The following is a 144179-nucleotide window of genomic DNA, read 5'->3' as shown; positions in this document are numbered from 1 at the left end:
AAAACTTCTTTCCAAGTATACAGAGTTGTTTGTAATGGATCATTTTACAGAACTTCTGATATTGTAGTAAAAAGAAAATGTGCTGTCGGATCTTCTCTGATGACATTCTCTAAGCACTAGTTATTACTTATAGAGCTTGCCTTCACTGGACATTAGCAGGGCTAGTTCCCATCCAGCTTCTGAACTCCTACAATCTCCATTTCTACCAACATTACTATCCCTGAAATTCAGTCAGTGCAGTACAGGATGGTGGTTAAGAGCGTGAACTCTGATCCCAGCTTTACCATTTGTTGACTATGTGAGCTTAATGCCTCAGTTTCTTCATCTATAAAACATCAGTGTTAATACCAGCTACCTCATAGGTGGTTCTCATGGTGGATTAAGCTAACATATAGACAGTGATTAGAACAGAGCCTGGAATTATTATTGAGCAGCTGTTACACACCTACACCATGCTAGGGACTATGGAGAAAGCATCAGAAGCTTAAAATCTAGGCCCTGTCCTCAAGAGTTTATGGAAAAATTTTGCTAGAGGAGTAGGTCTTTATTCCACTTGTTGGTTTGCAGCAGGGGGACCTTTTTTTTTTCTTTTTTTTTTTTAAACATACCCCTGGCTTCTTATGCCCCTATTCTTGTTCTCCTGCAAGATGTGGGGCAACTTTCTTGGAGTGAAGTGGCATTGGATGCAATCCCACACGGAAAAGGACACATATTTTTTAATGCAGTTAGGAAGTATGTTTGGCCCTTACTCTATAGTATAGTATATCCTTCAATCTGCCTCCATCAATATTAAAGGTAATAACCTGGGTTCTGGGTGTCAACTACCTGTTATGGTTCATTTTTTTCAGAACTCAGAAGTGGTGAACTATTTACTGAGGAGACACTTAGAGACCCCACAGAACACAAGAGCCATTCAGTGCCAACTTCTATGGTGTGAACCTACTATAAAAACATTTCCAGAAATGAGAATTTGGTGTAGACTGAAGCAACAGGAATCAATTTCATGGAAGTGGGACTTAAGCTGGTTCTTGAAGAATGAGATAGAATTTGGATGGGGAGAAGGAGGAAAAACAAGAGCCCTTCTGCAAGCAAGCAATTTTTTTGAAGTTTGTACTTCTATATAATTGAAATATATAAAATATTGATTAAAATTAGTTATATTCCTGTTTGACACATGGTGACCTAGCCAGGCTACGGCGGAGAAATAGGTGACATAGGTACTCGCTGCCTGATTTTTTAGTATTATGTGACCCAATTGCCAGGAATGTTCTAAGCACTTTGCACATATTGAGTCACTTACTCCTTACAACTGTTTGGCATAGACATCATCTCCCACTTTGCAGCTGACGTCACTGAAGCATAGAGAGTAGTTATCAGCCTAATGTCACACTGCCAGTAAGAGACAGAACTGGGGTTCGAACCCAGGTAGTTTGACCCTGAATCCCATTCTCTTGCATCATTCAGCTTTATGATTTCTCAGTCCAAGGGAAGAGGTTGGGTGGTCTCTCTTGTGAAAGAAACCAGTGAAGAAACCAGAGTGATGGCTTGGACTTTGGAGGCTGCCACATGAAGCTGGGAGGTAGCAGGGGCTCATCAATGGAGGAGTTGGAAAGCCAAGCACAGGAACTTGACTGTGGAGAAAGAAAAAGAAGATTCGTCTTTCCGTGTTCCTGATGGAGAACAATTCCATACTGTTCCTTGCATGAATTCCAAAGATTTCAAGGGTTCCAGTTTGGTAGACTGGACATTATGTACATATGACAAGAGGGTACAACAAAAACAGAATTGGACCCTCTATGCATCCTCTGAGTTGCTGCTGGGAAAGCACGTAGCTGAAAGTGGAAACGTGTTCTCTTGTCCTTTTTTTCCAAGCACCTGCCTAGAAGACAAGCAAGGCCGGAGGTATGAATTTGAGGTTTCACCTATATTTGAGAGCTGAAACCACAAAATGTAAAACTCCCTGGGAAAAAAAGTCACTAAAGAAGCAGAAGAGAAACACCGACAGAGGAGGGCATATGGGCAGCACGGTGCTGTGGAGGTTACTCTCTGCATAATTTAAGAAATTCCCAGTCAGCTACTTCAAAGAGGTGGTAGAAGATGAGAACTGGGATGAAGCCAGGAAATTTAACAATGAGCCTAAGAATATTGAAGAGAGGAAATGAAACTTGGCTCTGCCCTTATGATGCTATTGCACAGGGTCAAAAAAGGCATGTCTGGTTTACGTGAGCCTCCTCACTGTTTCCCACCCTCCCGGGACATAGGGCCTCTTTCAAGTTGGCTGGGATGGGCATGGGGGTGAGGACCTGAGTCCTCAAGTTACAAAATTGAATTCCTTTTTATGCATTAGGCTTTGCTCCTTGGCACCACACCTTATCCCTCTCCCATGGGCTCTTCGCACCCCTCCTACTCTCCTGATCTTTGATATTCCCTCTGCTGTCAGCTGGATTTGCCCATGTCACAGGCAGTTCAGTTCCTGGTGACCACCCCTGTCCAGCTGTGACCTTCAAGAGAGGCCCTGACCCGTGTCTCTGTCAGCTCCCGCCTGACCCCAGTTTGGATTGTCCCACTCCTTCCAGGAAGCATTAGCCTCTCCTCCTTGCCTCTTCTGGCTCCTTAGAGCTACTCTGCCACCCCCAAATTACCTTGGAAAAGGTTAGCTCTGCCCACAGTCTTGTTACTTTGTTCATCTGCTGGCCTTCTGCTCACCCCACAGGCAGGGTGGTAGACGCACAGCAAGGTGACCCCCAGGGAGTCCTGCCCTCATGTAGTCCCTTCCCCTGAGTGCTGGTAGAATCTGTGATTTGCTTCTAACCACAAGAATATGGCAAAGTTGATGAGATGTGTGATATGATTTTATATATGTATATATATGTGTGTGTGTGTATGTGTGTATATATATATGTGTGTGTGTATATATATATGTAAAGCATGAAAGTCATAGTTCCTGGCTCATAACTCCCATAGCCCTCTTGTTATAGCCCTTTTGTTATAAGGTTGGAGCATTTTAGGCCTCAGGAACAGGCCTCAGGAAACACTCTCTCTCTCTCTGAACTTCTTTCCTCCTTTTACCTGTCCAAGGCAAGTCAAAAGACCCTCATTCCAGAAAGAATCCTGCCCCATACTCTGAAGTAAGGAATGTTGCACAGAGAGGCCAACAAGAATCTGAGCAGGTGGGTCTTACTGGGTTTCCCCACTCAGCCTATTTGTATGAAATCATACCCTTTTTGTCCAATCACATTTCTGCACCATTGTCAATCATGCCTATGTAATGAAGTCTCCTTTAAAACATAAGAGGACCGGGCAGGGTGGCTCATGCCTGTAATGCCAGCATTTTGGGAGGCCAAGGCAGATGAATCCCTTAAGCCCAGGAGTTCAAGACTAGCCTGGGCAACAGGTGGAACCTGATCCTACAAAAATTACCAAAAATAGCCAGGTGTGATGGTGGGTTCCTGTAAGTCCTAACTACCTGGGAGGCTGAGGTGGGAGGATTGCTTAAGCCCAGGAGGTTGAGGTTGCAGTGAGCTACAATTGCACCACTGCACTCTAGCCTGGGTGACAGGGTGAGACCCTGTCTCAAAAAACAACCCCACAACTGCTCCCGCACAACAACTCCACCACACACAAGAGGACAGGGTTCAGAGAGCTTCTGAATAGATGACCACGAGGAGGTTCCTGGAGGGTGGTATACCTGGAGAGGGCCTGCAAGCTTTGTACCCCTTTCCCTTTCCCTTGCCCTACACACTTCTTCATCTATATTCTTTGTAATACCCTTTATAATAAATGAGTAAATGCAAGTAGGTGTTTCCCTGAGTTCCGTGAGCCACTCTAGAAAAATCAGTTGAATCCTGCTGGACGCAGTGGCTCACGCCTGTAATCCCAACACTTTGGGAGGCCAAGGTGGGTAGATCACCTGAAGTTAGGCATTAGGGACCAACCTGGCCAACATTGTGCAACCCCTCTCTAATAAAAATATAAAAACTTGCTGGGTGTGGTGGTACACCCTTGCAATCCCAGTTACTTGGGAGGCTGAGGCAGGAGAATCGCTTGAACCTGGGAGGCGGAGGTTGCAGTGAGCTGAGATCTGGCCACCGCACTCCAGCCTGGGAGACAGTGCGAGACTTCATCTCAAACAAATGAAATGAAATGAAATAAAATAAAATGAAAATTAATTGAAACCAAAGAGGGGGTTGTGGGAACCCCAACTTAAATCTGGTCAGCCAGAAGTTCCAGATGCTTGGACTGGTGATTGGTGGGATTGAGCCCTCAACCTGTGGGATCTGACAAAATCTCCAGGTAGACAATGTCAGAACTGAACTGGAGGACACTCAGCTGGTGTCCACTGCAGGATCTATTGTTTACTTGCTGGTGGAGAGAAATCCCCACATATTTTGGGGTCATAGAAGTCTTCTGTGTTTATTGTGTTGATATGAGTAGAGGAGTTTGACTTGAGAGTTTTTTCCAAACAGGATATCATTCCCTTGATCACATTTCATTATACAAGACTGTCTAAGCTAACTAGAGAGACTTTCTTGCTGGCTCTGAAGATACGAACTGCCATGTTGTAAGAGGGTCATGTGACAAGGAACTGTGGGTGGCTTCCAGGAGCTGATGGCAGCCCCAAACAACAGCCAGCAAGCATGGGGCACAGTGGCTCATGCCTAGAAGCCCAGCACTTTGGGAGGCTGAGGCGGGAGGATCACTCAAGACCAGGAGCCAGCCTGGGCAACATAGTGAGACCTGTCTCTACAAAAAGTACAAAAATTAGCAAGATGGAGTAGCCTGTGGGTGTGGTCCAAGCTACCTGGGAGGCTGAGGCAGAAGGAACTCTTGAGCCCAGGAGGTTGAGGCTGCAGTGAGTGAAGGTCACACCAATGTACTCCAGCTTGGGCAACAGAGTGCGATTTTGTCTCTCAAAACAACAAAACAACCAGCGAGGAAATGGAGACCTTTGTTTTACGATGCAAGAAATCCATGCCTGGACTCCTGACCCACTATGAGAAAGTGTGAGATAATAGATGTGTGTATATTTTAAGCTGCTAAGTTTAAAGTAAAACATTGCACAGCAATAGACAACAATAAAGGCAGGCAGAATAGATGCACTTGTGAGAGGCTTGGCAATGCAAAGAAATCCAGAAAAGAGTAGCATTTTTCAAAGATCTTTTAAGATAGGACTTTATAGACTGTCCCAGCCCATGTTACCATATGTATATAATCTTCCTATATAAATATCATGATTATGTTTCAGAGAAGATATTTGTGTCAGGCTCCCACCAAGAATCAGAAACCATAATGATTACTAGAAATAGGAGGATGTAATATACATAACTCATTATATAGGTGACAGAAACAGATGAAAAGCCAAACAGAGGACAGTGAGGCAACCCAGAGATTAGCAGCAACAGGAAGCCACTTTTACTCAATTCTAGTGTGCTAGAGGGAAGAGACAGTGTTAGCAAAACTCAGAGGCAAGTTTTGCCCAGCAGAAGCTGGTAATGGTGGGCTCAATGTCCAGGGAAGACTGGACAATGAAGAGACGCTGCTGCTAGAGTCTGAATAGGGCTGGGGAGATACTCTCACTTTTCCCTTCCTCCCAGTCTACAATGTCCCTGCAGAACCTACCAGTGGCCAAGCCCAGCTGAACATTAGCTGGCAGGGGAGCCTGGGAAATACAGCCAACAGGGGTCAGGCCCTGCATGAGCTGAGTTTTGTCCCCAAAAATTCACATGTTGAAGCCCTAATCTCCAGTAGCTCAGAATGTGACTGTACTTGGAGATAAGGTTCCAGGGTCTGAATGTTTGTGTCCCCCTCCTAGAATTCATATAGTGAACCTAATCCCCAGTAGGATGGCATTGGGAGGTGGAGTGAAGCCTTTAGGGGGTGATTAGACTGCAAAGGCGCCATACTTGAACAGGATTAGTGCCTTTATGAAAGGAGCCCCAGAAAGCTGCCTTGCCCCTTCCACCATGTGAGGACACAGCAAGAGGGCACCATCTATGAACCAGGAATTGGGCTCTCACCAGACCAAATCTGCCAGTGACTTGATCATGGACTTCTCAGCCTCCAGAATTGTGAGAAATAAATTTCTATTGCTGATGGTTAACCAGTCTATGGTATGTTTTTATAGCAGTGTGAACAGACTAAGAAATTTGGCCTTTAAAGAGGTGATTAAGTTAAATTGAGGCTGTTAGGATGGGTCCTAATTTGATATAATTGGTGTCCTTATCAGAAGAAGAAATCTGGGCTGGACTTGGTGGCTGATGCCTGTAATCCTAGCACTTTGGGAGGCTGAGGCGGGTGGATTACCTGAGGTTAGGAGTTCGAGACCAGCCTGTGCAACATGGTGAAACCCCGTCTCTACTAAAAATACAAAAATTAGGTGGGCCTGGTGGGGCATGCATCAGTCCCACCTACCTGGGAGGCTGAGACAGGAGAATTGCTTGAACCCGGGAGGTGGAGGTTGCAGTGAGCCAAGATCATCCCATTATACTCTAGCCTGGGTGACAGAGCAAGACTCTATCTTTCTTAAAAAAAGAAAGAAAGAAATCTGTACACATAGACAACAGGGACACACATGCACAGAAGAAAGACCAAATGAGGACACAGTGAAAAGGCAGCCATCTGCAAGCTAAGGAGAGAGGCCTCAGGAAATCAGCCCTGCCAACATCTTGACATGGGATTTATAGCCTCCAGAATTGTAAGAAGATAGATTTCTGTTGTTAGCCACCCAGTCTATGGTATTTTGTTATGGCAGCCCAGGCAGACTCCCATAGGCTCCATGATACAGAGGAGAGCAGGGGACTGGCCAGGGGGCACCCAAGGGCAAACATGTCCTGGATCTGAACAGTGCTGTAACAACATTTGACTTATTTGTTGGGAGTGATCTCTTCTTGGCACAGAGGAGCAAAGACTCACCTAAAGGGTGGGATTATTCCTCTGGACAGTCACCACAGTCCTGTTAACTGATTTTTCCTACTGGAAACCAATTAGATTAATTGGAATGACTCCTGAAGAAGCAAGGTGTCTAATGGTAGTCTCAGGTAGTATGCCATCTAGTATCTTGTACATGGAAGGGAGGACAACTGAGAGTTAGAGGTGAAGAGGCAAGGAGAGGAGCCCATGTGTCCCAGCTCCAGCCTTTGGAAACTGTGAGAGAGGTTCTTTGTACTGAGACAGGGAGCAGAATGGGACACAGACTGTGAGAGGCTAAGGCTGGGTGTGGTGACTCACACCTGTAATCCCAGCACTTTGGGAGGCTGAGGCAGGAGGATTACTTGGGTTTAGGAGTTTAAGAACAGCCTGGGCAACATGGTAAAACCATGTCTCTAGCAAAAATGCAAAAAATTAACCAGGTATGGTTGTGCACACCTGTGATCCCAGCTACTTGGGAGGCTGAGGTGGGAGGATCTCTTGAGCCTGAGAGGCAGAGGTTGCAGTGAGCCTAGGCTGCACCACTGCACTCCAACCTGGGTGACAGAGTGAGACCTCATTTCAAAAAATTAAAATTAAAATTAAAAAAGAGTGGGAGGCTAAGGAGTTGTAGTAGGAATAGAGACCTGTGCCTCGTGAGCCAGTGGGTTTATGTTTTATATGCTATGGTTTGGATGTGTCCCCCTGAAATTTATATGTCAAAAATTTAATCCCTATGCTCACTTAAATGGATTCATAGATTACTGAGGGCTCTGCTCTCATGATTGGCCATGCTCTTGGACTTTGCAGCCTCCAGAACCATGAGCTAAATAAACTTCTATTCTCTAGAAATTTTCCAATCTGTGGCATTTAGTTATAGCAACAGAAAATGGAGTAAGACAGCATACTTTCTCTCTTGTTTTTTCTCAGTATTTTTGTAAATTTAAAAACATTTTTGAAAATCCCTACATATTGCTCTGGTGTTAAGAAGATTGGTGAGGTGGGTGGATTTTTGTCCAAGCTCATGCCATAGCCTTAGAGGGTCAATAGATCTCTAGACAAGTGGTAAGGGGAGAGATTGACATGAAAGGAGCCCAAGAGGAAAATAAAACCTAGAACAGAAGTTCCAGGCAGAGAGATGCAGCTGGTTATGTGCCCTGACTACATAATGTTATTACTAAAGCTTGGTGGTTTGAAGTTTTAATAGCTAATAGTTATTGAGCACTATCTAATGCCAATCACTGTTATAAGCACTTTGCCTATCTTAATTTAACCCTGATAACAACTCTATGAGGAAGGTAGATATTATAGATGTAGAAATTGAGGCTTAAAGGTTAATTTGCCTTGGGTAAATTATGGAGCCTGGATTCAAGTCCTGGCAGGCTGTCTCCAGAGTTGATGTGTTTAACCACTATTAGGAAATCTGGGCAACTTGCAAACCAGAAGAGAAAATGTCTGTGGAAAAAGAGAAAAGATTCTTGAAAGTGTAAAATGGGGGAGACCTCAGAAAGTGGGAAAACCAGGAAAGGAGAGGACAAGTGGTTAGTTATGTAAGAGTTTATGCTGTATTCAAGATTACATCAACCAAGCTTAAAAGTTTCTACAGGGGAATGGAGAACACTGTTGCTTTACAGCCTTCTCTAACAATTCCAATATGTGGATTCCCTGTGGATCTATTTTTGTTGTCTGTTGTTTCTGTTCTTATTTGTGGTCTAAACTCCTCATATATCTGACCATCACTGCGTGCTGGTGTTGTGTTGTGTTAGAAATATTTTGAAGCCTAGAGTTATATAACCATCCTCTAAATAAGACTTGTTTGATCTAGGCTTGTGCTAGATATCTGGGAACAACTTAATTCAAGTTCCAGGCTTGAGGCTTTCAGAACCACCAGATGGTAGTAAGCCAAGCCTTGCATGAGCTGGTTTATTTCAGATTTACTCTTTCTCCTGAGGAAGGACTTCTGGGTCTCAGGCCAGAGCAAAATACTATTTACCATGAGGAAGGTGTTATAAAAACAATGAGAAAGCAATGAACAGATTGCTACACATTAAAAAAAAAAGTTGGTTTTGCATTTCCTATCTTAGACCTCTGCTTTCTTTGTCCCTATCAAGTAATGGTGATTTTGGACTATTGATTGCCACAGGTGGCATAGTGAAAGATCAGGGTGGGGAGCACCATCAGTAACCCAGAAGGAGAGAAAGAGGTACAAAAATGGTTGAGTCTAAGTTAGATGCTGAGCTTTTAGGAAAACCCTCAATGACCTGACCTCACTCACTCTGCTTAAGAGAACCAAAATTACTAATGAGACTGCTACAAGCTGCTTGCTGGAGTCATCCTCTCATATCATGAAGACAATGAGAATGGAGGGAGGAGGCTAAGAGGGGCCTGCTCAAGCACAAAGGGGCCTAGACCAATGGGCTCCTTGACATTGTTATTCTGTCCCTACTTATCTCTTGGCTGCTATGGGGGCTCCAAGGAGCTGCTAAGGGGAAAACTGAACACCGTGACTCAAAATTGACAGAGCAGGGAAGGTCATGATCTGGGACTTGATTTTATCATATTTTTAGGCAAATACATCAATCTGTTATTGTTTCATGAGTGTTGGCAGAAGACATCTGACTCATGGATCAGAGAGAAAGGACTTTAATACTCGTGGCACGGAAAGCATGACCACCAGCATGTTTGTGTTGGTTCTTCTTGCCTCCCTCTGCCAAGTCCCATGGGGGTAACACAGAGTGGCTCAGATGGATGCCTGTACATGCAATGAGTTGCATTACAGGAAAAGACATTGAACTTGAGGAACCCACTGCTTTATAGCAAGCAATAAACAACTTCCCCTTGTCCTAGAGAAAGATATGGCCTCATTTCTTAAGGGTTCTCTTTGTAAGCATAACCCTTAGAAATAGCCTAGAAAAAGACTGGCCAGGGCTTTGTTTCTCAGTGTTGAGGCTCAGAACACAATATCCCAAAATGTAGCACATTAGCAATTAAAGCTACAGAAGCAAGAAGGTGACTCTGACCTCCCACTACCTGCCTGTGTGTGAGTTGGCCATAAAGGAATTCTTTGACTGATCTTGCCTAGAAGTAGGTTACTAGGCCCTCATTCAAGAGGGGCCCTGCCATATATCAGAGGAAAGAAGTGCTACACAGTCCAATGAGAATCTGAACAAACAGGCATTGCTGAGTTCCCTGTAGTTTATTACCATTAGGTCATATGCCTTTTTGTCCAATCACATTTCTACACAACTGTCCCCTCTTCATATAACCTAGGCATAAACATAAAATTTTTCATGGGTCTTTGGGTCTTCATTTCTGAAGTCTCCTGTGCTACATAAAACATAGTTAAATAAATTTGTTATTCTTTTCTCTTGTGAATCTGTCTTTTGTTATAGGGGTATCAGTCATGATCCTTGCAACAGGTGAGGAAAAGGTGTTACTTTTACTTTCCACATTGGCATACCCAGCTAGAATGTATAGGGCTGTTCAGGGTTCACAGTAGATTGCATTTCTCAACAGACGGAGTAGGGCGTGACTTAAAATGTGCATAATCTTTAAAAATTATCATTTTCCATTTGTATTCTCTAAATTTGGGTTAACTGGATCCAAGCCCCATGATTCTGCTACATATGGGATCCCAGTCCACCTATCTCTAGCATACTTCCTCCATTATTCTCTCTTGACCCTTGCCACCTCATTTTAGCCAGCTGTGCTTGTTTTCACTTATGTTATTTTATGAGCACTGCTTATTTTGACAGGAGCACACATAGTGGAATGATGGCTGGTTCTGGCATTTAAAAAGTTGGATTCACATTCAAGCTCTACCATTTGCCAAATAAGAAACCAATACTCCCATGAGTCAACTCAAGTAGTAAAGTTGGAATAACATAGTGCCTTTTATTTTTTCCCTTATAGGAGTGTAGTAGTGAAGGGTATGTACCTCAAAATAATCTTGTTGAAAGTCAAGCTTCTCCTCCTTTCCCCAGAACTTGTTCCTGCACCTGAATTCTCTACCTTGTTACAGTCACCATCCATCCATCCCGACCTCCTCCTCTTCATACCTTTGCATCAAGGCTTACCAGTTTCACCTTCTCAGCATTGTTCTTCTACCCTTCTCTTGACCTCCTGACTGCCATTGTCTATCTTTATCATGTATCAATTCAGTAGTTCCCTGAGGGAGCTTCTGGCACCATGCTGGCCACCATTCTATGATGTCTTTCTACTGCCTGAGTTTGTCATTTCTCTCATTGCAAACACCTTTCATCCTCATACAGTCCCGTTTCCTTACACATGTTTTTGCCTTAATTCCTTCTACATCTCACCTGCTGTTGTTTTACAATGTAGTATTAATATATTAATTATTTCTTGTATTTCCTAATACCCACCATGGTGTTTAACATTTTTTGTGTCTTTGATGTTCTTCCTACCTGAAATACCAATCCCGTCTTTGACTAATTACAACTCCTTTAAAAATTTAGATCAGCATGGGACGTGGTGGCTCATGCCTGTAATTCCAGCACTGTGGAATGCTGAGGCAGGAAGATCAACTGGAGACCAGCCTGGCAACATGGCATGACCCCCATCTCTACACACAATTCTTTTTCTTTTTCTTTTTTCTTTTTTTTTTTTTTGAGACAGAGTCTTTCTGTGTTGCCCAGGCTGGAGTACAGTGGTGAGATCTCAACTTACTGCAACCTCCACCTCCTGGGTTCAAGCGATTCCTCTGCTTCAGCCTCCCAAATAGCTGGGATTACAGGTGTGTGTCACCATGCCCAGCTAATTTTTGTATTTTTAGTAGTAGGGATGATGTTTCACCATGTTGACCAGGCTGGTCTCGAACTCCTGACCTCAAGTGATCCACCTGCCTCGGCCTTCCAAAGTGCTGGGATTACAGGCGTGAACCACCATACCCAGCCACAATTTTTTTTTTAATTAGCCAGGCATGGTGGTGCATGCGTGTAGTCCAAGCCAGTTGGGAGGCTGAGGTGGGAGTGTGACCAAGATATGTGGAGTCCTCTGTTCTTAGTCTTCTTAGGAGAAGAAATTTGGCCAAGAGACTAATTTGTAAAGTAAGTAAAGACATATTAAGGAAGTAAGAATATGCTCCAAGAGAGGAGTGGGCTGACCCTGCTGGGAGTGGTAGTAGCAGCAGTCTGTTTAAAGAGATAGTATGCTCTGAAAGACAGGTCAGAGTGGGTTGCTGGAAAGAGAATGAGCCAGCAGCCCCTAGGGTTCTGCATTGAGATTTTTATTATGTTGGGACTGTTTCTTTAAGTTCCTGCCTCTGTCTCAAGTCTCTACCTTTATCTTTATCTAGCTTCCCCCTTCTGCATTAAGTCCCTGCTTTTTTCCTGCTTGGTTCCTGCTCTAGGTTTGTGGGATTCTCCTTTACTGGTAGTTAAGGCACATGCAAGGACTGGTGTTGGGTACAATCCTACCTAATGGCAGCGTTGCTTATTACTGCCACTCCAGGAAGGTCATATAGCAGTTATATGTGTACGTATTGCCCCTGTGTATCTCTCAGAGTCTTAGAAATTTCCCCTTTGCCCTCTTTTTTTTTTTTTTTTTTTTTGAGACAGAGTCTTACTCAATTGTCCAGGCTGGAGTGCAGTGGTGCAATCTTGGCTCACTGCAACCTCTGCCCCCCAGGCTCAAGCCATTGTCCCACCTCAACCTCCCAAGTAGCTGGGATTACAGATACCCACCACCACACCTAACTAATTTTTGTATTTTTAGTAGAGACGGGGTTTCACCATGTTGGCCAGGCTGGTCTTGAACTCCTGAACTCAGGTGATCCATCCACCTCAGCCTCCCAAAGTTCTAGGATTACAGGCGTGAGCCACTGCACCCGGCCACCTGCTTTGCCCTCTTTCCCTCCTTATCAGCATGTGGCTAGTTCCATTCTGACAGATTAACTGCAGAGTTAGTGATCACTGGGCATCTTAAGAGTTGTTCTGAGGTATTTCTTCGTACATAGGTATTTTCCCTCCTTTCTGCTCATATCTAGCATGCAGGTTTCCAGTGGTCTCTGAGGTGTGAGATTTTCCAGACCTCCCTTTCTCCAGGCTCCCCCTCCTGCTCATGTCTAGGTATCTGCCTGCTCTAACAGGAGAACTGCTTGGGCCCTGGAGTTCGGGCTGCAGTGAGCCATATTTTGGGGTGAAATTCCCTGTGTTCCCTCAATATGTCCACATAATTGGATATTATGTTGCTATAAAAAATGAGAACACTCTATTAATGGGGTCCAGGACAAGTCAACCCCAAATATGACTTTAGGAGACCAGAATATGCCAGACTAAAATATGACTCTAGCATAAGGATTATTTTGAGCTGTTATTTTGAGAAATTGTAGACACAGGAGAGGCTCTGAAAAGTTATCCTGTGTGAGATAAATTTACATCAATCAAAGAAATCTCCATTTGTGACAGTGTCTCCCTGGCTATACCAGGAAGAGAAGGACACTAGATCGCTAGACTCTTAATCAATGGAGAAGGCATTGACTTAAATCTGCATAGCAAAACTTATCTTTGTTTATGGTGCTTTTCCTGGTCATCTTGTCGTACTGAAACTACCATCGCAAAATCATAACTGAGACAGTAAAAGAGATCTGACCTAACTAACTCCATCTTGCTTCTAACTTCCAAGCTGTCCTTGTTTATTCCTGGGTGTAGGCCGAACTAACTTTGGGAGGAACTTAGTTTATAGTTTAAAACAAAGACAATAACAGCCCTTTCCCAAAACAGACCGCCTTCTTGACTGGGAACTAGACTGCCTTTGTAGGACTAACAAATTAGCCAAAAGATATGAAATTATGGTTTAGGAGTCATGCAGCTGGAGGTTGCAAGATTCTGATCCTCTTCAAGTTGTTCCTGGAGATAACATCACTATTGTAAGGCCTAAGATCAGTACTTGAGATATTTTGCAGAGTCATATTTTGAGGTATCACCTCTGTAGGGGTGAAAGTGTAACTGCCCAACAAGTTCATTTTGCCCACTGCCCAGATAGAGTCAATTTATCAAGACAGGGGAATTACAATAGAGAGTTTAATTCATGCAGAGCCAGCTGATACTGGAGTTTTGTTATTCAAATCTGTCTCTGAAAATTCAGAGGCTAGGGTTTTTTTAAGGATAATTTGTTGGGTAGGGGCTAGGGAATGGGTGCTGCTGATTGGTTTGGTGAGTGCAATCATAGGGGTTTGGAAAATGTGCCCTGAGTCTGTTTGTGGGTGGAGCCACAGGACAGGTTGGTGGGTCTGAACAGTCATCAGAAACGCAAAAACCTGAAAATACATCTCAAAAGGCCAATCTTCAGCCCAACAATAGTGATGTTCTCTGCAAGAGTAATTGGGGAAGTTGCAACTCTTGTGGCTAGTTTGTTAGTACTACAAAGGCAGTCTGGTCCCCAGGCAAGAAGGGAGTTTGTTTTTGGAAAAAGCTCCAACTTCTGCCTCCTGGGTTCAAGTGATTCTCCTGCTTCAGCCTCCCTAATAGCTGGAACTACAGGCACGCACCACCATGCCCAGCTAATTTTTGTATTTTTAGTAGAGATGGGTTTTCACCACGTTGGCCAGGCTGATCTCAAACTCCTGACCTCAGGTGACCCACCTGCCTCGGCCTCCCAAAGTGCTAGGATTACAGGCATGAGCCACCGTACCCAGCCAATAAAATTTCTTTAAAAAGATTTCTGTAAAAAGGAAACTGCCCATGTTCACTTAAAATGTTTTATTTCCTGAATTTTAATTAAATTTTTTTAATGTCCCTCATATTCTATATGATAGTACTGAATTTTAATCTTTTTTATTTATTTGATATGAAAGCAGCATCTCTGGGGGTGAGAGTGATACCCTGCATAATTGTTCTCTAGGTATGTGTGTGTGTTTGTGTGTGTGTGTGTGTGTACTTTATTATTATTATTTTTGAGACAGATTCTTGCTCTATGGCCCAGGTGTAATCTTTGCTCACTGCAACTTCTGCCTCCCAGGTTCAAGTGATTCTCCTGCCTCAGCCTCCCTAGTAGCTGAGATTATAGGTGCCTACCACCATACCCAGCTAATTTTTGTATTTTTTATAGAGACGGGGTTTCACCATGGTGCCCAGGCTGGTCTCGAACCCCTAACCTCAGGTGATCCACCTGCCTCAGCCTTCCAAAGTGCTGGGATTACAAGCATGAGCTACTGTACCTGGCCTTCTCTAGGTATATTTTTGAGTTGGTTTGGAAAATTGTGACAATGATGCCTGGTGCATATGTAGATCTTGTTTGTTTGTTTTGAGAGGGAGTCTCGCTCTGTCGCCCAGGCTGGAGTGCAGTGGCCGGATCTCAGCTCACTGCAAGCTCCGCCTCCCGAGTTCACGCCATTCTCCTGCCTCAGCCTCCCGAGTAGCTGGGACTACAGGCGCCCGCCACCTCGCCCGGCTAGTTTTTTTGTATTTTTTTTTAGTAGAGACGGGTTTTCACCGTGTTAGCCAGGATGGACCCAATCTCCTGACCTCATGATCCGCCCATCTTGGCCTCCCAAAGTGCTGGGATTACAGGCTTGAGCCACCGCAATATGTAGATCTTTATGTGAAATTTGTTGACATCAGTGCTATCTATGCCATTGAAAGATCATCTGATCCATTTCTCCACCGCTCCTCTAATTTTTATAAAAATGTTCTCTTAGTTTGGCTAATTTACATATAATGAGATGGGGAAAATGTTCAAGCACAAGGAACCCATCTTTTCCTGTTATGAAAAGGAACATTTGAATTCATGTTAGAGAGCAGAGATTTTCTCTAAAGGAGGGGTTTGTCCAAAGCTGCTCTGGGGAAAATCTATCCAAGTGTTTGCCACGCCTATGGCCTGAACTCCTAAAATATATTTTGAAACATCCAAAAGAGGCGGGGCGCGGTGGCTCACTCCTATAATCCCAGCACTTTGGGAGGCTGAGGTGGGCAGGTCACTTTAGGTTAGGAGCTCAAGACCAGCCTGGCCAACATGGTGAAACCTCATCTCTACTAAAAATACAAAAATTAGCTGAGCATGGTGGCATGTACCTGTAGTCCCAGCTGCTTGGGAGGCTGAGGCATGAGAATTGTTTGAACCCGGGAGGCAGAGGTTGCAGTAAGCTGAGATGGCACCAGTGTACTCCAGCTTGGGTGACAGAGTGAGACTCTGTCTCAATAATAAAGAAAAGGTAATCTCCAAGAGAGTTATAGTGCATGCTATACAGCATCACCTCCGAGATATCAGGTACTTTTTTCTACAATCATGATTAAGACAGGTAAGAAATAACTTGGTCTTTCAAAAACAGCTGTGGCATGCTGGAGGTCAGGAGGGCAAATCTCGCCATTAGATACATGTTGGCTGGTGCACAAAATATTTTTAAAATTACTACTTTTTAATACACAAATCAGAATTTCTGGCTTCTTAGGAAAATCAAGCTATATGACAACACAAGGTCCATATTCCTGCATAAAACCATGGGGGCAGGGGTTCAGTCCAAGTGTCCCCTTTAGATGGGCAAGTACTCCTTAGTTAACCAAAGGCCCCTACCTCTCTACCACTCCCTACTCCTCCACCAGGCCCACATGTTAGTTACCTGTTGATGAAAAGAGTCGAATTCTGTAACACATTTGAAGAGATTTATTTTGCGCCAAATATGAGTGACCATGGCCCATGACAAAGCCCTCAGGAGGGCCTGAAAACATGTGTCCAAAGTGGTTGGGGCGCAGCTTGGTTTTTGTACATTTTAGAGAGGCACGAGACATCAATCACACACGTTTAAGAAATACATTGGTTTGTTCCAGAAAGGCGGGACAACTCAAAGCTGAGGCTTCCAGGCTATAGGTGAATTTAAACATTTTCTGATTGACAATTGATTGAGTTTGGCTAAAGACCTGGGATTGATAGAAAGGGAATGTTCAGGTTAAGATAAAGACTGTGGAGACCAAAGTTCTTTCGAAATGTTATAGCGGCTGCCCTAAGAGATGACAGATAACAAATGTTTCCTATTCAGATCTTAGTCTCTTCAGGATTGGGAGGGTCTGGAATGAAAAAGATCTAGCTATGTTAAGAGAGTCTTTACAGATTCAAACTTTCCCCCACAAAGAACAGCTTTGTAGGACCATTTCAAAATATGGCAAAGAAATATGTTTTGGGGTAAAATATTTTGTTCTTCCTTGTCTCAAAATGTTATGATGCCAGAGTCTGTTTGAAAAGTATGTCATGATATATAGAGTTAAATAAAACCCATCTGATTAGAATTTATGATTTGTAGGGCATGACTCCCCAGACCTCTTAGGTAGGAATTTGGGCAAGATAAAAAATCAGAGTTTGGTCGTTATAGCCAATGAGGGCATTTGAATTAATGGCTTCTGTTTGTTTTGTTTTGTTTTGTTTTGTTTTGTTTTGAGTCAGGGTGTTGCTCTGTTGTCCAGGAAAGTGCAGCGGCACAAACATGGCTTACTGCAGCCTTGACCTCCCAGGTGTAACTGGGGTTACAGGTGTGTGCCACCACACTTGGCTAATTTTTGTATTTTTAGTGGAGACGGGGTTTCACTGTGTTGGCCAGGCTGGTCTTGAACTCCTGACCTCAAGTGATCTGCACCTCAGCCTCCCAAAGTGCTGGGATTACAGGCATGAGCCACTGTGCCTGGCCTGGATTCTTTTTTTTTTTTTTTTTTTTTTTTTTGAGACGGAGTCTGGCTCTGTCGCCCAGGCTGGAGTGCAGTGGTGCAATCTCGGCTCACTGCAAGCTCCGCCTCCTGGGTTCACACCATTCTCCTGCCTCGGCCTCCCAAGTAGCTGGGACTACAGGAGCCCGCCACCATGCCAGGCTAATTTTTGTATTTTTAGTACACACGGGGTTTCACCGTGTTAGCCAGGATGGTCTCAATCTCCTGACTTCATGATCCACCCTCATCAGCCTCCCAAAGTGCTGATATTACAGGCATGAGCCACCGCACCCGACCCTGGCCTGGATTCTTTTTTGACGGTTTTTTAAAAATTTTTCATCATTATTTTAATCAGTTAATTGTAATTTTTCCTGCAATTAACTCATTAAAAGATGTCAGAATCAATATTTTAGAATGAGAAATCTCCTACATTTTAAATATTGGTCACATTAAACATTAGGCTAGATTCTGGTCTTGGTTTGACAATTTGTGGTTTCTGGTACAAAACGTTGAGGAATGTTGATTTGTAAACTATAAAAATGTTAGCCCGATGCAGTGGCTCATGCCTGTAATCCTAACACTTTGGAAGGCCAAGACAGGTGGATTGCTTGAGACCAGGAGTTAGAGACCAGCCTGGGCAACAGGTCGAAACCCTGTCTCTACAAAAAATACAAAAATTAGCTGGGCATGGTGGCGTGTGCCTATAGTCCCAGCTACTGGGGAGGCTGAGGTAGGAGGACTGCTTAAGCCTGGGAGGTCGAGGCTGCAGTGAGCTGTGTTCATGCCACTGCACTGTAGCTCCCGACTTGGGCTACAAAGTAAGACCCTGTCTCAAAAAAACAAAACAAAACAAAATGGGACAGTTACAGAGCAAATGGGGAAACATACCTATAAGAACACACTCATCAATCAAAAGCTGAGTTAATTTAGTGAAATACACATGAGAGAAAAGAGGAAAATTTATTAAGGGAAGTGTCAGGTAATAAATACTGAATCAGCTCTTTGATTTGATTTTCAAGCAGAAATGAGCTATGTATGAAGGAGGTCCAGTAATTATAAACAACGGAAGATTTATTCAATAGAGGTGAATAATTTTCTAGGTACTTGTACATTCTCAGCTGTAAATACCACTGTAGAAGCAGCTAACATCATAAAATCCAAATACGAAAATTTATCCATGCTAAGTATTCACTGCAAGAATCGATTGCATAAGTTGGGAATCTGATTTTAATAATCGGACTATATTTTTAATTATATTAAAATTACTTTTCATCTTGAGCACTGTAAAATACCATACAAACTTATTACTTCATTAAGTCCTGATATGACCCAATGAAGTAGATTATTTGTATTCCCACATTTGCTAAGAAATAAAGGTTCGGAAATGTTTCATTCATTCATTTGACAATTATTTAATTTAGTATGCAGTAGTGAACAAAGCAAACCAAACCTCCTGCCTTCATGGAGTTTAAACTCCAGATGAAACCAAGTAAACAGATACAGTAAATAGCCTTCCTTTCAGACACAGCACTGTTTTTTAATTCAGGCTTTCTTTCTTTCTTTCTTTCTTTTTAAGGCTGGAGTGCAGTGGCATGATCTCAGCTCACTGCAACCTCTGACTCCCAGGTTCAAGCAATCCTCATGCCTCAACCTCTCAAGTAGCTGGGATTATAGGTGTTCACCACTATGCCTGGCTAATTTTTTTATTTTTAATTTTTTAAAATTTATTTGTTTGTTTATTTTTTGAGACAGAGTCTTGTTCTGTTGCCCAGGCTGGAGTGCAGTGGCATGATCTTGGCTCACTGTAACCTCCACCTCCTGGGTTCAAGTAATCCTCATGCCTTGGGACTACAGGTGTGCACACTTGTATTTTTAGTGGAGGCAGGATTTTGCCATGTTGGCCAGGCTGTTCTTGAACTTGTGACCTCAAGTGATTCACCCGCCTTGGCCTCCCAAAGTGCTGGGATTGCAGGCGTGAGCCAGGCTTTCTATTAAACCGCAGCTACAAACCTTCTAATAAGTGGCTGATGCTCTTCATTTTATTTTAATATATAAAATATATAACTGTATAAAACAATATTACATATATACATGTGTGCATATGTGTGTATATATACACATATGTATAAAATGTATACATAATTTTATTTATATATAAATTTATATATAAATTTTTATGTATAATATATAAACTTATATAATATAAATTTATATTACATATAATTATATAATATATATTTCTATAATATGTAATATATGTAATATATATAATTTATATATTATATATAATTTTTATATATTATATAATTTTATATATTATATATAAATATGTATATATGTTTATAAATAATATATAAATTTATATGTTATATGTAAAACATATATAGGTAGGTATGAGCCACTGCGCTGGGCCTGCATGCTGTTTAATAATAGTAGTAGTTTTGAGGCGCCAGCAGAGTGCAGACCTGTGACCCAGTGAACGGAAGTTCTCAGGACAGCTGAGCAGCTGCTGGTTCCCTCCCCAGCCACCTGACCTCAGCAGAGGATCCTCTCTGCAGTTGGCTGTCCTGATCTGTGATAGTGGGTATGGCAATATCTGCTCCATGCATGGATGAGTTGGTGTGAAAATACAGCAGGAAATAACACAAGAAAGTTGTAAGTGCATCTAAAATCATGTGTACATATTTGTGTAATGCTTGATGCATTACATGAGTGTTTTCAAGTAAAATATAAATCTAGTGTTAATAATAATGACCCACTCCGCAATGGTGAAATTTTTAGCAATCTGAAAATTTGCAGTGGTGTTCTGGGTGGTTGCGTTACCTTGAACATTGTTGATTTAAAGAGAAGTGTTATGTAGCTGCCTTAGAAACATTTAATTACAGCTGGGTGGCAGAGGGGACCAGGCAAGCTGACCCAGACACAGTAAGAGCTACTGGAGAGAGCTGACTTCATCTAGGGAGGACATAAGTGGACATTCTTTCATTCATGTAACAAATATTAACTGGTTGCCTACCACGTCTGTTTTGTTCATTGCTATATCCTCAGTGCTCAGAAAAACTCATTGCCCTGAAAAGGTTCGCATTGTAATAGGGGAGGCAGTAATGTATTGACGTGTTTATCTTAGGTCATAGGTGCTACAAAGAACAGTGAGACTGTGGGATGGACAGGGGATGGGAGGGAGGGAGGGAGATTAGGATAATTAACACCAGCTGCCTCAGCAAACCCTGCAATTTCAGTGGCTTAGTCGGACAAAGGATTTTTCTCTCACAAAGTGTGATTGGGGTCGGTGACTCAGGGACCTAGGCTCCCTCTGTCTTCCGGGATCTCCAAGGCAGGAGAAGAAAGGACGGATGGAAAGCCCCCATGGTTCTGACCAAGTGAAGCGATGATGTGGTATGGTGGATCTCCCGGGGAAGAGGGCTCTAGGGAGAGAGAACAGCAAAGGCAAAATCTTCAGTGAGAAACGTGCTTGGCCTGTCTCAGAAATAGCAAAGCAACCACTGTGGCTTCTTTCAGTGAAAAAAGCGCTGGAAAGATAGCCAAGGGCCAGGCCATCTAAGGCCTCTCAGGCCAAGGGAGGAAGTAAGAAAATGCAATTGTTTGGGGTCATTTAGTGTCCCCTAAAAACTTTACAGAAGCATTATGGGTGGTTATAATGATTTTGTAAACTAAACTGTGAATAATATGCTCCATTTTCTAGAGAAATCTTTACAAAATGTGTTACTGTATCTATTTCCCTGAGTGAACGGTTATAGGTTGTTAATACTTCAGCACAATTTTCTACATATCTAAGACCCTCTAGAGGTAGGGGTTTTCCTGCCACTAGTGGCCATAGGCCCAAACGTCATGACAGCCTGTCCTCATCCTTCTGGAAGCCCAATGTGTGGCAAGCACAGAGGCCTCCCACTGGACCCCTACAAACTAAGCACCTGCAGATGCCCATGCCTCAGTGCCACAAACAACCTCGGACACCCAATAATTCCTCAACCACCGTTTCTACACAGTAGCTCAACCAGTCTGTAAAAAACCATCACCTTAAACTCCTGGAATTTTCACACCTGAAATAAGCCCAAAGTTACTGTACTTTATTCTAAAAAGTAACTACTAAACCAATAGAAGGGGTGAAACTATTTATCTTACATATTCTAGGTTAGCTTTTCAGAAGTAAAATGAGTTGTATTCTAGAGGTTTAGTTAATGTGGACTTCATGTTTCTGACCACATGAAATGTTGGCATTGAAATTCAATGACCCCTGTTGCTTACTGTGAGAACAGTCAAAACCCAGAATTTTCAGCTAAAAATGTAATTTAGAATATGCTTACTGAATTGAATTAAGGTTTTGCATTAGGATAAACACTGTGGGAGTGATTCTGGTGTAGTGGGTTGGTGGTTTTGTGCAAGATGCTTACAATACCGCAGCCCTTAGAATAATTGTACACTCTTCTGGCCCGTTTCCCAGATTTCCTTGAAAAGGGTCAGAGGACAGGCTGAAATTAATGACACATGAATGCGGAACCCCAATTAGAAGTGTCTTCAAAGAAATAATTAGGCTAGAATTAATAAGAGGGGATTATGAGAAGAAAAAGCTTTGGACAAATTATACACTGAAGGAAAAGAAGATAGGAAACAAGGCAACGATAGATTGGAACTGATTATTTCAGGAAGTCATTTTTGTTCTATTTATCTTAAAAATAATATAAATATAGTGAGACATGGAGACAACGGATGGATGGTCACTGACCTCATCCTAGGAGTGGCAATGTGAGCATTGGGACGCTTCCTCGTGCATATACCCTGCAATTGTGAGTTTAGTACCCCTATTCCCTTTGTGAAAGAGGCCAGGGATTTTGCTTCCCCCAAATAACAATAACAACAGCAAAAGCAGCAGCAAACCCTTCAAATCTGCTTACCCTGCCAGATATTGTTTCACTTTCCTCATCTGTAAAACAGGGATTACTTTATGATGAAATCCCCACAACAACCCCTGGAGGTAGGAACGATATAAGTGACTTGCTCCAGGTCATACAGCTAGTTAGTGTCAGAACACAGATTGAAATTTAGAAGCCTGGCTCCGAAGTTTGAGCTCTCATTCACTGCACTACATATATCTTTGGGAGGAGAGACAACACATGCATGTAATAAATGTGTGCACATTTATTGTACTGGAAACTCTCCCTCTTTGCTTCTAATTTTGTCAATCACAGCACCTTCCCTGGCTCGCTCTTTGTTCTTGTCAATCTCCTCTCCTTGAGCAGAAGAGGGAAGGGAGCCCGCTCCATAGGCGAACAGCCCCTCCGCAGAGGCGTCCTGTTTTCTTAGTGCAATCACTTATTCGCATTGCAAAATATTACATGCGTGGGTTAAGCCATTCTAGGAGCATTCACTGAGCGCTCAGAGTGGAAACGTTTATCATGCATGCAAATACTAACTTACTTTCTAGAGAATGTTTAACTTAAAAGACTAAAAAAATCTCAGATAATTCATTTCGGAATAGAAACCTCCTTCAGCTGCACTCACTATGGCGCCCGGCTTCGCAGCACCGGCCACGAGGGGGCAGTGGCCGCCGCAAAGCCGAGGCGGGCGGTGGGCTCGGCGGCTCGGCCATCGCTTGCTCTCGCCTGGCAATGGGCTCTCGGCCGTGGATTAGCGCAGCTGGAGACGTGGGAGGCCGCCGGCCCCGCCCCCGACCGGTGGCGGCTGCGGCGGCGCAGCGAGGCAGTCGGCACTGCGAAGTGGAGGCACCGCGGGCGGAGGGCGCGACCGGCGGGTCCGGGCAGCGTGGGTTCGCCGCTTTGGGGGCTCCAGTCCGCGCGCCAGGGTCGAGCTGCACCGCGGGCTCCTTAGGTGGGCCTCGGTTCGGGACGCCGGGAGTCGGGACCGCTAGTCAGGGCGCCGGGACCATGGCGTTGCGCGCCCGGGCGCTGTACGACTTCAGGTCTGAGAACCCGGGCGAGATCTCGCTGCGGGAGCACGAGGTGCTGAGCCTGTGCAGCGAACAGGACATCGAGGGCTGGCTCGAAGGGGTCAACAGCCGCGGCGACCGCGGCCTCTTCCCAGCCTCCTACGTGCAGGTGATCCGCGCCCCAGAGCCCAGCCTGGCGGGAGACGGCGGCCCGAGCGCCCCGGCACGCTACGCCAATGTGCCCCCCGGGGGCTTCGAGCCCCTGCCCGCCGCGCCGCCCGCCTCCTTCAAGCCGCCGCCAGACACCTTCCAGCCGCTGCTTCAGCCACAGCAGGCGCCGCCTCCGAGCACCTTCCAGCCGCCAGGCGCGGGCTTCCCGTACGGTGGGGGCGCCCTGCAGCCGTCGCCTCAGCAGCTCTACGGCGGCTACCAGGCCAGCCAGGGCAGCGATGATGACTGGGACGACGAGTGGGACGACAGCTCCACGGTGGCTGACGAGCCGGGCGCTCTGGGCAGCGGAGCATACCCGGACCTCGACGGCTCGTCCTCGGCGGGTGTGGGCGCAGCCGGCCGCTACCGCCTATCCACGCGCTCCGACCTGTCCCTGGGCTCCCGCAGCGGCTCGGCGCCTCCGCAGCACCACCCGTCGGGGGCCAAGAGCTCGGCCACAGTGAGCCGCAACCTCAACCGCTTCTCCACCTTCGTCAAGTCCGGCGGGGAGGCCTTCGTGCTGGGGGAGGCGTCAGGCTTCGTGAAGGACGGGGACAAGCTGTGCGTGGTGCTGGGGCCCTACGGCCCCGAGTGGCAGGAGAACCCCTACCCGTTCCAGTGCACCATCGACGACCCCACCAAGCAGACCAAGTTCAAGGGCATGAAGAGCTACATCTCTTACAAGCTGGTGCCCACGCACACGCAGGTGCCGGTGCATCGGCGCTACAAGCACTTCGACTGGCTGTACGCTCGCCTGGCGGAGAAGTTCCCGGTCATCTCCGTGCCCCACCTGCCCGAGAAGCAGGCCACCGGCCGCTTCGAGGAGGACTTCATCTCTAAGCGAAGGAAGGGCCTGATTTGGTGGATGAACCACATGGCCAGCCACCCGGTGCTGGCTCAGTGCGACGTCTTCCAGCACTTCCTGACGTGCCCCAGCAGCACCGACGAGAAAGCCTGGAAGCAGGGCAAGAGGAAGGCCGAGAAGGACGAGATGGTGGGTGCCAACTTCTTCCTGACCCTCAGCACACCCCCCGCCGCTGCCCTTGACCTGCAGGAGGTGGAGAGCAAGATCGACGGCTTCAAGTGCTTCACCAAGAAGATGGACGACAGCGCGCTGCAGCTCAACCACACCGCCAACGAGTTCGCGCGCAAGCAGGTGACTGGCTTCAAAAAGGAGTATCAGAAGGTGGGCCAGTCCTTCCGCGGCCTCAGCCAGGCCTTTGAGCTGGACCAGCAGGCCTTCTCGGTGGGCCTGAACCAGGCCATCGCCTTCACCGGAGATGCCTATGACGCCATTGGCGAGCTCTTCGCGGAGCAGCCCAGGCAGGACCTGGATCCCGTCATGGACCTATTAGCACTGTATCAGGGGCATCTGGCCAACTTCCCGGACATCATCCACGTTCAGAAAGGTAAAGCCTGGCCCTTAGATCAGGTGATATGGAGTGTATTGTGCAGGCTGAAAGGGGTGACTTCGACAGCAGTACTACTGTGGGTGGTAGTACTGGTAGACTCATATTCTACCGGTGGGGAAGCGAGCAGAGACGTGGACGCCTGGCTCTTTTCCCGAGTGTAAGGTGGATTGCTCGACAGGCAGCTTCCTCCTCGAGTATCTCCCAGTAGGGAGTGAGTACTCTTTCTCGAAGGTTCAAAGAGTACCTTTGATAAGAGTGCTATAGTTTTAGAGTTTGAATAGTTGAGTAATGAGCTGCTCAGATCTGTAATCTTCAGACGAGGGTAGAATTAGAAGGGGACCCAAACCATGTTGGGCATCTCTTTGAACACTGCACTGTCACTTAGTGATCGGTTTCAAAAAGTGAGGAAATAGTGGAGAAGAACGGATGTCTGTAAATAAAGAGAAATCTGCTTTCACCCTTCCACACCTCTCAATCTCTGCTTCGGTAGAGGACTTAAGATCAATTCTCTGAGCTTAAGAACTTCCTGCAAAGAATTCTTGCCTGCAACCTTCGCGAAGTAAAGTAAAAACCCTAATTTACTTTGTGAAGTGAAGTAAAAACCCTAATTTTAGGAAAAGCGTACTCATTTTGAGTTTGGAATCATTAATGTACTGAAATTGAGAACGTTGTTTAGGAAAATTGTATAGGGAAACGACGTAGAGTGAATATAATCTGAGGATTGGATCTGAGAGCGGCGTTACTGGTATCCCTGTAAGTTAGCTGTCCAACTGTCAGAGTTCATGAGTTATTAATAGTTGTTAGTGTCTCTGACCTTTGCTAAAGCACTGGAATTTGCAAATTAAAAAATATATATATAGCAGTAGTCCTTGTCTTAACATTTCTCACTAATGTGCATTCTGATATAATGCCTTGATTGAGAGAATGGGGAGGTGTGGGAGTTAGTGAGGCAGTCTTGCCTGTGAAAGTCCAGTGTAGGGGCGGCTAGGCAGCAGGGAAGCCTACTGTCCCTGTTTCCTGAGCAGGTCTGGCCTTTACTGATGAAATGCTCACTGCCTTTCTTGTGGGCCAGTCCGTTTATGAGCAATCCTAATCTCTGGCATGTCTTTTCTTGCATTGAACTGAAGTTTGCCTCCCTTGATTGTCTTTCTGTTCCCTGGGACCGCCTTCAGACATTTGGAGACAGCAGTCTCGCTTCCTTCCTCTCTGCTTCTCTCCTTCCCCTTCCAAATGTGTGACTGGTCTTCTGACTCTTATGGGGAAAGGGGCTTGCTGGGAGAATGATCAAACGCTTTCAGTCTTGTTGCTGCTGCTGAAAGGGAGTGCCCTGGACATCAGTACTAATTTTAGTAGAGAGCGGTAACTTTCTTGGCAATTTGCAATTTGTAAATGCAGTCTAATATTGAATTCGCTTTTTGTGCAATCACATTGCTGTTGGCCTATATTAAACCTGTATTTACATTCCCTATGCCTTTTTTAAAAAATGTAAATTATTATGAATCTTTGACTTTTTTGACTGATGTTGGTGGAACTCCCTTTGTGAGCCTTAATGGAAGGACTTAGCGTTTAAATTCCATTGTGTTACATCATTCTGGACCTATGCTGGCTGCCCTTTTACACATTTCTGTGAGTTTGTGCAAATTACCAGTAAATAGTTGAAAGGATGGAACCAAGTACAGACACTTGGACATGTGTGCTGGGCCGCCGGTGTCTGTCTACTTTAGGTTGGCATCAGTTCATTCACTGTCAATCACACCATGCACTCAAGCCTTTGTCAAGTGGCCTGCTTTTGAAATTATGTATTAGAAAAAGTATGGTGTGTGTTCTAATATCTATTTTGAGTTTATAGCAATGGTCTACTTGATCTATTAAACCATCTGGTTATGGCCAGGATCACGCCTGTAATCCCAGCATTTTGGGAGGTCGAGGCAGGAGGATTGCTTTAACGCCAGGAGTTTGAGACCAGCCTGGGCAACATAGGGAGATTCCCATGTCTACAAAAAATAAGGAAGTTAGCGTGGCATGGTGGCTCATACCTATAGTCCTAGCTACTAGGGAGGCTGAGACTGGAGGATTGCTTGAGGATAGGAGTTTATTTGAGGTTGCAGTGAGCCATAATTGAACCATTGTCCTCCAGCTTGGGTAACAGAGCAAGACCCTGTGTCCAAAACAAAAAAAACAAAAAATATGTAGTTTATTTACTTACTTATTTATTTATTTTGTAGAGACAAGTGTCTTGCTATGTTGCCCAGGCTTGTCTCTAACTCTTGGGCTCAAGCAATCCTCCCAGCTCAGCCTCCCAAAGTGCTGGGATTACAAGCGTGAACCACCATGCCCAGCCTAGTTTATCTTTTTTTAATTATAGAACTGGATTTGTCGCCTGTCACTTGGGATTTGAAAAACTTCCTTCATTAAAACCAGTATCATTTTATGTGGCTTAAACAGATTCAAGAGCACTAAACATAATCTCTAGGAACTTTGAAAAGAACAGCAGTTGATATTCAGTATAGTTTGTTTCTGCTGTAATCTTGGTGTGTAATGTACAGTGAGCCTATGTCCCTAGATGACACATCTTTAGAAAGTACTACCATTTAAAGTGACAGTGTGCAGCACATAAGGCTAAAAGCATTTGCTTATAGCCAGTGTTTATCAAGGATGCTAGTGTAGGCCATTTTTAGGAGTATAGATGAGACAAATATCATAAGCCAGGATAAAAGCTTTTTGAGCGTATTCAGGACTTGTGATTGTAAAGAGCACCTCAATTCCATCACCTCCCCCACTCCAACTGTTACACACTTGAAATATGGCTAATGTGACTAAGGAACTGAATATTGGTCAACAGAGATGATAGAACTTTTCCATCAGTGCTGAAAGTTCTATTGGGCAATGCTGTGTTAAACTGCTGGCTGCAGTTTAACTATCAACCCCATCGTAAGCTTCTCCAGCAAATTATTATCTTTTAATGTACTTTCCTGATAGCTTGATTTTTGCCTGGTCATCTCATGGCACCTCCTCCTTCCCATGTAGGCTTAATTAATAAAAACTGGGAAGGGGAAGCAAGTCCTGCTAGACTCTTCTTTGCTGAACTTCCCAGGCACTCTGCCTGAGTGACATTTCAGTAGTGTGAGCATCTCTTGCAGTGTGCCTTTGTGTCCCATTCAGAAAACACACTGGTTTCGGGACGGATGTCTGAGGCCATCCTGGTGAGAACCCAGCTACAAAATGAGGGTGGAAAACTCGAATACTCTTAAATGTGGTGGGCTGACATTTTCCTGACTGTACTAAATACTGAACCCATTCTTTAATAATGGTTTTAGTGTACTCACTTTCTGCAAAAGTGAAGAAAGCGATACAGTTCCCTCAGCCAAAAGAGAATTCTGGAATTTTGATTTTTTTCCATCAATGAATGGAGTCTTAGATAAACAGAACTATTTAGGTTAATGGAGTTGAGCGAAGAAAGATGGTAGTTTGCTGTAGTCTGCAGTACATTAGATGGGAATTCAGAATCTACTAAAATTTTATTTGTGTTTTGCTTTGACCTAACATGAGTCCTTTAAGTTCTTTGTTCATAGGCAGCTCATCGATCCCGGACTAGGCAGTGTGCCCATGTTTGTCACCGAAATGTAACCCTTGTGGTCTTGATTTTTTTTTCTTAAGTGATAGCATTTTATTTTCTCCCTCTTTATCATGGCTGTCTGCAGTATATCTTTATGGTGTTGATGTTGGTGAGTTTGGGGTAGTACTGAGGAATATATTTTATTATTACTTTCTTGGCATATTCAGTTTTGTTTCCAAAGATGTGATTGATCTCTAATATTTAATAAAGCTAAATCTAGGGGCAGCAAGTTGAGGTTTAAAAGCTTTAGGTTTACCTCTTGGGGTTATTGCAAAAAGGAAAGACTGTAAAAGATGATGAGAAATACTGGTTTCATCCTTGTTTAGGAATTTGGACTAAATAAAGATGGCTAGAGGGAGTTCCTTTAAGTGAAATGTCTTTATTCTAGACATTTGTATAATAATGTGTATAATAATGTTAAATTGATTTGTCGGTTTGGGCTGTGTAAAGTAAATCTAGTATTTACTTTACTAGATAAGTAAATAGGAAGTCCTGTTTTCTGTACTCTTAAATATACAAAATCTACTTCATTGCTCTCTTAAGTGTCCCAGATGGAGCCTTTTTTCAATAAAAAATAGCCCCAGGACCTCAGGAATGGTATACCAGTAGTGGGCCTATCAGTCTTGCTGGGTAGAATTTCACCATTGTGCTTCCTTTTACTACTAGTAGAGTTGGCCTCATGTCCTTCAGACATTAATTAAAGATAGCTGGAGTCCCAGCAGGGCACACAAGGTAAGGCTGGGCCACACTGAGACCTTCCCTGTCTGCTCCCCATTCTCCTGTAGCTAAAAATAGCCCTGAAAAGGTGGTGCCAGGAATACAGAAAAAAGCTCTAAGAAGTCAGGGCAAATTGCAAATTCATCCTTATTTTTGAAACCTCTGGGCTAGAAATTGAGGCTGTTCATTCTTTTTGTTTTCACTCCATCTTTAGTTGAACCCATTTCTCCTCTCTGCTGCATTTACCCCCAGATGTTCTCTAAAAAGACTTCATGTCTCTAAAAAGAGAACAGGTCTGGGGCTTACCCTTTGCCCCAGTTTGTGTTTTCTTAGGGAAAATAAGGTAACCTTTAGTGCTTTTGAAATACATGACTCAGTTCCTTGGTTAAAATATAAATGTGACTGCCCAAGGATAGTCTTGGGCATGAAACTGGGTGTGGGCACTGCTCACACCATCCTGTCAGGGGTTTCTCAGACTTCTTTTTTGAGCCACATAGCCTTCAGAGTCACACCGATCACAGAGGGACTGAAGGGAGGCAGAGGACCTGCACTCCCACCCTCCTCCCAGTAACTCAGGGAGCCTAGGGGGTTTCCTTGTTCAGAAATGTTGTCCTGTCTGGCCATCTTAGGACTTCCAAGCATGACGCCAGAACCCAAACAAGTGAGAAGTTCTGTGATTCACTTACAAACCCTTCCTTTAAACTATTTAACATGTTCCTTCTCTTCGGGCTGAATAAAAAACTATTATTGTATTGCCTCATGTATTTTTAAATCAAAGTTTAAATATCAAGTTAGATTTAATTTGCCATATAATTTTGAAGCTCCATATCATTAACTAAAGGATTATAAAGTGGCAGAGTAATGCTGAGCTCTGTTTGACGAGATTATATCCGGAAGGCAGACGTGTATCATATCCCACATTTATACAACACCAACTAGAATCTGGCCGCTCTGCCGGTGTCTGCAGGAGGGCTGGGTAGGCCTCTGGTCTTTAGTGAGTTCTTTGACTAGCTATAAAGACAGGTCAGTCAGCCTCGGCAGTTCCTTGTGCCAGGTTTCTGAGAGCCTGGTGGATGGGCCAGTCTGCCCCAGAAGTTGCACCAAGGGGATGAGACTAGGCTGGGTCTGCTGAGAGAGCTGTGCCAGTGAAGGGCAGAGCCAAGCCAAAAAGCCGTGGGTACAGAGCCTCATCGCCATGGGAGCTGGCCTGTCGGGACCAGCATGGGCTCTGGAGAGCCAGTGTGTGAGCGTGGAGGAGTTTTGGACAAGTTATTTTAACCTGCGTAATGCTCAGTTATCTTTGGCCAAGTGGGGGAACTTCCTCACAAGGTCAGCATAATAATTAAATGTTATGGTTCATAGTAGCTAGTCACTAAATGTTTAGTTTTGAAAAATAGGTGAATTTAAAAGGCAATGGCAGCTAGGCATGGTGGCACATGCCTGTAATCCCAGCTACTTGAGAGGCTGAGGAAGGAGGGTCACTTGAGCCCAGGAGTTCAAATCCAGCCAGAGCAACACAGTGAGACCTTGTATCTTAAAAAGGAAAAAAAAAAAAGAAAAAAAATAGGAGCACTCTCCTTTGAAGGACAATTTCAGTAATCTTATCATCCCTCCTGGCAAACTATTGCCACCCGAATTGCAGGCAAAAGTACAAAAGCTCAAGGAGTCTTCAGTCTAGCAATTAAATATCTACTTTAATCAGTTTGCCCTGTATTGCACACCGGAAGTAATGGTAACTGGGATAAATGTCGATGTTATTTGGAGTAACTGGTTTGTTGTTGTTCACATTGAAGAGTGTATGTTAACTGTCTCCTGCTGGCTCCCCCCAACCCAAATCACTTGTATTCTGGTGCAAATCACTTAACTTTCTGAGCTTCAGTTTCCTCATCTGTAAAAGTGAGGTTCATCATTTCCTAGGTACCATTTTGTTAGTTGACTTTTTAAGAAAATAAGATTAGTCTTAAGTATCCAGGAAACTTTTAGACATTGTTTCAGGCTGGTTTTAATAGTGTTCTGTCTGTTCATGTGACTGTTATCTGGGAGCATGAAAAGCCCTTACCAATTGGTGTGAAAGAACATTTATGTACGTTTAGTTCAGATCAGCAAACATGCATTGCAGGCTTACCTCACTAGGAACTTGGAATGTAAAAGTGATTAATACCTGGCCTGCTGCCGCCTGGTGAGGGTTCCCAGGTATTCTGAAGCTGCAGTGTGGTAGACAGCTGGAGCGACTTCTCTCTGACCCAAATTAATAGGACCACCAAAGAGATAAATTATGATAGTTTTTTTAAGATGGAGGCTTGCTCTGTTGCCCAGGCTGGAGTGCAGTGATGCGATCTCGGCTCACTGCAACCTCCGCCTCCCGAGTTCAAAAGATTCTCCTGCCTCAGCCTCCTGAGTAGCTGAGATTACAGGCATGTGCCACCAAGCTTGGCTAACTTTTATATTTTTTTAGTAGAGATGGGGTTTCACCGTGTTGGCCAGGCTGGTCTTAAACTCCTGCCTCAAGCAATCTACCCACCCACCTTGGCCTTCCAAAGTGCTGGGATTACAGGCATGAGCCACTGAGCCCAGCCTCTGATATTGATCTTATAGCTTGATTAAACTTTAATTTGAACGAGTTTTAGTTCATATGTCATTTCTGTACCTTTTCTTATGACTTATCTCTCACTGTAATTTGACTTTCCTCTTCTGCTAAATAAATTGTTATTTAGCAGGTAAGGGGACAGTGAAGGAAGGGGAGCTAAAATCATTAGATTTATTCATAGAATGCTCTAAAAGATAAACTAGATTTTATTCAACAAATAGGTGTGTACCCTTCATTGTCTAGGCACTATTCAAGATGCTAGTGTTGCATCAGTGGCCAAAACAAAGATCCCCACCCTTGTGGAGCTTGCAGTCTAGCAGGGTGGAGACACTCAATGAAAAACAAACACAGGAAGTAAGTTTTAATGTATGTTGGAGTTTGGTATGTGCTAGGAGAAAAAAGTAGAGCAGGGAAAGAGGGCATGGGAGGCGGGATGAAGTACTAGAAAGAGTGCTCAAAGTAGGTCTCATTGAGAAGGTGAGATTTAAGCAGAGACCTGAATCACTCTGGAGTCGGGGGAGTCATCCAAGTAGGCATCTCAGGGGAGAGCTTGTCAGGCAGAGGGTTTAGCTAAAGTGAGGCCCTGGAGTGGGCATGTGCCAAGCAGGTTGAGGAACAGCAAGGCCAGGTGGTTGGAGTTAAGAGGATCCTAGGAGATGAGGTCATGGAAAGTGAGATTTGCAAGGCTTTACAGGTCACTGTTAGGACTTGGGATGAAAGCCCAAGTCAGATGGATGCAATTAGAGGGTTTTGAGCCAAGGTATGACATCCAACTGGACATATTAACAGACTTAGTCCAGAGCAATGAGAATAGAATGGCGTGGGGCAGTCAAAGGTGGATGGAAGCAGGGAGCTAGTAGGAAATTCTCAAGTAATCCGGGTAAGAAATGCTGGTGGCCTGAACCAAAGTGGAGACAACAGAGGTGGTAGGGGAGGGGATCCCCCTCCGGATATATTTTGGAGGTAGAATCAACAGGTTTTCCTGAGGGATGGGATTGTGAAGGATGTGACATGCGAGAGAAAGAGGAGTCATCAAGGGTGACTCCGCAATTTTGGCCTGGCCTACAATAAGAATTGTCAGAACAGCAGTGGGGAGCAGCAATCAGGACTTGAGTTTTCTCCTTTTAGGTAGATCAGGCTCATGCATTCTGTTGCATGTCTCCCCACCCCAACACAAGCACTTTCAATCTTCAGGTCTAGTCTCCTTCCTTGGAGTATCCCCCTTGGATTGTAGTCCTTTTGTGAATAATTGTCTTATGCGGTGCTCAGTTATTAGTGTGTGGGTTTTTTATGTTTCTGTGTTGTGTAGCTGTTAAATACTGTTTTATACATGCATAGCAAGTACTTAATGAATGCTTGTTGAATTAATGAAGTAAGCACTCAGTAGCTACTTGGTTGATCTTGAAATAGATTTATAAGATGTTTTTGTTTTTCCGTTTATATGATGATGGATAACAGTCTAAAAGTGTACAGGAAATAAAGATAGAATCTGGATGTATTTTATGGATGAAGTCATTAACAATGTGAGTGATTTAAAAGTCTTAGAGTTATGTGTTTATGAAATGACTTTCCGTAATTCACTGGGGAGGGGAGAGGAAGTTTGAAAATGCTTAAAGTGCCAGAGAATTAATATTGTATACCTCATGATTTCACTTTATATTGATTATTGGTGTTTAAACTTACGCATGCACACACACACATATACACACACACATTTTCCTCATTAGTAAGTTTTAGTTATAATATTTTTACCGGGGTCTCATTTGCTTAATTCAGAGCACAAGATCCAGAGAATACATTCACCTTGTTGCTTGACTTGGATGCACATGGAGCACTGAGCTCATGTGTAGAGGTACTTGCCCTCATGGAAGGCTCTCTCAGTTCCATGAGGGAAGTAGAATGTGTGCACAGAGGACTGAGATAGAAGGTAGATTTAACTTAGTGCTGCGAATAAGACGGTGCATGGGAGTCCAGGGGATAGAGAGGAATTGTCAGTTTATGTCAGAGGCTTGAGTGGGCAGCATTTGGATTCTCCCTTTGAAACATGGTCACAGTGTGACTTTTGGAGGAGCATAGGGGGAGAGCGCACTCCTGATCTTGAAATGCTTTAGCATGGGTTTGATAAGCATACAGTAATTGATAAGCGAAGTACCCAGTGCTCAGGTCAGTGAAGGGAACTGAAGTGAGGAGCTGTCACTGTACTGTGCGACACACAGTCGTGGACATGCACCATGATGTGAAATAGTACAGAAGGAGGAGTAATTATGGAGAGTGGATGGGAAGGTTCAGGGGTGGCTTCTGCCAGTCTCAGTCTAAGAAGAGTCTTGAAAACAAGTGGAAGTTTGCCAAGCCGGCAGAGTGGGGGAAGGGCATTCTGGGCCGAACCATGTGGGATCAATCTTGACTGCCTCTCAGAACCAGCTGCTGAGGGGATACAGCAGAAAATGGGGCCCCACCCTGGATCTGAATCAGAATGTCTGTGCTGCCTAGACATTGGTGTTCTTTGAAAAGCTCCTCACATGCTTTTGATGTACTGCTGGGTTTACAGCTGCTGTTGGAGGTGATAGAGGAAACATGGAAGATCATATGGGATACTGACATGGTCAGGCCTGCACTTAAGATGGACAGGTTGTGGCGGCAGGTGTAGAACGTGGTTGGGGGTTAAGTGAAATGGAGAGCTCTCACAGTAATTCAGACCAGAGGTGATAACATCCTAACGGGGGGAGTGTCCATGGGGGTGGGAGCAGGACACAGAAGGGGCTGCTTGCCTGCAGCGTGGGGTAAGGGACAGGGAGAAGTACAAAATGGCCTGCAGATTACAGGCTCTGGGTCACCAGTAGAGATGCCTGGAGATGGCCTGGAGCGGGGTCTGCAGACTACAGCCCACGGGCCAGATTCACCCAGGCACCTGTTTGTTACAGTGCTTGAGCTAAAAATGGTTTTTGTATTTTTAAATGATTCTGTGTTTAATGGTTCTATAAGTCCCCACATAATAACCTCAGTTTTCCCTCTTGACCTGCAAAACCTAAAATGCTTACTGTCTGGCCCTTAAAGAAAATGTTTGCTGACCCTTGACTTGGAGGACAAGCAGGTTAGGGCAGTGGGAGTGGCTACTCTTTATTGAGCACTTACTATGTGATAAGCAGTATTCCAAACATTTTATATATGTCCTTTTTTTTCCCCCCCACTAGAAAATTCAGAAGCGATACCTTGTCTTAATTCCATGCAGGAATGGGTATGACAGCAGTGTGGTTGTTAGCATGAAATAAAACCAGATGGGTTTGAATTCCTGCCAGCTTCACTGTGTAACCTTGGGCCACACACTTCTTAACCTCTGTTTCCTTGTGTGTAACATGGAGTAACTATGTTACTAATACAGTAGCTGATAATGCTGAAAAATATTTTTCAGCATTAATTATCAGCTATTGTATTAGTTTCCTGTGGCTGCTGTAACAAATTCCTACAAACTGGGTGATTTACAACAACAGAAATGGATTCTCTTAGAGTTCTAGAGACAAGAAGTCTGAAAGGACATTGTGGCAGTGCCATGCTCCCTTTAGAGGCTCTAAGGGAGACCCCTCCCTTGCCTCTCCAGCTTCTGGTGGTTGCCAGCACCCCTTGGTTTTCCTTGCTCTGCAGCTGGATCACCTCAGTCTGTGCCTCCATCCTCACGTGGCATTCTCCCTGTGTCTCTGTCCCTGTCTTCTCTTAAGGACACCCGTTGTCCTAGATTCAGGGCCCACCCTAATCCAGAATGACCTTACCTTAACTAATTACATATTCAGAGACCCTATTTCCAAAAAAGGTCACAGTCAAAGGTTCCATGTAGATTTTAGGGGTACACTATTTAACTCAGCGCAGTTTTTAACTCCCCCAAAGTGGTGTCATCTCATTTGGTGGCTGTGAAAACTGAGGCTCAGGGAAGTTAAGTATTTCTAGGCTCACGGAGCTAATGAGGAGAGCTAGGATTCGAGCACATTATTTGCCTTAAGTTGAGACTGGTACTTCTTATGCTACAATACGTAACATGCTTGTTAGAAAATTGACTTATTCTACAGGCAGTCAGCAGCCACTAAAGGTTTCAAACTGAAGAGTGACATTTAATCATAATCAAAATAGCTATCATGTTTTGAAGACTTCCTGTGTGCCAAGCATGGTGCTTTGTGTTTTATATTTATTATATCTATTTAAGCTTCATGGGAGCTTTTGAGGTAAATGCTCTTCTTATACCCATTTTGCAGACAGGAGCTGAACCACAGATTTTTTTTTTTTTTTTTTTGAGACAGACACTTTTGCTCTTATTACCCAGGCTGGAGTGCAGTGGCGCAATCTCGGCTCACCATAACCTCCACCTCCTGGGTTCAAGCGATTCACCTGCCTCAGCCTCCTGAGTGGCTGCGATTACAGGTGCCGGCCACCACGCCCGGCTAATTTTTTGTATTTTTAGTAGAGACAAGGTTTCACCATGTTGGCCATGCTGGTCTCGAACTCCTGACCTCAGGTGATCTACCTGCCTCAGCCTCCCAAAGTCCTGGAATTACAGGTGTGAGTCACCGCGCCCAGCCAAACCACAGAAATTTAAACTGAGAGTTTCCGGAGGCATCCTTTGCTGGTGCACCCTGGCTCCCTGAGGCAGGGCTTTTGGAAGTTACTCCTGTTTGGTCGGGCAGAGATGAGGAGGCTTTTAGAGTACTCCAGGGGAAGCGTTGGTTTTGGAAAGGAACAGGTGAACTCGAGACACCTGCTAGGTATCATGGCAGGACCTGGTGAGGCGCTGGCTCTCCTGAGGAATCTAGTGTTACCTTAGAGGTTTTAAGTTTGGGTGGTAGAAAGTAGTGAAGCCAGTGATAGAAGAGGTAGGCAGACTGAGAAGAGGAGCAGGACTAAAAGGAAAGACAAGGAATGGGGCTGAAGGGAGTCTTAGAAAATCCTATTTTCCAGGCCTTTTATTGTGTTTAGTTATGTTGACATTTGTGATTTTCACCAGAACCACCTATTGTCTGCAGCAAGACATTTTTAACTAAATACTGACAGATGTTAGTGTGGATAATCTGCAAATTTTCACGTTTTATGATTTGTATTTCACGTATATTTTAAAACTTGATACATTTTTAGATGCTTTGTTTTGTGTTTAGTTGGTTATTTATGATTTCATGCAAGGATGTCCAAATGTGGTCAGAGTAAAGACTCTCAGCCACCCGACACCTGGGCCCTGCCAGTGCAAGGCAGCAGGAAAACCACAGGAGTGAGGAGTGTCCTTACCTTTAAAACAGCTGAGTCAGGAATTATCTCCACAGCCTCGTGATCGTGAAGGGATGTGAAGTGGTACTCAGGATAACGAAGAGTGCTTGTGCTGTTCACCAGTCAGTACCACCATGGCATACGTGGCAGTTGGGACAATGGCGTTTACAATTTCAGATAAAAACTGGAAAATTACCTGAAAACAAGAAATGCATTCTTTGCAAATATTCTGCTAACTCCAGCATGAACCACAGTGCTCTCAGATAGGGTCCCATAAGTGCCCTGGCTCCGCGCGTGTGGCTCGCCTTGCCTTGGCTTCTCTTCTAAAGAGCAGGGCCACTTTACTCTCTTCCTGGCCCCATCTAGTGGGACTTCCGTTTAGATTTATTTTAGCAGCTTCTATTTAGATAAAAAGAGAATAAGGTTTTACCTTTCATTAAAGGTACTTTCCCGAGTTCACTCTTTTCTTTGGTACAGATATGCTTGTTGTCATGTGTCAAAAGTGTTGGCAGCTTGCAAACATATCTACTGTTGCTTTTTTTTTTTTGGTAGAGACCAGTACCAGTATCTGTGCACATGCCTCAGGTAATTAAAGAACTGGGCACTGCAGACTTCAGACCCCGATTTGTGTTCTCTGAATTTGAACCATTATATGAGTTTTACTTTACAAAGTCAGTTTTTTAAAAGTTTCATTGTATGGTCAGCATTATCAAGGATAGTATGTCTACCTTATTTTATTAAGATTCTATGGGTATCAGTTCTTTAAGAAAAGAAACAATACATGGTTTTCTTTCTCATTCTCAAGATTTTAAAGTCTTCATCTATATTTGCTTGGCTATAGGCAACATTTTAGCCATCATACCCAAAAATACTTCTCAAATAAAGACACTGTGTTTTCAGAATTCTCCTGAAACTATCACCCTAGTAATTTTATCACGTATTTAACATTCATTATAGACTGGAACACAAGAACCTTTATATATATAAAATTACCAGCAAGAAACAGTTTTGCCAAATAAACCACAAGAGGTACAATCATGTGATTTCTCTCTTCATTTTTGGAATGAGGTGAACTGTATGAATACATATGCATAGTAAGTAAAAGTAATCATGTTTTAAGGTATTTATACTCAAGTGAATATTGGTATTCAAACTGAATGTCATTCTGCCTTTAGACATTAGGTGATTGCTGAATGAAACTATAAGAACTACTTAATTAGAGTATAGCAACACTTTTACCTGAAACAGACTGATGATATCTTCAGGATGAAATCAAGCTTAGAGGCCTGAATTCTTTAAGTGATTTTTTTTTTTTTTCCATCAAGCAACCAGGTTTTTTTCTTTTTGCAATTGACTATGCTTGTCTTTTTCCTCTTCCCTCCTTTTCAAAATGGTTCAAAAGTTCTCTTTGTCATTTATTATATTTATGAATTTAAAAGTGCATTTTAAATTATCTTTGAATTTTGATAGTTACTAACTTTAGGGACCTTTATTAGTCCATTCAGAAAATTGCTTTCCCTGACGAGTTCAGTATTAATTTTGTACCCTCCAGGGTTTATTAATGTGGTCCAAATCCTGGAGCCCACTTAGTATGAATCCATGCAGGAATAGTATTTAGGGTCTGGAGGTTGTTTGTGGGTTGCTCATCCCTATGTTAGTGGCATAGGCTCCTAGGAGGCGCGGGGTACTAGTGTAGTGTGCTGTGTTTGAGGCCGGTCTGTGGGGCTTATGCGATTGCCATGGGTAGGGCATTCCCCCTTCGGCCACGTACAAGGGAATTGCCTGAGTTGGGCAGACCCAGGTTCACATGCAGCTGGACACTGAGTAAAATTATTTAGTTTCCCGGAGTTTCACTTTCTGCCTCTGAAAATGGTGGCAATGATTACTTTTATTTCAGGGTTAAAGAGAAGAAAATGAGACACGCAAAGTGCAGAGCACAGGTGTGCACAGCGCAGGCACTCCTCCGTGATGGTCGAGTGGCTGGATGGCCGTCCTGCTTCTCTATTTTAAGTGGATGCTGGCCTTTGCTTTTTGAGACGTTTTGCTCAAAACAATATGAAAAAGTAAAAATAAATATTAGAGCAGAGAGGGGGAAGGGTAATCAACAAGTAGGTGGAGACCAACAGGGAGGAAGGAAAGGGGAGGGGAAGAAGTTAATGGGGAGTTAGCAGGGAAGGCCAGGGTGTGGATCCCAGCAATGAAAGGATAAGAACCCAATAGGCCACGTTGACCAAATTAGCATTTTCTTTCAGCATGTTACATGTGCCAGGGAATGAAGAAAAACAGGCCGAGTCCAGTCTTGAGCCACTTCTAAGCAGCTGTCCCTGTTGCCCTTCAGCCTGTCTCCTGTTCTTTCCCGTACACCAGGGCTTCTGTGTTTTGGGGAAGGGCCCCTGGAAGACAGAAATCAAGTTAATGTTTTTGGCACATTCATGATTTCAAAATTAAATAAGGTGCTTTCTTTTTTCTTTTTTTTTTTTTTTAAGGGAGAAAATGTAGCTTTGGATTCCTGTTGCTTAGTGACTGGGCCTTTTGTATAATTAGTCTTAGAAGAGACAAAACATACTGAGAATAAGAGATTGGATTGAGGAAAAGAAGGCAAAGTTCAGGTACAAGAACTGGATGGGGTTGGGCGGGGACCTCTTGGAGCCATGGCAAGCCTCGTGGGGGCCTGAGTTTGGGGGCAGGCAGAAAGAGGGAAAACAGGAAGGAGGCCAGACAGCTTCTTTGAACGGAGGGCAAGGCCTTGCCTGATTAAAATGGCTGAGGCAGTACAGTGTATGAGGGCTTTTTTTTTTTTCTTTTTTTTTCTCCCCGTCTCACTTTGATGGGTCAGAAGTTTCTAGGAAAATTCTGGTTAAAATGCCTGCGGCAGTACAGTGTATGAGGGTTTGCTTTTTTTTTTTTTTTCTTTTTTTCCCCCGTCTCACTTTGATGGGTCAGAAATTTCCAGGCAAGTTGTTTCTCCCTGCGAATGAGAAGCAGAGGAACATGAAACAGAAAAGTTTAGTGCAGTGCAAGTGCATCTGCTAGTGTGCTCGTTGAGTTTCAGCTTGCAGTGCATTCGTAATATGTGCACATGGGCTACATGACTCAAGAGATTCACTACTCTCATACTGTCATTCTAGAAAAAAATTGGCATTGAAATCTTAAGTGTTTTTACCGATGGAAACAGTTTAATGATATGCTATGTAAATAGTGTGATGCTTTTGAAAATGGTGCTGATTTCTAATTCATAATTTATAAATGATTTTTAAAAATTTGAGCCTTTTAAGGTAATATTAATGAACCTTGTCACATGATTAAAAATTCTTTTGTTTTCATTGTTTTATATTCATTGCAAACATGAGTAATATAATTCCTCTGAAATGGAGAACATACGTATTATAAACAAAAACATAGTTATTTCTTGCTTTCCTCATTTCAGCCTGAGCATCCTTTAGAGCTGCGAGATGGCTTACAGTGGTTAGATACAAAGAAAAATGGTAGGAGGGGGGATGGAAGTGAATTTAGGACATTTGCTTTCTCTGGAGCTAGGACTGGTGATGGAAAAGTGGGGCAACGTACCTTTCTCTGAGCTTTGGCAATTGCACTGATATGAAAATGAGCCCTGTTGGGAATTTTACAGGTACAGAATCAGCTTGGGAATCTAGGAGATTTTGTTAATAACAAATCCTAAACCAAAGTAAAAATATTGGTTTAATTTTCCTTTTAATTCTCAAAATGTAGAAAGGAAAGGATCCTTTTCAACAATGTAGCAGGTTCAAGTCTCCATCTCAGGCCTTAATCCACTCAATCTATGCCCACAAAAAAGGTAGTAGGTCTCCTGAATGAGGATGCCCTGCTTGGAAGGGAGAATGGGACATGCCAGGGCTGGCAGGCAGGTGGAGGTGGGGTCTTTGCCATGAATTAGCTGTGGGACTTTGAACAAGTGGCTCACCCTCTTCTTTGTAGAATGGAGAGAATTGTATAGAAACTCTTCTAAGACCTTTTTAGCATTAAAAAAAAAAAAAAAAAATCTGAGAGCCAGCTCTGCCGTTCTCACCTGGGAAGCAGCTCTGCCTAGCCTTCCCCAGAGGGCGTCTCTAGGACTGGAATGTGAGAAGGTGCCTTCCGGCTCCTTCCTCTCCTTTAGGAATTAGAACTGAGGGTTTTTAGTTCCTGAGTTCACTTTCTATCCTGTGGAAGAATTCGAGCAATCCACCAAACTAATGCAATAATTAAGTTGAACTCTCTACCAAAACTTCACTTTCAACAGGTAAACCTTTTTAGGAGGGGCTTACTCTAGGATCCTTCCTGCCTCCTTCACAGAGATCCCCTGAGGAAGAAACAGCTGCAGTGTGTTGGAGGCTCAGCCTGGGGGAGGCACTCTGGGCTCCTATTGCCTATTCAGGATCACTATCTTGGGATGTCGTTGAAATCTATTGCCTCACTTTAAATAATTATTTTTCCTGTACTTCAGATTCATTTTAAGAATGTATTTTTCAGGCTGGGGGCGGCGGCTTATGCTTTTAATCCCAGCAGTTTGGGAGGCTGAGGCGGGTGGATCGCTTGAGCTCAGGTGTTGGAGACCGGCCTGGGCAACATGGTGAAACCTTGTCTCTACAATTTAAATTAAATAGAGAGACAGAAAGAAGAAAATTTCTTTTCAGTTTTGTAACTTGGGAAGGCTGCACTACTTCACGTGTAAATAGTGTTTTCTTCTGAATTGGAAAAGTTATTACTTCATTGGTAGGTTTTTTAAAGAGTATATTCACACTGGTCTGTATTGTCAGCCTCTTATTTAATCTCTATTTAACGTGCACCTGAACTTTCTTTTCATAATAAAATCGTAATATGTTCATGCTATTCCAGATGCAGCTAACTAATGTCTGTTACTTTAGCCCAAGAAGCAGTTTCAGTTTACAGTGACATTGTCGTTGGAAAATGTTTTTCCCTCTGATTACACCTGTTTATTATTTTCTTTCATCTTAAAACTGTTCTAACTATGAGTACTGTGGGATCTTTTGTTTGTTCTAACAGTGATGCTTTTGACCTTAGACTTCATTGTATAATTGCTCCCCCATTCTTTCATTTCCCTCTTCTGTTTTGAAAGCAGCGTGGTGGCAATATGATGTTTATGAGGGGAGGGGGCTGGCACGGGGGCATGTTCCTCCTAAATTAGCCTCTTAAAAAGCAGAGCTTTTGATGCTATTGCCTATTTTCATGTTGGTTCCGTGATAAAAATGTGTAGCCCTTGTGTTATTTAGATTCTGGGCAACATTTTTAGTTTTCATTTACACTCCTCTGGTTTGGTTAAAAAACAATGCAGTATAGCCCTGAGAATGCTTTAAAAATGCTCTCCTACTTTGTTACAGCTCTGCAGAGAATGCTGAAAAAACGCTGTCATACTTTGTTACAGCTCTGCAGCTGGTTGTATTGTACCTCTGCAGTTGTTTCTTAGGCAGCTACAAATTACTTAATTTCTAAAGTTATCCTAGAAGTAGCAAGTCTATGATCATCTAACTCTGCTCCAATAGTTTCTGCCTCCAACGTGCTAGAACTGAAAATTTTGCTCTCTGCCTTTCTTGTGATATTTAAAATTTTGAATATGAAGATAATTGTGAAACCTAAAAATATGTACACATAATTCCCAGTTTGAGCAGTTAGATCAACTGTAAGAACCCAACCATTTGTAACAAAACCAAATTCTACTTCTAATAATAATACTATTTCACTCACATCTAGCCAACGCTTGTAATACTGTTTCTATTGGAAAAATATGTTTCCACTTTCTTTTTGATTGAACTCAGAGTTAGGAGCTAGGCAGAGTTAGGCAGAGGTGGGTAGAGGGAAGCTTCCTGGGAACCCCAGAAAGTGGTTCTGTGTGTTAGTCCCCAAGTGTTAAACACTCATGCTGTCTGTGGATCACTTGAGCTGTTTAAAAGATGTCATTTTTTTTTTCCTGTTTACTTCTGGTCAGAACTAGTCAATTGACTTCCATAATTAGCTTACCGTTTTCATAGGGAGGAGAGCACTGATACCTTTACTGTTTGTTAAAAGGTGTACAGAAAAAAACTAATTGGAAGTTGGAAAGTTGTGAGATTAGTTTTTAAAAAAAGAAATTATTTTCTTGGGAAAAGATGTATATATTGTAAACCTTTGCAAAGTATTTTATAAGAGTTAACTTTTTTTATTTGGCTTCAGATGTTGGAAGGTCCTTGGCGTTGTCATTCTGAACATTAACAGCTCTTATCTTCAATTCAGGATATATTCAGGAACTCTCGATTTTTAATTTGTTCTAAGTATATTACCGTCAACTTGTTTTATTGCTAATCTTCTTTTAACTTTCTTTTGAAGGTGTATCTGGGAGAAAATCAATTTAGTTACATCTCAGTTAAAGGAAGTTATTTTTGTTTTTAAAAACTTGTTCTACATCTGTGGCTGCAATTTTATGGAGACATAATCTTCCTTGATTACACGTAGCTCTCCTTATTCTACAAATTTGTACATTTAAAGTATGCTATTTAATACCTTAGTTTACCATTTTATATAGTTTTTATTTTTTAATTTTTTAGACAGGGTCTTGCTTTATTACTCAGGCTGAAGTGCAGTGGCATGATCACAGGTCACTGCAGCCTGGAATTCCTGGACTCTCCTGCCTCAGCCTCCTGAGTAGCTGGGAGTACAGGTGTGCGTCACCACACCTGTCTAGCACGTTCTCTTCTAAATAGTTGTAGTGCTTGCTTTGAAGTCAGTTATGCAGTCAGATCCCATCTCAGCCTCCTGCTGGGTTATGTGGATGACGGTCAGGCTCAAAGACGTTGCATAACTTCCTCAATTTCCTTGTAGTAAAACTAGGAGTAATGTCTGTTGTAAAGTTGTAGTGAAAGTTAGATGGAAAATGTCTAGCATATGTTATTGCTATTTATAGCAGCTACCATTTACTGTTCAGATATTCTATTCTCTACCCTCCACCCTGCCACCATCCATAGCGCAGTGCGCATGTAGCAGGCCCTCTGAGTATTTTCTGTTGTCACATTGGTCACATGTTATCTTGGAGAAAGCCGTATTCAACTCCCATGCAGAATTGTGTGCTTCGTGGACCTATCTCACTTTGTGTCAGGGTAGTTTGCCTGCCCTGACGGTGCTTTGCGGTGTGGCTCCTGTTTGAATCTCCCTGTTCTATCAGTGTGCTCTATACATGACAGGCTTTCCATAAATGTTCACATTAAAATTATCACCCGGGAGCCCAACCTTTTGGGGACTTTTAAAAACAGCAACATTTTGTGTTATTCACTTAATAAATTCATACTTGGGGAAAAAATGAGTCTTTGGTTTTTTTTTGTTTCGTTTTGTTGTTTTCTTGGTTTTTTTAAGATGGAGTTTCACACTTGTTGCCCAGGCTGGAGTGCAATGGTGCCATCTTGGCTCATTGCAACCTCTGCCTCCTGGGTTCAAGCAATTCTCCTGCCTCAGCCTCCCGGGTACCTGGGATTACAGGCGCCTGCCACCATGCCTGACTAAAAATGAGTCCCAAATTCTTCTTGGCTTCTCTAGTATGTATGCTTAGGAAGCTTGAAGTTATTACATGCTGGCAAGATCCTGGGGCCTCAAAGAGGTATTAATACTCATTGTTGTATCCGAGACTTTGGAAAATGTATGCTGATATAAGTTGTAAAAACTTTAGACTTGTTCTTTTTTTTTTTTTTTTTTTTTTTTTGAGATTGGGTTTTACTCTGTCACCCAGCAGGCTGGAGGTGCAGTACTGTGATCACAGCTCATTGCAGCCTCAACCTCCCGGAATCAGATGATCCTCCCACCTCAGCCTCTGGAGTAGCTGAGACTATAGATGTGCACTGCCAGGACTGGCTAAATTTTTGTATTTTTCATAGGAATGGGGTTTCACCATGTTGCCCAGGCTGGTCTCAAACTCCTGGCTTTGCCCATCCCCCTGCCTCAGCCTCCCAAATTGCCGGGATTTTAGGCACAAGCCACCGTGGCAAGCCTTAGACTTGTTGATTTTTAAATTGGTTGTTACGGGTGCACATCTGTAATTCTATATAACGCAATGCAGTTTCTCAAAATATGGTGAACTAATTTGGAGTTTGACAAGCTGCAACTTAGTTGACATTCACCCAATTCAAGGCCAGGTTTCAGAGCTTCTCTATACTGGACTCTATTCTCTATGGTGAAAAGCCATAGAGTAGTTAGAGCAAGTAATACTTGCAGAATATTACCAATACAGGCAATAGCTGTTACGTAGGTCAGGCTCTGAGCAGGGCAGGATCCTGCATTCTGGTCCTTAGCATTTGAACATAGGACTGTGGCTTCCTCGGGTACCTTGGATTGAAATCAGATGGAAAATATAGTCAAATCATTTGAGATTTTTCTCTTTTAATTTCCTATTCCCTTTATCATTATAAAACATGTATTTTTTCACTACACATTCTCAGTCTTTTTGAATTTTTTTTCCTGTAGTTTTACCTGTTATACTTTCCTCTTGTCTTGTCTTTTCTTCTTTCTCTTTTTTTGAGACAGTTTTGCTCTTGTTGCCCAGGGTGGAGTGCAGCGTTGTGATCTCAGCTCACTGCACCCTCTGCCTTCCTGCTTCAAGTGATCCTCCTGCCTCAGCCTCCCGAGTAGCTGGGATTACAGGTGCCTGCCACCACGCCCAGCTAATTTTTGTATTTTCAGTAGAGATGGAGTTTTACCATGTTGGCCAGGCTGATCTCGATTTCCTGACCTCAGGTGATCCACCCACCTCAGCCTCCCAAAGTGTTAGGATTGCAGACATGAGCCACTGCTCCCGGCCCTCCTGTCTTTTCAACTTCAATTTCTGTATATGAAATGTGAAACCTGTACAAATATAACAAAGATAAATGTTTTACAATAAATTATTACTAATTTTTTATGTTGGGGAGATGTCTTTCTCTTCAAGCAGGCAAATTTTAGTGCTTTGCTGATACTGTCAGCCATAGTAGAAATGTTTAAAAGGCCTTACTTTCAGAGTGATGGCTTCTTAGTAGAACTGGGGTGGGGTCTTCCTCTGTCTAGCAGAGCGCACTTCTCTGCCATGGCTTAGGTGGAAGTGGTGTGGGCATGTGTGCTCCTTGCAGCTGCAGTACCCATGTGTTCTTGTTTCAGGGCTTTGCTGCTTTTCACTTAAAGGGCTCATTTAGAATAAATCAATGAAAATAAATGTGTACATATGTGCACACCTGCACATACATTTATATGGATGAAATTTGCTGTTGGTGCTTTTTCATTTCTCAGGTCTTTGAACTATGCCAAAAAAGCATACTGCTTTACCTTAAGGGTTTTGTTTAATATTGTATTTTATATTATTCTGTAGGAGATTTGAAGAAATTTAGAAATAGGGCATCTTCCCTCATATATTTCACCATTGGGTAAAACAACATTTCCGAAACAAAGTCTCTCAGTTTCTGTACCTCCTTCTACTCAAGGTTCCTGGTTCCCTCCTCAGTAGTACTGTGTTCTCAGACTGCCAAGCCAGGCACTCTAGCTGCTTCTCTCTGTGTTCTGTCTTGTCTTTCAGTATGGTTTGGTGGAATGAGTGCTAGGCACAGTAGGGAAATCTGAATTCTTAAGCTGGCTTTGTTCAAGTGATTTCAGCTTTATCATTACTCATTCCCAAGAACTTAGGAATAGCCTATTTCCTACCCCTAAACATCCTCAATCTTTTGTGTCTTTGTATGACTGTGCTTCCAGGGGAAGGCCTGCCTTCATATGGCACCTGCCGGAGTGGCCAATCTTTCACCCCCACCCCTGCAACACCCTCTGTTGATACTTCTAGGCATGAGATTATGGAACCGCTGGCATCATTCCTAGGTCATCATCGGGGCAGAGTTAACACTCAACAATCCTGATAGTCCCAAAAAAGGGGCAAATTCTTATTAAAGCCCTTGTACTCCAGGTGTGGGTCTCCCGATGCAACGTGAAGTCAAAATCAGACATGTGTTCGCAATTCACCCCTTCACCAGGCACTTTCTGTGTGTTGAGCACTTCAGCTAGGTGTTTACTCTGGATGACAAGATATGGGCTTGGCCAACCCTGATGAGGGTGACCTCCAATTGTAGACTGGCAACATTGCCAAGCACCCCCTACGACTGTGACATGATTCCAAAACACAACCTGTGTTGGTACTAACTTGTTTCAGAGACTGGTTCTAGAGTCTTAATTATTTAGTGAGACTTTCTGAGGAAGTGGGTTTGGATCCTTTATGGGATGTTTTTATAAACAGTGTAATTCTCTTAATATATGTGGAAATAATGATGTCACACCTTTTAAGCGTGTGAAAACTGCATTTTCTTGTTGCGTCTTTTAAAGGACATTTCCTTTCAGTTTATTATCAATTATGTATAGCATCTCTACCTGGAGGAGATGAGATACTACAGATTCTTGGTCAGTATGGCAAACACTAGTTTTTGAAGAGAAATTTTAACAAAGGGAGTGTTTTCAGAAACTTTACTGGATTCCTTCTTTTTTTAAAATGAGTAATTATGGTCCTTACTTTAAATTTCAAAGGTATTGAAAGTAGTTTGGGCAACTATTTGCAATGCCCAAGATTCTGTTTAATATGTAGTTATGTCATTGGGATTTGTGGATATATAGGATTTTAATTAATTGTTATTTTTAACTACAGGAGCTCTTACCAAAGTCAAGGAGAGTAGGCGACACGTGGAGGAAGGGAAGATGGAGGTGCAGAAGGCTGACGGCATTCAGGATCGCTGTAACACTATTTCTTTTGCCACTTTGGCTGAAATTCACCACTTCCATCAGATTCGAGTAAGAGACTTTAAATCACAGATGCAGCATTTCTTACAACAACAAATAATATTTTTCCAAAAAGTTACCCAGAAGTTGGAAGAAGCTCTTCACAAATATGATAGTGTTTAATGACTGGACATTGGATTGTGGACTTTTTCAGTTCAAGGATAATTTCTACAGCAGAATAAAAACTGCTGTCAAAGAGCTATTGCCAACTATCAGTGGTGGTACAAGGACGGTTTTGTGTTCAACTGAAACCCAGCTGAATTTATAATTATGTAGGAAATAAACAGTTAATATGGTTATATAATAGAAACAGTACCACACATTGTAACTAAATTATACTATGTATGCCTACACTACCATTGTAACTTTTGGAATAATGATTATACTATTTGCCTTATTGCTTTTTGAAGTATGGGTATTTTAGTGCATACTTTGTAGACCTCAAAACCCATGAAGGGTCTCAAAGAAGCTGGCTGGATAAAAGCCTGCTGTGGATGCCTTTTTACTCTCATAGATTGGGATTACCTAAATTCAACCTATTCTCTGTTTACAAACTCCAACTAGAGCAGCTATGCGACCTTGTGCCTTTAGACTCTTGGTTTTTCATTTCTCCCCGTCCCTTCCCCACCTTTTTAAAGTAAGCCACAGCTTTTCTGATTGAAAGAGTGAAAGGCCAGTGCATATAATGACAAACTGATGATAACCTCATATTGGCAGTAGGGGATGGGGTGGGGTGGGAGGATCAGCTGTCATCAATTTGCACAGCAAGTATTATCTCCTGATAACATGCTGGTAAAGGCAGGGGAGTGAGATTTATTGCTCATCTTTGGATATGAAGTCTATTAGGGAAGAAATGGTGCCACTATTCCCTTAGATGCAACAGTAGCATAGCCTCTTCACCCAGGTGTCCCAAAAGCTTGGCGTGAAGATTTCAGCAAATATGTCTTACAACATGAGGAGGAGGAGTCTAAATCAGTCAGGGGATAAAAGTATCGAATCATTGACAACACACACTTGGCTTTAGTTCTTAGGAGGGTTTTGTTTTTGTTTTTAGCTTGAAGATTTCTTTTAATATTCAGTTTTTAAAAAAAAAAAATGGATCTACACTGTTAACTGATTGAGACTCCACTGTGATTCACTCGTTTACTTAAAAACTTTTCAGGGATGTCTGTAAATTTCAGTGTTATATGTTATGAAAAGTGGTGTTGATTGATCTAAGGAGGGACCAGAAATAATTTTTGCTATTCCAAATACTGAAGGAAAAAGATAATTGATTTATACTATGTTTAAAAAAAAAAAAAAAAAAAAAAAAAAAAAAAAGGTCTTGATGAGCCCCCGCAGGACATTTAACCTTAAAATTTATTTTAAATATATTCTTTTATTATTATAAGGGAAATACAGATGGCTGATAAATACCAAAAAGATTCAAAAGCAGCTTAATTTAAAAAGCACAAAGAGATTCTGGCTTACAGTGCCCCAATCTCAATGTTTTTATAGTTGCTGAGCTAACTAATGTGATTATTGAGTTTACAGATTTAAAAACTGTCACTGTTACAGTATCTACTGTTTTTATGAAGTCAAACTTATGCTGCCTCAGAAATCCCTGGGTACTGAAATGGTAACACAGAAGTGAAGAGGTCACTTTGAAATATTGGTGAGTCACAAAGATTAAAGAAAAGGATCAGTTTGCAGATACTCAGTAAAGGTTATTGAAATAATTACTGAACAGCACATTTACTCTCTAAAAAGTAGTTTCATATGGGTTGAATTTTTAAGATCAGATTATCATTTTGATATTTGGTCAAAATTTTGTACCTTAGGTTACTTAGAGCCAGATTTAACATCATGAACATTATGTGGCTTTGTCTTTACTACAGATATGTGGAACTGTAACCAAATATATTGTTCTCTAAAGCTTGTTGATTGCAAAATACAGTTCTATAAACAAAACCCATATGTATATATAAATGTTAATTTTGCAGAAGTCTGGAAATTACAACTATAGCATTTAAGTTTGAGTCTGTATTGGACAGATAAGCACCATGCTTTTCAAATGATTTAAAAATTACTTTTATTTGCCTCTTTATTTTGATGGTGGTTTGATTTTTTTTTTTAATAGTAAAATCACTAAACTTGTGCAATGGTAGCATGGAAATTATCTGAGGTATATTGTATGATTGTACTTTAGCCAGGGTGGACATAGCTTAAATTATAAAAACTAAAGATGAAAGTATAAGGAAGTATAAGTATAAGTTATACTTATATAAGTATAAATTCATGCTGCCTACTTCTAAGAGAACTTTCATTCTTCATAACCACATAACATTATAATGCCACTGATTCATAAGGGGTTTACATTAATTCTATGGGGGAGGACACTAGAATTATTAGTGTTCATTTTCATCTAAGATTTTTATTCTCTAACGTTCTTGGTCCTATTGAAACATTGCAGTATGCAAAACTACTGCAGTGTTAAACCCAAGAGAAAAGCCATTATCATGTGTATGCTGGTCATCATGATCAGTGTGGTACAATTTTTTAAAATAAACTATCATGCCCTTCATGCCATTATTTGTCTTTATTTCTATGATTTGTAATCCTGATATGTGATGTGTTTGTAACACAGGGTGTGCACTTGAGCCTGGTTTTGCTGTTTTAATTAGGCAGAGTTGTTGATGTGCTGTAACTGTAATGCAGCGAGACTGGTTCTACAGCCATGCGGTGTGACCTCGTTCCCCATCCAAGCTGTTGTATATGAAGGTACCTACCCAGTTTGTGCCCAGAATGAGGGAACGCATTTGAAAGCGAAACGTAAAGCCAGTGCATGAATATTATAGTGATTGAGATTTTCCCAGGCTTCACTGATACAGTTGTTTTGCATTTATTCACAATAATACAGCAGATTCTTACATGCCGATATTTAATTGTCTTAAATTTTGCTGCTGTTCTCATAACTAAGGACTTGAAAAATATTTGAGTCTGTCAAGTATGTAAAGTTTGTGTATAAACTTTTAAATGTCATTCTTAAGTTCATTGCCATAGCCATTTTCCATTTATGTCTTCATTTTCTAAAAATCAAATGCCATGTCTGGTACCTTTAAATCCATAAGCATTCAGTTTTCTCATTTCCAATTTCATCTTTGGTTAACAGAATAAGTAAAACAGGGTTTTATTTATTTGTAGTCTAGAAATGTTGAATATTGTTTTATTTCCTTCAAAATGTTATGATTAGTGCAGATCAGCCATGTTTATCTTTTTAAAAAATAAACAGGTTGCTTTATTTCTGAGCTTCAATGGAATATTATAATTATTTTTTCTCCACTTGTCAAGGGGGCATTTATTTAATGTGAAGAATTACACAAAAAAGTAGAAGAGCATGTTCTCTGTCTCGAGCTTCATCTGTGGTTACCATAGAAATTATTCATCAAACACTGTAGCTAATTTGATTAATTTAAAACCGTAGTTATTCAGATAGTGCCATGGAGTATCTGCTTACATTAGTGACATCAGGAATTAAGCACATAGCAGTAAGTTGTGAGTGAGAGGTTTTGAAATAGTAGCTCCCATGAGTCCAACACCTGAGACAGAAGCAGGTGCTTGAGTACTTCACATACTGTCTGTTGGTTGCCATAAATAGGCAAACTCCAACACACATAAGCCAAAATATTATGGCTATGGGACCTGGCAAATCTTGCAAGGGGCCAAAGTCCCATTTGACAAAGCTTGCCCTCTTTGTGGGGCTTTGTAGTCTTGTATCTGCTTATCTTTACAGATTTGTTTTACACATATATATTTTTTCTCCTGGCCTGCCTTTCTTATCATCTTGTAATGTCTAAAATGGCCTAGCCATCTTTTAGTTCACAGATATACTTGGACCAGTGATGGACATCTGGACAAATCACCTTTGGTTTGGGGAGGCTGTGAGAAGGAGAGGTACACTTAAAAGTATGCAAGAGAAGAAAGGACATGGCTGACACCTCTTAAGATGACCTTTGTCTGGTCATCCTCACAATGAAGCTATGAGGAAGATAATATCTCTAGTTTATAGATGAGTTAAAGAGATCAGTGAGGTCTAGTTTCTTTTGACCAAGATCACACAAACTAAATGACAGAGCTGAGATTCAAATTGGGATCTGGCTGAAGCCTATTCTTTTTAAACTAGATTACACTGAATGCAATTTCTCTGCTTTTCAGAAATCCCTAATATCTTCCCAAGTCTCCACTGCTGGAATGATAGGGATTCCATCATTCTTTGGGCACTGGGCACAGAAGTACAAAGGGAACTTCCCAGAATCTGCTGTTTGCACCCATTTCTGCTGGAAAAGCGGAGAGTCTGTGGTGCTGTGCCGGGTCTGTCAGCAGAAGGGCTGACTGCAATCTTACATAGACTGGGAAGCGTGCCAGATGTTACCTTCCAGTATTGTTACGAAGAGTGAGAGAAAGGGTCCAAAACTGACTGTTTCCCCTTCTCTCCAGCTTCCACCTCCATGCAATGACAATAGAAGCACATTCCAGTTGCCGTAAGAATGGCCTTGGCAGAACCACAGGTCGAAAGTTTAACTCCAGTTGGTCAGAGTCAGGGTTACTCATGAGTACCACTTGGTCACAGGTGGGACTCAGGTGACAGCAACAGAGAATTTGCTGAGAAATGAGCTCTGGAGAGTTTGAAGAGTGGCAGGGTAGACTTCTAGGCAGTGTAGAGAGGGATGCTGCTGTGCTAGGGCTCCATGGGCAGGAAACTAGAAAAACCCAGCAGTGGAAGCCAGGCCTCTGAGGTGGGGGAAGTTAATCTGGGATTGGCTCATGGCTATAGCCTTTCCAGGGATCACAAGTCTTCCCTACTTGGCCCTGATCCCAGAATGTCTCAATCCTATCATCCCTGTGTCAGAGCTTCTCAAACTGCCTGCCTGTCTTAAAGGCCATTTCAGCTTCATTGGGTGACTTGTACCAGAAGCATGCCAAAGGCAAGACCAATTGTCCATTTGAAGCCACCTTCAAGGGAGCTTAAAAACACGGTGTGTGGTATTTTGTTGCTGTGTGTCCCATCAGCCTACCCTGGAATTGATCTGTAAGTTTGAAGTGGCCAGATGCATTAGACCTTATTTTTGCAGTGGTTTAAATTTGCTGTCACTCCAGGAAATGGCTCTCAGGATGGAATTGCTGAGTTGTTGAGCTTCTCTGCAAGCTGACCCAGCATATCAGTGAGAAAGGCAGCAATTTGGAGCCAGAGACCTGGGTCAGATCCTAGTTGCTCCACTCTCTGACCTCAGGCAACTCACTAACCCAGCTCTGACCTTCAGTTTCCTCAATTGTGTGATTGACTGACTTAGATTGTATTGAATTCTGGAGGGTATTAGATTAACCACCATGTGAAGCCTTAACCATTTTGCAATACTCCCTCTGCGACAAACATGGGAGATGATAACAATTTTAGAAGTAGGTACTTAGTAAAAGTTCTGTTCCTGAACATCATGTGACCATGTGCTAGTGACTTAACCTGAGTCAGTTTTCTTATCTATAATGGGGTATACAGTCATCCCTCAGTATCTGCAGGGCATTGGTTCCAGGATACCCCAATCCCACCCCACTCCCTGCAGATACCAAAATCTGTAGATGTTCAAGTCATAGAATGGCATAATATTTGCATATAACCTATGCACATTCTCCTGTATACTTCAAATCATCTCTTTATTCCTTGTCATACCTAATACAGTGTCAAGGCTATGTCAGTAGTTGTTACACCGTTGTATTTTTATTGTATTTTTTTGTATTGTTACTCCCTATTGTTTGAGGGATTTTTTTGGAATATTTTCAATGGTCCATTGGTTGGATCCACAGATGTGGAACCCACAGATACTGAGGGCCAACTATACAATCCCCTTTGTGGACATATTATGAGAAATGAATGGCAGGTGGAAAGCCCTGAGCCCAAGGCATTGACAGTATGGAGAGAGTAAAGACCCTCTGTGGTTATGTGAGAAAGGGAGAGCTGCAGGATTTAAATAATAAGAACACTGTGTCAGCTGTGCTATGGAAAATTAAGGTGTTCACCCTTGGGTCCCAGGTAGGCAGAGGTTCCTGCATTAGCCCTGGTAACTTCACCTTCTGCCCACTTTGCCCACCTGGGTCACAGGACCAAACCCCATTCCAGCTTCCTGTCTTGCAGAGCCCTGGCACAGCATCCTTTTTACTCTGCCTGGAAACCTACTTCTCCACTGCTTCTCAGACCCACCAACACCTCCTGTTAGGGTGGGGAGGGGCTCAGCTCTCCAGAGATAGCCCTTTGCAGCAAGGCTCCCCCTTGGTCTCCAAAAGCTAAGTGCTAATATGTTTAAGAATTTGTCCTGTAGCTCTAACTAGGAATATCTGAAAAAGACAGTTCAGAATTTGTCTTTATTCACCAAATTAATAGTGATTTTATTGAATTCTTTTTACATCCTAAAAATATGTTCTTGAGACCTAGGACAGAGAGAGGCAGACTACTCTATGTTCACTATCCCAGCCCTGGCCTCGTGTTAGATACAGACGTTGTAAGATCATGGTCAATGTGTCACTCTGGGAAGTTGAATTTAGTGCCTCTGAGTGGCTTTTGCAGCAGCCATGCCTTGAATCAAAATATTAGCGTAGACCAAGTTTGATTAGGCAACTTGTTTGTTCCACTTTTGTTCAACCCAGCAGTTTTAAAAGAATGCAGAGTCTTAGTTCAAAATAGTTCCTTTTGCATGAAAAATCTTTAAAATATTGGAGTGCAGTTTAGGATTTACCAAATTAAGGTTCAGCTTAAAGCTGATGATGCTTCTGTTGGTGTTTGTTCAGAATCTGTATTTTTAGTCACTTTTTAAAAAATTACTTGGCTGCTGTTTGTGAACTCTTGTAAGCCAACTGAGTTACCTAGATGCTAACTACATATTCGCATGTGGCTGTAACCTCCCGAGAGTGTCAAGTCCGTAAGTCTGTGTTTCCTGCATGAAACGAAGGACTTATGGGGAAAGTGAAACCTGTGATTCCAGAGTAAAGGAGCTTTCTTCACAAATGTTGCTTTTTTCGTGGCTCCTATCCCAGAATCAATGGAAAGAAAATTGGATCTTTTAGGTACTTATGCTGACAGGTCATCTCATAACAAATTTCTCAGCTTTCTGAAGGATTAAAAACTGTAGGTATCTATCATTAAAAAAAAAAAAAATGAGGAAGCTCTTCATATACCAATATAGAATTTTCCTAGGAAAAATTAAACAAAAAAAAAGAGGCAGAGAAATATTTATATGCTACCCTTTGAGTAAAACAAAGTGAATGTGTTTGCTTATATATGCGGTAGATTGTTGTTATTATTATTATTATTATTTTGAGATGGAGTCTTGCTCTATCGCCCAGGCTGGAGTACAGTGGCACAATCTCAGCTCACTGCAACCTCCGCCTCCCGGGTTCAAGTGATTCTCATGCCCTCAGCCTCCCAAGTACCTGGGATTACAGATGTCTGCCACCACACCTGGCTAATTTTTGTATTTTTAGTAGAGACGGTGTTTCACCATGTTGGCCAGGCTGATCTCAAACTCCTGACCTCAGGTGATCCACCTGCCTCGGCCTCCCAAAGTGCTGGGATTACAGGCATAAGTCACTGTGCCTGGCCTATGTGTAGATTATTTATGAAAGTAAATGCAGATAATTAGTAGCAAGGCAACATTATTTGCTTTCAGGAATGGGAATGGGGACAGGAGGGAAACTTACTGTATTCCCTATTATCTCTTTTGAATTTGAACGATTGACTGTATTTCCTATTTTTAAAATAACGAAATAAATGTTAAATTTGACAAGGGGACTAGAAAAAAAAAATGTCAAAAGGTGGGTGGAGCTGCAGCTCTGTGCCAACTCCCTCGAGACCCGGCAGTGAATTGTACAAGACACAGGAAGAACTGTCTTGTTTGGACAGTGGACTCAACGATCAAGTCAATCTTCATTGTGTTACTTTGCGAAAATTCAACAGCATTAGGAAATGGACTGTTAAGAGAATGTGTAATGTAGGCAGTAAAGACAGATGTCACTGGACCATAGTCTGTTGTTTTATATGGTACCAGGTATTCTTTTGTCTTCTGAACCAAAAATCCTTCTCCTCCCTTCCCTGTGAAGCCTTCCACGATACTCTCTAATCCCAGTGTCTTGTCTCTTCTCCGCCCTCCGATCACTTTTGTGATGGCATTTTGCAACTAATTACGTAACATCTTGGGCTAGTATCAGTTTCTTTTTCTTACCACATCGAGTGTTTATTTTGCTCTAGGAATGATACTGCCATTACATTCATTCTTGGATCTATGGAACTCTCCTACAAAACCATTTTACAAAGAGGAAACAGGCTTACAGATATTCCGTAATGGTCACGTAAAGCGGCAGAGCTGGGATTTGAATGCAGTCACCTGACTCCACAGCTTGCAATCTTAATTCTTTTCCAATTTACTTGAGACTGCCAAGCAAACATACAAGCCCTGATTAAGTGGCGATGTGGTGGTCTCCTGGAAGACAAGGCCTATCCCATCTTACACTTTCTCTGGGGTCCCTGGAGCACACCAGGCCCAGAGCAGTAAGTACAGCAGAACTGTGGTTTTAGGAACAGAGACCTTTGTGATCCTCTATGTGTGCACAATCCTAAATTGCCCTTTATGAAAGAAATAAAATAGTGATATGCTGGCCCTCAGTGTTGGCATCACCAGCACCAGCAGTCAGCCTTCTTAGGAAGGGCAGCTTTTCACAAAGACAGACCTCTGTGCTAGTTTCAGGAGAATGGAGGACTTGGCTCCAGGAGGAGAGAGTAGCCACAGTGCTGGCTTTGTTCCGCTGTGGGTGCTGTGTCTGTCCACCAGCCTGTGGAATTCAAATCTGTGCCTCGGTGACGTGACCCATTACCACGCATCACACCCTTCTGAGACATTCATGAGCGGCTGGCATTTTGACTGTCAGATCTGCGTCTGCCAAGTTGCTGCCGTTTGTTCTCCCTAAACACATCTAGCAGAGTTTGAAAGAGAGGCTCAGGCCGATTCCTCGTGAGGAAATCTGGCCTCCGAGGGGGTGGCCCAAGGGGTCTAAAAAGGCTAAGACCAAGGAATTCACCACCATCAGAGCTTTTGCATTCTGAAGCCCTTAATAAGATGAAAAAGTCATAAATCATCATGCTGGTTCTTTGACTGTTTCATACAAAACTTTCAATGAGACCAGACTTCGGACCAGCATATTCTGTCCTCTGGACAGACCCTGTGGGAAACCAAATCATCGTCATCTAAAGGTTGCTGTGAGAAAGGTAGTCACCCCAGTGCCCGCACACATTGGAGTCATTTTGCTTGAAAAGCTTGATGAAGCCATTGGCACAGTGGAGACATCCTGGACGCCGGGACTGATAGATTCCTTCATTCTATAGATACTTATTGAATGCTTGTTATGCTTCGGTCAAAATCAACAAAAATTTACATTCTAGGTGGTAGGTGAGGCAATAATAATGAAATAGATTAGTGAACTAGATGATACGGAGAAGGTGGTAAGTGCTATGGGGAAAAACTAAGCGAGGAAGAGGGAGGGAGCGTGAGGAGAATTTGTTATTTTAAGTGAGGTGGTCAGGAAAGGCCTCTGAACCTAAAGACCTGAAGGACTGAGAGTGAAGTATGTGGAAGACCATGGGAGGAACATTCCAGAGCTTCCACAGTCGGTGCAAAGGCCCTGAGGCAGGAGCACAGCCAGGGACAGTATGGCTGGAGTGGGAGAAGGGTGGGAGGGGATGGGGGATGCAGGCTGGGGAGGAGGAGATGCACCCAGAGGTGAGTGGGGAAGGGTCCAGGTCGTAGAGGGTCCTACAGGCTGCTCTGAGGACTTTGGCTTTTTCTCTGAATGAGATGTGAGGTACCCAGGGATGTTAAGCAGGAAAGAACATGATCTGCCTCATGTGACAAGGACACTTTGGGCAAAGGCAGAAGCAGAGAGACCAGATCGGAGGCTTTGTGATAAACCAGACATGGTGGCCCACACCAAGCCAGTGGCAGTGGAGGCTGAGGACCTGGTGGCCACCATGTCTCCAGTATAGAGCTTGGCAAGCACAGGAACAGGTCAGGGAGCTGATGGCCACCATGTCTCCAATCTTAGCAAGCACAGCAACCGGTCCCTCCTCTGTATTCTGTGCGTCCACAGCAAACAGCCACCTGCTTTTGATCAGTAATTTCTAGTTTAATTAACAATCATCTTGGTGTGTTGCAAGGAACATTCTCCTTAGAGTGACTCTTACAATCTATGAGTTAGCTCTCAGAATAATTTTATTTATAGGTTCTTGGGAACCTATAAATAAAACCCACTGCTGTCCCCAGGTATAATAGACTGAGGTCAGAGACAGAAAACTGCCTTCTAAGTTTCTGGGTGCATACATCTGTGTGTCAGCAGTAGATTATCAGCCATCCTGGTTATGGCCTGAGAACCTTGTCTCTCTTGGTGCAATTACATCTGCCTGGTTCCCATAGGGGCTGCCTCTGATTAGCTCTAGCATCTCCAACGTGGGGGTTGAGGCCCAGTGGTTGCCTCTCCATGCACTCTGGGGACCTTATAACTGCCCAGTCAGGGTGCTGCCACATGACATTTGCAAACTGAATCAGCAAACTTTAGCACACTGTTCACAATTCTTTTGGATTCCTTCCCATGCCCTAATGTGCAAACACTGGATTCGCTGTTCTGCATGGCTGGGCCTCCGTGGAGCTTCCATGCTCTGCCTGCTCACCAGGGCTCTGCTGCTCTTTTACCACCAGATTGCCCTTGGCGAGGCTTGTATTGAACCTTTCTTCTGCTTCCATTTGTTCATCTATTGTTACCATTGTTTGTCTTCTAAACAAATATCTGCAAATGAGCTGATAAAACTTTAAAGAATTCTTTCCTCCATCTCTCCTACTTTTGGTAGTGGTATTTTTGGACCCTGGCTTTACCTTAGCATCAACTGGGGAGCTTTTAAAAATATTATCATGCCTGGACCCCACTTTAGACCCGTTGAATCAGAATGTGAAGGGGGGCTTGGGCTTCAATATGTTTTAAAAGCTCCCCAGATGATTCTGATGTACAATTTTGCTTTCTTGCTGCAAGTAGACATAAACAGGGTCTAGGTCCGCAGGCTGTTCAGGCTTCTCATTCACCAAGGCACTCAAAGGTTCATCTCTAAATGAGGCCTTGGAGAGTCACAGGGAGTCAGTAAAGGGGCTGAAACATGAAAACGTTCATTATATGAATTAAATTCTCTGTTCCATTACCAGAACACATGGCCTGTAATGAACTATGAATTAATACAGTTTTAGTCCATAATCCATTTTGAATAGCACAATATTTCATTGTATTTTGTGTGTATGTATTAAAAGCAATGATGTGTTAATTTTAAGTGATTAAAATATAACACAAAATGTTTTCCATTCTTTAATGCATCATGTCTTTAAAAAACACCGAAGTTGCCCCAGCCTGCGTGGGAAGGGCAAGGAGACTTTCTGAGGAGCAGCCGTGGCCTGGGGAAAATGATAGAGAGCGGGGATTTCCAGATCATATCGGGGTCTTCCTTTTTCTAGTCCTGAGACTCTGGGCAGATTCCTTAAGCCCTCCTCCAAAAGGAAGATTTTATGATTCGTTTATTGCCAAGGTAGGAAAACTGAGGTTCAGAGAACTTCAGAAAGATAATTGTGCAGAAGTCCTTTGTGCAGAGTTTGCTGGCTTTCTCATGCCACCCCAGCCATACAGCCACACACCCACACTGGACATCATGCCAGCCAGCCCTTTGTAAACTGTTTCCTCTGCTGGTTCAGCCTTCCAAGTCTTTGGCTGAATCCCAGTCTTCCTTTGGGATGGGGTTCAGGCATTACCTGCTACTGCCAGCTGTCCCTGTCCCATCTTCCCACCCTGTCTTGGTTAGGTGTCCTCTGTTGTACCTGGGGTACCCGATGCTTTCCTCTACCTTGACATTTGTTGCACTTGGTATAATTCTCCTGCCTTCCTTATTCCTCCTTCACTAGTCAGTTGGCTGCTTTTCTCTCCATTTTCCAGTGTTCAGCATAGTACCTGGCATATCTTTTTATTTATGTATTTATGTATTTATTTATTTATTTTTGAGATGGGGATCTCATTATGTTGCCCAGGCTGGTCTCAAACTCTTGTCCTCAGGTGATCCTCAAGCCTCAGCCTCCCAAATTGCTGGGATTATAGATGCACATCATGGCACCTGGCTAATGCCTGGGATATCTAAAGATTTACTGTAAGAATGAAATTGAGGTCAAGCGTGGTGGTTCATGCCTGTAATCCCAGCACTTTGGGAAGCCAAGGTGGGCATATCACTTGAGGCCAGGAGTTCAAGACCAGCTTGGCCAACATAGTGAAACCGCGTTTCTACCAAACAATACAAAAATTAGCCAGGCATTGTGGCACATGCCCGTAGTCCCAGCTACCCAGGAGACTGAGGCAGGAGAATCACTTGAACCCAGAAGGCGGAGGTTTGCAGTAAGTCAAGAGTGTACCACCGCACTCCAACCTGAGTGACAGAGTGAGACTTTGTCTCAAAATTAAGATTGGGTAAAAGTATTAAAAAGTATTTTAAAAGTATTAAAAAGTATTAAAGCCTCAGTGTTGTGTTACATTTGCTACACATTTATAAGCAGGACGATTTATTAACTGGGGTTTCCTTGCTATAGTCTCCCTCCTTTCTAGTCTAAACTGCTTGGTCAGCCCTCACCAAAAGCAGAAAGAGAGGGTACCACCAGCAGCTCTTTCTTTGGTGAAAGCCTAAAATCTTCAACATCCATAGTACTAACACAATATCTTATCAGCCTCTTATCAGTGGCTGTTTAGGTTGCTTCTAATTTTTTATTATGGACGATGCTGCAATGAACATCCTTAGTCACTATGTTAGTTCCCTATTGTTTGTATAACAAATCACCACAAACTCAGTGGCTTAAAACAACACAGATTTATTACCTTGCAGTTCTGGAGGTCAGAAATTCACAAGAGACTTTTGAGCTAAAAATCAAGGCATCAACTGGGCTGCATTCCTTTCTGGAGACTCTAGGGGAGAATCTATTTCCCTCCCTTTTCTAGTCGCCTTCATTCCTTGGCTCATGGCTCCCCTCCATCTTTAAAGTCAGCAAAGTCTCATGGAATCTTTCCCACATTGAATCACTCTGACACAAAACATTCTTGTCCACATTTAAAGCACTCTTGGGATTACATTGGCTCCACCTGGTATAATCTAAGAGACTCTTATATTAAGGTCAGCTGATTAGCAACCTTAATTCCATATGGCAACCTTCATTTTCTCCTGCCATGAATGTAGCCTATTCACATATTCTCAGGTTCTGGGCATTAGAATGTGGACATCTTTGGGTGGGGCCGGGGAGGGTGGGGGCATATTATCCAGCTTACTGCAGTCCTGTCTTTGAACACTTGCATAATTATCTTTGTAGGATAACTAGAAATGAACTTGCAGGATTGGAGGGTATGCACAAAAAACTTCAGCTGCCCTCGTAAAGTCTAGATTTCCATGAGCACAGTGTGGCAGGCCTTACTTTCCTCACTGTGACCTGTCTTGAATATTTTAATGTTTTAAATCTGGCATGTCCATTTACATTAAGAAGCTGATAGGACACTGAATCGTCCATGATCCAAAAGCTTGGACGTGTTTGCCTTTCAAAGGACACAAGCAGCATTTTTCATCTGCTTTATCTTTCAAACTGTGTTTTGCTTAGGTTAATATTTAAATAATTTGGTGTTTCTTTGAGGACCATCATAGTTGATTAGCAAAGATATAGCACAGAATCAATGGCAAGGGAAATGCCTTATGATGAACATTTTATTGCCAGCAATTCATAAAATAGTATTCTAATACACTGATGTATTAACCTAATAATCAGTTCATTGGTATTTATCATACACCCAATGCGTATCAGGCACCACCTAACCTCCGGGAATTTACGAAGCAGGAAAGCGAATATGACACAAGTGCAGAACGCGTGACAGGGAATTGGAGAATTGACTGGATTTGTGTAAAATCCATCCATTGCAACTTATGTGATCTAACTTGTTACAATGGGTCACTTTTATTTTGGAGAACTTCACGTTTTTAGCGAAATGGTTGGATAATCATACAATATGGCAACATAGCACGCAGTTGCCAAAACTTTTGTTTGAATGCAACAATTTCTCAAGCCTGAAAGAGGAATCTAAAAAATCGATGATCTGAAATAAGCCAACCACAAAAAGACAAATGTTGTTTGATTCCACTTATATGAGGTGCCTACAGTAGTCAAATTCATAGAGACAGAAAATATAATGGTGGTTGCCCCAGGCTGGAGGGAAGGGAGAATGGCAGTTGTTAAAATGGTACAGATTTTCAGAGTTTCAGTTTTGCAAGATGACAAAAATTCAGTTGTACAACATGAATGTACTTAATATTGCTGACTTGTGCACTTAAAAATGGTTGAGATGGTAAGTTTTATGTTGTATATAATTTATAAAAAGTTTGGAAAAATAGTTATCTTCTAAGCAGTCATGGGAGAAAGTTACTGCAAACATTTATTGAGTGCCAACAGTGTTGGACACTCCCATGTATTGTCTTTTTTGAAAAATTATTTTTATTTGTTTTTTAAAATAGAGACAGAACCTCATCATGTTGCCCAGGCTGGTCTTGAACTCCCTGGGCTCAGGCAATCCTCCTGCCTCGGCCTCCCAAAGTGCTGGGATTACAGGTGTGAACCACAGTGCTGTGCCCCGGGTATTGTTTAGTCCTCCCAACAACTCTATGAGGTAGGTATAATTGACCTATTTTGCAGGTAAAAAAGACTCTGTAACTTGCCCAGAGTCACACAAACTGGGATTTGAGCCCAATTTATCTTTTTTCTGTGTCCCAGTACATAAGTAAGATCCATGGGATTTTCACTGTAAACATCACCCTAAATATTTTCTAAAGTAGAAATACCCATATTAGAAATGACACAAGGGCACAATTACTTAGCTAGAATATAAAATTCCTGGAAACATTTACTGGCTTCTCCAGATAAAGTTTATCTTACTAAATAATTAGGACTTTTATTTTTTCCTCCTTCCCTCCCTCTCTCCATTCCATCATTCTTTTCTCATTCTTTCTTTCAAGATTAGAGTAATATCTAAATCACAGTCACGCAGAGCAGTAAAACCCATGTTGAGGTAACTTACTAAATTAGCCCCTGACTATACATTACTATTCAGAGGGCTGGGAAAGATCTCTAAGGGATTGGACAAAGGAAATGCTCCACCTGTTCCTCCTCTGACATGGACTCTTGATGATATCATATAAAAAGTCATTTCCTGCTTGGTCCTTATCTCTAATGCTGACTAAATTAATAGTCTTACTTCCTTTACTTGTGTGTATGGAATTTGGGAATAAAAGTAAAATCACTTCCTATTTGGTTTTATACTGAGGCTCCTTAAAGTTCATGTACTTGGGTGATTTTTCCTTCTTTGGGGACTACAGGTTGTTTGATGTAAAAAAGGAACAAATTATAACATATGCCATGCCGAAATTCAGTGAGAGTCATGGTTTATCTGGTACCCATGTCCTAATGAATGTATTTCCAACTCATAAACTTGCTGAAGATTTGAAATAAGTAAAACCAAAATCATACTATTATGGAGGTTTTAAAACCTAACTTAAAAGAGTGACTGTATATTCGTAATTGCTACAAAAAAAAAAAAAAAAAAAAAAAATACTTAGGAATACGGCTAACCAGGGAGGTGAAAGAGCTCTACAAGGAGAACTGTAAAACACCGTGAAAAGAAATCAGAGATGACGCAAACAAATGGAAAAACATTCCATTCTCATGGATAGGAGGAATCAACATCATTAAAATAGCCATAGTGCCCAAAGCAATTTGTAGATTCAATGCTATTCCTATTAAACTATCAACGACATTCTTCACAGAACTAGATAAAACTATTTTAAAATTCATATGGAACCAAAAACAAGCCCAAAGAGCCAAGGCAATTCTAACCAAAAAGAACAAAGCTGGAGGCATCATGCTACCCAACTTTAACACTACAGGGCTACAGTAAGCAAAACAGCATAGTACTGCTACAAAACCAAATATGTAGACCAATGGAATAGAATAGAGAACCCAGACATAAGGCTGTACACCTACAACCATCTGATTATCAACAAAGCTGACAAAAACAAGCAATGGGGAAAAGACTCCCTATTCAATAAATGGTGCTGGGATAACTGGCTAGCCATATGCAGAAGATTGAAACTGGACCCTTTCCTTACACTGTATAATCAACTCAAGATGGACTAAAGACTTAAATGTAAAACCCAAAACTCTGAAAACCCTGGAAGACAACCTAGGCAATACCATTCTGGACATAGGAATGAGGAAAGATTTCATGACCGACACCAAATGCAAGAAAAGCAAAAATTGACAAATGGGATCTAATTAAGCTAAAGAGCTTCTATACAGCAAAAGAAACAACAGAGTGAACAGACAGTCTACAGAAAGGGAGAAAATATTTGCAAACTATATATCTGACAAAGGTCTTATATCCAGCATCTATAAGGAACTTAAACAAATTTACAAGAAGAAAAATAACCCCATGAAAAAATGGGCAAAGGACATGAACAGACACTTTTCCAAAGAAGGCATACATGCAGCCAACAAGCATATGAAAAAAAGCTCATTATCACTGATCACTAGAGAAATGCAAATCACAACCACAATGAAAACTAATTTACACTGTCAGTGGGAATGTAAATTAGTTCAGCCATTGTGAAAGACAGTGTGGTGATTCCTCAAAGACCTAAAAACAGAAATACCATTTGACCCAGCAATCCCATTATGGGGTACATACCCAAAGGAATATAAATCATTCTATCATAAAGACACATGCATGCATATGTTCACTGCAGCACTATTCACAACAGCAAAGACATGGAATCAACTTCCATGTCCATCAATGGTGGACTGGATAAAGAAAATGTTGTATAGACACACCATGGAATACTATGCAGCCATAAAAAATGGCATCATATCCTTTACAGGAACATGGTTGGAGCTGGAGGCCATTATCCTTAGCAAATTAATGTAGGAACAGAACACCAAAGACCACATGTTCCCACTTACAAGTGGGAGCTAAATGGTGAGAACATACAGACACATAGAGGGGAACAACACACACTGGAGCCTATTGAAGGTTGGAGGGTGGGAGGAGGGAGAGGATCAGGGAAAATAACTAATGGGTACTAGGCTTAATACCTGAGTGATGAAATAGTCTGTACAACAAACCCCCATGACACAAGTTTACCTATGTAACAAACCTGCACATGTATCCCTGAACTTAAAATGAAAGCTAAATTAAAGTTAAAAATAAAATAAAATAATGGCTATCATTATGAACTAAATCACTTTGTGTGGCACTTTGAAAGATGTCCCATGCAATGTGGGACCCTGAAAAGAACACTGGACTTATATTCCTATTTTGGCAACAGAATCCAGCACGGCCAAGGGGAGGCCATGGCACTGAGTGACAATCATGTCTGCGAAAGTGCTTGGAACCATCAAGCAGATCCTTCAGGCTTCCAGCCCCACAAGGAGAGAGAGTGGCACCCAAATCCATGTTCTTTTTGAGGGAACCAGGCTGGAAATTGAGTAGCCACCACCAAAGGGGTGACATCTAGGATGTTACATTTGGTCAGTTATAAATGTCTGTATTTACATAGCTCTATGGTCAAATCATAGTCAAATGTCTATTCTGTGTCCATTTGTTTATTTGTTTGTTTGTTTGTTTGTTTGAGATGGAGTTTTGCTCTGATTGCCCAGGCTGGAGGGCAATGGTGTGATCTCGGCTCACCGCCACCTCTGCCTCCTGGGTTTAAGCGATTCTCCTGCCTCAGTCTCCCAAGTAGCTGGGATTACAGGCATGCGCCACCACGCCCGGCTAATTTTGTATTTTTAATAGAGACGGGGTTTCTCCATGTTGGTCAGGCTGGTCTCAAACTCCCAATCTCAGGTGATCCACCCGCCTTGGCCTCCCAAAGTGCTGGGATTACAGGCATGAGGCACTGTGCCTGGCCTCCTTTTATTTTTTTAAATTTTTATTTCGACAGGGTCTCACTCTGTAACCTAGTCTGGGGTGCAATGGTGCAATCATGGCTTACTGCAGCCTCAACCTCCCGAGTTCAAGAGGTCCTTTCACCTCAACCTCCCAAGTAGCTGGGATTAGAGGCACACACCGGCACGCCCAGCTAATTTTGTTTTGTTTTGTTTTGTTTTGTTTTTGTAGAGACAGGGTTTCTCCATGTTAGCCAGGCTGGTCTAAAACTCCTGGCCTCAAGTGATCCTCTCTCCTTGGCCTCCCAAAGTGCTGGGATTGCAGGCATGAACCACCACGCCTGGCCTGCCCCCTTTTATTATCATAAATGCTCCTCTTCATCTCCCAAAACATTTGGGGTGCCATTTTGTTCATTCATTGATAGATGCTGAAATATACATTATGTATGCAACAGACTGAGGGTGATGTTTGTTGTGTAGAAATAATGGCCTTGAGAATGAACATACGCAGGGCCTTTTGACTCTCTACTTTTAAATAGAGTTTGTATGTCTTTATTATTCCTCTTATCAACAGGAAGCAGGTATACAATGGGCAGAACCTGATGCAAGGCAACAGGTATTAAAAGTTTGATATTTTTTCATCAGACTATGATTATTTTACTTTCTGAGGAAGATTAATATCCAGCTTGGATTTTTCTATAATGAGGTTTTTTTTCTGATGACAAAATTAATATATGATAAGTAATACTTGATATGTATAGTGAAGTATTCTAAGAACACTCACTACCACTTATTGAGTCATTTTACTTAATGGGATTCCCTGCTAAGTACATGGCCTCCATTAGTTCTTTCAATCCTCAGACAGCTCTTTGGGGGCGGGCACAAAATCACTCCCTGTTACTGATGAAGGTATTTGGACACCAAGAGGGAGGTGACTTGCCAGAGGGCTATGGTAGGGGAAGGTTGTGCTGGATTGAAGTCTTCAGAACCCTTTCTTAATGATGATGGATTCTGGGTTTCTTCCAAAAATATTAAAAATACGAAGACAGAAAAATGTGGTGGTTAGATTTAAAAATTCCTTATATTTAAATATAAGAGAAAAGGGACCATCTCATCTCCATCACCTTTTTAATGCACAGTTATGCACCAAATAACAATGTTTTGGCCAACGACAGACCCCATGTAGGTTCATGGTCCATAAGACTGTAATGGAGCCCCCAAATTTCTTTCTTTCTTTTTTTTTGAGACAGAGTCTCGCTCTGTCACCCAGGCTGGGGTGCAGTGGCTGGATCTCAGCTCGCTGCAAGCTCTGCCTCCCGGGTTTATGCCATTCTCCTGCCTCAGCCTCCCGAATAGCTGGGACTACAGGCGCCCTCCACCTCGCCCGGCTAGTTTTTTGTATTTTTTTTAGTAGAGACGGGGTTTCATCGGGTTAGCCAGGATGATCTCGATCTCCTGACCTTGTGATCCGCCCGTCTCGGCCAAATTTCTATAGCTTAGTGACATCATAGCCATGGTAATGTAACATAATGCATTTCTCCTGTGTTTATAGTGATGCTGGTGTAAACAAACCTACTGCACTGCCTGTCGTATGAAAGCATAACACAACTATGTACAGTACCTAGTACTTGATCATCTTAATAAATGACTATGTTTACAGGTTTACGTATTTACTGTACTATACTTTTTATGGTTATTTTAGAGTATACTCCTACTTATGAAAAGAAAAGTTAACTGTAAAACAGCTTCATGCAGGTCCTTCAGGAGGTATCCAGAAGACGGCATTGTTATCACAGGAGATGACAGCTCCATGCATGTCATTGTCCCTGAGAACCTTCCAGTAGGGCAAGATGTGGAGGTGGAAGACAGGGATATTGATGATCCTGAACCTGTGTAGACCTAGGCTAATGTGTGTTTGTGTCTTAGTTTTTAATAAAACAATTTAAAAAGTAAATACAGGGGCCGGGCGCGGTGGCTCAAGCCTGTAATCCCAGCACTTTGGGAGGCCGAGGCGGGCGGATCACAAGGTCAGGAGATCGAGACCACAGTGAAACCCCGTCTCTACTAAAAATACAAAAAAAATTAGCCGGGCGCGGTGGCGGGCGCCTGTAGTCCCAGCTACTCAGGAGGCTGAGGCAGGAGAATGGCGGGAACCCGGGAGGCGGAGCTTGCAGTGAGCCGAGATCGCGCCACTGCACTCCAGCCTGGGCAACAGCGTAAATACATAAAAATTTTAAACACAGAAAAAAGCATATAGAATAAGAATATTAAAAAGGAAAATATTTTTGGACAGTTATACAATCTGTGTTTTAAGCTTAGTGTTATTACAAGATTCAAAAAGTTAAAAAGTTTAAATAAAATAAAAAAGTTACAGTAAACTAAGTTTAGTTTATCACTGAGGAAAGAAAAAAAATGTAAAATAAGTTTAGTGTAGCCTAAGCGTCCAGTGTTTGTAAAGTGTACCATGGTGTATAGTAATGTTCTAGGTCTTTATATTCACTTACCATTCACTCACTGACTCATCCAGACCAGCCTCCAGTCCTGCAAGCTCTGTTCACGGTAAGTGCCCTACACAGGCGTACCATTTTTTATCTTTTATACTGTCTTTTTACACTACCTTTTCTATGTTTATATATACAAATACCATTGTGTTACAGTTGCCTGCAGTATTCAGGACAGTGACATGCTTCACAGATTTGTAGCCTAGCAGCACTAGGCTGCACCATATAGCCGAGGTGTGCAGTAGGCTATACTGTTGTAGTTTGTGTAAGTGCGTGCTGCGATGGTCACACAATGATGAAATTGCCTAATGAGGCATTTCTCAGAACGTGTTCCTGTTGTGAAATGACACATGACTGTATGTTTTCAGTCTAGTGGCCCCACCTGATGCTTCACCTTTCTGATCCAGGTACAGGTAGTTGTGACCCTGGCAGTCTGATTTGACCTCTGAAGAGGCCCCTGGAGAACACACTCCTACAGTTTTCTCCATAATTTTGAATGGATCTGATTCTTTATATTTCTTCTTCTATTTGAAATAGCTTGAGGGGAGCTCTTTTCTACAGCAGAACCATAACTAATATAACATATACATTACTCATATATAATGTTGTGTATAATTATATATGTATATAATTTTTATAATTGGAGTCAGATAAATGTTTATACATTTCTTTTTCCACTTAACATTTCCTTGTAAACATTTTGCAAATTTTAAAATCAAGGCTGAGCACAGTGACTCATGCCTGTAATCCTAGCACTTTAGGAGGCTGAGGCAGGAGGATCACTTGAGGTCAGGTAGCCTGGCCAACATGGTGAAACCCCATCTCTACTAAAAATTCAAAAAAATTAGCCAGGTGTGATGGTGGGCGCCTGTAATCCCAGCTACTTGGGAGACTGAGGCAGGAGAATAGCTTGAACCTGGGAGGTGGAGGTTGCAGTGAGCCGAGACTGCACCATTGCACTCTAGCCTGGGCAAAGCAAAATGAAACTCCACCTCAAAAATAAATAAATAAATACATAACAAAATAAAATAATAAAATAAAGTGTTTATTGATTCCTTAATATTTCTCCAAATAAATACAGCCTCATTTATTTACTATTTCCTTATAATTGAACACTTAGATTCTTTGCATATTTTTACTTGCATAAAGGAGTACTTCTTTGACTAAGTTTATCAGTTTTCAATTACTGCTGTAACAGATTAGTACAGACTTGGTGGCTTAAAACAGCATAAATGTATTATTTTGTAGTTTTGGAGTCCAGAAGTCCAAAATAGGTCTCACTGGGCTAAAAATCAAGATGTTGTCAGGCTGGGCGCAGTGGCTCACGCCTGTAATCCCAGCACTTTGGGAGGCCAAGGTGGGTGGATCACCTGAGGTCAGGAGTTTAAGACCACCCTGGCCAATATGGTGAAACCCCATCTCTACTAAAAATACAAAAAGTTAGCCGGGTGTGGTGGTGTGCTTCCTGTAGTCCCAGCTATTCGGGAGGCTGAGGCAGAATTGCTTGAACCTGGGAGGCAGAGGTTGCAGTGAGCCGAGATTGTGCCACTGCACTCCAGCCTAGGCAACAGAGACTCCATCTCAAAAAAAAAAAAAAAAAAAAAAAAAAAAAAGGTGTTGTTGGTCCGAATTCATGTGGGAAGGTCGTCTAGGGTAAAATTTTTTTCTTCCCTTTTGCATCTTCTTGAGGCTGCTCATGTACCTTAGCCCATGGCTGTCTTCCATTTTCATAGCCAGCGATGGCTGAGTCCTTCTCACACAGCATTACTTGGACACTGATTCCTGTGCCCTTTTTTTCACCTGTAAGGACACGTGGGTCTACCTGGATAATCCAGGATAATCTCATTTCAAAGGCACCAGATAAGCAACTTCTGTTTCATGCAATATAACTTCCCCTTGCCATATAACATAAAATATTTGTTCACAGGTTCCTGGGATTAGGACATGGGAGCCCATCTGGGGAACCATTATTCTGCCTCCCACTCACAGTAATTCTGCTTCTAGGAGTCCATCCTGCAGAAAGAATCACGTCTGTAATCCCAGCACTTTGGGAGGCTGAGACAGGAGAATTGCTTAAGGCCAGGAGTTTGAGATCAGCGTGGTCAACATAGTGAGATCCTGTCTCTACAAAAGGAAAAAAAAAATACTGGGGGCAGTGGCATGCACTTATAGTCCCAGTTACTGGGGAGGTTGAGGTGGGAGGACCACTTAAGCCCAGGTCATTGAGGCTGCCGTGAGCCATGATTGTACCACTGCACTCCAGCCTGGGTGACAGGTGAGACCCTGTCTCAAAAAAAAGTACAGTAAATATTTTCATGTTTATAAATATATGTATTCATGATATTGTTCTGCAACCTTCTTTTAAAAAGTATATCATTTTGTGTAAATAAAACTTTATATACCTGTTTAAAAGGGGCCTAGAAGGTCATATTTCAAACTCTTATCAGTAGGGACTTGAATTTGTCAGCAGTGGAATGAGAAGGTTGAAAAGTTGAGGATGGATGGGGTGAGGGGTAAATTTGTACTTTCGACCTTATACAATTCAAGTCTGTTTGAGATTTTGCTCATCAAATGAGCTGCACATTTATTACAAAAATTAACCAATGAACATGTTCCCATTTAGGGAAAAGAACCCACTGCATTTCTCTGGGCCATACCTGGAGATGCACAAGGGTGCCTGTTGCCTGAGAAAAGCCTGGCAGACTGTCTTTTGAGGGTGCTCACCAGAGTCCTTCCCTACCCGAGTCAGTCAGCTGTGTCCATGTCCTGACCTTCAGCCTGGTGAGTCGGACACCTGGATGCGGTCTTCTTAACCAAACTCAGGTGGTCCAATGGCTACAATCAGAACAAATAAATAATAGCCACATAGACTGAAATGGTTTGCTCTGCCCTCGAATTCTCTTTCACCAGGCTGATCTTCAGAAAGATGAGGTGAAGAGCACAGACTTTGGTATCCAATATGAACAGCCTGAGTTCAAATCCTGACTGTCAGTTACTATGGTATAGAATGGACAAGTTGTTGAACCTCTCTGAATCTCAGTTTTCTCAACAAGAAAGGTAGGATGTGATCTCCTAAGATGTTGTGTGGAGTAAATGAGATGACGAACTTATAATGATTAAATGCCAGCCAGTACAGGGCATCTCTCCACCGCTTCTGCCTCAGCTGGTGTGGACAAAATATATGCAGCTGGCTGGATGCAATAGACATTAGAGCCCTTGTCACAGAAGCTTAGATTTTTCCCCTAACAAAGAGACCTCATGATATAGTGACTTATGGAAGTTTAATTCTTCTTCACGTAGCTTCAGGGACTCTTCTGCTCCACACAGTCACTTGGGAATCCAAGGTTCCTTCCACTGTCCCAGGTTCATGTATATGTGCATTGTTTTAAGGGTGAGGCCGGAAGTGGGAAATTGCCTCTCACCTTCCATTGGGAACCTAGGCATATGGCCTCACCTAACTGTAGGGATGCCTGAGAACAGAGGCATCACCCCAGGTCCCCCAGCTAGGGACTCATTACTGTGAAGGAAGGAAAGAACTGGTGTTGGTGGAAAGCTGTGCTTCTCCAGCACAACTGGACTTGCCAACGGGACTGGAAATAGTCTAAGTTCATTATGACTCCCCATCCCGACTTCAGAGAAAGTCTCACCATTGGGCCTCATGGCCAGAAATCACTGAAGTTCATTGGCTGGGTCTCGCCTTCCCTGTCAGCACTTAAGTGGATTTTGCTGAATTTTGCTTCTCTTAGTACTCTTCTTTTCTAGGATTTGAGAATGTATCCTTCCCCACCCCCACTCTCCTTGGCTTATCAAATCTGTGTTATTACAATCAAATTTTGCTAGCTTGGGAGCAAAGATAACTTTGTCATTAAGGTTAAATATAGTCATTTGGAGCAGAGGCATAGATGTGTCTCTCTCTGTGTGTGTGTGTGTGTGTGTGTGTGTGTGTGCGCGCGCGCGCGTGCGTGTGTGGAGATGGGAGGATTAAGTCCCCAGTATGTCATGGTCCTCAGGAATTGTGTGTGTGGACAAAGGCAAATGAGTGACAGTGGGCTTCTTTCTGGCCCAGGAAAGGTTGATGAGGGGTGGAGCATAAAGAATCCTATGCAAGCTGTATCCACAGGAAAGGCCAATCAGAAGGGGACCTGCTGCACCCAAGGTGGGGATTGTGGGGAACAAAAGGAAGAAGGAGACCTGAAATAACCCATGGATACTGTAGAAATTCTAAAGTTGGAAGGTTTGGGGCCTGGGAATCCAAGATGTTTCATTTTGTCCTTACAAAAACATCAGGGCGATGCGGCAAGAAGAACAAGAGGAGGGAGCTAGAAGGAAATGCATGATTTTCACTGTATGCCTTACTCCCCTTGTACAATCCAGAACCACTTAAGTCATTAACTTGAAGCACCCAAGTGTCTGCTGATGAGCAGGTTGGTTACAAGACAAGATGACAAGTTTAGCAGAAGTGGCCATGGGATGTAAGTACAGTGATGGCACCCTGGAGGATACTTGGAAGGCACCTTACCTCGGCCCAGCATTGCCCAGAGCGTCCTGGCACATGCTGCTTGCTTGGTCTCTGGGGACTCCCTCCACGTCCAGAGTCCACTGGTGCTGATTGTGCCTGGGCCTCCTGATTTGGAATGTTCTGTAGGAGTGAGAAACTGCTGCTGGATGGGAAAGCATTGATTTCTGGGTTTGGGAACTTCTATTCAATTTAATGAGTGTCTTCCTCACTGATGCACTATTTGCTTTTAAAGTTTCCTTAGAAACCATGCATATCATGCTTAACTCACCCTTGGCTCTATTCAAACACTTTTTGTGTGTGTGTGTGTAAGTCACAAGGTCTGTTCTTTTCAGTTGTGGCCTCTTGCTTCTCCCCACTTTCCCTTAGTTTCTAAAGTGTGACCATTCAAGAGGGCAAAGACCTCATTTGTCATGCCAAGATTTGTGTCTGTGCTCTTGGCAGAATGTGTTGCTAACCTTTGAATACTATGTCTCTGAAGGAAAAGGATGTAAGGATGTGCTCTAGTGACACACTTTATGGTAGGAACTTCGCTAGCAGTGGTAGAAACAACATTGGCAGTCCACAGGCCCAAATCTATGGTTCGGATGCGCACTCCTTTGCCAAGCTGTAGGGATGCATAGACATTCTGATCCCTGCCAGGCAAGGATGCAATAGCACCCTGGTCCCCACATTCCAGGCCCTCAGTGGACACCCCTACTTGACTCGTTGCTCTTTCCACCATCTTCCCTCCCCAGACTGCTGCACAACCACTGTCCTCCCCTACTTCGAGCTCTGGCCTGGCCACCCAAAGACAGTGCCAGAGAAAGTGCCCGAACCTCCTTTTCAGTCACTGCTGCTTCCATGTGACCCAACTCTAAAGATACTAGACTCAGCCCTCAGAGCCCTAGTGGACTTATTTAGCTAAAATGAGCTTTAATTGCAGAATCATTTGTGTGTTGATTATGGTTGCAGGACAAAGAAGACTCAACTACTTTTAGGAGTGCTTTAGTTCTTGCAACGGGAAGCACAACCACTATATTTCAGTGGTACTTTTTTTTTTTTTTTTTTCGAGACAGGGTCTTGCTCTGTCTCCTAGGCTGAAGTGCAGTGGCACGATCTCAGCTCACCGCAATGTCTACCTCCTGGGTTCAAACCATTCTCCTGCCTCAGCTTCCTAAGTAGCTGGGATTACACGTGCACATCACCACATCCAGCTAATTTTTGCATTTTTAGTAGAGAAGGGGTTTCGCCATGTTGGCTGGTCTCGAACTCCTGACCTCAGGTGATCTGCCCACCTTAGCCTCCCAAAGTGCTGGGATTACAGGCGTGAGCCACTGTGCCCAGCCACATATTTTTTCCAAATAAAAATTGCTTTAGTTTTTTCCTGGTTGAGAAGTTTGACAGGGCACAGTGGCTTTCCTGTGATGTCATCTGGGAAAACTCAAATGGCCAGGGATGACTGGAGCATCTAGGATCTGGAAACTTCTGAAGACTTATTTCTTCACTTTCATGGCTGGCACCTGGGTTGAGTATTGGAATTCTGAGCTCATTGGGATTGTTGACTAGAGTGCCTGCATGTAATATCTCCACGTGGCTTGGACTTACAACGTGGTGGCCTCAGGACAGTTGGACTTCTTATATGGTGGCTCAAGGCTCTAAGAGTGAGTGTTCTACCTAGTGAATAAGGTAGAAGTTGGGTAGCCCTAGGCTTGGAAGACATATAATGTCACTTCTCTCATACTACATTGGTCAAAGTGGTAGCAAGCCCACCCAGATTCGTGGGGAGGGGGCGAGACCCCACTCTCTAAGAGAAGAGTGCCAAAGAACTTTCAGCTGTGTTTTAAAACTGACAATCTTTATATATATATATATATATGAGACAGTATATTGGGTTGAATTGTGTCCCCCCACAGAAATATATCCAAGTCCTAACCCTCAGTACCTGTAAATGTGGCTTTACTTAAAAACAGGGCCTTTGCCGATGAAAGCAAGTTAAGATGAGGGTGTACTGGAATAGGGTGGGCCCTAATCTAATGACTGGTGTCCTTATAAGAAGAGGGAAATGTGGACACAGACGCGCTGGAAGAGCGCCATGTGATGAGGAAGATGAACATTAGAGTCACACATCTACAAGGCAAGAGACACTAAGGATTCCTGGCAACACCAGAAGGTGGGCAGAGCCAAGGAGGACCCTCCCCTAGAGCCTTCAGAGGTAGCGTGGCCCTGTTGACTACCTAATTTTAGACTTTTAGCCTCCAAAACTATACCAGTATGTGTATGTGTTGTTTTCAGCTGCCTTAAGTTTGTGGCAAATACTTTGTTAAGGCAGCCCGAGGAGGCAAACACGGTTTTCCATATGTGCCTAGGTCTGCACCATCATTCCATAAGTGCACAGTATCCATTGAATGCTTAACATCATGTATTTAATCAATTTTAAATAGGCCTAAGACATGTAACCCAATAATTAGCATGAGCTTATATTCTATGCAATTAAGCATATGGCTCATAATCTGTCTCATAGACTTCCTTTGTTTCCTCCAGAGAGCCTAGCACAGTTACGGAGTTAGCTTCAGCAAAGATCAAGTAACTTGTCACCACCAGCAAAAGAGTATCAGAACACACAAAGACTGATCCCCTACAGCTCCTACGAGCATTAACTTAAAGGATTTCTAATATTAAGGATTTAAAGAGAGTCTTGGCTCTTCGGGAAACCTGGTTGGTTAGGTGACATAGAACAGTTAAAAACTTTAAAAGAGCGATTCAGTAAGGCTTTAAGTATTTTTAAATGGAAGAGATTATAGCACAAAAAGGTTAAAATCCATTGTACTTTACAGATGTAATGCTTTCAGTTCTCCAGCCACAAAAGAAGTATTAAACACTCAAGCCTCTTGCCAAGTGTTAAGAAATGAGTCAGAAATGTAATGCTGGCAGAGGACCATGGACACATACCCTATGCCTTATAGGCCTTGCACCCCTCAGTCCCTTTCTGCTGTCCCTTTATGATTTCTGGGTTGGAGGAGGCCTCCTGTGTTTTTTTTTCTCAAGTTCAATTTTCTGTTTTCTTTCCTTGGCCCCATTTGTGACTTCCTCTACGCAGAAGGGCAGACATGGGCACACGGGGAAAGGAGCCAGGGCGCCCCTCCCAGTCTCTTAGGAGGGGAAAGGAGCAGCGGCGAGGCTGTCTGTTCTGTAAGTTATGAGGCTGAAAGCCTTCCAGGCTTGTTAGGTTTTTTTCTTCTAGAGTCCATGAATCTTCTAAAGCAGTGCTTGTAGGAAGAATAAAGCCTGTTCTAATTCTAAGATGCTTGGCAGTGTTTTTGCTATCTTCAAGGGATCTTTACCTGCTCTGGACACAACTGTCTAGAGACTGAAGTGCAGTAAGAATTGTTCTCTGAAGTCTTCATTCCAGTTTCAATACCGAGATCCCAAGAAAACCGTACTCCACAAATAGGGGCTCACTGAGGACTGATGGATTGGATTGAGTTGAGATTTTCACATTTTCCAAATACTTGGGAAGTGGTGTCCTTGGGAAACGCCCTTGCAAGAATTTCCCCTTTTCTCTTGGTGTGAATGGAAAGGTATTTCTCACCTCGATGGAGAATTCTTTCTGCCACTCCCTGGGCTGGGTTCTGTGCCTGGAAGGGTAGGGCTTTTCCCTGGGCTCATGATTATGTATGGTCTCAGCCATCTCGGCTCACTGCAGCCTCTACCTCCCAGGTTCAAGTCATTCTCCTGCCTCAGCCTCCTGAGTAGCTGGGATTATAGGCGCCCACCACGCCCAGCTAATTTTTGTATTTTTAGTAGAGATGGGGTTTCAGCATGTTGGCCAGGCTGGTCTCGAACTCCTGACCTCAGGTGATGCACCCACTTTGGCATCCAAAGAGTTGGTATTACAAGCGTGAGACACCATGCCTCGTCATGAGTAGCTGTGGGTTGTTCTAAGTGAGGACTGGATTTTGAGCTGAAGTTCAAACTTTCAAAACTTTGATTCCATCAGTTTCTAGCCATGACACCTTGGCAAGTCATTTATCCTCTCCCAAAGCATTTACTATCAATGAAATGGGAGATGAGAAAACCCGTGTCACAGGAACATGTCATAAGAGTATGAGGATGAGGAACATAGATGTTTCATGAATGCATATCAAAATATTACCTCCAGCCCACCCCCCACCCCCATCCCTCCTCCCACCCCCTGCCCCTCCTCCCACCTCAACTGCTTCAGCAGCTGTTAGGAGAAAATATCAGAAGGGATGAATTCTGGAAAGTACAAATTAAAGCCAGCTCAGGGGAGACTGAGCAGAATCCTAGGTCTAGAGCTTTTGCTTTTGGTAAGGGCTTACTTTAATTAAGGAGAAAACTGAAGCCCAGAGAGAGTTTATGCAACTTGTCCACAGTCACATAGCTGGTTTATGGCAGAGCTAGGATTAGTTTGTCAGTCTCTGTGCTCTTTCAGCCACATCAAGATGAACAACGTAACTCAGGAAGAGGGATGCTAGAGGCTAAAGCAGATGTAGGGAAGGGGTGGGATCCAACACACGCTGAGGTTTGGCCTTCCCCAGGCATGTGCAAACAGAGAGTGGCTGAAGCTCTGGAAAGGACACAAGGAAAGCCAGCAGAGTTCCACACAGTCGTTTCCTTCCACCTAGTTCCGGGTTGTGTGCACAGAAATGGAGGAAGTGGCTATAACACCACATGGTGGTTGTGGGAACGCCCAAGAATTGGGAGGGTCCACAGTGTGAAGAAGTAAACTAAGTCAGATCCAAGCCTGACTCAAAGCAAGAAGAATTCTGCAGATCTGCAAGTTAGGTTGCTCATTATGACACAAAAATGCCCAGTTTGCTCCCAGACTGGCCAGGCCCCACCTCCTTCTCATCTGCAATTATAACTCTTCAAGGTGGGAGGCTTGTCCTAGAGCTGTGGAAGATTCCAGGCAAATCCACGCACTACCTCTGGGTGTCAGGTGAGCTTCACGAACACAAGTCTTCAGCCTTGGCCCATTAATCAGGTCTGATGACTTAATTTACTTTGGAAATGAACGTGCCACTTACAACGTGATCCATCACAGACATTTCTACTTCCCAAATTCCAGGGGAATTACCTCTGGAGAACAGAGAAGAATTAAACCTTTTGCTAAACAAAGGTATTCTCCCTTTGTGTAACCAGAGACAGGAGATAGAATCTGAACGTACTTTTACCATCTTCTCTACTGGAGATGCCAATCGTTTTCTCTCTGTCCCCAACACACCTGCCCCTCACAGCCCTTCAGCAGAGGCCCTGTGGCCTTAGTGTCCCTGCCTGCAAGGAAGCCTGGGGTCAGCCCATGATGAGTCCAGCTGCATACTTGGGAATAGGCAGCCACCATCAGATAATTAAAGGTCATGAAGACAGAGGAGCAGAAGCTGCCTTTGTGGGGAGCTGACCTGCTCTCCTGACAGCCCAGAATCAATTAGTTGTACAGCAGCAGTGAGAGGTCCCACTGCTCCAGGGAGAGATGGTGACAGAGAGAACAGGTGAGCTGGTTTCACATGCTTTCCTGTTGTCTGCACGAGGCCAGCTGTACCTCCTGCTCTGGTCTTGCGAGATGTCCCCAGATCCTTAGAATAAATTCCTCTTCACTTCTGTGAGCTTAAGGGATTTCTATCTCTTACAACCACTTTTCTTTTTTTTTTTTTTTTTTTTTTTTTTTTTTTTTTTTTTTTGAGACGGAGTCTCGCTCTGTCGCCGGGGCTGGAGCGCAGTGGCCGGATCTCAGCTCACTGCAAGCTCCGCCTCCCGGGTTTACGCCATTCTCCTGCCTCAGCCTCCTGCGTAGCTGGGACTACAGGCGCCCGCCACCTCGCCCGGCTAGTTTTTTTTTGTATTTTTTTTAGTAGAGACGGGGTTTCACCGTGTTCGCCAGGATGGTCTCGATCTCCTGACCTCGTGATCCGCCCGTCTCGGCCTCCCAAAGTGCTGGGATTACAGGCTTGAGCCACCGCGCCCGGCCACAACCACTTTTCTTAATTAAGATACACACTAGGCTCAGTCCTAGGTGGCGGGGAGAGGCAGGAATGTGGAACAACAAGGAGCCACTTCATCCTTTTGAAATAGCCTCCTATGTATTTTGTTCCGTCATACTTAACACCTACACTTATCTAATGTCTGTTTCACTTATTGGGTATTTTAAGCACTTAACTATTGGCTAATCAGTCCAAGTTTGTTAATCTTTCCTAACTAGGCTGAAAACACCCTGATGTCAAGAACCATCCCATAGGCTGGGTGTGGTAGCACATGCCTGCAATCCCAACACTTTGGGAGGCCAAGCTGGCAGGATCACTTGAGCCCAGGAGTTTCTAGACCAGCCTGGGCAACATGGTGAAACCCTGTCTCTACAAAAAAATACAAAAAGTTAGCTGGGCCTAGTAGCACACCTATAGTCGTAGCTACTAAGGAGGCTGAGGCAGGAGGATTGCTTGAGTCTAGGAGGTCAAGGCTGCAGTGAGCCAAGATTGCACCACTGCCCTCTAGCCTGGGTGAGACAGCCAGACCCTGTTAAAAAAAAAAAAAAAAAAAAGTAATAATGAGAACCACATCATATATATTTTCTGCAACCCCTAACAGTGCCAGATATATTTTAGCCAATAATTATATTAACTTTTTTAGTTAAATGGCAAAGGATGTAAATATAGAATCATGAGCCAACATGTTGATTTAATAAATGCACATTTCATTTATTCCCTCCTTCATCCATCTATTTATAGAGTCACTGGTTCACTTGGAATTGGAGAGAAGCTAGAACAGTTTGAGGTTTTTGTAGGCACCCAAATATAAGGGGATGTGAGAGTCTAGTACACAGGGATACAGAGAAAAGTACACATGTGAGACTTTTAGGAGTAAAGTCAACAGCATTCTGTGACTAGAATTATCATAGATTGGAAAGAGAAGCTCATCAAGGATGGGAACAAATCTTACTGGATTCCCAAGAGGGTGGGCATAGCAAGGTCCACAGGAGGGCGGGGCTGGCCTTAGGAATATTGCAAAGTGCATTTTCCTCTTTCTCAAGTTCTCAAGAAACTTTTTCTCTTGAAAAATAAACAATAGTTTCTAAATATAGAAGTTGAACCAAAAATATATCTTTTTCTTGGGTACAATATATGCAATGTATGTTTTTGCATTTGCCAGTTGTACCCAATAGTTGCCTATCTGTAATTTTTTTTTAAGTACTGACACATTTAATATGTCCATACAGTCTGGTTTATGTGACACTGGCTGAAGTGCATTAGAGAGAGAGAGAGAAAGAGAGAGAGAGAGTGTGTGTGTGTGTGTCTGTGTGTGTGTGTATGTGTGTCTGTCTGTGTGTGTGTGTGTGTGTGTGAGAGAGAGAGAGAGAGAGAGAGAGAGAGCAAGAGAGACAGCTCCCAGTTAAGCACTTACCTGATAGGGACTTTCAAATTTGTCAATAAAATAAAAAGCGTTTACTACAGCTGGCCTTAACAAATACTAGTCTCTGTCATTTCCTCTCACTAAGCTTAGGTTTACAATGGTATTTTATTTATGCATTTATATGATTGCCACATTTAGCAGAATGTCTTGAAAAGTATATTCTTAGGGTACTTTTTAAAAAGCATGAAATTTATTAACTAAGAACGAGGTTTTCTTTCTCTTGCTCTCTCATTTTTTGTGCTTTCTTTTAACATTTTATGGTTCACTTTTATTATTTTAAGGTTCCTAACAGCCAAGAAGTGGTAGCCCTAAGTTACTTTATTCATTCAGTAGCTAGGTGAGACGTGTATCTTCTATTTAGCTAGACTGGGAATTTATTTTCTGGAGTGTGCTAAGATTTCAAGCCAAGTTTTGTATAATCTCCAGGACTCCTTGCAAGAGTGTAAAACTAGATTTGTCTGCAAATGACTAGTGCAGAAAGAGAAAAATGGATCCTCTTGTTCATTTTCTCCTGAAAATATTGATCAAGCCTATATAGTCAGTACCCATCTGTCCAAGACAATCTCTGAGAAGAATAAAGTACAATCTCTGAAGGCAAGGAACTCATAAACAGAGGCACTCCTGCCAGGATGAAAACAGCAGGTTTCTTAGGTAAATTAAAAAATTAATGTTACATGTCATAGTAGTAGACAGCTTAGAAATTTTGACCTTTGCTTTGGGGAAACTTTGCTCATGAGTACTGACTGTCGGAAGTGGCATGAAGCTGGGGTCAGGGGGTCCTCAGAGAAGGGCAATACAGGTGGGCCTCATGGAGGAGGTAGGACTCGAAAAGGATGCTGAGGAAGCATTGGCGTTAGAAGAGCAGAGAGAAGGGGCAAAGGTTGACCCCTGGTCCCAAGGAAGCAGAGGGCCAGTTAAAGAGCCCACCCGCAGGAGATGAGATTGGAGAGGTCCGCTTGGCCAGTTTGTACTGCACCTTTGAATTCTGTGACTGCAGTCTAGTTTGATCCTCTTCCATGTCCTCTCTGTGTCAAGGAGTAACATGAATAGATCGCGAATAAATATAGTTGCATGCCAAGTTATATTTGGGAAGATTCATGTGGTTCCACTGTATGAGAAAGATGAGAGAGAGCAAGAAACTAGAGGCGACAAGTTAGGAAGCAATTGTCTAGGAAAACAATGTGAATTTTAGGAATTTAGATGGGATTGCTATTGCTCTGGGGTTTTAGGTTCCAGAACTACACAAGGAGAAAGGATGGTTTTGAAAATGTGACTCCTCCAGCAAAAAAGAAAATGATCACATCTAGGTTTCACTTGGGAGGGATGAGGATAGACGTTTGGCGTTCCCATCAGACTTGTCCCTGGTCTCAGCTCTCTCTGTGGGTCTACCCCTGCCTGTTCCCACGTTTCCTCTCCCTTCTTCCCTTGTTCTGGGCACTGGAGCTTCATGTTTACCATCAATCAACAATCAACAAAGAAACACTTCCCTTTAGCGAATGTAGCAAAGACTAACAAGGCTTGCTGGAAGCTGATTAGTTCTGGGGTTTCTTGTCCAGATGGAGCCTCCCTCAAATCATCCTCTTTATCAAAGTCCTCCACGTGGGTGGTGCTGGTTTTATTGAACCTAATCTCCGTTCAGTAAATTGTTGCAATGTAGTAAGCAAAACAATCGATTGTCAATGCCAGTTTAGATCTGAAGTTACTAAGCCCTCTGTTTTAGGGGACAAACCCAGAATCAGAGACAACTGCACCCCTCCCCAGCTGGGATTTGCTCACCAGACTGAGCTTGGGGGATTCACTTCAGCCCTTTGCAGAGTTTCATCTGGGATATGAGTGCCAAGAAAGCCACTGTGTTCAGATTGTCCATGAGAATTTGCCTCTATACCCTGGCAAGGCCTGGGAACAGAGCCTCCCTAGAAACAAGAAGTGGAGAACTTCGGAGAAAAACTGACTTCATGGCTAAAACTCTGTTTTCCTTTGAAGGATTCTGGTCATTTTGTTAGAAATTAAGAGAGAAAAACAGATTATGGTTGGCTAGTATAGGCCTCTGCCACCGGGCATCTTGATCTTTTTTCCTCTATTATATTTCTTGAAATATCTCAGATGGTAGCAGATGCCTGTATCCTAAACTGAAATTATTTGTCTCTGGGCCAGAATACTCTTAGGAAATCCTAAGACATCCCATGAGCATTGACTAGAAAACTCATGATGCAATGTTAGAAACTTTCAGTTGTAACATGTTTTTAAATGTTGTGTTTGTATCTTTTTCTTTCCTAAATGTAGAATCTGTTTAGGCTGGGTGTGGTGGCTCATGCCTGTAACCCCAGCACTTTGGCAGGCTAAGCTGTGAGGATTGCTTGAGCCTAGGAGTTCAAGACGAGCCTGAGCAACACAGCACACCGAGACCTCTGTTCTAAAAAAAAAAAAAAATTATCCAGGCATGGTGGTGTGTGTACTTGTAATCTCAGCTATTTGGGAGGCTGAGACTGAAGGATCACTTGAGCTCAAGACTTCAAGGCTGCAGTGAGCTATGATCAAGCCACTGTACTCCAGCCTGGGCAACAGAGTGAGACCTTGTCTCAAAAAGAAAAATAAATTGGAATCTGTTCAGAATTGAAAAAAGAAAAGTTAAACACATAACTTAGCATCATTGACTTTAAAAGAAACCAACCAACCATGATAGCTGGTTTTGGGGAGAGGGTTAGTAAGTGTGTTAAATCAAATCCCACCCATTCTTGGGTGTTTGGTTTAGGTTGCTTCTTCTTTATGAAACCTTCCCTGAGTCAGTATAGCCCATAATCACCTCTTCTCTGGGCTACTGTAAAAGTGACAGTACTATACAATTTAGTACTTCGTTGGAAATGGCCTTGTATTATTCATCATTGTATGTGCTGTTCCTGTTTCCCCAACCAGATGGTAAGGTATCTTAGAAAGCATGGATCCTGCTAGACTTTATATGTTTGTTTGTTTAAGATTGGGTCTTACTATGTTTCCCAGGCTGGCCTTGAACTCCTTGGATCAAGCAGCCCTCCCACCTCAGCCTCCTAAAGTGCTGGGATTACAGGTGTGAGCCACTGTGCCTGGCCTTGCTAGACTTCTTATTTCCTAAAAGCGAGCTTCCTTCTGAAAACATTGTATTTGACTGAATGAAAACATTGAGCATGGAAGTTGGGCTCATTTCAGATCTGGCTCTGGGTCTTCCCTTCACTACAGGAAGAGCTCAGGCTCAGCATGACCCAGGCCTTGCTATGTGGAGAAGCTGTGTCATGATAAAGTCAGTCACTTGTTATTGACAGCTACGAGTGGCAGCGGACATTCTGGTTAGGAACAAAGGCCTTGGGGTCAGCAAACCTGGGCCCAGATTTTACTTTTCCCACATATTAGTTGTGTGGCACTGGACAAGTTATTTTACCAATGCTTAGCTTCCTTATGTATAAAATGGAGATCAGAATAGTGCCTACCACTTAGCATGTTTTTGAGAAATAAAATAAGTTATGTAGAACCATATGCCCCACTTCCCCAGCTGGGTATGTAAGTAATATAATATTCCTAGATTAGGAAATTTCATAATCCTGTTTCTTCCTTGTGGACTCCCTTCCGGGGTCCAGCCTGGATACCCAGAAGCACTTATTCAGTCTCAAGGGTCAGTCCTAGATCTTCTCACCCTGCTGGGTGTTCCAGGCTCCCCAGATGCCTTCTGCTGTAATCACATTGCTGCCAGAGGCTGATGGTGCTGCTAAACCTACGGCAGCTTGGCGAGCCACAGCAGAGCCCTTGCCACCGTCCATGCTGCCGTGGCTCTTCAGGTCAGCAGGGAGGCTGTTTCTGGGTTGCCAGTGTATAGCTTTTTTTTTGAGACAGAGTCTTGCTCTGTTGCCCAGGCTGGAGTGCAGTGGCACAATCTCGGCTCATTGTAACCTCCGCTTCCTGGGTTCAAGCAATTATTCTGCCTTAGCCTCACAAGTAGCTGGAACTACAGGCATGTGCCACCACACCTGTTTAATTTTTTATATTTTAGTAGAGATGGGTTTCACCATGTTGCAGGCCAGTCTCAAACTCCTGAACTCAGGCAATCTGCCTGCCTCAGCCTCCCAAAGTGCTAGAGTTACAGGTGTGAGCCACCATGCCCAGGCACCAGTGTGTAGCTTTTTAATAGAACTTCCCGTGGCTGCTTGGGTTTACTTTGGGTCAAGAGCAATAATACATTCATATATTACCCCCAATGTGCTTGTGGAGAATAATGGGGAGGACACTTCAGCTATAAGTGTGATCCGGCCTAAGGTAAAAACGTTTCAATCAGGTCTTTGTGCAGGTGGAGTGTGGCTTTGTTGTTTGAAAAGATTAATAATGACAGGCCAGCTTTCTATGCACTGAAGGCCTATGGAGGATGGCTCTGAACACACAAAAAAAATATGAACAACAACAACAACAACAACAATTGGTCTCTATCTTGCTTAAATGCAGCTAGGGGAATAATTATAGATTGCATGGCATTTAGGCACAATGTTTCTTTTCCTTAAGATTGGGGTTTGTGTGTGTGTTGCAATCCTTGACCACCAGAAGAATGAGGAGGCACAGCTTTGCCTCACACAGATGGCTGGTCTTGGAAAAAGACCAGACCTGGAGTACCAACACCTCTTCTGGGCTATCTGCTGGGAATGCCTCAGTGTTATCCTAGACTGAATCTCCTGAACAGACGGGCCGTGCTGGTTGGCCAACACACGTCTTTTAACTACGTGGCCAAAGTCTTTGCCACTCACTCTGTGGTTAAAACGTAAACAGAAGGTCAAAAGGTAGGATCACAGGCCAGGCATGGTGGCTCATGCCTGTAATCCCAGCACTTTGGGAGGCTAAGGCAGGAGGATCATTTGAGTCTAGGAGTTTGAGACCAGCCGGGGCAACATGGTGAGATCCCATCTCTACAATAAATTTTTAAGTCACCCTGGCCTAGTGGCATGCACCTGTAGTCCGCACTACTCAGGAGGCTGAGGTGGGAAGATTGCTTGAGCTTGGGAGTTCGAGGCTGCAGTGAGTTGTTACCACGCCCCTGCACTCCAGCCTGGGTGACAGAGTGAGACTCTGTCTTGAAAAGAAAAAAAAAAAAGTAATATCACAATGTACATATCCCGACAAACTCCCTGCTTTCTGCTTAGGAAGACTGAGGAGGAATTGGCAACACAGAATCATGCAGCAGCAAGAATCCATGGTTGTACTTATAAAGCAGCCTTTTGAATTAGGGGGGTGGGGTGGGTTGAGAGTCACAGAGGCCTGGTTCCAGCCTGCTGGTCTTCTGTCACACTGACTTCTGTGATCCTGAATGAAGAGACATGGGTCTTCCCCGAGTTAGATGACCAGTGTGAGTGATTTGCTGGGCCTGGTTTATGTGGATTGGTAGGATAGAGTCAGAGTGAGATCAAATTGTACAGTGAGGTGGTGATTGTAGCAGAAACATAAACAAAGAGCCCTGGCTGATGAAGAGCCTTCCAACAGAGGTGGCTTAAATACTCCTTCCCCAGCAACACTATCTACAGGACAGAGTAACACACAGCAGTATGTTTCCACAGGCCAAGGGAAGTCTAACCCCTATGGATAGAAGATGGGTTTTTCCTAAAGGCAAACCTTCCTAAGGGAAAAATGGAGAAGAATGACCCTCAAGACAGGAAGCAGAATTAGGGATTGGGTGTGAATTATGTAAATTTTGTTTCCCTTTCCCTTGGACTCTGGAAATGGCCCAATTTAGTGCCAGGTTTTAAGTTTTTGTCCTGTGTGTTATATCCTCTAGTCACCCCAAGTCCTTCACTAGCGACTATTTACATCTGCAGCCTGGCGTGATGATGCTGTGGGGAAATGAGGGACAGAGCAGAGCTGGCCATGGGGGCTATATTTGTCCATTTTCTGCTGCTATAACAGAATACCACACAGTAGGTAATTGGTAAAAAAAAATGTTGATTTGGTTCATAGTTTCTAGAGGCTGGAAAGTCCAAGAACATGGCACTGGCATCTGACAAGGATCACCCCATGGCAGAGGGGCAGAAGGAATATGAGTGTGCAAGACACGGATTAAATCAAGCTAAACTCATAGTTTTATGAAAACCTCACTTCTGTGATAACTAACCCATTAATAACAGCATTAATCCATTCATGAGCGCAGAGCCCTTATGGCCTAATCACTTCTTAAAAGTCCCATCTCTGAATACCATCACAATAGCAATTGAATTTCAACATGAGTTTTAGAGAAGACATTCAGACCATAGTAGGATCATAGCTTGCTCCATGTCACCCTGCTATGAAGCCAGCAGCAAAGTCAGGGCAAGCCAAGGATGGAAGGAGCCCATGATACAGAGGAGCATGGCCTGACTCATGAACAGGCATTTGTATATAAGTATAGATATGTCTCACAAATACAGCAGAGGAAGGAACCCTTGCTGGGGAAAGAGGTGAGCACTCTGTAAGGTTAATGGGAATTTGTTTCCTTTTTTTTTTTTTTTTTTCTGAGCAGCCCCTCTTTTAGGAAGGAAGTCTATTATTCTCAACTCCTGATGGCAGACTTAAAGCCTCACAGGTCTGAATAGATATTCCCCTTGGATATTCAACTTTTGGGGAACAGCCAGCTCAACAGTGAACCTCTAATCTCATGGTGAATTATTTAAATCTGAGAATCAATTCAAGTCTTATTTTGAGTACCCTAGTCCATCCAATATCTTTTAATAATTTTGAATCTCAAAAAAAGAAGGAAATTGTCCTTATGTAAAAGTTGGTATGTAAACAAGTGGTTATAAACAGGTTGGTATGTAAACAAGTGGTTGGTCTATAAACAAGTGGTTATTTATATACTATTGAATACTATATACATCAACAGTATATAAATAATAGTCCTGGCCAAGGCAAAGACATAATCTGTTGCTGTCTTCTGCTGGAAAAGAGAATTGCTCTTACCAGAATTAAGGACTGTGCTCCCAAGGTGAATTAATATTTTTACCCCTATAGACTAAAAACTGTCAATAACTTCCAAAAGCAAAAAACAAAACAAAACCAAAAAACCCCTTAAGTCCTTTCTGTCCGTGGTGCCCAATTACTTGCACCTGCACACGGCATGAACTCATTGTTGGTGCTGCCAGTGTTCCAACCCCTTCTACTGAACCCTGCAATGCCCTCAGAGCCTGCTGCTCTTCTTTAGTTCACCTGGCAATTAATATTATGATGTTGAAAACACCACCATTCATTAAGAGTGGAGGAGTACAGCACCATTGCTTCCAATGCCAATGGTCTGTGGTAGAGACTACAAGTGGTCCACCTATTTCCATTCTTTCACTTTTGTGCACAGTAACAAAATCCCCAATATTTTTTAAGGCACGTGGCCATCGAGGGTACAGTGTGACTGTCTGTGCTTTCCTTGCAGTTAGATGTGGGCATAAGATGACATTCTGGCCAATGGGTTGTGAACAAATGTGATGAGGCCATCTGCCAGGTTGTGTCCATGAGAGGAAAGTGTATACCCCCTTTGCCCTTTCTCCTTTCATAGGAGGACAAGTTGCAGAAGAACCCAATCTTCTAGGGAAGCCGAGCAGCCAAGTCAAGGAAATCTGGGTTTCTGACACCAGTACCCAATGGCAGAAGTTCCCAGACACTCTCGTTTCATAGCATAGTGTCACCATAATTTTTTCACATTGACCCTAGGCCAAAAGTATGCCTAAAAATTCTGTTTTTAGGCAGTTGTATCCAAGCAATTTACTATGTCCTAACAACTTAGAAGTCATTTAAAAAAATTAGTTCAAATACATTGAAAGAAAAAATACTCTCATTTTTATTCTTTTTTTTTCTCTTACTTTTTTTTTTTTTTTTGAGACGGAGTCTCGCACTTTCACCCAGGCCGGAGTGCAGTGGCGCGATTTTGGCTCACTACAAGCTCTGCCTCCTGGGTTCACGCCATTCTCCTGCCTCAGCCTCCCGAGTAGCTGGGACTACAGGTGCCCGCCACCACGCCCGGCCAATTTTTTTGTATTTTTAGTAGAGACGGGGTTGCACTGTGTTAGCCAGGATGGTCTCGATCTCCTGACCTCGTGATCCGCCCACCCCGTCCCCGCAAAGTGCTGGAATTACAGGCATGAGCCACAGCACCCGGCGCTTATTCCTATTCTTAAATAACCACAGTCACTTACTAGTGGGATGCGTGCACCTGTTGAGCACTGCACAACTCTCAAACCTTGGGATCACATTGGGTAATAGTACTACCATTTACTTGTATTTTATCAGACGAACCACTGAAAACCCAGCTTTGCAAAGGTATGATATCATCAAAGAGAATGTAACAAGATCTAAAGTTTGAACTCCAAATTACCTCAAGCTAGTAGTCTGACAAATGTCAAGGTATCACTGAATTATCTTTGAATAAGAAAAATTTACCATGGTATCATGTGGTACCTGGGTGCATAGTTTGGGAACCATGTCTGTGAAGCAACTATACTAGCTCTGGACTGTTTATATAAGAGGAAAATAAACCTACTGTCTTCAAACCACTATGATTTCAGAGCTTTAAGAGCACACTAATCTTATCTAATATAAGGTTTAAACTATTAAGACAAAAATGAAAATATGATTAGGCGGTTTAACTTGAAATTTGCACATATACATAGACACCCCCAACCACCTGCCCTGCGGTTGCCTTCTGTTCCCCTAGGCCAATCCTCTAAGTTGCATCCATTTTCCTCTCATTTCCTTCCTTCTGCCTGGTAATTTGTTCCATTTCACTAGCTGCTGCTCTCAGGGCAGCGATGCCTGTGGCCTTTCCCTTCCAGAGACCCCTGTGTCTCTGCCCAAGCTGTGCCTCGTTGAAGGGGCTGTAGTTGCTTGTGTGGCAAACCCTGAGGCGCGAGGGCCAGCTTTTCTCCCTCACCACACATATGCCTTCTTAAGGGAAAAAATTCCATTCCCCTTCAGGGAGCAATTAAAGAAGTGGGGTACAAAGCAAAGCTTTTGGTTGCATGATAGGTCGAGTCCTCTAAACCACATAAGAGGTATATTTCAAAATGAAGAAATAATTTGAAGTACAAAGAATTAGTCAGGTATGAAAATCATTTAACCTTCGGCAAGTACCTAAAGCCAGGCTCTATGGGGGTGCCCAACAGGCCGTGAGCTTGGAAGAGAAGTCATTTCCTTCCCAAAGTTGACCTTTGAAAGTGAAGATGTTGCTCTAATATTACTTCTACTGGCCAGAGGGGGAAACGCCCAGTCAATGGATTCTACAAAACTAGAGGAAACCAGAGCCCTGTGATACTGATTCCCTTCTAACTCCTACAGAGAAGTTTTCTCTCCACGTCTTGGCAAGATCATGGCTCACTGCAGCCTTGACTTCCTGAGCTCAAGCAATTCTCCCACCTCAGCCTCCTGAGTAGCTGGGACTACAGGCACACACCACCATGACCAGCTGATTTTTAAAAATCTTTGTAGAGATGTGTATTTACCATGTTGCTCAGACTAGTCTCAAACTCCTAGCCTGAAGCCCTCCACCTGCCTGGACGTCGCACAGTGCTGGTATTATAGGTGTGAGCCACTGCACCCAGCCCTGTCCAAGTCTTAAGGCCAACTGTGGCCACTTTCCTCTTGCGGTAAAGTAGACCTGGTTTCTTCCAGTTGACTTCTTCCAACATGTTTGAGTAGTTAGACATTCAAATGAGATAGCAATCCGTTCCCTCTGATGCTGGCTAGTAAGGCCAAAAGGGGTATTTCCAATGCTCTCAGATGTGTCAGCTTCTGTGAGGAGTTAAGCCCAGCAGAGGGTGTTGGATTTATGTGGTTCTAGAGGGAGGGCATTTCTAGTAACTGAAATAGTTGAGAATCCTACTCTGAATCACTTCCCTAAGCCCCTTTTGTTTTAGTGCCATTCTTTGTTAAAGCCTAAGTCAGATTATGGGTTTCTTTTGAGCAGAGACTGCAACAGATCAGACCTCTCTCCCTAAGCCAGATCCATGTGATCATTGCCTTTGATCTGACAGCTACTGACAGGAGTAGAGCTAGTGCAGGTGATGTGGTTTTCACCCTGGTCAGTGACCCCCTGCTTATACCTGACTAGCTCTCCCCAACCCTCAGCCCCAATCTTTGGTCTTTATTCCAAAAATGCAAACCTATGTAAATATCCAAATAAGCAGACATTAAACAGGAAGGAAAATACACTTTTGAAAAAAAAGTATGATGACATGTTTCAAACCCAAGCCCTTTTTTCTTAGACAATCCCCTGCTTTGGCATCCTGTCCACATGGCTAGCGTGTAATTCATTGCTTGCTTACTGGTCTCCCTTCCTCCCTAGATCCTGAGCTCCTTGAAGGCAGGAAGCATGGCACAGTTATCTCCCGTCTGATGTTCGTCACTTGGTGCATGATCAGTAAATGTTCATTTGACATGAGTTCTCCCCTCACTGGCATGGCTTAATGAAAGCTAAAGAAATAGAGTAAAGTAAGTGAAGTTCAACTCAGCCTCCCTGTCCCCCCTCACATCTTTTTTCTTCCTTCCCCTGATGTCCTCATCTCTCTCCCTGTCTCAGAAGCGCTGTCAGCTTCCATAGTTCATTACACCCTCAACCTCCTGGGTTCAAGCAATTTTCCCACCTCAACCCCCAGAGTAGCTGGGACTACAGGCCTGCTTTACCTCTCCTGGCTAATTTTTAAATTGTATTTTTATATTTTTGTAGCAATGGGGTCTTGCTATATTGCCCAAGCTGGTCTCAAACCCCTTGGCTCAAACAATCCTCCTGCCTTGGCCTCCCAAAGTGCTGGGATTACAGGTATGAGCCACCGTGCTCAGCCTGTCCTGGACCTTTGGCTGCCAAGTGCTGAGCACAGAGCCATGCAAGGGAAGGGGGGCAGGAAAGCTTGCACCATTTGTCAGTGGCACTGTGAGCACTCAAAAATGATGTCCGCCTTTGACTACTGTGGTAGATGTCACTAATATTCTCCTTTACCTCCTAGTACACAGAGAAATATCTTTTCTGCCCTTTTAAAGTTAGATGTAACCATGTGACTTGCACTGGCACAAGAATTAAGAGCTGGTATGCGAATTTCCACACTTTCGCCCAGTCACAGTTGTCAGAGCAGTGCATACAAGTGTGTTTTTAGACAGAGGTGCCACAAGAGTGAAGAATCCTGGATCATTGAGCTGTCACCTGAGGAGAGTCATCCAGACCCCCAATGAGCTTTGCATGTGGAAGAAATAAATATTTGTTGTTTTAAGCCACTATGAGCTTTGGAGATTGTTTGTTTCTAACAAATATCTTGGCCTATCCTGGCTGATATAACTACCTTCTATACTTTGCTTTACTCTGTCCATATTTCAATTGTTTGTTAATCACAAGGTGCCCTGTGAAAGCAAAAGTCAGGCTAGTGACTCTTATGGTCTTTAACAAACGTGATGGCAACGTATTACTTTCAAAATTGTTGAAAAGGCTTCACTTGGGAAATGTGCCAGAGGGGAGCTATTGCTTTCCTTCATCTGCCCCTTTACTATGGTGACCTGGGACACTTCATGTGGGATCTGCCAATTTTGGCCTCCACAACTCCAGAATCAACCTTCCCTTCTTTTCCTCATCTCATCTGAGCTGCCTCCACCTCACCACACTCTTCTCAGATGGGTGTTACAGAGGTGCCAGGAATTCATCTAGAAGTGACTAACTCCTAGCACTTGTGAAATCAAAGCCCATGGACAACAAACTGCTCTCCGTTTGTGGACACATGGCTTCCCTGAATGTGCAAGACAGATCTAATTCTTAATGGTTGCCTGGCATTGATTAGCTCTGGACCCACGGACACTTTCACTGGTAAAATTACTGAGATGATGATCATGAAGCTTAATAAACAAGACATAGTCGACTAAGTTAACTTGTGGTCAGTCAACAATTCAATCCAAGGACACTGACACTGTCTCCCACAATTGGCTTGACTCTAACAGGGCAATGCATTAATAACACAGGGAGACTGAGCTTTGCCTTTGGATGAATGTTCTATACTTGCCAACATAGGAGAGCAGTGGATTTTCAACGTAAGAAGATAATGACTTGGGTTTGTTCTCATTTCTGCCTCATACTGAGTCCTTACCCTAAAAAAAATCACAATTCTTTTTTTGTTTTTGAGATGGAGTCTCACTTTGTAATCCAGGCTGGAGTGCAGCGGAGCAATCTCAGCTCACTGCGACCTCCACCTCCCAGGTTCAAGAGATTCTTATGCCTCAGCCTCCCAAGTAGCTGGGATTATAGGTGTGTGCCACCACAACAGACTAATTTTTGTATTTTTAGTAGAGATGGGGTTTCATCATGTTGGCCAGGCTGGTCTCAAACCCCTGACCTCAAGTGATCCACCTGTCTCAGCCTCCCTAAGTACTGAGATTACAGGCATAAGCCACCATGCCTGGCCCCACAATATATTCCTGATAGTCAGCTGCTCTATGAAAAAAATTCTAAGGGATCTACCTTCAGGAATATAGGTAGTAAGTGAAAGTTGCAATTTTCTCTGGAAGGTATTTTAATCACATACATTTTAATTTACATTAAATCATTAATATATTTTTCTGTAATTCACTGTATAAGAAATCTTTCCTTCAGAACCTAATGGGACTCAGAAGTAAAAATAAAAATAAAAAATCTTTCTTGACCGATCCTGGAGATTGGAGTGGGGAGCAACTACAACAAGTTAAGAATAGAGTCTGGGCCTTAGCAAATTGGCAGATATACCATGTTCATAGATAGGAAGATTGAAGATTGAATATTAAGACATTAATTCTCCACAAAACAATCTATAGATCCAACTCATTACCTACCAAAATCTCAGCAGTGTTTTTTGTAGAAATTGATGATCATGTTCTAAAATGTATGTGAAAATGCAAAGAACCTAGAAGAGCCAAAACAAATATGAGAAGGCTAAACAAACTTGAAACACTTATATCACCCGATTTCAAAACTTAAAGCTACAGTAATCCACAGAGTGTGGAGTTGGTGAAAGGAAAGACATATAGACCACTGAAAAAAATTATTCTTAACCTGGGCCCATTCATATATTGTTAATTGATTTTGACAGAGGTGCTAAGGTAATTCCATAGGGAAGGTATAGTCCTCTCAACATATGGGGTAGAAACAATTGGATATCTACATAGGAAAAAAATGAATTTCAGTCTTCATCTATAATGCAAAACTCAACTTGAAATGGATCATAGACCTAATGAAGAGTTAAAACTATAAAATTTAAAGAAAAGATATGAAATCCTTGTGATCTTTGGTAGGCAAAGATTTCCTAGAGAGGCAACAGAGGCATGAGCCATAAAACAGATACATTGCCATAAAAGAGCCATAAAAATAAATAAGCAAATTGTTTCATGTTCATACAAAGGAACACTAGTCAGCATCACCAAGGAATAAACTACTGATAACATGCAACAATATGGTAATCTCAAAAGCGCAATACTAAGTGAAAGATGCCAGATGCAAAATATTACATGCTTTATTATTTCATTTATATGAAATTTTGGAAAAAGCAAAACTTTAGTGTTAGAAAGCAGTTCAGTCTTTGCATGGAGCCAGGGCAAGCATCTAACTGTAGAGGGACATAAGGAAACTTTTGGAAAATGTGCCTTGTGGTGCTGATTGCGCGACCATATGCATTTGTCAAAACTCATGAGGCTGTACCCTTACGGGCAGAAAAGAGTTAACACAGCCAATCTGAGGCTGCTATTCTTAGGAAGTCCTGCTTACAAGGTTGGCTCTTGGCTGGTGTCTGGGAACTTGGATTTTTGGAGTCTTCTCGCTGTTCCCTAACTTATGAGGATGGTTTGCTGTGTCTAGACTGTTTATGCAAATAATGTGCTTTATGCTAAACATCTGCTTTCCTTCTGGAAGTTCTGGAATTTTAGTACATGTTAGGCAAAGGTGCCTATGTAAGTAGCCCCCAGTTAAAACCTTGAGACTGAGTCTTTAATGGGCTTGCTGGGGAGAAAATTCACACAAATTGTATTTTAAAAATACATTTCAACTTTTATTTTAGATTCAGGCGTATTACATGATGCTGAGTTTTGGGGTATGATTGATCCTATCACCCAGGTAGTGAGCACAATACTCTATAGTTTTTAACTCTTACCCTTCTCCTTCCCTCCCCTTCTAGTAATCCCTAGTGTCTATTGTTGCCATCTTTATGTCCATGAATATCCATTGTTTAGCTCCCTCTTATAAATGAGCACATACAGTATTTGGTTTTCTGTTCTTGCATTAATTCACTTAGGATAATGGCCTCCAGATGCATCTATGTTGCTGCAAAGGACATTATTTCATTCTTTATGTTTGTGTAGTATTCTGTGGTGTATATATATACTACATTTTCTTTATTTAATCCACTGTTGATGGGCACCTAGGTTGATTCCATGTCTTTGCTATTATGCATAATGCTACAATGAACATACAAAAATATGTGCCTTTTTTTTATTAAACAATTTGTTTTCTTTTGGGTATATACCCAGTAATGGGATTGCTAGGTTGAATGGTATCACTGCTTTAATTTAATTAATTAATTTTTATTTTTTTTGAGATGGAGTCTTGCTCTGTCACTCAGGCTAGAGTGCATTGGCACAGTCTTGGCTCACTGCAACCTCTGCCTCCTAGGTTCAAGAGATTCTCCTGCCTCAGTCTGCTGAACAGCTGGGACTACAGGCATGTGCCACCATGCCCAGCTAATTTTTTGTATTTTTAGTAGAGACGGGGTTTCACCATATTGGCCAGGCTGATCTCCAACTCCTGACCTCGTGATCCACCCGCCTTGGCCTCCCAAAGTGCTGGGATTATGGGTGTGAGCCACCGTGCCTGGCCTGCTTTACGTTCTTTTAGAAATCTCCAAACTACTTTCCACAGTGGCTAAACTAATTTATATTCCCACTGACAGTGTATAACTTTCCCTTCTCTCTGCAGCCTCACCAGCATCTGTTGTTTTTTTGACTTTTTAATAACCATATTCCAACTGGACACACGTTGTATTGGTGTCTTAGGACTGCTGTAACAAACTGTCACAAACTAGGTGGCTTAAAACAGATTTTTTCTCTCATAATTTTGGAGGCCAAAAGTCTAAAAGAAAGATATTGGTAGGACTGAACTCCCTCCAGAGGCTTTAGGAGAGATTCCATTCCTTGTTTCTTCCAACTTCTGGTGGTTTCCCAGGCATGTGACTACATCATTCCAATCTCTGTCTCCATAGTCACATTTCTTCCTCCTTTTCTCTGTGCCTGTCTCTCCCCTGTGTTTCATTTATAAGGAAAGCCTTGGGATCCCTCTGGCCCTTTCCTCCCTCCCAAATCTCTTCTTGGCTACTAGGCTGCCCTTGTGGTCAGAGTGGGTGTCAACCACCCGCTGGAAATACCTCTGATCTCCAGAGTCCCTTGTCATTTCCAGGTAATGACTCTCTCCAACAGCATTGCTACTGGAGAGAACCATTCCAGAGTCTTGGTCTTCCCCTTTTAAAATGCAAATGCCTGTGAAAAATAGGATAAAATTATGTGTAAAGTATAAGGCTTTTCTTATGATGTAGTCCTCTTTGGAAAAGGAATTGTATAATATAACACAAATGAGGTTATGGTGGTGTCCTCTAATCTGAGGGCCAGCACTATAGCTCTCCCTACCATCTCTACCAAAACAGACTCTTTGGGAATAATGAGAGAATCCTGATGGAAGAAAAGGCATCTAGGAGAGGCTGAGGCTTTTAAGCTGAGGCTTTTAAAAAGGCCTTCATCTACATTGGGCATTTGTTCAGAGCTCGCCTGCTTTGCTAATGTCGTTGCTGCATGCCCACTTTGGGACAAGAAGGAAAGGGCTCTTCTCCAATACATCAACTAAATGATTAATAAATGAAGAAGTGAAGTTCATACTCATTGTTAGCTCTGGTACCATAGCAGCAGAGGGCATCTGTAGCAGAATGTTCCACTTTAGGGGTTAGATGCCTAGATTCTATGACGTTCCACAGCCACCAACTGGCTGTTCTGTACCCTTAGCAAGTCACATTCTGCTTATATCTCAATTTTCTTATCTGTCCATGATACAGATAGCATCTACTCTATCCTTTCTATAAATTTTTCAGCATTGCAGCCATCAGAATGAGGGAACCTGTAGTAAGAATGGATGTGCCCCTTTCCCCTCCCTTTCCTACATTGGTTCCCTGGGCAGTGTGTACTTGGGTATGGGTGAGTATCTGGGACTGGTGACCAGAGAGGTCTCTCGACCAAGGTGCAGATGAGTAGATCAAAAAAGCATGTACTGACACAAAGTGGAAGCTAGATAAAGAGTCAAAATACAGTGGTGTGTTGTATTCAAGAGACCTATCTCACATGCAAGGGCACACAATGACTCAAAAGGATGAAAGAAAATTTACCAAGCAAATGGGAAACAGAAAAAAGCAGGGGTTGCAATCCTAGTTTTTGACAAAATAGACTTTAAATCAACAAAGATCAAAAAAGACAAAGAAGGACATTACATATTGGTAAAGGGGAGCTAACTATCCTAAATATATATGCACCCAATACAGGAGCACACAGATTCGTAAAACAAGTTCTTAGAGACCTACAAAGAACCTTAGACTCCCATACAATAATAGTGGGAGACTTTAACACTCCACTGTCAATATTAGATAGAACATCAAGACAGAAAATTAACAAAGATATTCAGGACTTGAACTCAGCTCTGGACCAAGTTGACCTGATAGATATCTACAGATCTTTCCACCCCAGAAGAACAGAATATACATGCTTCTTGGTACCACATGGCACTTACTCTAAAATTGATCACATAATTAGAAGTAAATCACTCCTCAGCAAATGCAAAAGAACTGAAATCACAGCAGTCTCTCAGACCACAGTACAATCAAATTAGAACTCAAAAGTAAAAACCTCACTCAAAATCACACAACCACATGAAACTTTAACAGCCTGCTCCTGAATGACTCCTGGGTAAAACATGAAATTAAGGTGGAAATTAAGTTCTTTGAAACCAATGAAAACAAAGAAAATGTACCAGAATCTCTGGGATGCAGCTAAAGCAGTGTTAAGAGAGAAATTTATAGCACTAAATGCTCACATCAAAAAACTAGAAAGATCTTAAATCTACACCCTAGCACCACAACAAAAATAACTAGAGAACAAAGAGCAGACAAACCCCAAAGCTAGCAGAAGACAAGAAAAATCCAAGATCAGAGCAGAACTGAAGGATATAGAGACACAAGAAAACCCTTCAAAAAAAATCAACGAATTCAGGAGCTTGTTTTTTGAAAAAATTCATAAGATACATGGACCACTAGCTAGACTAATAAAGAAGAAAAAAGAGAAGAATCAAATAGACACAATAAAAAAACAATAGAGGTATCAGCATGGATCCCACAGAAATACAACCATCTGAGAATAAACAGTCTTATGCAAATAAACTAGGAAACCTAGAAGAAATGGATAAATTCCTAGACACATACACCCTCCCAAGACTGAATTGGGAAGAAGTTGAATCCCTGGAGACCAATAACAAGTTCCAAAATCGAGGCAGTAATAAATAGCCCACCAACCAAAAAAAGCCCAGGACCAGATGGATTTACAGCTGAGTTCTACCAGAAATGCAAAGAGGAGCTGATACCATTTCTTCTGAAATTATTCCAAACAATCAAAAAGGAGGGACTCCTCCCTAACTCATTCTGTGAGGCCAGGCCTGATACCAAAACCCGTCAGAGATACAACAAGAAAAGAAAACTTCAGGCCAATATCCCTGATGAACATCAATGTAAAAAATTCTCAATTAAAATACTGGCAAACCGAATCCAGCAGCACATCAAGGAGCTTATCCACCACGATCAAGTTAGCTTTATTCCTGGGATGCAAGGCTGGTTCACCATAAGCAAATCAATACATGTAATCCATCACATAAACAGATCTAAAGACAAAAACCACATGATTATCTCAATAGACACATAAAGGCCTTTGATAAAATTCAACGTCCCTTTTTGTTAAAAAAAACTCTCAATCAACTCTTATTGAAGGAACATACCTCAAACTAATAGGAGCCATTTATGACAAACCCACAGCTGGAAACAGTCCCCTTGAAAACTGGCACGAGACAAGCATGACCTCTCTCACCACTCCTATTCAACTTAGTATTGGAAGTTCTGGCCAGGGCAATCAGGCAAAAGAAAGAAATAAAGGGCATTCAAATATGAAGGGAGGAAGTGAATATGTCTTTGTTTGCAGATGACACGATACTATATTTGGAAAACCCCATTGTCTCAGCCCCAAAACTTCTTAAGCTGATAAGCAACTTCAGCAAAGTCTCAGAACAAAAAATCAATATACAGAAGTCATAAGTATTTTTATACACCAACAACAGGCAAGCAGAGAGCCAAATTGTGAGTGAACTCCCATTCACAATTGCTACAAAGAGAATTGTATCTCTGTCAGGTTTTGGTATCAGGACAATGCTGGCCTCATAGAATGAGTTAGAGAGGAGTCCCTCCTTTTCAATTCACAGTTGCTACAAAGAGAGTAAAATACCTAGGAATACAGTTAACAAGGGAAGTGAAGGACCTCTTCAAGGAGAACTACAAACCACTGCTCAAGGAAGCCAGAGAGGACACAAACTAATGATAAAATATTCCATGCTCATGGATAGGAAGAATCCATATCATGAAAATGGCCATACTACCCAAAATAATTTATAGATTCAATGCTATTCCCATTAAACTACCACTGACATTCTTCACAGAATTATAAAAAAACTATTTTAAAATTTATACAGAACCAAAAAGGAGCCCATATAGCCAAGTCAATCCTAAACAAAAAGAACAAAGCTGGAGGCATCACCCTACCAAACTTCATTCAAACTACACTATAAGTCTGCAATAGCCCAAACAGCATGGTACTGGTGCAAAAACACACATAGACCGATGAAATAGAATAGAGAACTCAGAAATAAGATCACACATCTGCAACCATCCGATCTTCAACAAACTTGACAAAAACAAGCAATGGGGAAAGGATTTCCTATTCAATAAATGGTGGTGGGATAACTGGCTATCCATTTGCAGAAAATTGAAACTGGACCACTTCCTCACACCTTATACAAAAATTAACTCAAGATGGATTAAAGACTTAAATGTAAAACCCAAAACTATAAAAACTCCATTCAGGACATAGGCATGGGCAAAGATTTCATGATAAAATCACCAAAAGCAATTGCAACAAAAGCAAAAATTGACAAATGGTATCTAATTAAACTAAAGAACTTCTGCACAGTAAAAGAAACTCAGAGTGAACAGGCAACCAACAGAGTGGGAGAAAATCTTCACAGTCTATCCATCCAACAAAGGTCTAATATCCAGTGTCTACAAGGAACTCAAATTTACAAGAAAAAACAAACAACCTCATTAAAAGATGGGCAAAGGACATGAACAGACACTTTTCAAAAGAGGAATTCATGCAGCCAACAAACATATGAAAAAAAGCTCAACATCACTGATCATTAGAGAAATGCAAATCAAAACCACAATGAGATACCATCTCATGCCAGTCAGAATAGCCACTATTAAAAAGTCAAGAAACAACAGATGCTGCCAAGGTTGCGGAGAAATAGGGACACTTGTTGGTGGGAATGTAAATTATTTCAACCATTGTGGAAGATGGTATGGCAATTCCTCAAAGAGCTAGAACCAGAAATATCATTTGACCCAGCAATCCCATTGCTGGGTATATACCAAAGGGAATATAAATCTTTCTATTACAAAGATACATGCACACGTATGTTCATTGCAGCACTATTCACAATAGCAAGGACATGGAATCAACCCAAATGCCCATCAGTGATAAACTGGATAAAGAAAATGTGGTATATATACACCATGGAATACTGTGCAGCCATAAAATGAATGAGATAATGTCCTTTGTAGGGACATGGATGAAACCGGAAGCCATTATCCTTAGCAAACTAACACAGGAACAGAAAACCAAAGACCACATGTTCTTACTTGTAAGTGGGAGCTGAACGATGGGATCGCATGGACACAGAGAAGGGAACAACACACACTGGGGCCTGTTGCGGGGGGTGGGGTGGAGGGAGGGAGAGTATTAGGAAGGATGGCTAGTGGATGTTGGGCTTAATACCTAGGTGATGGGTTGATACGTGCAGTAAACCACCATGGCACATGTTTATCTACGTAACAAACCTGCACATCCTGTACATGTACCCCAGAACTAAAAATGATTAAAAAAGATGAACTATGGAGACTTTGTTGTCCATCAATCATCCGTCCATTTATCCTTTCCTCCCTCCATCCCTCCGTCCATCCCTCCCTTCCTCCCTTCCTCCCTCTGTCTGTCCATCTGTCCATCCATCCATCCATCCATCAATCCATGTAGTGATGTGCTGGAACACCTCTTCCCAACTCTGTATCCAATAATGGCTTGAAATTGGCCATGGTGGTAGTATAAATATCCTGAAAATCAAGTTGGCAAACATCACAAATCATGGCCTTTTTTGTAGATCCAGTTGTTAATCCTTCACTAGCATGCCACTGATTCTATCTATCCATCTCTTTTATCTAACCATTTATCTATGCATTCATGGGACTCATATGAATTGGCCACCCAGGATGTACCAGGCACTCTGAGGCCCTTTGTATCTCTACTCTGAGCCTGAATGTTTGCTAGACTCTAACAGTGAGAGAGCATGAGGAGAGTCTTTGTTTTACTGCTTGCTTTGGTACATCCTGGGAAGAATTTCTGTCCCCATGATTACACCAGACACTACGTGAGGCCTGAGGCAGGGAGCAGCCTAGCATGTGTGGATGAGCCAACTACGTCTTCCCTCCTGTTCATAGTAGGCGGTTTTTGCTCTAGGACAGTGACCAGTAGCAGTACAGGAAAGTGGGGGGAGGAGGGATGGCAGATGAAGTTCCACCCGAGGTTATTGTCCCCATAGTCCCCACTTGGTTTCCAACTCTGCCTTCTGCTTCTCTTGACCCTTCTCTCTTACTCTGCTCAGTTTCTCCTCACTGTTCCGTCAAATGCACTAGGGTTGATGCTCCTTCTTCCTCATTTCTCACCTGTCTGCTTCAGTCCATGAGGTAACAACACACGATCGGGAAAAAAATTGCAAACAATTTTTTAAAGAAAAAAAGGGCACACTAGAAAGTAGGAATTTGGAGCAGACTTTGGTGTGGTTTTAAGACACGTCTGGAGTTTTTCACAATTCCCTATTCTCTGTTGCACTACTTGCCAACTTCCTGAAACCAGTGTTTCCTTTGACAGTAATCTCACACACCCTCCTTACACCCAAGAGTCAGGCAGTACATGCTAAGTGAGCAAAGCTCCTTCAAGAATCATGGAATGGCCATGGCTACGGGAATGGCCATCCCTCAAGGCAGAGCCCTGGCAGTGATAAAGTGTTAAGAGATTTTTAAGTTCAGAGAGATGTGGAATTGGAGGGGTGATTGAAGCTTTGTAAGCAACGGCTGAAGACCTGAGGCTGCCTATCTGGGAATCACACAGGCCACATAATATGGAGACAGCAGCTGGGTAGAGGCAGCTGGCTCCAATAGAGAGGGCAGGCAATGGCCAGGAGGATAGGTAGGGGTCACTAGGAAAATGGCCATAGTCTAGCAGGGTTTTGGAGCCTGCAAATGTTGAGATTCTAGGAAGGTCTTCTCACTGACCTTTGCCTCAAACATTGCTGGCTGAAATAAAGAGTGTTTCTAAGTAGTAGGAACTGACAGGACTGTTACCGGTAGCAGAGATCCAAGTTACCTGAGGTGAATCCATATGGATGTGAAGCAACTTCAGCTTGGACTTCCCCAAAAGAATTCGACTGAGAGTCATAAGGCAGAAGAAGACACTGAGGCAAGTGTCAGAGCAGGAATGAAAGTTTATTGAAAAGCTTTAGAACAGGAAGGAGAGGAAAGAAAAGAAGGAAAGTACAACTTGGAAGAGGGCCAAGTGGGTGACTTGAGAAACCAAGTATGCAGCTTGACCTCTTGACTTGGGGTTTTATATGTTGGCCTCCTTCTGGGATCTTGCCTTACTTCTCCCAGCTCCTGAGGTCTTATTGGGAAGTTGCTGATCAGTTTCAGGTGTTTTCTGTCCGTTAGGAGACTGCCTTTCCCTGGCACTAGCTGTGAGCAATTATTACTTTAGAGAAGCAGTTAACAACTGCCTGACCATTACCTGATGGTCACCCAACACTTCTGGTGTATCGAGCCCTCTTCTGTCCTGCTCATACCTGACTAGCTACCTGCTGTGACTGAACTCGGGGAGAAAACTCATGGCAATGGTTCCAAGTACTATTTGGTCATTTTTTAAACTTGGATTTTGCCAACGGCATTCATCAACCAATTATTACACATAAAATGTAACATATAGTGTGTGTGTATAATTTATTTCAACTGCATTCATCAACCAATTATTACACATAAAATGTAACATATAGTATGTGTGTATAATTTATTTCATATAACGTAGGGTTGTAAATATATTATTTACCTGTATATGGCATGAATAATCAGAATGAGCACTATCAAAGTTGTTTGGAAATTATTTAAAAATATATATATATATATATATATTTCGGAGATAGGATATCACTTTGTCGCCCAGGCTGGAGTGCAGTGGCACAACCATAGTACACTGGAGCCTCAAATGCCTGGGCTCAAGAAATTCTTCCACCTTGGCCTCCCGAAGTGTTGGGATTACAGGCATGAGCCACAATGCCTGGCCTAAAGAATTTTTAATCTAAGGACTGTTATCTGAACTTTTAAGAAGCCTTGAGAGATTTGAACTTATATTTTATCTGAACCCAAAACTCAAATCCTGGTTATGTTTTAGTCAAACCCAGCCAACATGCCTGAATTCCCAGAGGCAGATGATGTAATTTAAGAGATTTTTCAGCTGTTTTTGCTTCTTTCAATCTTGGCTCTGGAAAATGCTATAGTCCAGAAGCCAAAGAAAAAAGAATAAGAAAAAAAGAAAGTCAGAGTTTCCTGGAAGGCAACTGTCCTGGGGCTACATTGGGCATTTTTCTTTGCTCACTCCATTCTTACTAAAAAACATCCTCCATTCTTACTAACACATAATTATCAAGTCAGTCCTACTGAATTCAGCTGAGAACACCAAAACTACAACAAAGAATGGGGATTTTCTTCAACTGGACAAGGATGTATTGAGTACCTTCAATGTGCTAAATGCTGCGGTTACACAGGTTAATGATAGCTATCCTTGCCCTCAAGGGAGTTTGCAATCTATTTAAGAAGAGCAAAGTGGAAAGGAGAAAGAACACTAACAATTACTGAAGATCTACCTCATTCATTCATCTAACAAAAACTTTCTGAGTGTCCATTATGTGCCAAATATTGTTCAAGGTACTGGAGATTCAGGAATGGAGAAGACAGATGTGGTCCCTGCTCTCATGAAGGTTTCATCCTAGTAGAGCAGACAAACACATTATAAAAATGCCAGCTGACAGTATGATGGCTTTTCAAAAAGTTAAACATAGAATTACCATATGATCCAGCTGACAGTGTGATGTCTTCTCAAAAAGTTAAACATAGAATTACCATATGATCTACTATTAGGTATAACACTCAAAGAATTGAAAGTAGGGATTTAAACAGATATTTTGGGCACTGACATTCATATGAACATTATTCATCATAACCAAAAGGTGGGAACAACCCAAGTGTCTACTGGCACACGAATGGATAAATGAAATGTGATATGTGCATGCAATGAAATACTATTGTCTTAAGAAAGAATGACATTTTGGTACATGTTACAACATAAATAAACTGTGATAACATTATGCTAAGTGAAACAAGCCATAAACAAAAGGACAGATATTGTGTCATTCCACTGATATGAGGTACTTTGAATAGTCAAATTCATAGAGACAGAAGGTATCATAGAGGTTACCAGGGGCTGGGGGAAGCAGGTAATACGGTGTTACAGAATTTTAGTTTGGGAAGATGACAAAGTCCTGGAAATGGATACTGGTGATGGTTGTGCAACATTGTAAATATGCTTCATGTCACAGAATTTTATACTTTAAAAAATGGTTAAAAGGGTAACATTTGTTATGTATATTCTGCCACAACAAACAGACAAACAAACCAAAAATGGCATGCTGGTAAGGTAAGAGGATGACTGGATATTGATTTTAGATTGGGTGGCTAGGGATGGCCTCTCTGAGGAGTGTCATCCACACTGAGATCTGAATGTCAAGAATAAGAAGGAAGTAATGCACAATCAGAAGGAAAAGCAGTCCCAGAATATGGAACTGTAAGATCAAATACCTGAAGGTAGACATAGGCTGGATATTGGAGGAACAGAAAGGAGACCCTCTGGTCTTCCTCTGGTGGAGGAAGTGGGAGGGATGGCGAGTGGTCAAAATGTAAGGTCTAAGATGTAAGCAGGAGACTTTTCCAGTCAGCATGAGGGCTGACTTCTACTGGACTTTATTCTACCTTAACAGGAACTTTCTGGAGGATTTTAAGCAGTTGAGTAACATGAGAAAGAGGAAATATATTCTGTCTTGGGTAATTTTAGATGGATTCATAGAGGTAACATTTTACCTGGAACTTAAGTCATAGACATTCATGGGGAGAAAAGCTAGCAAAATTGTTCCAGAGTAGTACCAGCAGAGACTCAGAGTTAGGGGCTTAGACTTCTTTTTAAAGAAATATTTAATTTGAAGATCTTAGAAAATATAAAGCCACGCTTATCGCAGTAGTGTTATGAATAAGGAACCACATGGGCCATAAAGTAATCATCTTCTTGGAGGTAAACTTTGCTCAGATTACTGAACTTTTTCACGTAATTTTAATTAAAATTTTTTAATTGAAAACAATATTTTTTAAAAGTTTAATTATATGTTTTCTTTAACCCAAAATATCCAGAATAGTATTATTTTAACATAATCAACATAAAAATTATTGAGATTTTTTATGATCAATTTTGAAACTTATTTATTGATTTCTGAGGCAGGGTCTTGCACCGTCACCCAGGCTGGAGTGCAGTGGCACTATTGCGGCTCACTGAAGCCTTGAACTCCCGGGCTCAAGGGATCCTCCTGCCTCAGTCTCTCAAGGAGCTAGGACTACAGGCATGTGCCAACACACCTGGCTAAATCTAAAAATTTCGTTTTTGTAGAGACAGGGTATCTATCACTTTGTTGACCAGGCTAATCTTGAACTCCTGGGCTCCAGCAATTCTCCTGCTTCTGCCTCCCAAAGTGTTTGGATTATGGGTGTGAGCTGCCGCGCCCAGCCTAATTTTGACACTTTAAAAATATGTCACCACTTTTTAACAGTCATGTCTTCCTTTTCTTTGAATTGTGGTAAAATATACATAGTATAAAATTCGATATTGAAAACCGTACTTTTATATTACAATAAATAAAGATGTATTATGCAGTGTAATGTACTATTTGTATAGATTTTCCAGGTGTTTCAGGTTTTGGATGGCTGCCTGTGGCTACACACCAGACCTCTATCCATTCATACATCTACTCTCATCTATTGTTAAGGAATATTTCATTGAAAAAGTTTGTGAATGACTGAATTGTAAATGACATCCCTATATAAATGGTTATCGGATAATTCTTATGTGAATCTTCTTTTGCTATTGATTCATCTATCATAAAAAATCAGTTTTCAAGTCATTAGGCTGCCTCTGAATTTTTTCTTGCCTTTCTTTGTATTTCCAGGTTAGTTCCTCTAAACATTTACCCAGCTTTTGGTCTTTATGATAGTGAAGACATCTGACCTCTGGTTGGCCATTACATTGTTGAAGAGGACTTCGAGAGACCAGGTAGTTCACTGGGTCAGTTGGCTCAGTTTAGAGGCATTCACTCATTCTTGCCCTTCGTCCCAGCCCAGAGTGTCCTGTAATCCAAATGAACTCTCCCTCTCTGATCTAAGCATTTTTCAGTTTGAAATTTTAATGGAGAGAATTCTAGGTTCACATGCAATTTTAAGAAATCAGACGGCTAGATCTCGTGTATTCTTCACCCAGTTTCTCCCAATGTAACATTTTATAAAACATTAGTATATTATCACAACCAGGAGATTGACATTACTACAATCCATCAATCTTTTTCAGATTTTCCCAGCTTTATTTGTACTCACATGTGTGTGTATGTGTGAAAATTGCACAGTTCCATAAAATGTTATGACCTGTATAGGTTTGTGTATCCACCACCACAGTCAAGATACTGACAGTTCCAACATCACAAGGATCCCTTATTTTGCCCATTTACAACCACTCCTACCTTCCTCACCCACCCCATCGCTATACCCTGGCAACCATTAACAAATATGTCCTCCAGTTTTGAAATTTTGTCATTTCAAAAATGTTTCATAAATAGATGCATACAGTATGCATTCTTTTGAGAAAGGCCTTTTTGTGGTTCCTATGTAATAATAATGAGTCTGACTCCATTTTCTGATGTTTGCTAGTAGCTTTTATACCGCACTCTTCTCTTTTCCCATTTTGCCCCACATCTGGGCAACCTGATAAGAAAGCCTGGGTTCTTCCGTTGGCTCTGAGATTCCAACCAAGTGGGCTCCCGCCTGCGTACAGGAACCCTCACCCCAGCCCCACTCCCCAAAGCCTAAGAAAATTTCAAGTCAGTTTTCTTTCCCTGCTCTCTTACTCTGTTTTTGGACCTGTTTGGGAAACTTTCCCAGCTGTCTCCAGAAAACTTCATTATGTGCGTAATAAACCTTTTCACACTCTCTCGATGTCTGTCTAGTGTCATCATTTGAACTGTATTTTAGGTGGGAATTTATCCTATTTCTACAGAATGGCTACAATAGCATAATTCTTGGATATTCATCCAAGTTGTTGCCTGTATAGTATTCCATGGTAGGTATGCATCACAATTTGTTTAACCATTCACCTGTTGAAGGGCATTTCTGGCCTTTACACTCTTTAGCTATTACAAATAAAGCTGCTATGGGCCAGGCACTGTGACTCATGCCTGTAATCCCAGCACCCTGGGAGGCCGAGGCAAGTGGATCACTTGAGGTCAGGAGTTCACAACCAGCCTGGATAACATAGCAAAGCCCCATCTCCACAAAAAAATACAAAAATTACCTGGTTGTGGTGGTGGATCCCTGTAGGTACAGTTACTCAGGAGGCTGAGGCAGGAGAATTGCTTGAACCTGGGAGGCAGAGTTGGCAGTGAGCCAAGATCACGCCACTGCACTCCAGTCTGGGTGACCAAGCGAGACTCTGTCTCAAAACAAACAAAAAGAAATAAAGCTGCCATAAACTTCATGTACAGGGTTTAATGTGAACATAAGTTTTCCTTTCCCTGGGATAAATGCCCAGGAGTTCAATTGCTAGATCATATGGTACTTACACATTTGCTTTTTAAAGAAACTGCCAAACTATTTTCCAGAGTAGTTGTACCATTTTGTGTTCCTATCAGCAATGTTTGAGGGAGCCAGTTTCTCTGCATCCTCATCAGCGTTTGGTGTTGTCGCTATCTTTTTCTTTAGTCTTTCTGATAGGTGTGTGGTGATATTGTGGCTTTAATTTGCCTTTCCCTAATGGCTAATGGTACTGAACATCTTTTCATGTGCTTATTTACCATCTGTATAGCCTCTTTGGTGAAATGCCTCTTCATATCTTTTGTCCATTTTCTAATATGAGCTGTGCTTTTTATTTTTTTATTGTATTGTATTATTTTTAAAGTTTTCTTATTTAAAAATAGAGATGGGGTCTCACTGTCTTGCCCAAGCTCATCTTGAACTCCTGGGCTCAAGTGATCCTCCTACCCTGGCCTCCCAAAGTGTTGGAATTACAGGCATAAGCCACCACACCCAGCCGCCATGCTTTTTAAATAAAGGATTGTGACCTGTTTGTGTACTGACAAGTGCTTATTGGGATATGGAGATAGTCTGAGCTGTTTAAATAGTGTTGTGAAATCAGTGTTGAAAAAAACAGTTAAAGAAGGAAGGATGACTGGTGTGTCTGTGTGGGGGTGTATATGTGTATGCATACTCGTGTATGACTGCAGCAGACATTAATCTTAGTTCCCTGTATTCAAGTGTGCATCACTTTATTCTTTTTAAATCATTTGGTTCTCTTTATTCACTTTATTCTCTTTAAATCCTCTTAAATCCTAGGCTGGTGGGAAATTCACACTCAGCCCTTGGTGTCTCTCCCTGCCCTCCAAAGTGTGTAAAGGTCATTAGGTCTTAAACACTCTGGCACAGGGAAGACTGTCACTGTGGTTTACAGTTGTGGATCCACACTGTTTTCGACTGAAGCACCAGTCCATTGTCCCAACCTGTGTATCTCATGCTGGGTAGCTCAGCTGCTAATTCTCCATTCTTAGAGCACAGGACTCTGTGATGAGGTTGGGAGCATCTAATCTCCCATGTTTCCTCAGAGCCTCTGAGGTCTTGACACCTTCTCACAGTCCAGTAGAAATTTCTGCAATGATGGAAATGTTCCATAACTACTCTGTCCAGTATGGTAGCCACTAGACATATGAGGCTATAGAGCACTTAAAATATAGCTAGTGCCACCGAGGAGATGAATTTTTAATTATATTTAATTTTAATTAATTTAGAACTTAAAAACCACACATTGATAGTAACTACTGAGGTAGGCAGAACAGTCTAGGGGGTACTGCCACATTCTTGGTTATGATTTATCCTTCTATTTTGGCTTTCTAGCACCTGAAGAAAATCTCTCTGCCTTTCTTGTTGTCCCCAAAAACACATCTTATCTCTCCTTGGGGACATCAGCCACAATCTCTATGACGGTATTCATTTTCTATTTATTTACTTATTTATAATATTTTATTTTTAGAATCAGAGTCTTGCTATGTTGCTCAGGCTGGCTTCCACTCCTGGCCTCAAGTGATCTCCCACGTCTGCCCCCTAAAGCTTAGCTTTCATAAAAGACTGAAAGAGCCTCAAATCCCTCTGTTTGCCCTACCCTGCAAAAGGGCTGAAATCAAAAAAATGCCGAGGATTTGGCTACCTCCTTGAAATTGAGAAGAAAGAAGTATAGGGAAGACAAACACGAGTCAATAAATTGCCATACCATGGTGATATAGTTTGGATGTTTGTCCCTGCCCAAATCTCATATTGAAATGTAATCCCCCATGTTGGAGGTGGAGCCTGGTGGGAGGTGATTGGATCATGGGAGTGGATTTCACATGAATGGTTTACCACCATCTGCTTGGTGCTGTCCTTGCAATAGTGAGTGAATTCTCGTGAGATCTGGTCATTTAAAAGTGTGTGGCACCTCCCCTCTTCCCTCTCTCTCTCTTCCTTTACTCCTACTTTCACCAAGTGACATGCCTTCTTTCCCTTTGCCTTCCTCCATGACTGTAAGCTTCATGAGGCTTCCCAGAAGCTGAGCAGATGCCAGCACCATGATTCCTGCATAGGAACTGTGAGCCAAAGAAACCTCTTTTCTTTATAAATTACCCAGTCTCAGGTATTTCTTTATTGCAGTGCAAGAACAGACCAACACACACAGTAATACAGTAAGACTTAGGTAGGTATCTCAATGATGTGACACCATCCTTGTGTCACATCTGTCAAGAGCTTCAGTCTAATGTGTGTGTAGCACTCTGTGGTTTACAAAACCTCACACCACTGAACATGTTGCTACATTGCTCCGACTTTACACACAAAGGAATGGAGGTTGGGAGCAGTTAGCAGAAGCTTAAGCAAATGATTTCTGTGGCTATGGTGAGACTTGAATCCACCCCTACACAGCATCCTGGGCTGGCCACTCTGCAGGGCAGAGGGAGTGTGATTTACAAGCAGAGCTTTCCACTCAGCTAAGATTGGAGATTCAGATGCTTCTTCTCTTGGCCATATTTTCTTTTGCAAATAACCAGGCAAATAACCTGATCAGGCAAATAACCAAAGGGATTATTTGCATAATGTTATTGCTTTGGTGTGTTATTTGTTGGAGTGTGTGAAATAACTACAAATGTTTATTAGTCAGCTCTTCCTCTGCCAGCAGAAGAATGTGGTCCCTGAGATACTTTCGCGTCCTGTTGCGGTCTTGAAGTAATTAGGGGTGTGTAACAGGGAGGGGGTTAACCCTTGTTGCAGCCCTGACTGAGGGGAACATATAGACAGAAGCTCTTTAAGAGCACAGTCACTTAGCAGTCTGATATTAGTACTTGAGAAGTTACCCTTAATCAGACATCCAAATTTCCCTAACATTGTCTGATTCTTTAGGAAAATACAGAATCATCTATTGGCTACATTTACAAATGTTTTAGTTGATTTGTATGGTCACCCTCTACCCTAATCCAGAACAGAACAGATTGAATATTTAGGGATCATCGTATGTAAATTCAGTTCATTCATTCAACCCCTGCTTTTTAAAAAATCTCCTTACAGGCATTTGCCCCATAATCTTTGCTTACTTTCCAGGTTTTGAGCTTGACCTGCTGAAGAGTCAGTCTCAGGCTGCTGCTAGTCCCTTGATAAGATAGATGCACTTCCCTGAGAGATATATTTTAAACATATCACTTCCTTCTGGTTTTTAAGATCATTCTGCTGTCCCTTGATCTTCAAGGTAGCCCTAAGCCTGCTGGCCTCACCCGCCCCAGTAGGAAACATGCCCAAGATGGTCCTTTCCCCACCCAGAGAGAGAATCACCATGTCCTGTCTCCTGAACATGACTTTGACTCTACAGTAAAAAAAACCCCTTGGGCCTTTGTTCCCTACTTTACCCTGTGAGCCCCAGGGTAGCCTGCTGTCTGTTGTCCTCTAGGTCCCCTTCCAGATTCCATTCTCCTGCTGACTAATGGTGTCTGGAGTGACATTCTAGAAATTATTTTCCTCTCCAGGAACAACTTACGTGGGAGGAAGAAGAGGATGCCAGCTAGAAAATCATGTCTACTGATTCCTAGTTTTTCTTTCACTTGCCTGGAATGTTAACCCCAGGTATTTCCAAGAGGTTTCAGTCTGTACCTACTTTAGCTTATTCCTGAAAGCATAAACCCCACTCATATAAGCCTTTATCTGGTAAAAGAAAGGAGAAGTGGGACTGGGGGCTGGAAGTGATGGGGAAGCAACTTGACCGGTTTGAGGGGGGATGTTTACAGTGTTGGGGTGGGGCAGGGTGCCTGGAGCAACACATCGTGAATTCTGGATTCTTCTTCTTCTTCTTCTTCTCCTTCTCCTTCTCCTTCTCCTTCTCCTTCTCCTTCTCCTTCTCCTTCTCCTTCTCCTTCTCCTTCGCCTTCGCCTTCGCCTTCGCCTTCGCCTTCTCCTTCTCCTTCTCCTTCTTCTTCTTCTTTTTTTAAATTAGAGACAGGGTCCTGCTCTGTACTCCAGGCTGAAGTGCAGTAGCACAATCACAGCTCACTATAACCTCAAACTCCTGGACTCAAGTGATCCTTCTGCCTCAGATTCCCAAGTAGCTAGGACTACAGGTGTGCTCCACCATGCCTGGCTAATTTTTAAATTCTTTAACGTAGAGATGATGTCTCACTATATTGCCCAGACTGATCTTGAACTCCTGGGATCAAGTGATAACTTGTTGTTATAATAGTTAATATTACTGTTAGTAATGAGCTATTCCTAATAAGGACCATTCTGGTTACTGCTTTGGCAGACGAGCAATCAAAGAGTAGATTATTTCCAATTTTCCTCTTAGAGGGTGGGAATTTTTTTTTTTTTTTTTGAGATGGAGTCTCACTCTGTCACACAGGCGGGAGTACAATGTCATGGTCTTGGCTCACTGGGCCTCCCAGGTTCAAGCGATTCTCTTGCCTCAGCCTCCAGAGTAGCTGAGACTACAGGTGCATGCCAAAACACCCAGCCAATTTTTTTTTTTTTTTTTTTGTATTTTTATATTTTTAGTAGAGACGGTGTTTCACTGTGTTGGCCAGGCTGGTCTCGAACTCCTGACTTCATGATCCGCCTGTCTCAGCCTCCCAAAGTGCTGGGATTACAGGCGTGAGTCACCGTGCCTGGCTGGGAGTGGGATTTTTAAACTTGGATTTTATCGGCATATGCACTGGGGCTTACATTTGTCATAAATACTAGAAAAAACAAAACATTGTCCACTTAATTTCAAGGCTATAAGACATGGGCAGCTGATCTGTTTTCCAAAGCTGCAGCCATAGGTCCCTCTTCCTTTTCCACTGTCACCCGAGCCCTGTTCCTAGCTGGTCTCTATTACAGTCTTCACCAGAGGCAAACACTGACTCAGGGGACAGTGACAGGAGGCAATCTGTCATGTTTCTCAGTCAGAGACACTCTCCCAACCAGCATCCCTCAACCCACCCTCACCCCAGACACTAGATTCCCACCCTAGGGCAGCTAATCCAGACCTAGGGCATCTAATAGGAGACCTTTTCCCTTCCTCCTTTCCATTCCATCTCCCACAGCAAAACTGTCATCTTGTGTGTTAAACATTCCTGGCCTTGCCAAGTGACTGACTAATGGGATAAGCTGCTTGTATTGTGACAATGGGTTGTAACAGCCAGAGCCTGGGATGGGGGTGGTGCTCAGATGCCTTCGAGGGCAGGTGGGTACCAATGTGAGATGTTGGGTATGCCATAATTGGGAGATACTGGGCTAATGGCAACTCGGGTAGCAGCAAAAACTCTGCCTATAGGGATTATCTTAGTTCGTGTTATGCTTCTGTAACAGAATACCTGAGACTAGGTAATTTATAAGAACAGAGATTTATTTCTTACAGTTCTAGAGATTGGGATGTTCAAGGTTGAAGGGCTGGCATCTGACAAGGGGTTCTTGATGCATCATCCCATGAAGGAAGGCAGAAGGTCAAGAGATCACGCACATGAAAGAAAGAGGGAAGGGGCTGAACTTATGCTTTTATCAGAAAGCCACTCTTGCAATACAGGCCTTAATCCAGCCGGGAGGTCTCTGCCTCTTCACCCTCATGATCTACTCATCTCTTAAAGGTCCTACCTCTCAGTGCTGTTGCATTGGGGATGTTTCCAACACAAGAACTTTGGAGGACACATTCAAACCCAAGCAGGAATTTAAATTTGGTTCAAAATACTGGTGGCTATAGTTTGCTGTCCCACATGAAAGTGTGAACCTTTTGGTTTTAATCAATCAGTAAAAGGGTAAGACCCTCTTTTTTGTTGTTTATTTTTTTGAGATGGAGTTTTGCTTTTGTTGCCCAGGCTGGAGTGCAATGGTGTAATCTCGGCTCACTGCAACCTCCGCCTCCTGGGTTCAAGTGATTCTCCTGCCTCAGCCTCCCAAGTAGCTGGGATTACAGGCATGTGCCACCACACCCTAATTTTGTATTTTTAGTAGAGATGGGGTTTCTCCATGTTGGTCAGGCTGGTCTTGAACTCCCGACCTCAGGTGATCTGACTGCCTTGTCCTTTCAAAGCACCGGGATTACAGGCGTGAGCCACGGCACCCTCTTTTAAGAACCCAAGTTTAGTGTTCTGAGGTGAAGGGCTGCATGAGATGAGAATATGTTTGGGATAATTTTGAGCATGGTCTTCATTAGCAAAAGAAATGTTTCTCCTGAACAGAAGTTGCTAAGGGCATTGAAGTTAAACTGCTTTGATAAAGATAATGGCAAGCAGCTCTGCCAGCCCATTGGCCATCATGGTTCTCAAAGACTTAGGGAGGAGAAAAAACTTTGGAGCTGGAATCTGCAATTCTGTTGTTGGTTCCGGGACTAGAAATTGAAAACTAGGCCCTGCTGGAAACAAAAAGAGCCTCTCCCTGATAAGACCAAGTAGGCAGATAAGAGTGGTTTGTGGGATTTTATTAGGATCAGAAGCCTCAGAGCTAAACTTCTAGATTTTAAACAGTTTAGAGTAAGATTTATGGAACAAGATCAGTGATTAGTAACGTCTAATTATAGTGAGATCAAGTACTACTTGTATAATATACATGTTCTAAGAATTCATAAACAAGGAGAAACAATAAGAAAGATTTAAGGACCAGGCGCAGTGGCGCATGACTGTAATCCCATCACTTTGGGAGGCCGAGACAGGCGAACTGCTTGAGCTCAAGGGTTCAAGATCAGCCTGGGCAATATGGCAAAAGCGCATCTCTACAAAAAATAAAAAAATAAAAATTAGCCAGTCGTGGGGGTGTGCACCTATAGTCCCAGCTACTCACTCTGGAGGCTGAGGTGGGAGGTTCGCTTGAGCTCAGGAGGTGGAAGTTGCAGTGAGCCGAGATCACATCAAGCCAAGATTTAAGCCTGGGCAATTAAATCTTTAAAAAAAATTTAAAAGACATAGACGCTAGAAATAAAACTAGTTGAGTATTCTACTCCAGGTACCGTGTCTTAACTTAAACTGTCTTACACACTAACTTAAACTTCTTAACAACACCCTAAGAAAAAGTTATAATTATTCGCATTTTACAGATGAGGACATTGAGGATCAGAGAGATTAAGAAACTTGTCCAACTCACCCAACCAGTACATGACTCTAGGGGCCATACTCTTTCTGCTTTGGTTTTTATGTAAAAAACTGTATAGACGGAGGGGATGTTCAGGGCTCTGGAGCTTAGTTAGAAAGGTTTGGGAGAATCCTGACCCTTATGGGATCCATTTTGATCTAACAATACGATCATTCATGTTCCAAGCCAAAATTGGAGTACGTAAAATATTTTTGTCTCTCGACTTCCGGATGCCTACCAGGTAAAGAGAAAATTCTTGAGCACAATCTAGAAGGTTCTGTCTAGTTCCCAGCTACAATTCTAGCCTGTCTCCCCTCTCACATGCCTGTAGTCTACCCACCCTAGACTAGCTTCCAGTCTCTGGGCTTGTGTCCCTACTGCTTCCGTTCGCTGGGTGTACCCCAAGTCTGCCTCATGCATTCCTACTCACTTTTAAAAATCCAGCTTGGGTCATCTCCTCTGTAAGGGTGTTCTACCCTTGCCCCCTCACTTCCCAGTTTGACAGACAGAATTTGTCACTGCTTTCGTGCTCTCAAACCCCATGGCACATTTGTCTTAGCGACGTGATTGCATTGTATCACAACGTGTGTTTCAGTCTGATGCAGTCTTAAGATTTTAAAAAACTTCTGAAAATACAGTGCCTATCTTGGGTATGCCACCTAGTTTGAGCTTTAACCAAATGTTTCTAGACTCTAATGAAGAGTGTACAATCCTTCAGTTAATAGGGTAGCTCTTGAGGAAAAAAAAAATGCATGATCCTCAGGTAAAGCACATCTATTATTCATATCTTCAATAACAGGTGCTTTGCCAATTAGCACAGTTAATGCCAGAATAGTTTTTTACAGATGAAATTGGTGGCATGTTGATTAACATGATGAAAGTTAGAAATAGGATCTCTTTGGTGAATATAAAGATAAGCAGACTAGTTAAAAGAGCTTGGAGACTCTCCACTCTTGCATGAATAAAATACCCAGCACTCTCAGAGTGATGCCTTTACCTGGTCTTGCGCCTAGCTATAAACTATGGAAGATTCTGGTTGCTCAGTGCTGGCTAAACTGGCAGCATTATTCTGCCTCTGGAATTCCAGAAATTGTCTTAGAGAACTTTGCAAGGAAGATTATATGAACTACTTTTTTGCTGGCTTAACAAATATTTAGTTAACAAGTGTCTGTGTGTGCAGCAGAATTTGGCCAGTGGCTTGCTTTGTTCATGATTGCGTAACGTTTGTGGAGAAGAATAGTTAACAGTTCTGACTTAACAACTCCTAGGTTGCAATCATTCACACATGACCTATCTGGCTCGGGTCAGTTTTCAACACCCACTCACTGGAGTGTGTCCATACTGCTTCCCTATTTTCCAGGTGGTTCTTATCTATTTAATAACAGCTTACTTCTTTAGGGGAAATAGACTATCGCATTATTACATTAACTATTCACTCTGATTGTAAAAACACATCCCGATTTCAGAAGCATTAAAAAATGAGAGAAATGTGCATCTTGGCCAGGCACAGTGGCTCACACCTGTAATCCTAGCACTTTGGTTGGCTGAGGCAGATGGATCACTTGAGGTCAGGAGTTCGAGACTGGCCAATATGGCGAAACTCTGTGCCTACTAAAAATACAAAAAATTAGTCAGGCGTGGTGGCAGGCACCTGTAATCCCAGCTACTAGGGAGGCTGAGGCATGAGAATCTCTTGAATCCAGGAGACGGATTCAAGCTAAGATTATGCCACTGCACTCCAACCTGGATGACAGAGCAAGACTCCATCTCAAAAAAGAAAAAAAAAAAAAAAGAAATGTCCATCTTAGAATAAAAGCAAACACAGTGTCAGATCTGCCTTCATAGCATGACTGTGTTTTAACCAGGTGCTCACTGTCTAAACTCAAATGCAAGGTAACTGTGGGGTTTCTTATCTTGCGCTGGGACAAGCCAATGGGAGATGTTTGGGGACAGGGAAGTCTCTCCAGGGACCCTGCAATCACATCAAGCTGGTTTTTATCTCTGAGTCACAGACTTAGCTTTCTTCCCCTAGTTCCTTCGACATGAAGGAGGTCTCTTGATTTTGAGATATAAACACTGAGGCAATGAATGAGAGTAAACAACCTCGTGAAAGGCCCCTTCAAAGAAAGTCAGTGGTACAGCAAAACACACCAGCAGTGTTCCAACTCTCAGTTAATTCACCAGTGAAGCCGCAAGGCCTCTCCTTTCCATGGGCTCCAGCATGAAGCATTTTGACGGATGAATTCCTGACCTGAACAATTCCTTGCCTTTAAAATTCATACAAGCATAGCAGAACAGAACAGAACACTGAATGCAAATAAACCTGTCCACTAGTAGTTCTTATAGCTCCTGTTTGGTTCCACAGGAAAATAACAAGTGAAAATATTTCTTTAAAAAGCAAGGTAATATTTAGAAAATATTTCTTTAAAAAGCAAGGTAAAAATGCTGTGCTTCCCCCTCCCAAGTAAAACTTCTCAAAATTTTCAGTTTTCAGGTTCTCCTGGTCTGTCCGTGGCATTATTAAAGATGTCCTGTGTTTAACAGAGAATTGAAATAGACTGTGGGAGGGATGGAGAGAGGCGTGCTAAAGAGACAGAAAATATGGTTTCAGCCCTCAAGAAACACAAGTTCTAGATTAGGAGACACACCACAAAGAAGATAATTATAGCACTGAGTGAAGTTCTGGAAAGCATTTGTTCATGTCTCTGTTGACAAATCTCTCTTTTTTCCCCTCTCTCTTTTTCTTTTTTTTTTTAAATAGAGACAGATGTCTCACTATGTTGCCCAGCCTGGTCTCCAACTTCCAGCTTCAAGCAATTCCTCCTGCCTCAGCCTCTCCAAGTGCTGGGATTACAGGAATTAGCCACCATGTCACAGGCAAACTGGCATGATTTTGCAAGGGTTTATTTACAGAGTGACTTCTTGGGGAGGTGTGGACATACAGGAGGCATAAGAGATGGTGCAGTATCCCAGGGCAAATATCAGCAGAGCTACTGTCATCCCTGGAGCTTTGGGGAAGGAAACAGCTACCAGAACCTGGAAGGAGAGTCACATAAAGGAGGCTGCCTTAAGAGAAGATGCCATCTTCAACTGGGGGATGCAGTCAGCCTGAGGTAACCTGTTAGAGAGGAGTCAGGTGAGTGAATATACTGAGGTCACTGTCGACTTCCTTCTGTTTCCCTGGGTGGCCTCCCACTTGCCAAACCCAGCCAGAAGGCAGAGAGTATTGGAGCCCATTGATGTAGCCCATCCTGCCTTCAGTCAGCAGATCTGTAGGGGACCACAGAAAATATCTGACATAAGAACAGAGGTGTTGCAGTGGAGGAGGAGCCAGATAGGAAAAGAACTAGAATTTGGCTGGTACATTAGTTGGGTAGAGTAGCAATAACAAAATACCATAGACTGGGTGGCTTAACAGAAATGTATTTCTCACAGCTCTGGAAGCTGGAAGTCCAAGATGAAGGTGTTGGCCAGCTTGGTTTCTTGTGAGTCTTCCCTCCTGGACTGGCAGGTGGCCACCTCACTGTGTCCTCACATGGTTTTTCCTCCGTGCGCATGCATTGCTGGTGTGTCTTCTTTTAACAGCAGTCATATTGGACTGTGGCCCCGCACCTCTTTTACCTCATTTAACCTGAATTACCTCTTTTAAGGTCCTGTCTCCAAATCCAGTCACATTAGGGGTTAGGAGGGGAACACAGTTCAGTCCATAACAGTTGGCGATAGGGTTTACACACCCCCAATAAGCCCTTTATGGTTGCTATGAGTATGTAATTGGAGTAGCCCGTGGAACTCCCAAAGTCTCTCATTCTGGTGTGACTGTTCATCACATTATTCCTCCAAACCTCCTTTTTCTGGTATTGGATGTCCACTTCTAACCCTCTGGCCACAGGCACTCTGACCTGGGTTATTGATTTCCAGGTGCTGACCTGGAGAACTTCATCCTACTCTAGCATTTCATTCAGTCCTATGAGTAACTTTGCATTCTTACCAGCATTATGAATCAACAGTCTCCCTTTTTACAAGTCTATTTAGTAAAATCTGAGTTGGATTTCTGCCACTTGTGTCCCCAAGTCCTGACTAGTCCTGACCAGGGATAAAGGGCACTTATTTGTGAGAATTTTGTTCTAGTAGCAGGAAAAATTAGAAGTGTCATCCTTAAGATTTGAGGCTAGTGTTCTAAAATAGCAACAGCTTATCCCTTCCCCTAGCAGATAGGTCTACCCCTTCAAGGAATCTACAGAGCCAGGGAGGAGACACAACACCCCTGTTTAGTGACCACTGCAGCCAGTCATGATGTTCCTCAACAGGGACTTTTAGAAAGATACCAAGCACAACGATGTTACTGTTCACATTCAGAAAAACGAGAAAGTGCAATGAAAGGGCATTCACAGATTACTCAGGTATCAAAGAAGGGTTAAAGATAGATCCCTCTGGCTGCTCATTTAGCCGCACTCCTTGTTCTTGATGAGATGGGTGGGTTGTCTCCAGGATGCCCTGGAGACAAAAGCAGCTTAGTCAACCCTCCAATAAAACGCCCTGAATACGTTGTCTCAGAGACTGTAGACAGCCACTGTGCTAAATTATTCACCCTGACTTTTACTGGATACCTTCCTCCCATTTCAATTACTTGAGATTTTTATAGAAAATTGGCTGTGGGAATTTGACCGCTCCAACTGCCTGGTAATAATCCGGTCTGAATAGTAAACTCAGCATGGGCTGATTCTGGGACGAGCCAGAGCATTCTCAAAAGAATTCGAGAGGAGCTGCCCTTGGCTGCAAAGAAAACTAGGAATCTGTTTATACAAAATGATGCTATTTATTTGTGAGAATATTGTGCTATTTACATAGTAGGAGGAAAATGTTAGAAATGCCACCCTTAACCAAGATTTGATGCCAGTTGTGAAAAACAGCAACCAGAGCCAGACGTGGTGGCTCATAAGTGTAATCCCAGCAATTTGGGAGGCCAAGGTGGGAGGATCACTTGAGTCCAGGAGTTCGAGACCAACCTGGGCAACAAGGTGAAATCCTATCTCTACAAAAAATACAAAAATAATCTGGGTGTGGTGGTATGCACCTGTAGTCCCAGCTACTCGGGACAGTGAGGTGGGAAGATTGTTTGAGCCCAGGAGGATGAGGCTGCAGTGAGCCGTGATTACTCCACTGCACTCTAGCCTGGGCTACAGAGCAAGCCCCTGTCTCAAAAAACAAAAGAAAAGAAAAAAAAGCAACTAGCTCTTTCATAAATACTTTGACCACTGTAGGGCTCTGAAAATGCTTTTAAACATCTGTATTAGAATACAAATATAATATATAATAAATATAAATACATATAAGTATATATATTAAATAAATATATAAATATAATATAAGGAAATCTTGACACAGTCACATACCTGTTAGCTAAAAGCTTGGCCAGGTGCTTATTCTGTGCCAGGTACTATGCTCTATTTACATCTATTAATTTATCTAATGTTAACAAGAAGCCAATTCGTAATGATGGTGTTATCCCCATTTTGCAAACAAGGAAGTTGAGACTCTAAGATTAAGTGACATGGTGACTTTAACACAATCTCTAAGTGGTGGTTTGATTTCAGAGTCTAGTTCGTCATTGCAAGCTAAAATACTTCAAAGTTAGACATGTTTGAAGCAGAAAATAAGAAATATCAAATCCTTTAGTTTTCTTACACACCATGGTTAATGCAAATCATTTCTTGAGTGTTCTTTCATTCATATCAATAGTGCTTATAAATACAATAAAAATCATTTTGGATCCCCTTTCAAACACATGACATTATGTTTTAGATTGTGGGCTCAGTCTCACTTGATTAGTATCTATAGTGATTATCTGCTTATGTGAGTACTGGAGGGTGTCTAAGTTTGAGGGCAAAGACTGATGCCCAGAGGGGTGGCAAGACTCACCCTGAGGGCAGAGAGAGTCGTTAGCATAAACTTGGTTTGAGAATAGGAGGCAGCGAGAGAAGGGAGTTCAATTAGAGCTTTCAGGCTTTGCTCTTTTTCTGAATCCTCCAGAACATGTTCCAGAGCACCAGGGAGAAGAACTAGTAAAACTCAAAGAGCCAGGAGCCTTTTCACTAGTGTCTTCAAGAGCTCAATGGCAGGGGGCAGTGTAGCCCAGCGTTGCTGCACTTCAATGAGGGGTCTGCCTGAGCACAGGCCAGAGGGCTGCATGACTCTGAAACAGGGCAGGATGGATGGATCAGACCAGCCTAGATCCAGCATAGAGAGGTAGCAGTCTCCAAGCAGGAGAGAGGGAACTAGCAGGTACTACATTGTAGCTACAAGAACTTACCAGAGGAGTAATGTTCTCTATTCACAGTCAAGTCCTCTCCATTCCCACACTCAGTTAATCTACCCAGGAGCTTATGTAACTACTTGGGAGAATTTTGAGGGAGCTAGACTTTCCCAAAATGCATGGGGTGCATGGGTTGGAGCTAGATAAATACTGTCCTATTGCCATTAGTGAGACTGTGATGGTTTAGACATTTTTGAGGGGAGAAATATGTAAAGAAAGACCAATAAGCCTCTTACTAAACAGGTGGGACTCTCATTGCCTTCACTCTTCAGCAGCTTCATTAGATGCATCACTCTTCCCCATGGCTTCAGAATTTGGAAATTTCTCCAACTTTGAGGTTGGAGAATAGAATTCATTTAACCTCAGTTATGAGTAACCATATCTTTTCAAGTGTGCTCAGTTCATTATAAATAAATGTAGTTAGTAAGAATCTCAAGGTTTATGGAAGGATTACAGCTATCCAGTAGATCATTGAGCAGCTATTTATCTGAAAGCACATACAGACTGAATCCATCAATGTCCCATTCAGCATCTTACAAGATCTAACTGCCTGGAAAAATAAATTAATCAATCAATTGCATACTATATAGTATCAATTATATACCACACTATGCAGTAACTGCACAAAATAATATATTCTCAATGGTGCTAGGTAATAGTGTCATGATGTTGAATTCTCCTGGTATTCAAGTTCTCACCACTTTATGACTTTTCATCATGGGCAGTTAGCAGGGGTTTGGGCTCCAGGGGGTTATCATTAGCAAGCCACAGACTCCTTAGTACTTCGCTTTCACTCTTTCTAGTGATCAGATATTTTACAGGGATTTTACTTTTCCTGATATATTTACCATGAGCCAGGTATAGTAAATGAAGATAATAGAAGTGAGCAAAACCAGGAAAATGCAGTCCTCCGTATAACATATATTGGAGCACCTGAAGCAATTCAGAGCTTACAAGTACTGTATTTTAGTACTTCAGGGATATTTTGGAAGAAAGATTTTAATCAAGACCTCAAAGCCAATATTTCAAAATTGAACTGCACATTCATGATACCATGGCAAAAGGTTCATGGATATTTCAGCTGCTTCTTGGATTGTTCAATTTCCTGTTTAATAGGGAAGGGAAATAAAGTATCCCTTTTAATAGAGAGTATGTCAAAGCTAATATAAGGATGGAAGCTAGGCATCCAGAGCAGACAGGTCTAAAGCAATAGAAAAGTTCCACTCAAACTCAGTCTCCAGCAGTTTCTGTCTCAGGGAGTGAATGGAGGGTAAACAGCTGTCAGCACCGGGCCAGCATCCCCCAAACCCCGTAAGATGTGGTTTTGCAAAGTTTCTTGGAAGCCAGGTCGGTACAAATCTATTCCTGATGAAAGTTTACATTTTTTTCCCTCTATGGGTAAGATGTCAGAAGAGTGAGCAATTTCCTTTTATATTTTGAAACTTATATATTCAGTTAAAAGAGCTTACATGGGATGTCATAATGAATATGTGTTTTTGAGTGCCAGAATTCCCCTGGGGCTGTGATTTCCCCATTCTTAGGCCATAGCGTGTATGAGGGGAAGGGAGAAGGGGATAGTAGTATTCGTTTTCTATTGTGTATAACAAATCACCCCCAAAACATAGTGGATTAAACAACAAACACTATCTCACAACTTCTGTGGGTCAGAATTCTGCAGGCCAGGCCTTACTGTACACCTTTGCTTCAAGGTGTGTCACAAGACTGCAATCGAGTTGTCAGCGAAGGCTGTAACCATCTCAAGACTCAGCTAGAAGCAGGGAGATCTGCTTCTAAGCTCACTCGTATGGCTGTTGGCAGCCCTTAGGTCCTTGCTGGATCTTGGACACAGTTATCAGTTTTGTGACACTTGGATCTTTCCAAAGGTTAGTTCACAACATGGCAACTGGCTTCACTCAGAGTGAAGGCTCTGAGGGAAAGAGAGACACGGTGGGCAAGGCAGAAGTCACGCTCTTTTTGTAACCTAATCTCAGAGGGTGGCATCCCATTGCTTTTGCTGTATTCTATTTATTAGAAATGAGTCCAACCCATACTGAGTAGAGAAGGGTACACAATGAAGACTAGGAGACAGGAACCAATGGAGGCCATCTTGGAGGCTGTCTAGGGGAAATCATCTGGAATATTCCATTTCTCTGACTGCAGTCATTGGCTCATGGATAGGCACGGGATCCAAACCCGGCCAATGAGACTTCACCCTGGAACTTTGGCTGGAACTCTTGGGAAAGAAATCTCTTTTACTAGAGTTTGTATGATGTAAGCATGGACCCTCAGTGGCCAACTCTGTCACCATCTGGAAAAAGCACCTTGAAAATAAGAGCAAAATAGAGGAAAATATGATCAAAAGATGAAAGTGAAATATTGCTGGTGCCGTTGTTTCAACAACTTGATGCAGATACATCTAGAGCCAGGCCTATCCCTAGATTTTTCTGTTCCATGATCCAATAAAAAAGACTTCTCTTTTTGGCTTAAGCTAACTTAAGCTACCTTAAGTTGGATTTATTTCACTTACTACTGAAAGACATCTGATATACAGATACAGTATAATAAAGATATGTCATTACCTTTTAAAAATTTCTGTCTGGTAAAAAAGAATCAGCAAGAACTTCGGTGTGATTGGAGTGATGATAGACAAATGACTTCTCAGGACTGTAGTAAACTATTTATTCACTCAGTACCCTAAATGTGAGATAATTTCTTTTTTTCTTCTTTTTTTTTTTTTCTGAAAGACAGGGTTTTATATGTTGCCTAGGCTGGTCTCAAACTCCTGGGCTCAAGTGGTCCTCCCGCCTTGGCTCCCAGAGTGCTAGGATTACAGGCATGAGCCACTGCATGCAGCAAAGAGAATTTCAGTTCACTTGTCCTAAGTCCTTGTCTCATTGTAATACCATGTAGAGCAGCTCTCTGCTTTGCTTCTGATGCTTAGCTGGCTGCTGTGTCTGGATGAACTTTGGTTTGAAAGGTAATGTTACCATAAATCAGTGTTCCTCAACCAGGGATAATTTTGCAATGTCTGGAGACATCTTTGGTTATCACATCGGAGTGGGAAGTGTGCTACCATCATTTAATGGGTAGAGGCCAGGCATCCCTCTACACATCCTAAAATGTGCAGGACAGCCCTGACAACAAATAATTATCCAGTCCAAAATGTCAGGAGTGCTAAGGTTCACAACTGCTGCTCTAAACTATCTGTGGGTAACATAGCAAACTACAGTGGGAGGTTGTGTTCACTTGTTTATGATTAACTAGTAACATAAGGAGGTCCAGGCTTGAACACGCATGTAGAACATGTTGCTTGGAGGATAATCTGTTGTCCTTCTGCTTCACGTGGTGGGCCTTACGGCTTGGAAGATGGCACAACAGAGAATGGGTTCTTAATGTTTTTCAATAGCTGTTCACTGATGGATTCCTCTGACATATATTCCTTCATGCTCTCTGTTCTGTTCTCATAGAGCAATGTCCATTTCAGGATGATCTGGTGTGCTCAGTAAGAAAAATAAATGATTTAGGACCCCCTTGATGGGATCTAGTTCTACACCATGCTCACAAATGTAAATTAACATCTACGTCCTGATTTTAACAATGAGGGACTTTTGTTGTAGCTGAAAAGCGGAGCAATTAATATTTTAATCTGACATTAAGATCTGAATGGAAAAACTGGGAATGAAAAATATAATCCTACTCTTCCTATTAATAGGAAATTTAATTTTTGCATGATCTGGTGGTGTTTAGCTTCTCTGATGCTTCCTCTTACCTTTTCCTGGGAATATGTTTTGAGGCCCATCCAGTATTGGATAGCCATATCCAGACATGTTATTTGTTTATTCACTTATTTAATGCACATTTGCATAATCACCTGGAATGCCTAGTGCATAGTGAGTATTCAATACTCTTTACACTGTTCTTTGTTATAAAGATTCTCCAATCTTCAAAAACAGCTTCATAAGTCTGGGCCCTCCTGGGGTCTGCGGGCTTGGGAGGCTTAAGGTTTGTTATTCAAGATCCAGGGCTGCCTCACACGGTGGCTGAAGCTGTGTCAAGCAGGAGGGAGCATGTGGGGGGACCAGTGGTGGGAGTACAGATTCCAGCCCATGCTCCCCTTTCCAAGCTGTGTGCTTGACATGGGGCTGTGTTCCCCAAAGATCCTGACCACTGGCCAAGCCATGCTCCCTATAGGACTATATCCCTCCATAAGGGTGCCCTGCTTTCAGTGGAGGCCAGAGGAGGCCCTGTAAGGATGAGAACCCATAACTAAACACCCATTGGCTATTTGGCAAAGACTTTTCAACATGCATGCAGGTGTTCTTGAGCTCCTGGAGCCTTATTGCAGATTTCCATTACCCACATCTACATCTTAGTTCATGGGCAGTATAATTATCATTGCAGTGAGACCCTATTAAGTCCTACTGCCCAACCAGGAAAAGATGGCAGGTACTTGTTAGGCCCTGACACACACCCAAAGACAAATTACTTGGGCACTGCACTAAGAGGAGGGGCCTGTGTCTTCCACTTGAGGCCCAGGATGTCTTTAGGTTTTACTGCAGGGTAATCATTTGGAAGTAGAGCTGGGATGTTGTGCTTCACCTCCTGCAGTTAATAATTAGCTAAGCCGCTTAACCAGGAAGGTGAGTGAAAGGGAACCACTTTGAATCAAAAGGTGAGGTCTGAGAGGTCATCTGCAGTGACCCAGATCCAAGAAATGAAGCGGAGAGGCTGTTCCAAGCCCACTGCACCATTCTCCTCCCTCCTGGGTTTCCCTTCGCAGTGAGTGGCACCGCCACTCTCCCCATTCTCCCCAGTATTCAAGTTGGAGACCTGGTTGTCACTCTGGTCTCTGCTTTCCCTCCCTCCAAGCTGGAAGAGTGACTAGATTCTGTCTCTGCCTCTTTAGTGCCTTCTTCATCACCCCCACCTCTTCACCCTCAGAACCTCACCACCTCAGTCCATTGGTCACCATCTGTCATCTGGCCTATTACAGTGGTGTGTGTCCCCACCTCCAATCCCCTCTCCAGGCAGCTGCCCCCAGGAAGGTGAAAACACAAATCTGATCATCCATTTCCTGGCCGGGACAGTGCCTATGACTTGGCCTCCACCCAATCTTCCTGTCTCATCTCTCTTGAGCCCCTATCTCCTGGAGTCTGGCCTGGGAAACGCCTTGCAATGTTCTGGATCAACCAGGTTGCCTCATGGCTCTGTACTTTAACCTGTGCTGCAGCTTTGGCCTTAGCCTCCTTTCTGCCCATCCTTCTGATGAGCATCTAGCTCCTCGACCATACAAGTCCGCTCATCTGTCTCCCCCTCGAGAAAACCCTTTGTTTTCACCTTTCCAGAATTGGTGACTCCCTGCCGGAACCCGAACAGACTTCTCCAGCACACCTGTGTCCCCTACACCAGAAAGTCCTTCTTCAAGGTTGGGAGATCTTCAAACTACGATGTCCAACACGGCCCCTGGGGCTGAGTGGCTGCTTATTAAATGCCTGTGATTTGCCAGAATGCTGTTTCATTCTTTATTGCTTATTATAGAAAACACTGTCTCACTTGAAAGGTGAGTTTCCTGGAAACTTGCATTCTGGCTCTCGGGAAAGTCTCCCGATATCTTGCACCTCAGTGTCCCAGTCCACAGCTATTAGTGGACTAAGGTCCATGTTCACATGGGTATGATCACAGCTATTAGTGGACTAAGGTCCATGTTCTCAGTCCTGCAGTTGCTTCTTGAATGTGAAGAGGAGCCACCATTTATATATGTTAGTGAGTTCAAGTGCTGCCAGGCAAAATGTAAAACTTTTCATCATTAGCCCCAACTTTGAAAGGCAAATACACATTTCAATTTCCACTTTTCTGTGCACTCAGATTCTTATGTTGTATGTGCAGAGTATGCCTCACTGTAGAAGTTTTTAAAATGAATCTGAATAGATAACAAGCATACAACTGAATACCTCTGATGGACAGCTGGATTTCTGACCCGTGTTTGAAGCTTCAAGGCAGGTCAAGTCTACTATGCATGAATATAATTACCATTGTGCCTAGGGTGTTGCATTTACATTGGTGAGTCTCCTTCCTACTGAAGCCAAGGAATAATTCAATTAAAACATTGATTAAGTACTTACTGTGTATTTTCCACAGCAACTTTCACAGTGCTTTGTACAAAGTTATCTGAGTTACAGAAGTCTTGGCTCTTTCTGGAAGAGTTTGTGGACATCTCATCCTTCTTATAGATTAGAACTAAAAGAGTAGTTTAAATGTGACCATTACTGAGAGGATTAGAAACAAGGAGCATAAACAGGTGAGATCATGCCCAGCTGAGAGATCAATCCACCCTTGCATTATGGAAGGAAAATTAGACTTTCCCTTAAGAAAAATTGGGAAATAATATTAGCTGATATTTATTGAGCTCTTATCATATTTAAAAGATTATTTTATTTAATCTTTGAGACTTCCATGAGGTTGGTATTTACATTCATATTTTACAGAGGAAGAAACTGAAGCACAAGGAAGCAGAGTCAGATGAGTGGCGGTGATGGGATTTTGAACCGAGAGAGTTTAGTGTCAGGTTCCTCTCAATTTACCCATTGTCTATACAACACCTGCCAGTTTCTGATAACTGCATCAGGTCCCACCTCTGCAAGTGAACAATTGACAAATGTGCCCCAGCTCTGTTGTACTCAGTGCCCCCAGTCCCTGTTCTGTGAACACGGTGGGGAAAATTGATGGAAGAGTCTGGATCAGCTCTCTCTCCAAAGTTGGAAGTTCTGGACTACTTACACAGGATGGCTTTGAGTTTGGGAGAGAAATGGAGTAGATTTGTGTACCTGTGTGTGTGTGTGCATGTGCACGTGCAGGGAAGTGAGGAGGGGAGGCAAACAGGCAGGGAGACCCCTTGGAGTATCTGCACCCTCACTGCTCTTGGAGCATCTTCTCATTTTGAGAGCTGAGCCACCATCTTGGTGAAAGTGCTGCTTCTGGTCTGGATCCATTGATTCTACTGAGAGTGAAGCATAACCTCTGACTCTTTTGCCCTTGAACTAAAGACCTCATGGCCTTTAAGACCTCATGGAGGCCAGGTGTCGTGGCTCACGCCTGTAATCCCAGCACTCTGGGAGGCCAAGGTGGGCAGATCACTTGAGGTCAGGAGTTCAAGACCAGCCTGGCCAACATGGTGAAACCCTATCTCTAATAAAACTACAAAAATTAGCTGGGCATGGTGGCATGTGCCTGTAATCCCAGTTACTCTGGAGGCTGAGGCAGGAGGATCACTTGAATCCAGGAGGCAGAGGTTGCAGTGAGCCAAGATTGCACTGCACTCCAGGCTGGGCAACAGAACAAGACTCAGTCAAAAAAAAAAAAAAAAAAAAAAAAAACCTCCTGGGAAGACATACCAGCCAACATCTGGTGCAGTAAGCAGAGCTCAGGCTACAGATCTGCCACTGTGTAGTCACTGTTGATCTCTCTTTCCAGGCACCCAGAGGAGCCCAGGTTTTCAAGCCTCTCTTCACTGAATTTGGGTCACCTACAGAGGCAAAAATGAATTTTAGAAAACTGTAGAAATTCAAAGCCAACCATAACAACCCATCTCCCTGAGGGGATTTGAATTTAGCTTCTGATGAAAATAAGGCCATTTCAATGACATCATATAGCCACGTTTATATCATCCTGCCATCTCCATTTGGAGACAGCTCAGTGCTTGTCCCCAGCCAACTAACAGCCAGACCTCTTTTGCAATGTTTAGAAGGCACTCTTTTATTTAGTGCTGAGAAATCCTCTCTAAAGGAATGTTTCATAGAACTATGCTCAACATCCTGCTCTTTTGTAGGAAAATAAATCCAGGATGGTTGCAAGGATAATCAATTATCATAGAGTAAAAATTCATACTTTTAAACCAGGCTATTATTTCAGCAGATGTTTAGCTTATATCATTATAAAGGCTTCAAATAAAACAATTTGGTAATGCTTTTTTTTTTTAACCTCTCTTTCTGCCAATAAATAAATGCTGGATATCATAGTCCACATGATGAGTTTATTCTCCTCTATACCAAGCTGTTATTCACATAACTTTTATTGAGCATCTACTGTATGTAGGCCTCTATTCTGGGTGCCATGGCAAATATAAAGTTGAAAAAGATACTCTTTTGCCTCTCTGGAGGAGACTGGGAAGATATTGTCACATATGAAACATCTCAGTGTACCACATTACAATCAGTACTAGCTGACAGATTCCCCTAGAAGTCAAGAGGAGGAATCTTAAAGGATGGGAATTCGAATGGCACCTACAATTATGTGCAAGGCTTTCTTGAGTGGATGTGAGATCGGAACAATCATACATGATTATGTCGTACAAGTGATTGGAGAATGGCCACATTCACTATAACCATTCCTTATCAATGAATGCTGAAGTCTGTTTCAACCCCACTGTAAAACCTCAAACTGGCCCAGAGCAGATTACACTAAAAAAAAGCATTACCACTTTAACAGGGACAAGAAGAACTTTACTCCTACCCCCTGCACCTCCTCTCCTGGGGAACAGAGAGGAGTTCATCAGAGATTTCAAGAAGCCTGGCATGTCCTTGCTCCCATCAGCAGTCTGATCTCCGAAAAGGTTGAGGGGTGCATGGCAGTCTTGGGAAGATGCTGGTCCCTGGTCCAAAAGGAGCTGATCTCTGAAGCCCATTTCCCATGTGGGGTCCTGTGTTTAACCAGACAAGAACCCTGGCTCCCCTGCTACCACTTGGGCCATGTTTCTCTCTTAGCATAGCTTCCCAGAGATGTGCAGACGCCAGGGGAGTGGATCCAGCCAAAACATGTCCTTGGCAGAGATGCCAAGACAGAGTCCTGGAAAACAAAGGAAGTTTGGCAGATAACTGGCTCTCCCTGAAGGAATCCGGAGTTTTGACTGCCCACATTGAGCTGTTGGCACCAGCAGGAATGGAAACTGGGCCTTGCAAACAGAGTCCCAGCTTGTCTGTGCACCATGGCAGCCTGAACACAGTCAAATCACATTCTCCCACACCCCCAGCCCAGCACACACGCAGGCTGAGTGAAGGCTGCATGCAGGACATTGCAGGGTTCCCTGTTTGCGGTGTGGTCTTTCCTAGAAGCCCAGTCAAACCACTGAGAAGGGAGCATAGACACATACAAGGACCTGTGGGCTCCAACTACCAGCGAGGTCTGCTCCAGGCTAGGGAGGGATGAGGGGATTTGTTGTGATTTCCTCACATACACACTCTTTATATTTATCCAAGCCACAGATAAGAAATAATCCTTCTAACCCAGAGCAGTAATTTTTTTTTTTTTTTTTTTGAAATGGAGTCTTGCTGTGTCACCAGGCTGGAATGCAGTGGCGCAACCTTGCCTCACTGCAACCTCCACCTCCCAGGGTTCAAGTGATTCTCCTGCCTCAGCCTCCTGAGCAGCTGGGATTACAGGTGACTGCCACCATGCCCAGCTAATTTTTGTATTTTTAGTAGAGATGGGGTTTCACCAATTTGGCTAGGAGGGTCTCGATCTCTTGACCTCGTGATCTGCCCACCTCGGCCTCCCAAAGTGCTGGGATTACAGGTGAGCCACCGCGCCCAGCCCAGGGCAGTATCTCTCTGATATCAGAATCATTTGGTTTGCTTGCTAAAAAGAGATTTCTGGTCTCCAACCCGGATCGGAGGACAGAAACGGAGAATTTGCAGAGTTTAAGAAATGCCTCAAATGAGTCTTCCGTCCTAGATCAGTGGAATAGTATCTCAAGTTGCAAATAGAAAGGGCAAAGGACTGAGAAGCTTGCGTTTTGTATCCCAAGCAGGGGGTGATGGCATCATAGAAGACACAAATGGAATTTAAGACATTCACTCACTTCCCCAAACATACTTAGATCCTGAAGCTGAGGTGTTGTGGTAATTTAGGTAGTAAACAGTTTAGTAACTGCACTGGCATCCCTCCTACCCTAACTTGTTTTCTTATCTCAGGCAAGAGAGTTGATACATCTGAGCCTTGGTTTCTGCATTTTAAAAGGATAGAGTTGGGTGGCTGAATAAAGCTGGAACCAAAAGTGTGCCTGGTTCTGTCTGGGTTAAACATAGGACCTCACGAGGGAATGGACTCCAGGAACCAGGTTCATATTGTATCAGTAACAAGCATCTGCTTTTATCCTTCTGAAGGTTAATGCTTAAGAACCTGGGCTCTGATCCTATCTGAATCCAAGCTCTGACATTTAGTAGCTGTAGGATATTGGGCAAGTTAGTTAACACCCCTATGTCTCAGTTTCTCCATCTAAAAATGGTTATATTATATACCTCACAGGTACTATAGGTGTGTAATGCACTTAGAACAGTGCTGTATGGTAGAAAAACACTCAACGAATGTTACCTGTTACTATGCATTTTGCATTGCACTAATGATCTTTTGGAAGATCTTCCAGCTTAATTAGTGAGAACTTAATGGAGCTTGAACATTAAATTTCACTTTGTGTGCGGGGATAGTAAGCCATGTTCCTTTAGAGTCAACACATTTTTACTGAGGCCCTACCTTGTGCAAAGGTGCAGAGGAAAGGTGTTTTGCCTTCATGGAGCTATTCATCTTGTTGGGAAATACTTATTTTATTGTTGGCTTACTTGTCCAGAAACACACAAAGTATTATGAACAAGAGAAGCATCTGTCAGTACTTGGAATCCTTTCTGCTTTGCTTTCATGGCTATAATTTCATTTTGACCCCAAACAACAGCCCTGAGCAAAGTGTGTAGTACTTTGGAGAGTGGTTTTCAATACTTAATGAGTTTGTTGGTCCTTGGAAACCAACAAGGGTGGCAAATGACATTGATTTAAGGGTCTCCCTCCTCCCCCATATACACACTTTTTCCAGCCAGAATTCCTCTCTTTTTTTTTTTTTTTGAGACAGAGTCTCGCTGTGTCGCCCAGGCTGGGGTGCAGTGGCGCGATCTCGGCTCACTGTAAGCTCCGCCTCCTGGGTTCACGCCATTCTTCTGCCTCAGCCTCCGAGTAGCTGGGACTACAGGCGCCCGCCACCACGCCCGGCTAGTTTTTTGTATTTTTAGTAGAAACGGGGTTTCACCATGTTAGCCAGGGATGGTCTCGATCTCCTGACCTCGTGATCCACCTGCCTCGGCCTCCCAAAGTGCTGGGATTACAGACTTGAGCCACTGCGCCCAGCCCAGAATTCCTCTCTTCTAACATGGTTATTGGATTTCCTTATAAGGCTATGGTTGAATCAGGGTCCTGCTAGGTGTAGAGGGTGAGGTGGAAGAAGAATTCCAAGGTGTGGCTTCGTCCTGGGCAAGTTAGGACTTCTGAGGAACCATGCCACTGAACTGATATATTCAGGAAAGAGGGGCAGAGCTTAGTACTTGCTTCCCTTTGGGTTATTCTCAGTGGATAGGAACTTATAAGCCAAACTTGTCCAACCTGTGGCCCAAGGGCTGCATGCAGCCCAGGACAGCTTTGAATGCGGCCCAACACAAATTCATAAACTTTCCTAAAACATTATGAAATTTTTTTTGTGATTTTTTTTTTTTCCAGTTCATCAACTGTCCTTAGTATTAACGTATTTTATATGTGGCCCAGGACAATTCTTCTTCCAATGTGGCTCAGAAAACCCAAAAGATTGGACACCCCTGCAATAATTTAGACCCCACTAAAATAATTTCTGAGCACCACTTCTTCACTTACAGTTACACACATAAACCCTGCAAATATCATGATGAAATAGGGGGAAAGAACTCCAAATTAAAAAAAAAATGCATGACAAGTCTGAAAGACATGTAATACATTTCTAAACACACACCGTTTTGGAATATTTTTTAAAATTGAGCCTCTTATTCATAAAATAAGCATCTTTAGGATAGTTAATATTTGTTGGCATACTTGTTTCAGTGCACTGGAAATTAACTAACTGAATTTCCTTTAAAAACTAAATTTTTGTTACAAATAGAACTACAAGCTATTGAACTTACAATTTTGCAATTTTAAAGCAGCCAGAAAATAATTTTATAGTGATTCATTTTTGAACTTTGTGTCCAGAATATATTTTTCCAGAAAAATATATTTTGAAATTTGTGTCCAGAATACATATTTCAAAATGTGTTTATGTCTCCTGTTGGTAGACATAAACGCACTTTGTGTTTTCTAGAGTCTCAAAATATATTTGTGTTAATCTGGGCCATTTGATGGAGAATATTCCCAAAGTCATGCTTATTATAATCATAAGACTTAATTATTGTTATTGACATTATTATATTACATATTGTTTTCCCTTCTAGTCTTTAGCAGAATTCATTTTGAAAATGCCAGCTTCTCTTTGCTGTGGAAAGGGAAAATATAAGAAAATTCTTACAGACAATAAAAACAGTAGAAAAGCCACCAGGTTGCTAAAATACTTGCTGGGCTTCCACGTTTCCCTGTAAAATCAGTGCCTCGGATCTTCTGCTCCAGGTTTTAAGGAGAGGCACCATTTTCCCTGGTGCATTTCCTGGCATTTTTTTCTCCTTGCTGTTTGCCTTGTTTTATTTTATTAAAGTGACCTCATCATGGTCCCAGCAGGTCAATCAATTGCCACATTGATTTCAGGAATGGAAAATAATGGCCATCTATGGGCTGGAGGTAGCATACGTAGTGGATGCTGTGGTCTCAGCACAGATCTTTCAGGATGAGGTACTCATATACCAACTACGGGGAGAGTTGGCAACTGAAGTGCTGGTCTCTGTCTCCCTGGCAATAGCCCTTGCCCAAGGCCATGCCCTCTCCCTGGAGTGGCCTGCATCCAGTGACTGCTGGGTGTACAATGTGGTGAAGCTGTAAAGATTCTGGTCCCTTGTCTCTGTAGGAGCAACCTCAGCCCCAGGACACAGGGTTTCTTGTGGGATCACTGAGGTCTCTGTTGCAACTGTATTGCAGTTCTGCTTCTCCCCTTGCCGATCCTGCTTCCCTCATCTCCTTACATATGCGTTTCCAAGAGCACTCCCCAGTGAGCCTCCGGCATGCTGATCTGAGGCATTCAATGTCTGTTTCCAGGGAATTGATCCAGGGCAGACAGGGCTGACTTCATGGGCTTACAACCTGTGTACAGGGCCCCATGCTCAGAAGGCCTCACATTTGATTTAATGCTCTGCTGCTGCCATCTTGAGATTTTTACTACTTTTTGAACATTGGCTTCAACATTTTCATTTTGCACTGGGCCCTACAAATTATATATCCAGTCCTGATGACCGCACTCACGGGGAAACCTACCTAGAGCATCATGTGCAGTGGAAACCTGAAATGTTCCCTGAGCTCATCAGGAGTGACTGCTCTGATGTGTTGGCTCTGCCTACCATGGATGTGGGAAGAGGTGAGGGGCAGTGGGGATGCCAAATGCTTCCCACTCCTGGCTGACTGGGGCAAACACCAGCTTAGAAGAAAGGCTTTGTTGGGTACTCCAATCCTCTGGGCCCACTCACTTCTTTGTTCTGGTCTAAGAGATGCTAGACTCTAGCCTTCCTAAGCTTCTGAAACTTTCCATGATGCTCAGTCAGGGACGTCCACTCTTCTTCTTCCCTCTCCCCATCAGGCCCATTCAGAAGTGGGCCTGAACTGGGATGAGGCTTTTAAGTCTACTCATTTCACTTTTTCATTTTCACAACACAACAATACTTTACCTGCTAAACAATGAAGCACATGACATTTTGATGAAGTCTTCCTGGTGCAACCTTTTTATCTCTGGAGCATTTTGCTATGGGGAGAAAAATCAAGCGATAAAACCTTCAGTGAAAAAAAAATTGAGTTGTATGCATAACGGAAACATCATCTCATCTCTTCTGTTCTCCTTTAATAGCACTTTTACAAAACTACCCAGTAAACCTGTACATTGTTCATGCCTGAACCATGCTCAACCTCTATACCTTTTCCCAACCTCTACTCTGCTTCTTGCCCCAAACCTGCCTCTTGCCACAACCACAATTTCTATTCCTAGAGTTGCATCAAAACTGAGTAAGAAAAAAGAAAACTGCTTATTATTACTAAGTGGAATGTTCATCTAAACAGATAATGCACACAATTTTAAATTAGTAAAAATAATTGCTAACATGTATATAACACTTTAAATAATGTCTGGCACAGATAATAAGCACTTTATGTAGAACTCACTTACTCCTCACAGTGTATTGCAGCACAAAGAAATTAAATGAATTTCCTAACATTACAGTGTAAGTGGATGGGGCCAGGATTCAAAACCAGGTTGCCTGTATTCTTTCTTAACCACTATGCCATCTCCACATGTGTCCTCAAGTCAAATGGTGAGGACTTCATCAAACATGTTTTTTTTTTTGCCTTAAATATAAAGTTTAAGAGACCAATGAGGCAATGGCCACATAGACAACCTGGTCAAAGTTTGCACATTGACAAATGCAAATTCCAGTTCAGCGTGGAACAGTGGATGTGCGACAATTGGTAAATCAATTTTATTTATTCAGTCTTGAAAAGACCAAGAATATGAGCAGAACATGTAAAGGGAAGAGCCATCATAGAAGTGCTTAAATGTACGAGAATGGAGAGAAGAATTTTGAGACTTTGAGCCTGAAAAAGGAATACAAAGGCAGAACTACTTCCAAATATCTGAGAGAAATTTCCTATAATTTTCTTATGAATCATAAATGCAATATTATCTTTCAACCTTTTGTACATTTTGAATAAGTGTTATCATAATTCATTTTAATCAAATATCTTTTGATGTGAAAAAAGTGGATTTTCAGATATTTTATTAGTGTCAATTTTATCAAAACAAATTTTCTAATAATATAGATTTTGCCAACTGGTACCAACAAGGAGGAATGAAGTGGTGGTGGGGTGGGGTAGGCTAGGTTCAGGGACAGGGAGTGGAAAGAGGGGCGCTAGAAAAGATAATAAAATTAGTACATAGTAGGTAACAGGTTTCAACAAAAATGATAATTGAGGAGACACGCCAGAGTGATGTGAGGGTCAAAATAGGGCAGTTGACATTATCTGATAATTTATTCTTTAAGCTCTGTGTTAAAACAGTTGTGTCAAAATAGTCTCTTGGTAATCCCCTGCATAACAACTCCATGGGGTAAGATGTGTGAAATGCCTGGGATGGTGCCTGGTCCTCTGGAGGGTCTGTACTCTACATGACCCTGCAAATGGCTTCTCTTCCACAGCTCTCCAGAAGAGCAAACCTAAGTGAGAGGGGCTTGTTCCAATGAGCTCTAGGCTTTTGCCTTCACGCAGCAGGAAACCTTGGGCTGCTCTTCAGCTTCTGCCAAGACTTCTCCCAGCTTTCAAACTGCTGGACTGGAGAGACAGAGAGAGAGAAAGAGAGAGAGAAAGAGAGAGGGAGAGAGAGAAAGTACATTTTCTCCTATTTCAAAATCTCTGTACAAAACTGGTTTGATGATTCCTGCACCTCATGCAATTGTCCAGTAGTCACCAAGGTGCAGGCCCCCATCATTCCTTTTGGAATTCATTCCCCATTGATATTCTAACTCTACATGAAGCTTTCTTTAAGAATGGCTGCTGCATAGATAGTATGCTGACTTTAGTAACTTAAAAATAGCTGCCAGGGTGCATTTTTAGATATAGTTAATGGTACTTTCTGAGAATTTCCGGTTTTTGAAAAACAGTGATCTTCCCCTCGACCCCAGTCTACAGATACATGAAGCTAAAAAATAAAAAGGGGGAGGGACTTGGAGACAGATATCCTGAGCTTATGCTATGTTTTTCTGACACCTATGAGTTTTATAAACTTAGAGAACCATTCTTGGATCCTGAGTTTTTGTACTTATAAAACAGATGTCACATTATGCCTCATCTTTAAATGAAACTTGAGACAGCTGAATTGTAGCAGATTACATTTAAACAATTTTTTTGGTGAAGAATTTTTATTTTAAGAGGGCATTGGTACCTTTTTGTTTATTTGTTTGTTTTTTTACACCTATTTCCTGACATAGGGTATTGGTATCTAAAAGATCGCTCATGAGGAAAAAATATAGACCAATGACTGGCACTGACTGCTAATATTTATTGCATATGTACAAATGTTTTACATGTATCACTTCATTTTAGCCTCGTAACACTCTTACAAGATATGTATTTTTATTATCTACCTTTATAGAAAAGAAAACAAGCATAGAGAGAGTTGAGCCAGCCGCTTGCCAAAGGTCAGCCAGGAGAAATGGTAGAAGCTGGATCTGAACCCTGGCCACACCCCTTCAGGGCCTGACCTCAAAACCTCATAACATCATCTTTTGAAGGCTTGACGTGGGACCCTCTGCACCCCCACTCCATGGACCAGTTACTAGAGCAGTAATTCTGCTCAGACATAAGGTCTCTTTTAAAATATTATTTACTTTTTATTCATTCTACAGGCCTCACTTTAGATTGTATTTATCTCAATAGAGAGGAATACAAATGTGGAGAAAAATCATGTCTACATTTTGAAAACCTCATTAGAAAAAAACATTTTAATCTCCTGCCATGAGTTTCCTAACTTAGTCCTTTTGATGCTGACAGTAAAAATTTGCCTTCAGAGGTAACAGTAGGTAGACCACCAAATGCTCTCCCAATCAGAGAACTTACAATTTATAACCAGGAATCTGGGGACATGAGCATTTTAAAATTCGGTTTTTTTTTTTTGAAGGCATATCATGTTTAAAAAAATAAAAAAACTTCGGAAAAAGCAATGCATTAGAATCCATACATGTGTTTGTAGACTGTATGGAGTGGCTGTTCTTAATTATGGCTGATCACAATGCTGGCATATCATAGGGGATCAGTAGATACATTTCAAATGAACAGATGGACAAATGAACTTGGTAAAGCCAATGTCACTTCCAGTTCTTGCCAAAATAATAGTATCTAATATTTATTGATAGCTGATTATATGCCAAGTATAGTCTAAATGTATAGAATGCCCTCACTCATTTAACTCTCAAATGACGCTAGGAGGTAAGGACTATTTTTAATCTTCATTTTTCACAGGAGAATCTTGAGGACCCGAAATAGTAACTTGCTCAAAGTAAGTTACACACCCAAAATTCAGACTTGGGTCCTGTGGCCAGGAGTCTATGCTGGAAGCAACAGGGACAAGCCTTCTCTCGAAGAAACAAACCTTATCTAGGCCTGAATAAGCTATGCTCAAGCATTCTCAGAGGGGAAAATCTGCGATTTGCAGATTTTCTGAAGGGGCCTCCTGGAGTTAAGTGATTACGCTGACCAAGGAGGTTATGCAAGGGTATTATATCTCAGCAAAAGCAGGTGGGCAATGAGAAAAAGTAAGCGATGGGCCCAGGCACTATAAGGAAAGGATTAAAAGAATCATCAGTTCTTGAGGCCAATGGAGATGGCACTCCATTGTAAGGATTCTGTTGGGGATCCAGTTAGAAATATTCTTTGATAAGTGAATGAGACTGAACATATAGGGATTATGACCTTCAATCTTCAACATCTAACTTCAGTGTGGTGTTCAACATCTCACCCCTGGCAGAATGGGCAAAAGGTCAGAGAAGCCTAACCTCAAATACTGTGTCCGGAATTGGCTGGTTCTTGGTCTCACTGACTTTAGGAGTGAAGCTGCAGACCTTCGTGGTGAGTGTTACAGTTCTTAAAGATGGTGTGTCTGGAGTTTGTTCCTTCAGACGTTCAGATGTGTCTGGAGCTTCTTCCTTCTGGTGAGTTCCTGGTCTGGCTGTCAGAAGTGAAGCTGCAGACCTTCGTGGTGAGTGTTACAGCTCTTAAAGGCAGCGCGTCAGGAGTTGTTCCTTCTTCCAGGTGGGTTCGTGGTCTCATTGGCTTCAGGACTGAAGCTGCAGACCTTTGCAATGAGTGTTACAGCTCATGAAGGCAGCGTGGACCCAGAGTGAGCAGCAGCAAGATTTATTGCAAAGAGCAAAAGAACAAAGCTTCCAGGGTGTGGAAGGGGACCCCAACCGGTTGCCCCTGGCTGGCTCAGGCAACCTGCTTTGATTCCCTTGCCTGGCCCCACCCACATCCTGCTGATTGGTCCATTTTACAGAGCACTGATTGGTCCACTTTACGGAGAACTGATTGGTCCGTTTTGACAGAGTGCTGATTGGTGTGTTTACAATCCTTGAGCAAGACACAGAGTACTGATTGGTGTATTTACAAACCCTGAGCTAGACACAGAGTGCTGATTGGTGCATTTACAATCCTTGGGCTAGACACAGAGTCACAGAGTGCTAGTCCTCCAAGTCTCCACTAGGTTAGGTAGCTACAGAGTACCAATTGGTGTATTCACAAACCCTGAGCTAGACACAGAGTGCTGATTGGTGTATTCACAAACCCTGAGCTAGACACAGAGTGCCGATTCGTGTATTTACAAACCCTGAGCTAGACACAGAGTGCTGATTGGTGCACATACAGTCCTCAGGCTCAAAAAGTTCTCAAAGTCCCCATCCGGTTCAGAAGCCCAGCTGGATCCTGCACCCAGTGGATCCTGCAGCGGGGCTGCAGGCAGAGCTGCCTGCCAGTCCCGAGGCGCCTGTACTCCTCAGCCCTTGGGCTGTCATGGGACCCGTTGCCACAGAGCAGGGGGCGGCCCCCCTCGGGGAGGCTCAGGCCATGCTGGAGCCCACTGCAGGGGGAGGAGCTCAGATATGGGGGGCTGCAGGTCCCGAGCCCTGCCCCGCGGGGAGGCAGCTAAGGCCCCGCGAAAATTTGAATGCAGCCCTGGCGGGTCAGCACTGCTGGGGGACCCGGCGCAACCTCCGCAGAGTAAGCCCCTCACTGCCCTGGGCCAGGGGCGCTGGCTGGCCGCTCCCTGTGCGGGGGCCTAGCCGGTGCCCGTGCCGGCGTCCGCTGGAACTCACACTGGCCCGCGAGTGCAGCACCCGTTCCCGCCCGCGCCTCTCTCTCCACACCTACCCGCAAGCAGAGGGTGGTGGCTCCGGCCTCAGCCAGCCCAGAGAGGTGCTCCCAGGGTGCCTTGGCGGGTCGAAGGGCTCCTCAAGCGCAGCCAGAGTGGACACCGAGGCCGAGGAGGCGCTGAGAGTGAGGGCTGCTAGCACATTGTCACCTCTCATTACCTCCTTAAGCTACAAGGACCGTGACATGGGGGAATAAAGTTCATCACTGTCTGTAGAAATAGAGTCTCTCTTTTTTTTTTTTTTTTGTGTGTGTGTGTGTGTGTGTGTGTGTGTGTGTGTGTGTGTGTGTTGAGACACGGTTTCACTCTCGTCACCCAGACTGGAGTGCAGTGGCTCTATCTCGGCTCACTGCGACCTCCACCTCCCAGGCTCAAGCGATTTTTCGGCTTTCTCCTCCCAAGTAGCTGGGTCTATAAGCATGTGCCACCACACCTGGCTAATTTTTGTACTTTTTTTTTTTTTTTAAAGATGAGGTTTCACCATGTTGCCCAGGCTGGTCTCAAACTCCAGACTCAAGCAATCCACCTACCTTAGCCTCCCAAATTGCCGCGATTACAAGGCATGAGCCACTGTGCCTGCCAGAGCAGGGTCTCATCTTACCCTCTGGCCTATAAGACGAAATAGTAATTCCGAGCAGGAGACCATCTGGATAGATTAAAAAGGTATTCATAAAATTGTGCACCCTTTACAACCTCTCTTTGACCATCATATTGAGTAAAAGGAGTTTGTGGGGACAACTCAAAAGAGGGTTCTCCTAGGGCCCTTCAGTAGAGGGAGATGGGGTAATCAAGGCTTGGGAATCTGTCTATTAAAATCAGATTGATTAAAAAAAAAATCAGGAGGCTGGGTGAGGTGGCTCACACCTGTAATCCCAGCACTTTGGTAGGCCAAGGTGGGAGGATCACTTGAGGTCAGGAGTTCGAGACCAGTCTGGCCAACATGGTGAAACCCCATCTCTACTAAAAATACAAAAATTAGTTGGGTGTGGTGGCACATGCCTGTAGTCCCAGATACTCGGGAGGCTAACACAGGAGGACTGCTTGAATGTGGGAGACTGAGACTGAAGTGAGCCGAGATTGTGCCACTGCACTCCAGCCTGGATGACAGAGCAAGAATCTGTCTCATTAAAAAAAAAAAAAAAAAAAATCAGGAAGGGGTATAAAGAAGTTCTGAGAGCTTGACATGGTCCCATCACTCTGTTTCTTTTCTTGAGACTCACCCAGAGGTTCAATACCACCTTGTTCTTCACCAGAGTCAGGCCAGAAAAATACAAGACAGTCCCACTGCTGCTTCAGTATTGTTGTCATATCCTGATATATTTTTACAAAGATGTTGTATTATTATATATTATATATGTATATGCTTGTGTGTGCAGACACACGCATACATATAAACACATATATATGATGTGATATTCCCCAAATTCAGTGGATACAAGAGACCAGTAGCTTTCAAAAATGTTTTTAAAAGAGGCCTTTTTAAAAAAGATTAATAGAATTATGTTTGGAATCTCAGCACATAAAATAAACAGGAGCTCTCTGGTTGAAGTTGGCGTGGGATGGGGCTGGAGCCATTCTGCCAGGAGTAGTGGAGGGAAGGCTGGGGGGTCTTCCTACAAACCTAGCCACCCACAGAGAAGAGCACCTTTAGGGCACTGCACTCAGGGTTTTGGGCATGCACTGCAGAGGGTGCATCACAAAGGTTTTCAAAGAGCTTTGAGTATCTACTATTTCCCACAGCACAACAAAGATTTTTATCCCTTGAGAAGTGACAGGGAAACTACAGAGTCACACTGAGGAGGACGCTTTGCTGCACCTCGTTTTCCTGCAGGCTCCTTAGCCCATTATAAAATCATGGGTACTGAATGTGTGTGTGTATGTGTGTGGGGGTGGGAGGTGCGATGCAGCAGCATTGCTTATCACCTCCCACCAAGAGCAGCCATGCCCCAGTTCCTTGCTGAGTCAAAAATATTCCCTTCCATACTTCCTTTCAAAATGATCGGTGGCGACTTGCCTTAGATCTACTTAATCAAAGAGCTATTCAAGGACCTCTTGAAAAATCATAGACGGCGATTTTATAATAAAAGGCTGACAGTGTCTCTGGGACAGAGGGACGGACCTGAGTGAGTACTAGGATTAGAAATGGAGATTGGTGAAGTATATGATCTGCCGATGCTACAGCAGCAGCACAGTGGCTCATTCCCCAACTATCAGGAACCGTGAAAGGTCTGAGAGAAGGAGGCTGGGAACTTCTTTGTCCTCGGTCGGGTCACAATGCTCCTGTAAATGTTTAACAAAACATAATTAGTTGTTTATATACTTCCCCTTTAATCCCAGAGTTCCATTTACAAAATATTTGGTTGCTGTTTTTGCATATTATCTCAGTGCTCTAAAATTACCCTACCCAACGTGCAGGAATGGGTAAAGGCCCCTTAAATAAAAATGGAATTAGTTATGTTAGGTTTTTCTTTTTTTTTTTTTTTTTTTTTTGCTGTTTCACTGTTACAATTCCCCACTGTCAAAGGCTCATTCCACAATTCTGTGGGATTAGGGACAATGGGATGTCATCTCTCAGTTGGCTACTTCCTGCTGAACAGGGTCAATGTGGGGCAACTGTGGAATGAAAATTTTGACCTGGCAGTGAGCTGATGTTCAGGCCCTTGTTCCTTCCGGGTCTTTAGAAGGATCTATTTCTTGGTTGAAAAGGATGCAGGTCCACATCCATGGGATAAGTGATTTTGCTAGAAGCAAACTTACAAACAAAACTTAATATACTACCTAATGTCTTAACATATTTGGCACTTGTTAAATCTCTTAAAGCATTGGTTGGTTCTCACACCAGGGCAGAAACCTGGAATGGCCTACCATATTAGCAAGAAAATCAATACATTTTTTCCCTACTGTCAATTGCATCTAGGGCTCCTGTGGGGATATGATGATAGATTGGCTCAACATACATATTTTACAGGTTACAGAAGTAGCTATAAATATTTATGAAGGTGGTCTTGACACATGTGTACTGAACAAACATGCATGTAACACATGACCCACGTTTATCTTGGGGTGGAGACTTAACCCTTGCCGGGTATGGCCTTAGGTCCTGTTTATAATCTGGTATCTTACTGCCACAGGCTGTGCTGCCAGTCTCATGATCTCTACTTTAACATTAATGCTCTTGTTGTGTCTAAACTATAAAGGCAGGGGGGATAACAAGGCATACCCAACCTCGTTTCTCGTGTCTCACTTTCAAGCAGTGGGCAGCTGAACGTGGGCTCAGTTACACCAACATGTTCAGGTAGAAGGACTTCTTTTTTTAATACTTGAATGCTACATACTCTCACATAATGGTCATTATATTTTTAGTATCTAGTGATTGCTTTTTGCCATAATGTATTTTCTCAGATAAAAATTTAGTCACATCTTAAAATATTCACTAATTAAAATTCACTAATTTCACTAATTAAAACTGCACCTATAGGACTTGAAAAATAGTAATAAATAGAAATGAAAAACACATTCAATTTATAGCAATGCTTAGCACACATATAGATTCATGGATTACCCTCCTCCCCCACAAAATCTGATGGTTGAACCCATCTAAATAAATCATATTACTTTTTTTTAAAAAAGCAACTTTTGGTTAATTTATATAAATTATTTTCCATGAATGTAGTTCTAGTAATAATGAATGAATGCACTGTTTATTGAATTTGCAAATTGTTTTTGTTATCTCAGATTGAGATTTTGGAGGGATCAATTCCTTGAGATGGGAGGAGAAGGGAAGGAAAACAAACAACTACCTTTTTCTCTCCTGTTGTGGCTGATGTGCACTTTCCCTGTCTTCCACATCATGACTCAGGAATCGGGGGGGCATCTCAGAGGGCACCCTGCCTGTGTTCTCTGTTATTGCCTGTGAGCCACCAACAGATACCATCATTTTAATCACTCAAGAAGCCTTCCTTTCAGGAATATATATTGCTTCTTAGCCTCTGCCTACACTCCCTGGAAATCCTGGGCAAAGAGCCAGGGAAAAACTGTGAGTGCTCAGCCTGAAATCAAT

The 144179-nt window shown here is 42.7% G+C and overlaps 1 protein-coding gene and 1 long non-coding RNA gene across 4 annotated transcripts in view; both read left to right on the top strand.

Annotated features, from left to right (window-relative positions):
• The first annotated feature begins 23261 nt into the window (after nucleotides 1-23261).
• On the top strand, nucleotides 23262-119829 carry LOC105499373 (sorting nexin 18). Of its 3 annotated transcripts, XR_011625030.1 has the most exons (3): nucleotides 23263-25079; nucleotides 106229-106332; nucleotides 117685-119829. XR_011625030.1 is itself a non-coding variant. In XM_011771923.2 (2 exons), the coding sequence occupies exons 1-2, from the start codon at nucleotides 23459-23461 to the stop codon at nucleotides 48140-48142; spliced, it is 1875 nt and encodes a 624-aa protein (XP_011770225.1). In that variant the 5' UTR covers nucleotides 23271-23458; the 3' UTR covers nucleotides 48143-50587. The 3 variants fall into 3 exon arrangements, 1 of the variants encoding a protein (XP_011770225.1); XR_011625029.1 differs by lacking the exons at nucleotides 106229-106332; nucleotides 117685-119829 and adding an exon at nucleotides 47889-48004 and having other exon boundaries at nucleotides 23262-41501; XM_011771923.2 differs by lacking the exons at nucleotides 106229-106332; nucleotides 117685-119829 and adding an exon at nucleotides 47889-50587 and having other exon boundaries at nucleotides 23271-25079.
• Nucleotides 119830-140386: 20557 nt separating this feature from the next.
• The window catches only part of LOC139363882 (uncharacterized), a 6976-nt gene continuing 3183 nt past the window's right edge, over nucleotides 140387-144179 (top strand). The window contains exon 1 of the long non-coding RNA XR_011625028.1: nucleotides 140387-144179. This exon is cut by the window's right edge and continues 484 nt beyond it. This is a non-coding gene — a long non-coding RNA (uncharacterized lncRNA).

Source organism: Macaca nemestrina, chromosome 6 (genome assembly GCF_043159975.1).
Source record: "Macaca nemestrina isolate mMacNem1 chromosome 6, mMacNem.hap1, whole genome shotgun sequence".
Taxonomy (NCBI): Eukaryota; Metazoa; Chordata; class Mammalia; order Primates; family Cercopithecidae; genus Macaca; species Macaca nemestrina.
Note: the sequence above shows the minus strand (reverse complement) of the source record. Positions and strands in the feature narration are given on the sequence as shown.

Coding starts and splice junctions, on each gene's coding strand:
- LOC105499373 (XM_011771923.2), top strand. CDS start 23,459: ATGGCGTTGCGCGCCCGGGCGCTGTACGACTTCAGGTCTGAGAACCCG. Junction 25,080..47,888: donor CATCATCCACGTTCAGAAAG/GTAAAGCCTGGC, acceptor TTTTAACTACAG/GAGCTCTTACCAAAGTCAAG.